This window comes from Lampetra planeri, chromosome 17, assembly GCF_965212315.1.
Source record: "Lampetra planeri chromosome 17, kcLamPlan1.2.h2, whole genome shotgun sequence".
Classification (NCBI taxonomy): domain Eukaryota; kingdom Metazoa; phylum Chordata; class Hyperoartia; order Petromyzontiformes; family Petromyzontidae; genus Lampetra; species Lampetra planeri.
Genome location: NC_136123.1, coordinates 50,618 through 194,429, shown reverse-complemented (window position 1 = coordinate 194,429; position 143,812 = coordinate 50,618). Strand labels below are relative to the sequence as shown.

At 48.5% G+C, this 143,812-nt stretch overlaps 6 protein-coding genes across 18 annotated transcripts in view; 1 reads left to right on the top strand and 5 right to left on the bottom strand.

The window, feature by feature from the left end:
* The window catches only part of LOC144723210 (endonuclease/exonuclease/phosphatase family domain-containing protein 1-like), a 20,597-nt gene extending 17,506 nt beyond the window's left edge, over window positions 1–3,091 (bottom strand). The window contains exon 1 of one of the 2 annotated variants that reach the window (XM_078601754.1): window positions 2,970–3,091. The gene's annotated coding sequence lies outside the window, so the exon portion shown is untranslated. Of the gene's footprint in view, window positions 1–2,186; window positions 2,273–2,969 lie in introns of those variants that run through there. The other variant, XM_078601753.1, reaches the window with a different exon arrangement.
* Window positions 3,092–7,910: 4,819 nt separating this feature from the next.
* On the bottom strand, window positions 7,911–34,216 carry LOC144723207 (septin-7-like). The gene is made up of 13 exons (XM_078601747.1): window positions 33,913–34,216; window positions 30,533–30,632; window positions 27,943–28,049; window positions 18,301–18,401; window positions 17,280–17,414; window positions 15,494–15,611; window positions 14,689–14,781; window positions 11,948–12,044; window positions 11,259–11,310; window positions 11,035–11,160; window positions 10,555–10,690; window positions 9,807–9,952; window positions 7,911–9,148 (listed from the first exon to the last, which is right to left on the bottom strand). Exons 1-13 carry the CDS (start codon window positions 34,078–34,080, stop codon window positions 9,109–9,111), a joined length of 1,419 nt encoding a protein of 472 aa, XP_078457873.1. The 5' UTR covers window positions 34,081–34,216; the 3' UTR covers window positions 7,911–9,108.
* A 1,192-nt stretch (window positions 34,217–35,408) lies between these two features.
* LOC144723206 (alanine--tRNA ligase, cytoplasmic-like) lies at window positions 35,409–50,050 on the bottom strand. Of its 5 annotated transcripts, none has more exons than XR_013586137.1 (21): window positions 49,357–49,420; window positions 48,692–48,864; window positions 48,126–48,314; window positions 47,465–47,610; window positions 46,725–46,916; window positions 46,118–46,262; window positions 44,978–45,123; window positions 44,745–44,853; window positions 44,104–44,251; window positions 43,094–43,218; window positions 42,809–42,953; window positions 41,228–41,403; window positions 40,574–40,687; window positions 40,076–40,310; window positions 39,503–39,687; window positions 39,247–39,355; window positions 38,607–38,720; window positions 38,384–38,503; window positions 37,250–37,336; window positions 36,962–37,075; window positions 35,409–36,813 (listed from the first exon to the last, which is right to left on the bottom strand). XR_013586137.1 is itself a non-coding variant. In XM_078601744.1 (21 exons), the coding sequence occupies exons 2-21, from the start codon at window positions 48,833–48,835 to the stop codon at window positions 36,631–36,633; spliced, it is 2,898 nt and encodes a 965-aa protein (XP_078457870.1). In that variant the 5' UTR covers window positions 48,836–48,864; window positions 49,768–50,050; the 3' UTR covers window positions 35,409–36,630. The 5 variants fall into 5 exon arrangements, 4 of the variants coding, with proteins under 4 accessions (XP_078457870.1, XP_078457869.1, XP_078457871.1 ...); XM_078601744.1 differs by lacking the exon at window positions 49,357–49,420 and adding an exon at window positions 49,768–50,050 and having other exon boundaries at window positions 40,104–40,310; XM_078601743.1 differs by having other exon boundaries at window positions 40,104–40,310.
* A 2,427-nt stretch (window positions 50,051–52,477) lies between these two features.
* Window positions 52,478–71,435, bottom strand: LOC144723204 (lysosomal protective protein-like). 5 transcript variants are annotated; one of them, XM_078601735.1, is made up of 15 exons: window positions 71,347–71,435; window positions 69,491–69,689; window positions 62,459–62,570; window positions 61,818–61,868; window positions 61,522–61,608; window positions 60,237–60,392; window positions 59,412–59,503; window positions 59,197–59,281; window positions 58,957–59,045; window positions 57,592–57,685; window positions 56,889–57,013; window positions 55,258–55,333; window positions 54,464–54,553; window positions 53,499–53,600; window positions 52,478–52,965 (listed from the first exon to the last, which is right to left on the bottom strand). In XM_078601735.1, exons 2-15 carry the CDS (start codon window positions 69,658–69,660, stop codon window positions 52,879–52,881), a joined length of 1,416 nt encoding a protein of 471 aa, XP_078457861.1. In that variant the 5' UTR covers window positions 69,661–69,689; window positions 71,347–71,435; the 3' UTR covers window positions 52,478–52,878. The 5 variants fall into 5 exon arrangements, with proteins under 5 accessions (XP_078457861.1, XP_078457863.1, XP_078457865.1 ...); XM_078601737.1 differs by having other exon boundaries at window positions 71,309–71,423; XM_078601739.1 differs by lacking the exon at window positions 71,347–71,435 and adding an exon at window positions 71,120–71,216.
* Window positions 71,436–74,731: 3,296 nt separating this feature from the next.
* On the bottom strand, window positions 74,732–99,291 carry LOC144723203 (lysosomal protective protein-like). Of its 2 annotated transcripts, none has more exons than XM_078601734.1 (15): window positions 99,169–99,291; window positions 98,078–98,254; window positions 95,562–95,673; window positions 94,934–94,984; window positions 94,524–94,610; window positions 93,782–93,937; window positions 90,601–90,692; window positions 88,783–88,867; window positions 88,474–88,565; window positions 87,851–87,929; window positions 86,050–86,201; window positions 83,572–83,647; window positions 82,619–82,708; window positions 77,821–77,919; window positions 74,732–75,204 (listed from the first exon to the last, which is right to left on the bottom strand). In XM_078601734.1, the coding sequence occupies exons 2-15, from the start codon at window positions 98,245–98,247 to the stop codon at window positions 75,121–75,123; spliced, it is 1,425 nt and encodes a 474-aa protein (XP_078457860.1). In that variant the 5' UTR covers window positions 98,248–98,254; window positions 99,169–99,291; the 3' UTR covers window positions 74,732–75,120. The 2 variants fall into 2 exon arrangements, with proteins under 2 accessions (XP_078457860.1, XP_078457859.1); XM_078601733.1 differs by having other exon boundaries at window positions 98,861–99,290.
* A 9,595-nt stretch (window positions 99,292–108,886) lies between these two features.
* Window positions 108,887–139,432, top strand: TBX20 (T-box transcription factor 20). 3 transcript variants are annotated; one of them, XM_078601741.1, is made up of 8 exons: window positions 108,887–109,353; window positions 124,878–125,082; window positions 125,503–125,667; window positions 126,595–126,703; window positions 128,550–128,708; window positions 134,093–134,169; window positions 135,065–135,174; window positions 135,897–139,432. In XM_078601741.1, the coding sequence occupies exons 1-8, from the start codon at window positions 109,209–109,211 to the stop codon at window positions 136,280–136,282; spliced, it is 1,356 nt and encodes a 451-aa protein (XP_078457867.1). In that variant the 5' UTR covers window positions 108,887–109,208; the 3' UTR covers window positions 136,283–139,432. The 3 variants fall into 3 exon arrangements, with proteins under 3 accessions (XP_078457867.1, XP_078457866.1, XP_078457868.1); XM_078601740.1 differs by having other exon boundaries at window positions 135,059–135,174; XM_078601742.1 differs by lacking the exon at window positions 108,887–109,353 and adding an exon at window positions 118,333–123,760 and having other exon boundaries at window positions 135,059–135,174.
* Window positions 139,433–143,812: the final 4,380 nt, after the last annotated feature.

The following is a 143,812-nucleotide window of genomic DNA, read 5'->3' as shown; positions in this document are numbered from 1 at the left end:
TGTTTGACCAACACCAATGACAGAGAATGTGTTCCCTTACAGGAGGAAACCAGATAATTCGGAGGAAACCCATTCAAGGCAGGGGGGAAATCTACTCACTCCGCTCACTCACACTGTTTAGAGCACGGGGAGACATACACACGTCACAAAGGTCGGTACCAGAGTCCGGAATCGAACCCCGACCCTTATTCCTGTGAGGCACACGTGTTAGCACGGCATCACCGTGCCGTAAACGGTGCACACGAAGTGGTGGTGCCAGTGGGACAGACGTCGGAAACGGAAGCGATGCTCCCGCTATGGTTTAATGGGACCCAAGATAACACGAATCTGTAGTTCATCTTCTTGGTTCTTTCGGTAAAGTCACGTAGAAGGGAAGTAATAAAATAATACAAATAAAACATAATAAAACAATATGTTTTAGTTTTATTTTTATTATTTTATTACTTCCCTTCTACGTGACTTTACCGAAAGAACCAAGAAGATGAATCCCTGCAGTCACGAAAGAAGCTTTACATCGAAACGAATCTGTAGGTACAAAGTCCCGGCAGCTCGAGGTGGCACCGAACGTAGAAATAGCTCCCCCACCCCCCCACCCCCCACATCGCGGTCATCTCAGGGCGCCACCCACCCAGACCACTTGGACTTGACCGAGCATGGTCAAGGCCTCGTGTTTATGGTGCCACCGCCACCACACGGGTGTCCCACGTGTTGAGTTTGTAAGACTCTCAGTCACGTCTGTGTCTACAGTTGTTTTGTTATCCGTCAAATGTAAACAACGATCACAATGATTATCCCAAACATTGTAACCAATATTTGTGCACTCTCCTGCTTGTAAAGGGTCTAAAAGGTAAAGGGTCTAAAAGGTAAAGGGTCTAAAAGGTAAAGGGTCTAAAAGGTAAAGGGTCTAAAAGGTAAAGGGTCTAAAAGGTAAAGGGTCTAAAAGGTAAAGGGTCTAAAAGGTAAAGGTGCAGCTCTGCAATAGCTCGCCGACTCCACTACAGCAGCAGGTCTCGTCGTACCCACACTTCACCCCACCACACGCAACCTGCCGGTCGACCGATCTGTCTCCTGGATGATGGAGAGAGGCGAGGGGGGTAACACACTTGCCCCATTGCTACAACTGCCGCGCCGGGAGGTCGAACTTCACCGGCGGCCTCTGGATGCCAAGTGCTGACTGTCACGCCGAGGCATCTCCCCATGAATCCTAGAGATGAACATTTATCCTGACGCCAGGATGCCTCTTTTACACCGTTTTACAGCAAACACCAATGAGATTGCGCCCATTCCAACTCCATCACCAACCAACCCGATCCATCCACCGTTGCGAGGCAAACTCGGAGGATCATTGGAGTCGACATGGCAGCCCCCCTCCCTCCCCCCATACCCCGACTGGCACCAAAGGGCGACTGACAGCAGCGATGTCCCTCCGCCACCGTCCGCGACACCGCGACAGACCCACCATCACCAGCATCATCAGCACCACCATCACCATCATCATCACCATCACCAGCACCACCATCACCACCAGCATCAGCATCACCAGCATCATCACCACCATCACCATCATCACCATCATCACCACCATCACCACCAGCATCATCACCATCACCAGCATCATCATCATCACCAGCATCATCAGCATCACCACCACCATCACCATCATCACCACCAGCATCAGCATCATCAGCATCATCATCATCACCAGCATCATCATCACCATCATCACCACCACCATCATCATCATCACCACCATCATCATCATCATCACCATCATCATCACCATCATCATCACCATCATCATCATCATCACCACCATCATCATCATCATCACCACCATCATCACCACCATCATCATCACCATCATCATCACCATCATCACCATCAGCATCACCACCATCACCAGCATCATCATCACCATCATCATCACCATCAGCATCACCACCATCATCATCATCATCACCACCATCATCACCACCACCATCATCATCACCATCATCACCATCAGCATCACCACCATCACCAGCATCATCATCACCATCATCATCACCATCAGCATCACCACCATCATCATCACCATCATCATCATCACCACCATCATCACCACCACCATCATCATCACCACCATCATCATCATCACCACCATCACCATCATCATCACCACCATCACCAGCGCGCAGCTCACTCACCGCTCGCGCTCGGCCGCCTCCCGTGACTGGCGCGCCCCCCAGCAGCGCGGCGCGCGGGGCCGGCCCCGCCGCCACGTGGGGGGGGGGGGGTGAGGGGGGGCGAGGCGGAGTCGCCGCCGCCTCCTCCTCCCGGCCCAGCACCGCCGCGCACTGTACCCGGCTCGCACGCACTGGAGGAGCCCCCCCCCCCGCGTGTTACACAAACACCGCCCGCGGTGCCGTGGGTGTCAGCGCGATCGACTTGTAACCGGCTCCATTCCATCTCCCGGCGTGGCAGTTGTAGCGATGGGGCCAAGTTTCTCAAATTCGTTACTCAATCCCTGCCGCTCGTTCACCCAGCAGTATGGACAGGATCCCCCAGCCGTGAGGCAGAGTGTGGGTACGCGTCTGGTCAGCATGCAAGTGTCGACCAAACACGCACAAATGGAGGCCCTTCCGCCAGCAGTAGCTGTGAGCAAGCAATTGCAGGGCTGCGCCTCCTCCATCGTAACACAAACAGGCTTAGCTGTTGGTGCCGTGTGCCACTAAAGCTGCAACAATGATTGCTTCATGTTCGGTAATCCTGTCAGGCAAGGATTAATTTAAGGCGGGTCTATCCGGGTTTGTGACCGTGAAAATGTCTGAAACCGGCACACCGCATCCAGTATCCCGCTCGCTACTCGTCACACACCGCCTACATCAGTTTACCAGCGATGCAGAACATCGTCAGTGAGAAATTAAGCCTTACTTACAGGTCGCCCTCTTCCAAAACGTCTGCCAGCGTGGAAGAGTAGGCCAACATACCCTCAATTCGGGGCTCTCGAGCGCTCTCCCTCTCGTGGAGGCACCTCCGGTAGCAGTTGCGTGAGCGAGACTTTGCAGGGAGGCACGTGAGGTAGAGGGAGTCCAAGTCATACTTTAAGGAGCAGCACGGTGGCGAGATGCTATCTTCCTCGCCTGGTATGCAGGAGGTCAGGGCTTCGATCCCCACCCTTAACGCAAGCTGTATATTTGGACTTTGTGTGTTTCTCTCCCCGTGGCGACGTGGGTTTTTTTCTCCGAGTCCTCAGGGTTTCCCCTCTACATTTAGGAACATGCATTTAGACTTTTGCTATTAATTTCTATATGATAAGCCACAATGTTGAGCTATCATTTGTTGGCCAGGTCGCTTCTGAAAAATAAGCCATTTTGGTCAGTGGGCTTGACCTTATAAGATAAAAATAATAATCTTGACTTAAAGCTTTCGTGACTGCAGGAATTCATATTCTTTGGGTCTTTCGGTAAAGTCACGTAGATAGGTTGAACGAAAATAACAACCTATCTACGTGACTTTACCGAAAGACACAGAGAATAAGATAAAACAGTTTAATTGTATTCGTATATTTTAAAGTGGTTTACTTTTCCTATACTTTGCACTCCAATCGTGTTTTGTATTGTTGGTTGTTGTAATCTTCTGACCCGCCCCTTCGAGACATGTGTGAAAAATGTATTTATAGATCATATATTTATACGATCTAACCCAAAAAAAAACCTACATTGTGGATGACATTGGTCGCAAAAACCTACGTGTTAAACAGATCACTAGCTCACCGGATTCTTCCAGTATACATACATATTTTGATTCTGTCATGCAGCTCTGCGAACCTTGTATTCTGCTCTTGCGGGTTTGCTGTTGAACAAAGATTCAACACAAACGCCTGAGACCATCCCTGATCTCACAGGGAGCATTTTGTTGCAGGAAAACGGGATCAGTGCCAGACCCGATCGCCCCTCTGCAGAGCAGTCAACAGCCACTTGACTATTACGCAGGGCCCGTGGACGCAATGGCAGCCCGGAGGCCAAACCAGAGATGAATCTTGACTATGCGAGTGTTACTAATGTTATGGGCATTTACCAACATGTAAAAACATCAAACCAATGTGTGAACACAACGTGGAACTGAAAGTTCCTCCACGTCTCAAGCTCGTGACCCTCTGCTTGCCGTGAAGATCAGGCACCGCGTCTCCGTGCTCAACTCTTCCCGTTTAACAATCGACGCGCAGTGCAGAGGCAGCGCGGCATCGCAGATAATCCGTTTTCATGGGAAATTTGTAATCGTTTAAGTGCCATGTGTATGGCTGTAGGCGAGAGTTGAGGAACTCTTCATGGGACTTGTTGATGTGGGTTCAATGTCCATGGGTGTGGCGCAGTAAACAGGGAAACCCCAGTAGTGGATCTGAGAAGCAATTCGGTGCTTGTGGTTGTAATTCTCGACCACGTGGTAAGGCGAGGCAGGCTGCGTCACTGACTGGGCACTGTCTTACCGCACAGGCGGAACGAGCTTTACCTGGTTGAGTAAACCTGTTTTAGTCGACGTCATCTCACGTGAGTGTAACTCCGCTTGCGTTACCTGTGTATTGTGATCCACCCAGGTGGCTCAGCGGTAGCCCGAGCTCACCGGAAGGTTGCGAGTTCGAATCCTGGTCGAAAACAATGTACCGTTTTCAGGAGTCCAGTGGTTGCCCTATGGATAAATCGCTGCCGCCATAGGAACGAGGGATTTCCAGCACTGGCTCAGGGCAGTTAACAAGAGATGAGCACCAATGCCTCAATGGCAATTTGCGCAGGACATCACGCTGCGGCGTCACCTACGGGACGGGCATTACAAAACTGACTTGTGCCAAGGGAAATGTCTTTTGCATGGAAACAAAAAGCTTGACACGTGGCTATGGGGAGCATTTCCAATGTTCTGCTCCATAATTGGGAATCTTCCTTTCGAAACGACACAGCATGTTCCGTGGCGACGACCCAACGCCTGGCCAATTGTGGTACAATAACTGCTTACTTATGCTGCTGTGCGTGTGTTCTGCTGCCCTCCTGAGGCAGTTTCTCTCACTGCATCCTCTCTCCAGGAGAAGCCGTTCTCTACATTGTCCATTATATAAACGCAGTGGTAACTCCTGCAATCTCTCATTTACTTGATACAGCTGTCGTGGCTGTGACGGTACCACCTGAAGACGGAAGCTTGTGTTGCCTCCGAAACGTCGTGCTTTTTATTTTTATTTTATTTTACTTTTTAATGTTTTTACCTCCGTGACTTTACCGAACACACATAAGAATATTGTCCAAGACCCTGGATCTAGCGCCATCAAAACCATATTACAAGTTACCAGGGAATTATTTTCCTGGAATTACTTCTCATTCAACTACCTCAGTATGGCAGTCACACTACTGACATAAAAAAACGATATTCATGAATGTTTCGTAAAGTACAGCATATAGAATACCTACCTGCATCATTGAATACATTTCAACACTTGTGGGGGCCTGGTGACTCAGAGTTCAGATCCCTCGGTGAGGACCGCCGAGATCCTGGGATGAAATCTACAGGAGGCTGTTGGGATGACCACATTCTTCAACTCGTGTTGGCTTGGTGAGGTAAACAGACATTCAGCTTCTGGCTTAGCCAATGGCTGATTAGAGCGGTGGACATCCAATATAGTCACGTGACACGCACCCGAAGCATGATCGGTTGTGCCTTCCATCTATACAACAATACACTTCTGTGTTGTTAAACCTAATTCAGAAAGCTTTATGAGTAAACTGGATGCTCAAGTGGGCTCAGGCTGACTGCCAATGACTGCACAAAAACAAAGTGAAAAAAATTGTACACTTAATTTGGCAAAACTCTAGCTCTGTGAATGAAATATGTTGGTGAGACTGTCATGCAATAAATCCCTCAGCAGAATGTACAGAAAATTGTTGCCTCCACTGTATAAAGAATAAACACGCTACTTGAGGATTTTGAGAGAAGTTCTGCAAAAAACACGTCCTACAAACACCTGTTATCCAATACATTGGTCCGAGATATATAAATAGATTCAGTTCTCGTGACATGATGCCCATGAGCACAATTGGCATTAAACGTCATTTTATCATCTTCTTGGTTCTTTCGGTAAAGTCACGTAACTTTACCGAAAGAACCAAGAAGATGAATCCCTGCAGTCACGAAAGCTTTAAATCGAAATTTAAGTCATTTCATCAGTTAGAATGTACACAACTAAATTGTAATAATAACAACAATTTGGTTATGGCCTTGCACCAAGTCCCACAGATGGTGCCATTCTTGATGAGCGAGCTTTCCCAATTTTCAACTGTGTCCCCAATTGATTAAATACAAGGGGATCGCTCATTTGTGGCTGCGAAGCCAAAGGCAGTGGCCAGGTGGCACACAGCACCACCTGCCGGCTGCCACGTCGACCGCCATTGCACTCACACGGTGGGTTTCGTCATCTTGGCGCCGCTCGTGTTGGACCCCAAACATCACTTTACACCGCAGTCAAGGTCCCGAATGTGTTGAGTCTCTCTGCCAAAGCCAGACACCCGTATTGTTGCGCGCACACGCCAGTGGGTACCTGCAGCATGACCAGTGGACTTTGCAGCAGCTGAAAAGCACGTGGCAATTGCGTCATCAAAGCCGCCGTCACATCAATGGCCCGAGGGGCTTCCAGCAAACCGGTACAAGCACAAACACCAAGCCACGTGCCCACGGTGTCAATTGACAACTGCACAGGACGCTTCTTCATGTCAACCAGGGACACAGACTCAGAGTTTGACCACGGTAGGTGGTCATTTCTGCACAAATACGAATCCAAACACTGGACGCAGACTGTTGAAGCGGAGTCGTGTTAAATAAGCAGTACATTTTTACAAAGTCAAACACAAAACATAACTAGAAGTCTAGAATAGTGTTCAGCTTCTAATCCCAGCGAAGGCGACTTCAGAAGAATGCAGTCAGTTTCTTGACAGGGACACGTGGACAACATAGCAAGCAGGACACGAGACGCAGCACCAGCAGATCGTCAAGCTTACTCAGAGAGAAAATATAAATTTTACTTGTGGCATTCTAAATGTCTGTTGATGAAACATCGACAATAGGATATACTTCGAACACTTGAGTGCATTCATTAATAATATTCATAGGGTATCGTTCGATGCTCTCTTTACCAGCGAGTGCAGCGATTGGCGAGGCAACCACCCCGCCAACGCGGCCGTGCGTCGGGGCAGCCGCGAGCCCATGGCCATCGGCTCCGGCAGCAGCCCCCAGCGGGTGCAGCAGCAGCCCCCAGTGGGTGCAGCAGCAGAAGCCCCCCCCCCCCCCAGTGGGTGCAGCTGCTGCACTGAAGCTCTGCACAGGACACGCGACCTTTGCCCGGGGTTAGTCGCTTTGATTTTACGAAAAGCGTGCGGCAGCTTTAACATGACTTCACGAAGACGAATGCATACGCGCTAAATATTGCAAGGCATGTTGGACGGCACAGCACATAACGTGGTGAATGTACGTGGAACCTGCTTGTTGCCAGTTGACTACTGTTCATTCCTTAAGGATATTTACCGCCGTGTGGCAGCACGAGCCGCGAGTTCTGTGCGGAGACACGTTTTACTCATCAACTCCCAGGTGCGGCAGGGCCGTCTGAAGGCTGAAAACCATTTGCCTTTGACGACCTGCACGTGACCACGAAGACCAAAGAAGCCAAGCAGCAGTCGGCACCCTCTCTTCTGAACCTTCTACCCGCCCTGCCCGTCACGTTGTTGTCACCCAGGCACTTACGGTACAGCAGCAAGCCACATTCGGGGTGGGTAAAAGGTGGAGAGCCTTCACAACTACACTTGCCACCGGTGCCACCAGTCCAGTCTCATCCACACATGAGCATGTGGGCTCCACATGCTCAGACGCAGTTACACACGACAACGAAGCAACACCTGTAATGGTGGACAGTGCTTTTAATGTGGGATTGTTTAGTAGATTTAAACAGCAATCTTTGCAGTTACCGAACACAGGGAAAAGTGGGAAAAGTGTACAGATGCCCAGCTAGCCCCAGTGAGTGTACTTCATGTGGTGAGTAAAATTGGCTGTGCTTTGCTTTATTTTACAACCAGACCGGGTTAGCAAGGGCAATGCAGGCAACAGACAACACACTTTGTGATACCAGCAATGCAGGCAATGTCACCGATGTCCAAAGCAACTTGTATTGTGCACGACTGGAAAACCAACACCTGTGGGTTTCACACTAGCGATTGTGGATCATAGTTTTTAATGTCCATAAAGTAATGAATGTGTGATGCATATATTGTAATTCATCTCTGAAGGTTTGCACACACGATAATGTGGCGTGTGGATTGGTGCAAGGACAGCTTTAAAACCACCATCGCACTACAAATATACTGACGGTCATGATAATAACAACAATGATTAGTATCACCCTATGGCTGGCTACCGGACCCCCAACATCACATGCATCAACAATGTCAAAAATAGAACAGGGCTGCTCACGGAAGATTACGGAATCCTCCTCCTCCTCCAGGCAGGCAGCCTCGTGCTGTGCGCCGTGCCACCCGGTGCAGCGCACAGCATTTGCTACACACAGTACAGATGCCAAGTTTTACAGAGAATAAACTAAGCAAATATGTTACAGCGAAATGCAAATGCATATAAAACATGGTAAACATGGTTAAAAACTTTACAAAATACTGTAAATTATTGAAATAACAAAAAAATGCGCCCATACATGACCAAGCATGTGTCGACTAAAACAATTTAAAATGAGCGGCTTGAATACAAAACATCACCGAAACCTTGGCAGTAAGAGATACATCACACATTTGGCTCTTCAAAAGCACTCTAAATTAACTATGCTGAAATGGCTTGTTGGTTGTAAAAAGGCCTATAATACAAAAAATAATAATTGCCGATGGTTAACATAACACGTTCACTCTGCAGTGTAGGGATAGTCGAGCACTGTGAGGGTTCCGTCAGTCACTGCAACATCCGAGGGCGTAGTTCTGGCCAAGCCCTTTGCTGCCCCCACCTTTACTCTTAAGGGTTTGAACCGCACACGTCAGGTCCACCGAGGCTGGGTGCAAGGGACGTATTGTGGGATCTGCTTTCATGATTGAGGTTTTTTTAGAAGATCCTTCCCTTTTTCTTGTTCTTCTCCATGGTCCTGTTATGAAGATAGGGACAGAATTGTTGCTTCAGCACAACTGGCCGTGATTATGCTTGATGTGTATACAAGGGTACAGCAGCTTGTGTTGCGTTCATGCGTTGTGTCCCTGTGTATTTTGCATATTCTGGTGATGGTCTACTCCTGTTTTTGCCGTGGTACATGTGTTCAGGTGTGTTCAGTGTTGGTGTGCAGATCTGCACACATCTTTTTTACATTAGATCACAGACCTATTTACCCAAGAAGTTTCACTGAGTTTGAAGATTATTTTTCATGAGGGTCCTGCTACGTTTTAGCAGTCGGGGGCGACGTGTTTCCCAATTAGGTAGTTTGCAGTCATTTTCATATTTGAAAAAAATGGACCCCGATGCCAGCACACAATGACAATGGGATTTTCTACATTCGCTGTGAAGCAAATGGTGCATCGTATGTTATGGCTAATTCACATATTAATCAGGGAGGACTGCTAGACACGAGCCACAAACCTCTGCAACAAGGCCATGTCACCCTGTTTATTTGTGTCTCACATACGTGCCTGCGTGCGTGTTAACGCTCGCACTTGTACACGCATAGTGAAGAACACGTGTGCCTGGATATATATACACGTTGAACTTCTTAAGCACCGTACGTATTCAACCGTGCTAATATGCATGCGTACTTGCTGTTATCCAAACGCTGCTGATCCAGCTCTCTCTGCTGGCTCTCCCAAGCCAGGCGCTCCTCTTCAAACTGCCTGCGCCGCTCCTCCAGCTCACGCAGCTGGCTCTCCAGGCTGCGTTTCATCTGCTCGCTGCGGCGCTGTAACTGAGAAGGCAGCAGCAGCAGGGCAGGAGTACACGCCGCAACGCATTCTTATTACTATTATTATTCTTGGAATCAGAAAAGCATGCACTACTCCAAATAATACGCTCCAGAGCTTACGAATCACTGAACCAATACAATATTTCGATCTATCCACCCAGGTGGGTTATTGCTAGAGCAAGCGGCTTGCAATAGGAATTTTTCAAGTTCAAATCCTGGCTGGAGATTGACTAAGACCATCATTCATTCCTCTTGGACCCATCATAATTTCTGGGATCGATAAGATAGGGTACCATTTTCTGAGGAAGTCAACAGTGGTTCTCCAATGGAGAGACTAAGAATATGGAATTTCCACCACTGGCTCAGGGCTGTAGACATGAGATAAGCACCACCTCAATGCTCACTTGAGCAGGACGTCCCTTTAACTTTTGGATTTACTGGACATCGGATTTCTCTGATTCTGAATCAAATTTAGCCTTTAACATTTCCCCAAGTTCGAAGTGACCAAGGTGGAAGGGAGAGTGATTCAATGGATCCAGGAAAAATTATCCACGCACGACGGGGGCAGGCCAGCTACACAGGAACATGCGGCTTGAAGCACATACCTCTGCCTCCGAGTCTTTCAGCTTTTGTTTTTTCTCTTTCACTTTCATGTCAAACACCTGCTCCATCTCTGTCTCCATCTTCTTCATCTTAGATTTGTGGTCTTTTTTCTCGTCTTCCATCTGTGCCAGGGGGCTCCTAGAGCAGAGAGATGAAGAAGGGGTTAACCGAGTTGGAAGAGAGATTACATACATTTATTATTTTCTCTAAACGTTGGTGGGGGCACACAGCACCCCTGAAGTCGCATCATACAAAAACACCGACTCCACCATATACACGACGCTAATGTGCAGTCCACGCGTCCACCGATGATATGGCTAAAGGCAGAATATTCAAGAGGCAAGAGGCTTTGGGACCAAACTGACAAGCGTGGTAATGTACGATCAAATAAACCCCCACAATTAGCAAGATGTCGGGAAGTGCTCACCCAGAAGTGGACTGATACGAGGGCTGTGTTTGTGCACATGCTGGGTCCCACTCACTTGGTCAGCTGGCTCTTGCTCTTGCTGTTCTCGGCAACGTTGCCCGTGAGCGCCGCCAGCTTGCAGCTGCGGAAATTCTCATAGTGAACGTTGTTCGTCACGTCCTTCAGGTCCTGCATGTGAGTCCTGTCACCGTAGCACACAAAAGAGACCATTAAGCACAACTTGTCGACACTCGTGAAATGTTGTTGCTCAATAATTCGTGCAGAGTCCACGAACTTCACCTGATGAGCATTCTGCGCAGGGTGGTGAAATCGCAGTGTTCCACGTTGTCCACTGCAGAACCACGGACGGAAATAAAACCACAACAAAGTAGACGAGTGTCATTGGCAGGGAGACACGTGGGCATTCCATGTGTTCAAGTTGATAACACATTTGAAATCCTAAAGCACGCATCCTTTATACAAAGCTTAAGAGAGTACTCAACTCCTGTTGACAGCCCTTGGCCAGTGGTGGTAATACCACATTCCAATGGCAGGAGCAAGTCTATCCATAGGACAACCATTGTTGATCTCCCAACACACAGATACATATTTTACCAACCCCAGAGGTATGATGGGCCGAGTGAATCCCCAACCAGGATTTGAACCCTCAGCCTTCCAATTGCAAGCCGCTCACTCTACTGCCGAGCCGCCTGGCCGGACATGTGGTCCATAGGATAACCCACGCACCGACTCTTGCCGGCCAAAATGCCCAGGCGAGGACAGGCAGAATGCCAGGAACTTCACCGGTTGTTTAATGGTAAACTGCAGCAATGTATAATGCTCTCGGTCGCTTGTGAGAGGGTCAGACTGTTCAGTTCAAGAAGACCACGTGTCATTATTTTGCTAAAACTAAGCCAGCACCACTAACCCACTCGCAGGTATCGCAACATCGACTCAGGAGAGCAGCTCCGAGCCGAGCTGAGCTTTACCTTCGGCCACTCCCCAGGGGTAGTGGCGCCCCCACACCCTGCGGCCGCCCACGTCCACCACCACATTGCTGCCGATGACAGCGAGGGGCAGCCTTTCCTGCGCCCCACGCACAGCAAATCGGCACCCCCCCCCCCCACATTGTTAGCGTGCCACTGTTATCGCTCGCGTTCACACATTGTTATATTTTAGCGTAAGATATCGATATTCGCAATTGTTTTGGACGGTGGTTCTCAACCCATGGTACGCACACCAATTGTGGTCCACAAGACCGCTATTTCAATCAGGCATTAGAAAGGAAGGTTATCGATTTGGGGCTTTTAAATTATTATTTCATGGTGCTTTTGAGTAGTTTTAACTTTGAAATAAATTTTATTGTTGTGCAGTGGCTGCAAATTGTTATGAAGGTTGACAGTGACACTGCGCGGGTCCAGGGAGGTTGGTGACCGCTGGCTTCGCATGACACTGCACCTAAAATTTGTTTCTTACAAAGTGCACTTTGTGTGGAGAGGATTTTAGTTAAATTTGACAAAAAAACAGTTTTGACGCCTGACACATGCATTCGTAAACTGAATACGAGTAACTCCAAATTATATTTGTTGTGTATGGATAGACATTGAAGTAGATTACCACGAACCAACAGTCTCACCAACATATACAATTCTACAAAACTCTCAACACACGTGTCAACCACATAGCACATATTCTATCAAAAAGGGCCATTGCCTAAAACGTCGCCGATTATATTAATAATGTAAGGCCAGTGTTATTGATGTGTGTGTCGAGTGTGTTATTTGTGCTTATGTACCGCTGCCGACACAGCAGCAGCAGCAGCATCAAGTCACATTTATAAAAGCGCCGTTTGTTTTGGGGCCGACTGAGAAGGGCCACGAGAGGCGGTGGTGGATGAAGTACAAATGTGGAGGAATGCAACAACCCCCCACGGTCCCAGGAGTGTCTGCACTGTGGCTCTCCTCCTTTACTAAACACACAACATCGGCACAACTGGGCGCATTGGCACATTCACACACCCAGACACATGAATGAGAAACTAGACAGACTACTACTATCATCATCAATTCGTGAGTGTAGTAAAATGTTAACAAAACAACGTACCCTGGAGCAACTGTATGGATTATGAAAATTTCATGATGGTTATAAAAATGTTTACACATGAAGACCAACGGTACACAAACGTACACACTGTTAGTGTTTGCTGGAGGACTGCTTTATCCATGTTTACATACTTGTGTGTATTCTGATTATGTCTTTCTGCTCTCTATTTCCCACGAGCTCTGCCATACACGTGGGAATGGATAGAGCAAGAACGCACGGCAGGGTAGCCGTTGGCGTGAGCCAGTGAAACAAACTTCCTGCTACAATCTGATAATTTGTGATGACACGGGTGCAATTAAAACAGTAATTGGTAACACAATACAAAACAACCTTCACGTATCAGGGCATGCAAAATCTTTTAATAATCATATGAGCAGATTCAAAGTGCCAGTTATGATTCCCTTCACACATTGCTCCGTTTCCAGCATCCTTTATACTTAATCTTTAAACACTACTTGCATATTGTCAACCAAAAACACTATAATATGGAAAATAACCAAAACTACTTTTCAGGAAAGAAAATTATTGGAAACCCGCCGATAAAAACAATACCACAACATATAAGTGATAAATACTGTACTTTGAGGGTGTAACAGTCTGTACTCAATGCATGTCGTACATTTATCCATAAAAAAAACACGGCTCACGAAGAACAGCAAAGGGTTTGAACTGCCCATGACCCCAGAGGTGAGGGGTGTCTCCCCGTGCCCTCAAGCGCCATATTTATTACAGCAAAGCCACAATGGCGCCATATTTGATCAGCCACCACAACCCACTGCTTTCTCTCCAAACAAGGGGCTCAGATATACCTTGTTTCATGTTATTTTTGCATTTAAAGTCAAGCATGTGATCCCGATCTGTAGCACTTTCTTTGATGCGAGACACACAGGAGGACTTGTTTAAGCGCGGGGTTGGCACGGCACATGGGCTTCATTTCCCCTGGCATGTGGTTCCCGTCTGAGCGAGAGGCCGCGCGCTGCATCCACACGACCCGCGGAGCCTCGTCTGGCCCCAACAGCTGCTCTCCTCTTCGCTTTGGCCATCATTTCCCCTTCGTCTTCTCTCTTCACAGCCTCATGTCGGTGTGTACGTTCACTTTCACAAATTGCTGTGGGATTTTCAGCTCCTGAAGATGCCCACAGTAGTGCGTGGCAAAAGCTCAAAATAAATGCATTTTGACTTATTTAATTTCTTGTTTCTTATTTCAAGCTTGCTGCAGACGGGAGCCAGACTCAAGCAAATAATTTGACTCCTCTATTTGCCGCAGTAGTGCGTGGCCAAGGCTTGATGGAAGAAATGCTCCACACGCAGCCCAACCAGGAAAACCGCACTTGGATCCCAATATACTGAGAAAATGTGCGCGTTACACGTGTCCCTATTGCTCATGAACACTACGTTACGTGACGAGCTTTTATTCCATTCACAATTTGATCTCGGCATGCTGAATAATAATACATTTTTATATGGCGTTGTGCATGCAAAACTGCATCTCACAATGCTGTGCAAGACAACAGCAATAACATTGAAATAAAATAAGATGTCTGTAACATAAATATGCGTTAGAGGTGAAACATAACTGGGTGAGGAGTTGATGAGATGTGTTAGGTGAGGGCCCTCAGATTCCTACCTTGACTTTATTCAGGAGCTTGTTGTCCTCTTCATCATGCGTGTCCGTGAACTGGTAAATCTTGATGTTGTTATCGTGGATGTCCTTCATTATCTGTTCAACACAAGTACGTCACTCTTCTGCATTGTGGCACCAGGGGTACAAGTCTCTTACTCGGGCACATGGTATATTCCAGACGTTTGTCAAGGAACTAAACGAAGATCCGACGTAGGAATGAGCGGGCCGCAGCCTGTGCAGAAGGCAAAGGGGGCTGCGCTTAATCGTGTTGGGACAAGACGCGACAGGTGCGGATGTTTCCTCCACAAACGCTTTAAAATGAAAGAGTCGCCCCATTGTGAATGTGAAGTGCAATCTGCTCATCACACAAGCGGCCAATGTCTGTTGGACGCTAACACCGGAGGCACAGAGCGCATCGATGACCAGACTAAACACACACAATGCTTTGCCATTTGTTTTTCAAATGCGAAACGAAAGAATACACAGCTTGGGAAGAAGCGTCATCGTGTATATAATGTTGTGAGGCGAGGTTACGATGAGTGGGCTTGGTGAGGACACGTCGCTACTTGGGATGACTGTTGATAGTCGAGAATAATCACGGAGTGGCAGCCTAGGAAAGAAACACGTCCGAAAGAACGTCCACCAAAGAGGTGGAGCGATGAGCTCGGTTTGTGTGCCGGTGCTGGATTAATCGTTGCATTGCAAGACCGTGACAGGTGTTGGGGCTTTTCGAGGCGTTTATCCAGCAGTGGATTGAGCAGCGCTATTGATGACGCAGGTGCATTGAGTGTGCAGTACGGTTACCCACCTGCTTCTTGAAGGCGCAGCACTCTGTGGGCAAGAATGCGTCGGCCTTAGCCACCAGGGGAACAATGTTCACCTTGTTGTGGAGGCGTTTCATGAACTCAATGTCCAGTGCCTTCAGCCTGTCGGGACACGAGCGACACAGCATATGACGTGCAGGCTCACCGCTGCTGTTTATAACCACATGTACGCATTGAGAAGCACACTACACAACAGGACGAGGGGACTGGCCCATCCCACACGTAGCTATGTTGTTGTTGCCATGTTGTCATCTTGGTGACCCAGGTCACTGTTTGGACACGAGACTCTATCCTGGTCTCTGGAGGCTCACGTGCTTAAACAAAATACAGTACACTGAAACTTAGCTCCTGACAACATCCACATTTGGTAGAGGAATATAATCACCACTTACTCATCAGAGCACTTCTCTCCCGTGACATTTGTAACTTATTTGCAATGTGGATATCACGAAAGCAAAAGTTTAAATTGGTGTTCTTCACAAATTTTCAGAGGTGGGCCACTTTCACCAATAAGACATCAGTGCAAGGGCCACTGCACGTTTGAAACCACTGGGTTTCTCAGGACGATGGGGTGTTTTCACATTTGTGTATTGTCGGAGGCCACACTTTAGAGCAGCCTCTGGTTTAAATGCGTTTGTAAATGTTACTCAAGCATGGCATTAAATAAATATCCTCTCTTCCCTGTCTCTGGATGCCAGAGAGTATATTTCTCACTGCTTAACCATCCATCCCAGCAAAAAACCAAGCTGAAATAATTTTCAACACTTTGGTAAACACTTTTTTGTCAACACTCTCCGCATGTGTTAACCGTACTGGAATTTATACCAATTAAAACAAACGCGTTCAAAATTCCAGCAGCCATTTTCTTACGCCTAGGGTTTTATTTATTCCGAGGGCGATTCCCTTTTATTTAAACAGCTGCCTTCATTTCCAAAGAGGCCAAATCTTTGAACAGTGCTAGAAGAAATGAAGCCAGCTGAGACACTCGAATGTAGAGCAGCTTCCCAAACATCAACAACACTGCTTCTCAATCCTGATTCACCGCCCTCTGTGTGGCTCTGCATCACTTCACCTCACTCGTTCCCCCAACACCTCTCTCCCTCTCACACACGATCTAAAGCATCACACGCCAATAAAACGCATACCCACTGAGAGACAGAATTATTAATTTCAAATTTAGGTTCCTGAGAGTTGAATGGAAATCCAGTGCCAACGATGCAATGCATATTTCAACAACTGCAACTCAACCATTAAGTGAAAGTGTTGAGTGAAATTAAAATTTTAAACAAGATTTCCATTTAGAGAATGTTTAAAATATTTAATACCAAATGATTTCATAAATGAAATGTTTGTGGTGTGCTCATGCACAAAACATAAGAGTTTAAAGAACGTGAAATAACATATAGTGCGCGTGCAGTCAAGATAAACAGTCTTAGCAGAGATGCCAAGTAGCGGCTCATTTGTGAGCCAATGTGGAGATCTCATTCTAAAACCAGAGTCGGTCTACGTTTATCACTTTGTTTACTCTGCATTCATTCCATTAACACGAACAGCAGGACAATCATAACATTGTGACATCCCCACATTGGAGCTGCATTTACGTAACTCCACTGACATGTTTGGCCAATTATAAATGCTACACGAAACAAAACCAAAGCATTGATTAATCGTTTTCATCAAATAATGCACGGATCGCTGTATAATGCATTGCATTTGCTCACACAAATACGTGAGAAGGCAGTGTGTGCATGTGTGTGTGTGGATGCATACCCGTGGCCGGAGGGAGCGATGAAGTAGAGGCACACGTGCACTCGGCTGTCTGGCATCGGGCGCCTGTTTACACGCGACTCCGCGTTCAGGTAGTCCTCAAACTGGCTGTCGATGTGATCAATCACGGGCTGCACACTAATTGGAGACAATCACAGCTCAATGCATTAATTCATCAATTAGTCAAATGATAAATCATTAAGCTGGTTCTAAAACCAACCAGTAAAAATATTTATATCCATCACTGTTCACGAACAAAATATATCTTACAAATAGAAAACTGTGTGTAGATTACAGGTGTGGTCTTTCCCCGAGATCAAAACAAGGAACTCTCATAAATGAAACTTTGTCTCATGAATTCTCATCTGGTTAAACCAAATAATATTTGAATTGTGAACAGCCAAAAAGTCCCTTTTTAAATTAACACCATGGCTTTGTGCAATGTACTTTCATCATATCAAGAGTTGAATGTGCTTTATCACTAAGCAAGCCTATGAGTGTCATATATCACACGTCAATGTCAAAGGAAAGTCTGAAGAGATATGCATTCAGTTGGAGACAAGTGAATGGACATATCCTTCACAAATCATAATTTGCATTCCACTCACAAAGAATAACAGCAAAAGTACAGAGACAGCGTAAAGCAGCCATGACGGTCAAGTGTACGGGGTCTAGCACTTGGGACCATTAGTAGTATTATTATTCACCCAGAAAAGCCTCACTGCAGGGCCAGGAGGCTCCTGCTAAGTTTCACATTATGGGGCGACAATTTCTATGTGTTTCCCAATTAAGTAATTTGCCCGTAATTTTTTAAAATGTTGACTGTGACGCCCCCCCCACACAATAGCTGACTATTCTCTGAATGACATCACGGGATCTTTAACGCCCACTGTGAAGTATCATCGGGTACATATTTTATGGTTAATGCACCCAGATTAGCACCATGAACCTCTGCAATGAACTGCCAGGCTGTGTCCCCCACCCAGACAGCGAGGGTGAGTGTGCTGCGGGAGGAGTTCTCTACCATTCACTGTTGTTGATGAAGTCTCCGTATCCAGGTGTGTCCACAATGGTGAGGGTGAGGTGCACACCCTCCTCTCTGATCACCACCTTGGACTGCTCAACCTGTAGATGCGTCACACAGCACTTCCACAACTGCTACGACACGTCCGTATGGACGCATCGCATGCCACACGTCCACGGTGACTTGTTTCCCAAGCGTGTATAGCCAACACTGGGGCAGAAAAATATTATCATGATCCCTCTTACGGGATGCAGGACAAATGCAACACAACGCTAAAGGATCACGCATCACATTTATAAAACACAAACCCCATGACATAAAAGTCAACAGTCTTTCCAGCTCAAATGACCATCAAAGCAAACACTTTGGAGATAAGCATTGCTAGATTAATTAGATTCGTCAAACTCCCAAATCTGCTAAAGCTGCGAGCTGGCCAATAAGTACAGCAAATAGGTTCGTCAACCCATATGCGCAGCACTTTGAGGGATTATCGCTTTATATACCATCATGTGGATGTTCTCTGGGTACTCCAGTATCCTTTCAAATGCAAAACTCCCCTTCAAAATCAGAATCTTTATTTAGACTGGAGTGACAGGTGCAGCAGGACCCTCATGAACACAAACAGAGAGACTTTCCACAATTAGCAGCATCGAAGATGAATGCTGCACGATTGTTATGCTTTGACTTTGCACTGCTCTATTTTGGATTTCCCTAGAATTATTTATTTTCCAAAGTTATTATATCATCTAGCTCAATCGAAAACAACGCATTAATGCTTAACTAATAGACGTATAACAAGTGCTTATTGTTTCTGACTGCTTGGCATTTTGGGCATCTGGGCCTGTGATAGGCAACTGTGATGTATGTATGGCAATAATCTGACAAAAAAACAACTCCCATGCCCAGCAGCCTGGGGCCCTCATGAGGAGATTACTCAGATCGAGGGAGCCCTTTAAAACAATCTGTTCATACAGTGGGCTGGATAATGCCGTGGCCATGCTGGTTCCTGTAGCGTGTGACGGTGGCTGCTGCCGGAACACACGACCACTCCTGCTCCCTGCCTGCCAACTCTAATGACAATGTGACCATCGATGGCTGTCCCAGCATTCAACATAGATCACGACAGTCAGTAACCTCAATCCTTCAGCCCAGTTCTCCTCACAACACACACATCGCTCTGCAATATGGATACGGTGCGACAGCTTTGCCTATTGCATTAAGGGTCTATTCACACTACAAATCGTGCATTGTAAAAACAGAAACCCTCCAGAACTTATACTGATGAACATCACATGGATCCACACTCTAACCCCAATCTCGCTGTAACACCACAAGCTTTGCCAAGTGTAAAATCGAGCCTGACATTGGATTTAGAGCATTACTTTCAAAACTGTCAACATGACTGCTACAAGCCCAGCAAAAGTGTTGGGTTACAGCACACAACATCAAACCTAACATGGCATCAGCACTCTCAGTCACATCTGTGGGTAGCCTACTCCATTCGTTTAAATATATTAAGTGCAGTAAATAGGATCTACTTAGTATTGGACTTCTTGTTCTTAGCCACAAACTTGGAGATAAGAGGTTTGGCAATACATACATAATAGGAATAACTGTGGATTGGTATAACCCTGCAGATATACAAATTAGCAAATAGGGCCACTGATATGCGGAGTTTCATTTTGTTTAAATGTCACAGCATGAGCAGGCAGGTTCTAGTCAACGAAGAAAGGCACCAAGCTCCACACACCGGCGATCACATGCATGCGTACACATGGGGCAAGGCTGGCAATCTTGCTGCTCCACACATCAATGTATTCTGTAATACGATTCCCAACAAGGTTAATTACGTGAGTATTAAATTACCCCACCAGATGGTCCACAGCAGGCGAATGGTCAACTGTGAACAGCTATATGCCTATATGCCTGTGGGGCATTTGGTTTGTGCAATACCTTGGGGACAGAATAATGGACAGCGTCTGACCCTCAGAAATGGAACCAAATGAAAAGCTTCTCTCAAGCCAGATGAACTGTGGCCTGCCCTCAACACAACTCTGCTTTACAATTTACTGCAGACTTTCTTGACCTACACACATCTCTAAAGTTGAGCTTTATTAGAAGTAAATAAGGGTGAGGTGGCTGGCAGGCCCCAATACCATGTCAGAGCAATGAGCTGGCATCATAAAGTTAGCGGTTTTCAACCCACCACCCCTTTGGTCTCTCAAGGGGACGCGCAGGCTGCGGCATGGATACTGTACAGGAGAAATATCAAATGTGCGGGGGGAATGCCACCACTGTGTTACAGTGACTAAACACGCTACGACACAACGTGAAACAGATGCCTTAGTAACAGGGCTAGAAATGGCAAGAAATTACTAGGGGAACTCAGAAATGATTCCCCCCACCCTCACCAGATCTGAAGAGGATGAGATTCGCTCCATCTGCGGATTTTTGTGCATGTCTGAGGGTCTCCATGTTAGCCTCAGGGTCTATCTGCGAGTCAAAAAAAACCCAAATCCTTTATTCCTTGCAGAAAATTCGGGTTCAAATTTTCACTCCCATAACGGCGTTTTTGGGCTTTCAGGCCCATTTTCACCACTCTTTACTAACACCATGTTGGCTGGAGGCATATACATGTGATTTCTCTGTGTATTGTGGCCTTAGTAACCTTGTTTTTTCCCTAGTTTTCAGTGTTTCCATAGTTTTCAGTGCTGTTGCTGATCATTGTTTTTGATATAGTGCCCTATACGCCCGGGCGTCTCCGAGCGCTCTACATCACAAATCAAACACATGAAGGGGGACCCCCAGTGGCAGCTGCCCATATGGACACAATATCACTCAGCACCTGGCTAATACATAGGCATTAGTCCCCAGCAGAGGGCGATGATTGCTATATACAAGCCAAAATGGGTAATATCCAGGTAATTTTAGAATGTTGGACCCCGACGATGAAACATGATGTTCTACTCTTGTGAATTACGTTAAGGAATATTTTACGTCTACTGTGAACCTTTATTCCTGCAGTTATTACACCGGCAGTAAGAGTCAGGGCAGCCGCTGTCTTCGAAACCGCGAACCTCTAAAACGAGTGGCAAATCCATGACTGCTGGGCTATGTCACCGCCCTTGGTGTTGTGAGTTTCAGTTCATGGTGGAGAGGTGTGCGGATCACTTGATCTTCTTGATTAGAAAATGGAAGGGGTACTCTTTTTGCAGCCACCCTGTTTCTCCAGAGTTTACAGGAGATGACAACCGCTAAGGTAATCAGCAAGGATGCACGCTTCTTGCACATCTATAAACAGGACATATCGATGACTAAGATACAATAATTATTTTTCAAGGATTTCCCAGAAAACTACAAGGACAACAACCTCAATGCAGTTCTATTATTTGTCTGCAAGTTACTAAAATCTCGAATTAAGCCCGTCAAGTGACACAAACGGACCTCTCTTGAGACCGATGGAGCAGGGTATTTAATGTCGACCACAAGCACAGGGGGGGAGAGGATACTGTTGTAGTGACATAGAATGGTCACTACTGTGTCGGCCTGTACGAAGGCTGGGGGCCCCAAGGGGGTACCTGGGGGGTCACGTGGTGGAGGGATCCGGACCTTCCCAGAGGTGGGGGAAGTGAGGCGTGTCCTGGGAAGGGAGGCGTGGCCTGAAGAGAGCCAGCCACGCCGGGGCGGAGCCAGCCACGCCAAAGGAGATATAAGCGTGGTGTGAACGCAGAGCGAGGCTGTTGTACTGTACTCCGAAGTGAAGACATCATGGGTCGTCGTCCTGGGCCAGGCAGGCCGTTGCCTGCCTGGTCCAGTCTGTGTCGCGTTCCAGAGTGTTAGTGAGTTGAGGAAGGTGGTCACCACCTCATGTACAGCGTTATGTTACTTACCGTTTAATAAATAGTGTTGCCTCCAAGCTGCGTGTGTGTGCACCTAATTCGAACCTACTACATTTGGCGTCAGAAGTTGTGGAAAAATAAATATTGCTAGGTGTTATCCTAGGGAAGTAAAATGGGCACACGAAAAACAAATATAAAACTCACCTGGACGCCTTCGTACGACGGGGACGGTGTGACGACCATCCTTCGGACAGCCCCGGGGATGGCAGCCCCGGTGACAGAGAAAGAGAGAGATGGCGCTGCACGCGGAGCGGTGGGACTTGCATCGCACTGCTGCTTCGCCGCCATCGGGAACGGAGCTGGCGGGGGAGGCCCGGGCATGCGGCCCACGCGGTGGGCCCGCCATTTCGGCGGCGGGTCGGGGCGCTGTTCCCGCCAAAGCGCCGCTCCCGCCATTTCGGCGGCGGGTCGGGGCGCTGTTCCCGCCAAAGCGCCGCTCCCGCCATTTCGGCGGCGGGTCGGGGCGCTGTTCCCGCCAAAACGCCGCTCCCGCCATTTCGGCGGCGGGTCGGGGCGCTGTTCCCGCCAAAGCGCCGCTCCCGCCATTTCGGCGGCGGGTCGGGGCGCTGTTCCCGCCAAAGTGCCGCTCCCGCCATTTCGGCGGCGGGTCGGGGCGCTGTTCCCGCCAAAGCGCCGCTCCCGCCGACATCAACGCCTGCGGAGGGGGAGTTCCACACGTGCAGGTGGCGCCCCCGTCTTGTGGATGGGGGTTCGCAAGAGCAGGCCGTGTTCACCATGCAAGATTCTTCGGGGTGTCCCAGTGCTCCACCTTGCCGCCCTCCACTATTCACAGTTTGCCAGGCGAGTCGTGACATGACAAGCACCCGGCCTCAAGAAAAATAATAATAACTTCACCCATCTTGCGTGTGCCGGGTTGCGATCGCGGGTGTTTTTTTTTTAACTCGCTGGTTTGCGGAGCGTGTTCGTCCGGTTGTGTGCGTGATAAAGTGACGCGGCGACCATGCGGGTTTCTGCTTGTAACAGTGTTGTTGTTAATTACGGCGTCGAGATCGGTATCTTCTGGGTGTAGTTAATGATTAATTCGTTGTTGGTGTCCCGAGCTCCGTTTATATCCTGTATGTTGCCGTGTTAATGACTCGTGTTGTTACATCGTTGTGTTGCGAAATCGCCATTGTTATTGTGTATACTGTATGGAGTTTCGCTCGTGATTGTCACTTGTAACTGTCAGAAACTTTGATCGTCATTGTTGCCAATGTACAGACCGTATGGAGCTTTGCTTGAAATTGTTAACAGTGTATGGACTGTTGGGTACTTGCTTGTGATTATTTACTATGTACGGATTGTCTGGAGTATTGATTGTGTGTGTTGCCATGTGGGGACTGGATGGAGCATTGCGCCAAATGATTGACTGTACGAACTTCGTATACTGCATATACTGTATTAATCAATTCGGCGATTTTTGACGTTTGTGTCTAGTTTTTTTTTGCTCTCAAAATTCGAATGCCCTGAGTCCCATGGTTAATGTTGAAGGGGATTTTGAAATGACAGGTTCGGTTTGTTTCAAACTCACTGGTTAGTTCCTGTCTGTTGTTGCACAGATGATGTCTTTTGTGCGGGAATGCCCCTTATGTTCTACATCGATCGGGGGTGCGTTTCCGTTAATTGCTGTCAAATTGCGTTGCTCTCTCCACTCGGTTGGTACAGCTGCATGCTGCAATGCGAGTCTCGGAGATGATGTGTACGGATACGGGATGTGAGGTGTATTGTTGTGACCATTGAATATTCGGGATCGTCACAAATTGTGCGTACCTGTTCGGCATTGGATCAGTTCTGTGGGGGATCATAATTCAAATTGTATGTGTTGTGATGGTGTTAAATTGCGATGGTGACATGCTGCCAGGGATTTTGAATTGTGGTGCTGGCTGTCACTTATCTTGGGGCGCAGATCCTGACCAGGATGGCCCAGTGAGAGTTGCGTGTCTAACACGAACATTGTGGTCCCGTCATGCTGTGTCTGACGGCTTGACCTGACAGCCCGGAGATCGAGACACTCCGTGGCTTGTCTAGCCTAGTGGGCTGTGCGCTCACATGGCTCAGAGAGTGTGGTCCCGTCATGCTGTGTCTGACGGCTTGACCTGACAGCCCGGAGATCGAGACACTCCGTGGTTTGTCTAGCCTAGTGGGCTGTGCGCTCACATGGCTCAGAGAGTGTGGTCCCGTCATGCTGTGTCTGACAGCTTGACCTGACAGCCCGGAGATTGAGACACTCCGTGGCTTGTCTAGCCTAGTGGGCTGTGCGCTCACATGGCTCAGAGAGTGTGGTCCCATCATGCTGTGTCTGATGGCTTGACCTGACGGCCCGGAGAGTGAGACACTCCGAGGTGCGTTGAAACAGTGGGCTGGAGATTCGTAAGGTTCAGGTGGAGTTGTCCTGTGACGTTGGGACTGTATCCCTCAGTTGTTAGGGTGCATGTTGTGCAGTGAGTGAACGATGGGTCGTCTCAGCTCGGTCGGTACAGCTATATGCTGCGATGCGAGTCTTGGAGAGAGACTGGGTCGTCTCAGCTCGGTCGGTACAGCTATATGCTGCGATGCGAGTCTTGGAGAGAGACTGGGTCATCTCAGCTCGGTCGGTACAGCTATATGCTGCGATGCGAGTCTTGGAGAGAGACTGGGTTAAAATCCCCCCGATATGGCCGACGCGTGCTACTGGTTGTGACGCCGCGTCGGAAAGGCGGTGGGGTGGTAACATGCAAATTCTTCCCCCCGATATGGCCGACGCGTGCTACTGGTTGTGACGCCACGTCGGAAAGGCGGGGACGTGCTAACGGGTGACTGTCATGTCCGAAGAGCGGAGGCGAGTGTTCGTTGAGTGATGCCTCAGGAGGGTTTGGTTCTCGTCACAGGAGGCAGTATCTACCTGGCACCTTGGAGTCGCCGGTTATGCCGACCGGCTATGGACTGGGGGGGGAGTGGAGCATGCGTCAGCTACTCCTGCTCCTCCTGTTCTGACTCCTGGGGGGAGGGGCCGTGCCCTTTGGGCCGCTTCTGGTTCCCCAGGCCCGGCCACATGGACTCGTTGAAGACTGGCTGCTCTACATGCCTCTCAGACTCCTTGCTCATTGCCTACGCCGTCGTTCCAATGGCCACACTCACATGTCAGTGCATGCGTGATTCTCACGGGGGGGGCTGTGCTGGAGCGTAAGTGGGTTAGCCAGTTTTCATGTATATTTGTTGTTAATTCCCCGTTTTCTATGCGGTTCCCTTTTACCCTCGTCGATTCTGTATATATTACGTGATTGTATTTCTTATCGGTCGCCGGTCATTTATTGATGTTGCTGGTTCGGAGGCACACCTTTTCGATGTTTCACAGTTGTGTTACAGCCGGGGACGGCTGTGTGTTTATACAGGGGGGGGTGATGTAGTGACATAGAATGGTCACTACTGTGTCGGCCTGTACGAAGGTTGGGGGCCCCAAGGGGGTACCTGGGGGGTCACGTGGTGGAGGGATCCGGACCTTCCCAGAGGTGGGGGAAGTGAGGCGTGTCCTGGGACGGGAGGCGTGGCCTGAAGAGAGCCAGCCACGCCGGGGCGGAGCCAGCCACACCAAAGGAGATATAAGCGTGGTGTGAACGCAGAGCGAGGCTGTTGTACTGTACTCCGAAGTGAAGACATCATGGGTCGTCGTCCTGGGCCAGGCAGGCCGTTGCCTGCCTGGTCCAGTCTGTGTCGCGTTCCAGAGTGTTAGTGAGTTGAGGAAGGTGGTCACCACCTCATGTACAGCGTTATGTTATTTACCGTTTAATAAATAGTGTTGCCTCCAAGCTGCATGTGTGTGCACCTAATTCGAACCTACTACACTGTGTTACTACTCTGCAGCATTGCCATGTGGAGTCAGGATATGAAATACTAAACCTTGTCAATTGGCGGAGTGGTGACTGCAACAGCCAATGGACCACACAGGGAAATCGATGTGAGCTACCTGGATTAGCAGGAGGCATGGGAACTCTGCTGCCAATATCCAGCGAATGTCCGTGAGCTATGCAGTGGGATTTCTCAGTAAAGTTTCCACCGGTGGAAAAAAACTTCAAAAATCCCATGAGAAAAGGCATTATGGCACTGGCTGCCCTAATATGGAGAAAACATGCCAGGAATTATTGGCTTACTCAAACAATATACACATCTCTATGCCGTACAGCTGAATACACCACACAGCTCTAGAGTTGTGTACACCAGGAAACAGCTCTCGAGACGTAGACCACGCACAGCTCTAGAGATGTGTACACTAATGACAGCTCTATGTGTATACCACGCACAGCTCTAGATGTGTACACTAATCACAGCTCTATGTGTACACCACGCACAGCTCTAGATGTGTACACCACACAGCTCTATGTGTACACCACGCACAGCTCTAGAGATGTGTACACCACGCACAGCTCTAGATGTGTACACTAATGACAGCTCTATGTGTACACCACGCACAGCTCTAGATGTGTACACTAATGACAGCTCTATGTGTACACCACACACAGCTCTAGATGTGTACACCACACAGCTCTATGTGTACACCACGCACAGCTCTAGAGATGTGTACACTAATGACAGCTATATGTGTACACCACACACAGCTCTAGATGTGTACACTAATGACAGCTCTATGTGTACACCACACACAGCTCTAGATGTGTACACCACACAGCTCTATGTGTACACCACGCACAGCTCTAGAGATGTGTACACTAATGACAGCTATATGTGTACACCACACACAGCTCTAGATGTGTACACTAATGACAGCTCTATGTGTACACCACACACAGCTCTAGATGTGTACACTAATGACAGCTCTATGTGTACACCACACACAGCTCTAGATGTGTACACCACACAGCTCTATGTGTACACCATGCACAGCTCTAGATGTGTACACTAATGACAGCTCTATGTGTACACCACGCACAGCTCTAGATGTGTACACTAATGACAGCTCTATGTGTACACCACGCACAGCTCTAGATGTGTACACTGATCACAGCTCTATGTGTACACCACGCACAGCTCTAGATATGTACACCACACAGCTCTATGTGTACACCACGCACAGCTCTAGATGTGTACACTAATGACAGCTCTATGTGTAAACCACACACAGCTCTAGAGATGTGTGCACTAATGACAGCTCTATGTGTAAACCACACACAGCTCTAGAGATGTGTACACTAATGACAGCTCTATGTGTAAACCACGCACAGCTCTAGATGTGTACACTAATGACAGCTCTATGTGTAAACCACGCACAGCTCTAGAGATGTGTACACTAATGACAGCTCTATGTGTAAACCACGCACAGCTCTAGATGTGTACACTAATCACAGCTCTATGTGTACACCACGCACAGCTCTAGAATTGTGTACACCACGCACCGTTCTATACATGTGTACACCACACACACCCTGAGAGCTTACTTTACTACACACACCGCTGTTCTAAACATATGTTCTAAAAAATCATGTTATGCATTATTAGTCATGGCAGTAGCAGCACCGTTAAACATGGCAGAAGAGTGTATATTTCCATGGTCCAGGTGGATACATGGCTAAAGCCACCAGAATGGAAAACCCTTACCATTCTGAAACTCTTTCTATTTTCACTCACACTTCCGAGAATAAGCAGATTGCAGTCTAAGCATCATTTGCTTTGAATGGAAAGGGTTATGTGAGGACATCGCCAATGGAAGGAGGCTATGGCGATTCTCTGGGGCTGGATGTGGAGGGCTCACCTTTACGGTTTTCTGTATCCGCTTGGTTGGTCCTGGAAACTCTTCAGAATACAGATCCGTCTTGAACATGGAGTTGATGAGTGTAGATTTCCCAACTCCCGACTCTCCTGTAGAGAAACGGGAGAAATTAGTCTCCAATAACCAGCAGGGTGGCTGAGTGGTAGAGCGAGAGGCTCACAATCGGAGGGCTGAGTTCAAATCCTGGTTGGGTGTGACTCAGCCCATCGTCCCTTTGGGGTGAAAAAAATGAGTGCCACTTTTTGGGGAAGTCAACGGTGATAGTCCTATAGATAGACTTGCCCCCGCCATAGAAATGTTGAATTTACACCACTGGCTTAGAGCTGTAAACAGATGAGCAACGCCTCAAAGCTCATTTGAGCAACAAATCAGTGACGGTTTCCAAACTTGTCAAAAATCTATTTAATTAATTAATAGAAATATAACGACACCACTCCTCCTTCCATCAAAGGATGTCTCCCAACATCTCCACCACCACCAACTGCCTCTGATCCACGGTAATCTCCTCCAGGTGCTGCGTTAGACTTATTTCTGAGGACACAAACAATGCTGATTTTATGATTTGCCACAATTTGGGTTCAGGTTTTATTTCCTTAATCAGCCCAAGGAGAACAGATTTTTACGTGTTCAATTTTATCAAAGTTGTAAAGATCCATTTTAGTTGATGAATTGTTATGGGCCTACTTGTTCACACACATGCACATGCGCTTTGTGGCTACAGCCAAATCAACGCACGAGAGCAAACGCACGGTAGGCGAGCCCCATTTCCCCTGGGCCCAGGGCAGGAGGCATCAATGCACACGCGCATGCACAAGCGCACACACACAAAAGGAGAGCCAGATGGCAGTGTTAAGTTCCCTCCCCTTTTTAAAGACATAAAGACATCGACACAGACCTTCCTTGGACTTAATAATGGGTTTAATTTAGTAATGGTATCATTGACGGGCTACAAAAATGATGAGGCACTGGGGCTCTGTTAATGGCCTCATGGAACCAGCGACCGTGAGCCACGGCCACAGCCGAGTCGGGTACAAATCATCACACATTGAATTGCAGTCACAGTAGCACAGACGAGAACTTTATTTCATTTGCACCTAATAACAGAACACATCTGATTGATTAAAATCATGTTCCCCAGACTTCCTGTGTCCTGGATGAGGCTGACGTGCCGTTTATTGCCATGCGTTAACAGGAATGCAGTTGTGAATACTGCAGAGACTGTTGGGTCAGATGACATGCATAACTCGCCGTACGCCACGCACATGTGCAAAACAAATGTGAAATATTGTATCACTGTGCACACATTGCCTCCACTGCACCAAGAAGCAATATCCCTTTGTGATCTGCACAGAATGACTGCAGTTGTAGTGTCAAGTTTACTTTGTTTAACCAGGTGAGAACTCAAGAGCCCAGGATAGTCTCGTGTGCAAGAGCAACCTGGGTCGCCAAAACAAATGCAGTAATATAAAACAAGTACAACAATGAAACAAACATAAAAACCCAACAAAATAGAACTATGAGCAATAACGTCATACAAAGAAATGTAAAAGTGCAACAATCTACGGTGTGATATGTGTTGCCATGTTTCATTTTAATATTGTTTGATTTTGAAACATATACAGTTTGTGGTAAATAAAATCACGTTCTTGATAATTATCAAACAATGTTAAAATAAAACACGTTAACAAATATGGCATCGAATTTTTTTGTAAGACGGTTGTTTTTCTCTAAGTTTTATTTGAATGAAATAAAAGGAAATTCATGTGATGAATTGGCTCAAGACAAACGAGTTGAATGAAGGCAGAAACTACACAATCTGCAAGTGGGACAAACTTGAAAACAGCCACATGGCGGCTCAGCATCGCTGGGGTTACGCGATGCATTTCTGCCACAACACCGGCGTTGCGCTGTGCATCTGCTGCTAGCCACGTTGCTTTTCTCAAGGGAGTGTGGAATTTGCCTTGCTTCATTCAGCACAATTCAATGAAACCAGGCAGAGTGCAGCCGACACAAATAGCACGCATAGTGTGCATCTTAGCATCGCCATGTGCTCGCTACTTTTCAAATCTGTCCACATCCTTGCTGACAAATTGCACTATCCCGTGCCCTTGTTCAAGATCAGTGAGCAGGGCCCTTGCTATTCATTATAACCTCAGTGTGCCACATCCCTGGGCATGTCACAGTACACAGACTCATGCAGTCACAACACCGGCTCAGGGCAGACGCTGAACAGGAAAGCGTTGACATTTTAGTCTCGTCTGCTGCTACTCGGTGGCATTGCACGTAAACGACCGGCACAACAACTGCGCACCGCACATTAAACCCACATCGGACACTTAACCCGTGTTGGCACTGTGCACATTCGTAAGTGAACGTATAACTGTACGTGTGTGTGTGTGAATGTGACAATTGTAAGCTTGGAGAAACCTTGATATTGTGGACACTGAGCAATAGATGTTTTACCCACAGATTGTCAAATTAGTGTTTATTGTTTAGTTTGCTCTATTCAGTTAATTGCAAATTAATGTAAAATGAACGGTATAAATTCACATGAGAGAGATGGAAAGCTTACCTACAACCATGAGTGTGAACTCAAAGCCACGTTTGGCGGCCTTCCTGTAGATCTGGTTGGGGAGGTTGGCGAAGCCCACGTAGCCCTCCATCGGCTTCGTCTGCAGGAACAAAAACGCGTTCCTTCTGATGTGGGCCTCCAATCCAACATGGGGCGATGGCCGTACGTGCGAGGACGCCGTTCTGCAGCACTTCTGTCATGGTGGCACATGGAAACCCCTTATAGGTCGGTGTCTTTTATGTCTTAGAAGAGCACCACCCGTACGAGGCGTAATTACCAAAAGCCGAGGGAAGTGGACTTTGCCACTGCACACGGGGCACAAGCATGCCTCCTCACGCACCAGCTGCACATGAGCAGTGGTGATGGCGGTGGTGTTCTGGAGGTGAGAAAGCGGTCCCCTCCTCCTGCTGCATACTCTGCTTGCACACGCATGTGCCTCGCGACTGGAGCAGGCTCCTCGTCGAGGCATGCGAGCAGGGCAGGTGTCTGAGCTGTCACCATATGCCTTTCATCTCACACCACAAACTCGTCCTCCTCAATACGCTACCGCCGAAGCTAAATCAGAGACTGCCGGCAAAACCCCCAACTAGCACCGCACGTAGCATGCTCACCCACGACAATCACCGCTCTCTCCGTGACCACACTTGGCACATTCAGCACACTATATATTCTCACCACAAGAATACAATGCTCACCACGACAGCACCGTGCTCATATGACATCACCACTCAGAATAACTATAGCACCAGAGTTTTACCATGCTACCCAGTGCAGCATGTTCAGAATATTCACCAAAACAGCAAGACGCTAACCAGGAATGGTCCATGTTCGCAATGACATCACCATGACCAACCACGTCACCTAAACAGCACCCCCATGGCTATTGGCACTCACGACAACGCGACTTTGCTCACCTCTACCGTCATCACACCCTCACCACATGATCTTCTGCGCTGTGCATGCTCACCACGCTCACGATGACATTGCGACGATAGCAGCATCGCGCTCATCACAACAGCAATGTCCTCACCATGACATCACCACGCTCAACACACCACCACAAGTGTATCATTCAAACCGCAAAAGCACCGCACTCCTAACTACGATCACCACAACAGCAGCGTCATGACATCACCACCACCCTCAACCACGGAGGCAGTGCGCGCACCAGGCCTCGGGGCGGCTCCACAGCTGCGCACATCTGCAGGCGCGCGGCTGTGTGCGTGAGTGGGTGTCTGGGTGTGTGTGAGTGTCTGGGTGTGTGAGTGTCTGGGTGTGTGGGTGTCTGGGTGTGTGTGAGTGGGTGTGTGAGTGTGTGTCTGGGTGTGTGTCTGGGTGTGTGTGAGTGGGTGTCTGGGTGTGTCTGGGTGTATGTGAGTGGGTGTTTGGGTGTGTGGGTGTCTGGTGGTGTCTGGGTGTGTGTGTGAGTGGGTGTCTGGGTGTGTGCGTGAGTGGGTATCTGGGTGTGTCTGGGTGTGGGGTCTGTGTCTGGGTGTGTGTGAGTGGGTGTCTGGGTGTGGGGTCTGTGTTTGGGTGTGTGTGTGTGAGTGGGTGTGTGTGTGTGTGTGGCTGTGTGTGTGGGTGTATGTGGGTGTGTGTGGATCTGTGTGTGTGGGTGTGGATCTGTGTGTGTGGGTGTGGATCTGTGTGTGGGTGTGTGTGGGTGTGTGTGAATCTGTGTGTATGTGTGTGGGTGTGTGTGTGGGTGTGTGTGTGGGTGTGTGTGTGTGTGGATGTGTGTGGGTGTGTATGGGTCTATGTGTGGGTCTATGTGAGGGGTGTATGGAGGTCTATGAGTGGGTCTATGAGTGGGTCTATGTGTGGGTCTATGTGTGGGTCTATGTTGGGTGTCTATGGGTCTATGTGTGGGTCTATGTATGGGTCTATGTATGGGTCTATGTTGGGTGTCTATGGGTCTATGTGTGGGTCTATGGGGGTGTAGGGGTCTATGTTGGGTGTTTATGGGTCTATGTGTGGGTCTATGTATGGGTCTATGTTGGGTGTCTATGGGTCTATGTATGGGTCTATGTTGGGTGTCTATGGGTCTATGTGTGGGCCTATGGGGGTGTAGGGGTCTATGTTGGATGTCTATGGGTCTATGTGTGGGTCTATGTATGGGTCTATGTTGGGTGTCTATGGGTCTATGTGTGGGTCTATGGGGGTGTAGGGGTCTATGTGTGGGTGTATATAGGTCTATGTGTGGGTCTATGTGAGGGGTGTATGGGTCTATGTGTGGGTCTATGTTGGGTGTCTATGGGTCTATGTGTGGGTCTATGTGTGGGTCTATGGGTGTGTATGGGTCTATGTATGGGTCTATGTTGGGTGTCTATGGGTCTATGTGTGGGCCTATGGGGGTGTAGGGGTCTATGTTGGATGTCTATGGGTCTATGTGTGGGTCTATGTATGGGTCTATGTTGGGTGTCTATGCGTCTATGTGTGGGTCTATGGGGGTGTAGGGGTCTATGTGTGGGTGTATATAGGTCTATGTGTGGGTCTATGTGAGGGGTGTATGGGTCTATGTGTGGGTCTATGTTGGGTGTCTATGGGTCTATGTGTGGGTCTATGGGTGTGTATGGGTCTATGTGTGGGTCTATGTGTGGGTGTCTATGGGTCTATGTGTGGGTCTATGTTGGGTGTCTATGGGTCTATGTGTGGGTCTATGTTGGGTGTCTATGGGTCTATGTGTGGGTCTATGTGTGGGTCTATGTGTGGGTCTATGTGTGGGTCTATGTGAGGGGTGTATGGGTTGATGCTTCCTGCCTTCGCCATGCACTGAGCAGCATAAAGTATGGTCAAATAACCCCCACGATTGATATAATGGCTGTGCTTGTGCACAATTCGGGTCTCTATGGGTGTGCATGAGTCTATGTATGATGTGCCGATGTCTGTGGTTGCGATCATGTGTATCTGGATCGTTGTCTATGGCGTGCGCAATTGTGTCAATGTGCGTGTGTATATGTACACGTGTGTGGCGGGTGCGACTCTGTGTGTATGCACGTCAATGTTAATAACTGTCCATGCGTCTGTGTGCCTGTCCATGCGTCTGTTTGCATGTCTGTGTCTGCATGTCTGTGTCTGTCCATGCGTCTGTGTATGTGTCTGCGTGTCTGTCCATGCGTGTGTCTGTGTCTGCATGTCAGTGTGTGTCTGTCTGTGTGTCTGTGTGTATGTGTGTCTGCATGTCTGCGTCTGTCTGCGTGTCTGTGTGTCTGTGTGTGTCGACGTGTCGCGATCTGCGCGTCAGTCCGTGGGTCTCAATCTCACTACGCATCTCCCCGCGCCTCAGCGGGGCTCTCCGCCTATCGATGTCTGTCGACTTCTCTGCAATATTCCAGTGTCTCTCTCCATCCCAGCGTGCCTCGTGTCTCCGCGTGTCTCACCGCCGCTGCTCTGGCTGCTGCATCCTCGCCGGAGGAGGAGGAGGCGGCGGTGGTGGCCGGGCTCGGGTGGTGCTGCTGCGGCTGCGGGGCCGGGGTTCGCAGCGGAGGCACGGGAGCCCGGGCCGCGGCGCCCTCAGGCCGCTCGGGGCCCCCGCGAACCGAGAACATCCCCCCTGGCACCCGGGGCGAGGGGGTCCGCGGTCTGGGGGGTCCTCGCGGGGGGGTCTGGGGGCTCCTCCCGCTGATCGCTGATCGCCGCCGCCGCCGCCTCAATTAACGGCGCGAGACGCGCGCGCTCCGCTACAACACGGGGCACGCGCGGGGGGGCGGGGCACGCGCGGGGGCGCGGGGCCACGTGACGTGCCCCGGCCCCGCCCCCTCCTCCCTGGCACGTGCAGCAGCAGCAGCAGCCGCGTGACGATGGCACCAACTGGGCGGGAGCATGAAGGGCGATTGATGGTGGGAACGAGTTGGGGGACCCGACTGAATTCACAGATGGTGTGAATTGTGACGATCGCGAGCCCTCAGAACCAGCCACGTATACTGACAGATCACCTCCCCCTTCCCATCGTATCACATTTCTCCAGCCACAATCTCTCACCGTCAAAATAGTAGTGGGGACCCCGCCCCTCTCTATCGCTCCCCTCCAAACACTATCCCCTTTCAGCGTTACCCCCGTCCATGCATGCTCCTCTCACTCTTCCCCTCCACTCTGCTCCAGAAACCAAGGCTCTCTACAAGTCCCCAGTCAGGCTTTGCTCAGCGGCAGGTTGCTCGCTCTCTGCTACCCCAATAATCTTTAACTCCTTGCCTCATCCCTCTGTGCTGTCGAATAGCCCTGCCCCCATACAAGGTCAAAATCTGACCTCGGCCTATGCTTTACAGCCTCCACAGATTTGCGCAGTTTCTGTACAGGTTCTTGAGACGCTGCTGCATTTAGACACTACATATCCACATCGGATTTCATCTCCGAAATCACCGTTTTCCCATTCCTGTACATCAGCACATATTTACACAAATTCACCGTCTCCCCGTCTCATCTCACTCTAGTTTTTTTTACAATCTCGTATCCCATGAATGGTGGCAATGTTAACTACCTCACCTCGTATACAGGCCGTGGGTTCGATCCCGGTCCTGACGCTGTATATTTTGGTTTGCAAGTTCTCCCCATGGTCGCGTGGATTTTTCTCCGGGTATTTGGCTCACAAACTTCCACATCAGCCATTCCGTTGCGCTATCATTTGGAGCCACGTCGCTTCTGAAAACGAGCTATATAGCTCAGTGGGCCTTACCTGGTAATTAAAACAAGTTTAGTTAACGCAACACTCTCACTCTTGCCTCGATATACGCATCTGCCATCGCTACCTCAAGTCCTCATTCCGCCCATTACCTCATCTCCCTGTATTTTCTCTCCATCACTTCCCATCGTCTTACCTCCCACTCTCTGGGCGAGTTGGCTATCGGCACGTCAGTTGTAAAGGGACAACACACATCAGTAGCGTTTCATTTGAGAAGTTTCATTAGAAGGCCCCACAGGCACCGTTTGAACATTTATCCCGACATTCCCAAAGGGCCTTTGCATTGCAGTTCACATGCAGCTCTTGCGGTTATTTATCCAAAACCAATACCTGCAGCAGGGTTCACCGTCAGTGGTGAAGATGAAAGGCTTCGAGCAGACGTTTCAATCAAAGGGGTCATTTAAACCAAGGCGCTCAGGTCCTGTCACGCTGATGGCAACTCGTGCGATGGGCTGGGAGCTGCATGTAGATGCATCAGAGACTTTCAGCTTGCAAACTTCACATTTACATTCAAAATTGCATTTCATAAACTAATTATATCCTAACATATTCAAGTGATGACACATCGGGCAGGATGAGCAAGTTTTCAGTGTACAATTTAGTACTTTCTATGCAAGTCGCTGAACCCGTAATTCATGTTCAAGCGCATTACACACCTGTTACACAAGGTTGGTCACTCCATGTCAACGGCCTTTCTCAGATTTAAACGCCAATGTAGATTCACACAACAGATCGTTATAAACTTAACAGTTGAGCATTTTTGCATTGCTCGTAAAAGGCGTTGTGGGACTACAGGAAGTTTATAGTTTGCACTTGCAAGTGAAAATGTTTCCATCCATGTCAAGGTCTTCACACCACGATGGAACCTCTTTCAAACATTCATGCAGACATTTTAAATCCCTGTCCAATTGCAAAAGCACCACCAAGCACAGGGAATGATCAACTCAACAAATTGTGCACTGGTTAATGGTGACGTCCTTTAAACTAAATCTGCCAAAGCCATGCTTAGGAGAATGCACAATATTGTGTTCATAAACTTTTAAAGAAAAAATTGACTGCACATTTTCTAATCTGTTTTCAATGTAATGTCAATTATGTCAACTAGAAATAACACCTACAATTACCAAAAATTAACAGCAGCAATACAGAGTACGAGCGTGACATTTGATTATTATAAAAATGAACGTCATCAGGCATCGAGGGCGAGCACTGAGTGGAATGGCCGAGTGTGCGAGTTCTGCATGAACAACATTGGTGCAGTGGCTGTGGAGTGCAAGGATCTTCTGCTTGTTACTGAAAAGTTAAAGTACCTCTGGCCTGTGCGTGGTGGAAAGGACAAATGTGCAATACTGGTGCCCCGTTTACGCAACCGGGATTTGTGCATTAGCGGTTTAAATCTGTACGTCGCTTGCCGCATGTGTTACACGCCCTCGCCCAGCTTGAGTCGTGCAAACTCCTGTGCCAGGCTGATGGCCTCGGGGATGCTTGTGGTGTTTGTGCCGCTGGCCTGGGCCGACACATCCTTGCCACCCCCGCGGCCTCCCAGCAGCGGCGTGACGTGCTGCACCCATGCACTCGCCTTCAGACCGCTGTGCACTGCCTCCTGCACACACGCATACGCCAGTTTAACAGAGCCACACTGCGTGTGTTGTACACTCGCTTAACATCTGTTAATTTCTCTGCCCAAAATCCATCACTCTTCAAAGTAGGAACATAAGGCACATCGTGAGGAGACTACAAACTAAACTGACCTCTGCGACCTGACACAGGCAGGTGACTTTTCCAGCGTCATTATCCACAGCAAACAGCATGGTGGAGGTTTGAGGAGAGAGACTCTTGAACAACTTGAGGGCTTCATTCAGGGCCTAGGCAGACAGAGAAATTTAACAATACTACTGCATTGGCACGTAAAACAATGAAGCAATGTTATGCTTAGAGGCACTTATCATACAGCCGCTATTTTCTGTGACACATAAGCCTTGAATTTATCAAATTCTCCACTTCCAAAGTCTGCCCAAGAGCTCTGATTAGCACTATACCTTAGCAGATGCACCATTATCCATCTCCATGATGACCAGTGGCTTGTTGGGGCTGTTTTCGATGAGCTGCTTGGTTTTCTCCAACACCTGGAATGCAGAGGGCAACCCTATCAGCAGCCACCTCAGCAGAGCACAATATTATACCGGTAGGAACCTCCTAGTTACACCAGCCCACAGGGGATTATTGTGTCCGTCCATCGTGCATCCAAAAATGGCAGGGGTGGGGCTGGGTGGATAGGGTGGGGAGGGGCTGAGTGGGGAGGGTTGGGAGGGGCTGGGTGAGGAGGGTGGGGCTGGGTGGGGGGTGGGAGGGGTGGGGCTGGGTGGGGAGGGGCTGGGTGAGGAGGGTGGGGCTGGGTGGGGGGTGGGAGGGGTGGGGCTGGGTGGGGAGGGGCTGGTTACCCCGTGGGGCCCTAATAAAACTCAACGTTTAACCTACTCACGCCGGCTTGTGCCCGCCCTCACAGTCGGCCATATTTGCAGAATACACCACGCCGCCGTTGACCCTGGCCATTGACCGAGCAACCCAACGTTCCTACCAGCTCCCTCCGCAGGAATTTGTTTCTGGCCACTGTCTATTTAGCAGGAATTCTGATCCACACTAAAGATTCTCTCAGGCACCTGTAGCACAGATGACTTGAGCATAATAAAGACAAGTGCATTTCTATGGCAGGGTTCCTCATCGTACAGCCAGCCAAAGCAAATTATTTGTACATTTAATATCTGCGTCATTCCTATAGCGCAAGGCTTTCATGAAGGGAGCTATGTTTACATTGTCTGCAGTAATGTCGCAGTAGCTTTCAAGTTTAGTTTATTTAACAAGGTGAGAACACAAGAGACCAGATCAGTTTCACTTGCAAGAGTTATCTGGAGCATTAGCATATTATCTAATTTGGACAATGACTTTCGCAACCAATGGCTTAAAATAACGTGACAGGATCTTTAACGTCCACCGTGAAGCAGACGTAGCATATGTTATGGTTAATACACTCAAAGTATTAACCAGGGCATCCTGCTAGATTCCAACAGGGAACCTCTGAAACAAATGCCGAACGTGCTACCACTGGGCCGTGTCACCGCACCCTGACAAAAATAGTGGAGATAGTGGTGGTGCTGAGAAAAGAGGCCAGGCACCTTCTTCTGGAGGTCGGCTTTGCTGGCGCGGTCCAGGTCATCCATTGTCCTCTTGAGTGCTGTCAGATTCTCGCGCAGCTTGTCCTTGCGCCACTGAGGAATAGTGGCAGGGCCCAGGACCTAGTGGAGAAAGTATTTCAGATGTAGCAGATATGTAAATGAATTCATGAACAACTTAGCCACAGACCATCTTCCCAAGTGAGTCTGCCAATCCAAAACTCACCTCCACTAGGTCAGCAATCTCCTTCTGGAGATCCTTGTTGGGGGCGGTTTCGACCTTCACCTTCTCAGCCAACGCCGCCACGGCTTCCTGGATGGCGTCAGCCTTGCGTGTCGCCTGCATGAACACCATTACTTTACAGCTATTTGAACCGTTAACTCAAGAAAGACTCAATGAGTCTCGTTACTTTTTTCAGAGAGGGTTCTTCTAAGCGTTTGTAGTCGGGGGTGACAATTGCTGAGTTTTTCTAGTGAGTAATTTTTTTTATTTTAACCATGACGCCGGCACACAATCGCCAAATCTTCAAATGTCATCATGGGATCTTTAACAGAGCAAATTTTGCAACGTATTTTACAGCTAAAACACAAGTATTATTAACCGCGGTGGCCTACCCTATTTGAACCTTTGCAACAAGTTGTGGACGCGCTACCGCTGGGCCATGCGACTGCCGTATTGTTAAACTGAACGATTTGTTGATTGTAACCTTATATATAATTAATGCACAGCATTGTCAAATGCAATGATGCAATTAGCATGACGCAATATAAAATTATATTGTTATTATAACCTCACTAGAATGCATGCACTTACAAGTTGGTGGCAACTGCTGTTGGATTGCACTCTGAATGGAATCTGCACGCACCTTTGTGGACTCGGTTCCCGTCACCGCGACGATTCGACGGATTCCTTTCGCAATGGCTTCCTCCGTGACAATCACAAAAGATCCAGCGTGGCCAGAGTTCTGCAGATGCCTGTCACAGAGTAGCACAGCATCTTTGTTAGTATGAGGCGCTTCCCTGTTTCCCAAGAGTGCCTTCAATGTCACTAGGAAGAGGCATGGCAAGACGAAGGATACAAAAAGCGGCAATAATTAGCCGATATGCTTTGCGTCGACCCACGTGCCACCGCAGAACTCGATCGAGTGGAGAGCACCACCAGGGCCAGATGGGTCAGCCAACAGCTCGGGCACAGGCACGCCCACTGAGACGACGCGCACGGGGTCGGGGTACGTCTCGTCGAACACGGCACGCAGCCCCGCGATCGCCTTCGCCTCGGCCAGCGGCACATCCGCCGTGTACACCGGCTGCACACACCGCACACGCATACCCATGCTAAGCAGAATGCGGCATCGCACATTCGTGCATGCGTTTCGTTGTAGATTCTCCTGGAGATCCCGTGTCGACTGTGCAGGCGCGGCGGGATCTGACGGAGGGCAGAGAACGTTGGAAAGGTGTGGTGGCATCAACGGTTATTGCCACGACCACATCTTGATCTTGAGTGTGTGTCATACCTCCAAACTTTAAAAAAATCTATTATTTGACTGCACATGAGGCAGAGTTGATGAACGTAATGTGAGAGAATTTGGATAACATTGTCGTGCAACAACTGAACACCAACTGGTTATGGAAATCTGTGGTAACAGGGTTGTGGGAACACCAGTCTTCTGGTAGACACGTCACGACAAGAGCTACCGTGCGGGGCGCAGACGCAGCGCCGCACCTTGGCCTGCCGGATGATGTCGTTGACAATCTCTTCAGTCTTTTGGATCTGGTCAGTGGTCATGGCGCCACGCGCGGTGAAATCGAAGCGCAGGCGGTCGGGTGCCACCAGGGAGCCTCGCTGGTCAGCCTCGCCCAGCACGGCCCGCAGCGCAAAGTTCAGCACGTGCGTCGACGTGTGATTGCTCATGATTGGCCGGCGCCGCGCCTGTAATAAGTAGCAAGCAGGATGGGGGTGGTGCATCAACATCAAACAACATAGAGGGCCTGCCCAGAGGCTTTTCAAGAGTCGAAGCCAACAACCGAGTTCCGGAGAGAATAGATCCGTAAATATTGCTTTCGACAGTTGCAAAACAAAATGGCAATGTAAGCCATCTGTACACGACAAGAAAGCATGCAACGCTGCGCTTCCTAGATCGTATCGACTACTGGACAATTCTCAATTCTACACAGCTTTGTTGGTGTGCTCACCTCATCCACGTAGAGGGTGACTTTGTCCCCGACCTTGATGTTGCCATACAACATTCCTATGTGCAGCACGTAGCCACCACGCACATGCGTGTTCTTCACTGTGAACTCCGTTTTCTGGTGTGCAGAGATCAGGAAAGTGGTCACTTTGCAAACTGTGACTCATAGACCACTCCACACGAGTTGGCCATACTTGGCCCTGCAAGATTAAAAACACCTGGAATATTACTGGTCTCTCCTTGCATGTCATCTCTTGAAATTGTCAATAACAAAATTAAGACAAGAATATGTATTGGTAGTATTATGCACTGTTGTATAAACGTACATGTTGTTCGGCGGTGAAATACCCAAGCGGTAGCGCGTTTGTCGCGCTCCCCCCTGGTTAGCACTGTATTAGCCACAAACACGATGTGCCGCCTATTTCACAATGGAGATTAAGGATCGCCTGATGTCAATCTAAAAAAGGTAGGCCATGTGTGCCAACGTCACTGTCAATATGACTCACAAATGACTCAACTTATTCAATTGGGAAACATGGCAGGACCCTACAAAAAATGGTCTTGAGACTCGGTGAGGTTTTCCTGGTTGAATATATTTAATAATAATGATAAAGTGCACAGTATTTGGAGTATTCAAGATGGAAAAATGTAATCTCACATCCTCGCTGTCGTCCTCCTTGACCATGTAGCCCACGTCGTAGATCTGGCCTCCCTGCTCGGCGTAGAAGCAGGTCTGGTTGAGCAGCATGCCGCACTCCTTCCCAGAACTTGCCTCATCCACAAACTGCTTGTTTCTGCGTAGCGCTATCACCTCTGCCACCACTCTCTCAAAGTCTCCACACACGCAAGGTACACGCGCATTACATCGTCATGCACGCATGAATTCAATGTCAAACAAACGTCCACATGGCACGAACTCACAGATATACAATCATACTTTTTGGTTTCTTTCGGGAAAGTCACGTAGATAGAAAAATAACAAATAGATCACGACGTTTCGATCGCAACACAAGCAATTGTCTTCAAGTGAAAAAACACAGCAGGCAGACTGCTGAGGTAGGAAGAAATGTAGCGAGAGCTGCTACTGCAGCCAAAGGTTATATAGGTTTGAGGTGGGTACAACCCAAGGGTAAGTGGGCGGGGCTAGAGATATGACTTCAACCGAGAAGATGGATGCAAATTTAGCAATCTTTGGAAGGATGTTGATCAACCAGGTAAAATGTTAACTGTTGTATTGGCCGACTCTCGGAGTTGCATTACATTTCTAAGTTTGCTAAGTTTGATCTTTTTTCTTTTCTCTCTCTCACCCAGTTCCCTCTTTGAATTTCACCCCCACCCTCTCGCCCGTTACGGCAGCCCCTCCCCCTCCCCTCCCTCCCCCTCGGATTAGCCGAGGTATGCCGAGGTACGCCGAGCCTCTTACATTGACTTGCAAATTCCATCTCTAGCCCCACCCACTTATCCTTGGGTTGTACCCACCTCAAACGTAAATAACCTTTGGCTGCAGTAGCTCTCTCGCTACATTTCTTCCTGCCTCAGCAGTCCACCTGCTGTATTTTTTCACCTGAAGACGATTGCTTGTGTTGCGATCGAAACGTCGTGATCTTTTTGTTATTTTTCTATCTACGTGACTTTACCGAAAGAACCAAAGAGTATGAATTCCTGCAGTCACGAAAGCTTCACATCAAGATAGATATACAATCATTTAATCCTGCACCACACCTCTATTCCATCGCGATTACGTGGGTGAGAACGGAAGGACGTGCTTGGAACACGAGTGCTGTGGTCAACATCTCCTTGATTGACAATCCTCAGCAGACCTCACAAAATAAATGGGACCGAGAGAATAGGAGCCATGACATCAATTTTACATAACAGCAGACCCCTCATGAAATTACAAAAATTGCATTAAGATGCAGACACATTATACATATATTTAAAATTCATGTCTTATTGTAAATTTGGCCACGTTGCTCAGTGGTAGGCCGACTGATCGTAAGGTCGTAAGTTTAAATCCTGATTGAGGGTTGACTAAGCCCATTATACCTCTGGGTTCGATACAATAAGTGTCACTTTGCAAGAAATAACTTGTCTCTGCCATAGGAATGAGGAAATTCCACCACTAGCTCAGGGCTGTAAATAGGAGGTGGGCACCGTCTCAACGCTCATGGGAGCAGGAAATATTTTCTGTGCAGCTGCAAGAAGCATAGATGAGTGACTGCAGAGCCCCTCATCTCACCATAGTTCCCATTGGCATCGGCGCTGTAGTTGTATTTTGGTGCATCATTGGTCGGCGGCAGACCCCGCTCACGCAGCTCATCAATGGCGTGAATGTCCAGCATAATCAGGTCCTCGTCTCCAAAGCCTCGCGCCTGGGATTTCAGCTGCAAACGTCACAGCCCAGACGCAGTTATCAATGAAGAGGTGCGGCCAGAAAAGAGTTGAGCACCAGAACAAGTAAATGTGTGCTTGCTCTTGGGGGCGTACCAGTTATTAAACTATGCAGCTTGGTGGTTCGGCCTACCTGGGCAGCCTTCTTCTCCTGCTCAAAACTCTCCATGTTGATGGTGAGCCCCTTCTCCTCCGCAATGAGCCCAGTTAGGTCCACGGGGAATCCGTACGTGTCGTACAGCAGCCATGCCGTGTCCCCTGTTCCACACGCACACAAAAGGACAAAGCAAAGGCTCAAAACATGTTCACGTCTGATCTCAATTCCTCTTTCGGGGCATCTGTGATATACAATAATTGTTTATCAAAGATATCCAGAGTCCAACATTTCTTTTTTCCAAGAGGGCACTGCAGTGGGTTGCATGGCCAACACCAGTGACAATGTCTATTTTTAGCTATAGGAGGAAACCAAAGAACCTGGGAGGAATGAATGCTGGACACGGGGTGAAGATACCAATTCCATAGAGAATTGCACCCGGGGTGGGAATCAATCCCCGTGGGCATGCAGGAGGAGGACTGCCGCCAGTGTGGCTCTTGTGGGTTGCTGAACCGTTTGTTTATTGCAGCCTGGACCCAGAAATGAATCGAGTCGGTTAAACTAGGTTTGATATCAAGGCCCTCAAAAGGCATGTGTACGCTGCCTGTGACGTGCACGCGGACCAAACCATGCGAGTGAACCAAACCAACTAAGGGTACAGAAGATATGCATAAAATCCACCAAGTAGCAATTGGCGTAGGTCCTGAAACTGCACAGTGAAAAACGCAGGGTATTTGTGCGCGTCTCAGTGGAATCGCAACGCTAAGCATGCAGCAGTGGTCATCAGGGATTGCCAACACTCCTGCTATACCCGCCAATCAGCTGCCAAGATGACAACCCCCATGCAACATGGCAATCGTGAAGTCCCTATGCCATATGGCTGCTGTGATGTCATCACTCCATCTGTGGCTGAGGTAAGTTGCACATCTATGTTATTAATGTTGTTTAGAGTAATGTGAGAGTGATTTTGTACACTTACAAAGGAGGGCAAAGAGGACAGTCGGTGGAGATGGCACACACAAAGGAGCCACGCTCAGTCCCACACTCACCAGGCAGGACATTGTCATTGATGTTTTGGATCTTCCTCTCCAGGATGCGCCGCCCACGACTTAGCGTCTTGAGAAATTGCTCCTCCTCCTCATTGATGACATCTCTCACAGCCTGCGGGTCCTTCTTGAGCTCTGGGAACGCGTCGCCCTGCAGCCACCAAGTAATGAAGACACACGACAGCACAGGTCTGACATCAATGCATCAATACACTGACAATCCATAAAAACAATGATGGTCAAGGTGATTTGCTGTTCAAATGAGCATTGAGGCGGTGCTCATCTCCTTAGCACTGGTGTACAGCCCCCCAAGGTAGTGGGGAATATATCACATTCCTATAGTGGGGGCAAGTCTACAGAACCACTGTTGACTTCCTTACATGGTGCTTATTTTATCGACCCCAGGAGCGAGGAGGGGCTAAATCTTGGCTGGGAGTGTCCCAGCCAAGATTGAAACTCACAACTTACCAATTACAAGCTGCTCACTCGACCGTTGAACTGCCCAGCCGGATATTAACTCAATACAGTGACAATTATTTTCACAGAGGCACAATCAGGCACCACTGAGTGTAACTAATTTTAAGCGAATCCGTGTTACTCAACAATCGGCGAGAGTGAGCGCGGAACACCGGGACGTTCCTCACCAGCGTCTCCACCACCACGTCCACCAGGGTCGAGAAGAAGCCCTTCTTCGCGTTCATCTTCTCGTGCGCGTAACGCACCGCGCGACGCAGGATACGCCGCAACACGTACCTGTGCCAAGCATACGGGAGACGAGAGACCGGACCTGTGATCCACCGTCGGCCCCAAAAGCCCTAGGGCCGAAGGAGCTACAGCCGGTGAAGGGGGCGAGTGCCCGGTGCGAGAGGAGCCTGACCCGCGGCCCACGTTGTCGGGTCGACCCCCGTCGGACAGGGCAATGGTGAGCGTGCGCGCGTGGTCCGCCAGCACGCGGTATGCCATGTCAATGCCGTCGGCGTCCTCCTTGCCGACGTGTCCGGTGTAGGCCCGGGCTCCCGTGCCCTGCCACCCGCGGAGACACAACGCAGACGCGCACAAGCGAACACTTTAATACGAACCACGCGCACAGCCCCACACCTCGCCGCTCGAATGTGTTCACGTTTAGACGTAAAGATATATGCTGGTAGAGTAATCAGGTGTGAAGGTTATTTACCCAAGTGAGAACAAGTGACCGAGAGTTGGATTTGCAAAAGTATCCCGAGTCAACAAAATTACACAAAAGCAATAAAATAAATTAAATGAAGCAAATATAAATCAGAGCAAAATAAGAATATAGTATTCAGAGCACAAACTGAGTTCAAGGAGAAACCTATAATACATCATAAATCAAGAGTAAATACTGTTTTAATACATATGCTTTCACAACCGAAATTATTCATAATTAGCTTCATTAACAACACCTGAATATAATTAAAGATAGTATATTTTCCCGGCTACTGTACCAATTCACTATATTATTACACTCATCTAACCTGCCAATCACAACCAATGAACCAGCCATCAACTCTCATTATAAAATTTGCTTACCCCCACCGACTGTCCTGATGGCAGTTAAGGCACCTACTAAAGATGGACCAGGAAACTCTTTCACGCGAGAATTGAGCTCTTACTTAAACATGGTGACACTGGATGTATACTCCAACGAAAGGTCATTACAAAATTGTCCAAAGCCAATTGCATCAAGTCGAGTACAAAATTGTCAAAATGTTGTTGTTTGCATATATATGTTCCTCCTCCAGTTTTGCCGAAACACCAAATCAATTGGCACATTTGCCAACGTGATAATGTGACACGATTGGCTCTGTTGGGTTGAGGGGCATAGTTAACGTTTTACATTATATCTACATGACGATGTGATCCGAAGGTAACAAATTATGAATTGTGATGTCAAATACATTTGTTATAATACCAGTTGGCTTTGGACAAAATACTTTTGAAGTACAAATTACTTTTGTTCACGGGTTTGGGGAACGGACGGCATGCAGTGTGATTATACCTGCTGTATGGCACGGAAGAAAGGCTGAAAGAGGTCGGTGTCATAGTTGGACATCTTGCCCTGCATGATAGACACCAGCCGCTCCAGACCCATTCCCGTGTCAATGCTCTTCTTTGCCAGGGGGTGCAGACTCCCATCCGTCTCCCTGCACCCGCACGCGGTCCCCATGAGCACGTGTTCACCCCTGACCTGCCTACTTGGTGGAAACACCTGTCATGCAATGGACAGGTGTTTCCACCAAGTAACAATTCAACCCTTCAGCAATGAAATCACTTGCCATGATTCAGGGTTACAATTCAATTTGAGAAACTATTCTTTTTTGTCTTGTGTTTACCGTTAATTTTGTAATGTTTTAATTTATTCCATCTCGTTTGTAGTTTCTTCACAATTCTTTAACCCACATGCAGCATTTGCATATAATTTGCAGAAATTTTTATATATTTGCTCACACAATATTCGATGCATGGATAGCAATCTTAAGAATAGATTTTAATCAACGCACGCATCTTTACAATCTTAGTTCCCATGGAGAGGGCTGTGCAGATGACGAAGCAGTAATACAAACGACGCTCGGGGGAACATGGACACGGCAATGCGTGTGCAGCACCGGTTGAACTGAATGAAGACGAGGTTCCAGATTTCCAGCACGTCGGGGTCGTCCTGGTTGACAAGGTGTGCCGCATCTCGTCCTCCAATGCGGTCGAAGTGGATCTCAGTGCAGGGGCCGCATGGTCCAGTGTCTCCCATCTCCCAGAAGTTGTCCTTCATGCTGCCTGGCAGCACACGTTCCTCTGCCACACTGTAGGCACACGCATACACAGACAGGACATTCAAGGCCACACTCAGGAAAGCGTCACAGTCAGAAATTTGCCTGCGACACTGTTGGTCTTGCTGCATGCTTGGTGGTCGATTTAAACTAATGCTTCGTCCTTATTAGGCCCTGCGTCATCTTGAGGCACTTTATTTACAGGAACTGCTGACACTTTGTGCTCCTTGATAGCAGTGAATGCTTAACTTTTAATGGTACTGAGAAGTCGTCTAAAAACAGGAGGGGTAAGAAAATGTAGTTGTGCTCCCTGCCTCTGGAAATCTTTTCCAAGCCATAAATATTGAAACAATCAGATATTTAAAATAAAATAATATTTGTTTGAGATGGCTTATTTATTAGCTGCATTGCTTGGGCAATGGCTTAGAGCTTATTTATTTATTGTAAAGCACCCAGAGATACTCTGCAAGAACATACTGAATATAAAAGCAAACACATCGCATTGTAATAGGTATTGTAAATGACATTGTACTGCATTGTATGTTGTGATCGCGACACTGTAGGAAGAGTGCGGTCGTGACCCGAGGTCTAGCCAGATCTGCTTGCACTCCAGGTCGGGCTGCAGCTGGGCCGTCTCGTCTCCACCAAAGTAGGTCACGTAGAGACGCTCGAGGGGCAGCTGCAGGTCTCCCACCAGCAGCGCCATTGCCATCTCACACGCCTCTTTCTAGGGACACCACACGTGCAGCACCACTCATCGTCGGTTTCCAATGGGAGGAGGTCATTGTGAACCCCAAGGGGGGTGGGCACCAGGTTGTGGTTGTGAAAGGGTGCACAATCACTTGGAAATATTGACAAACTTGGTCTACAAATTACAGGAGAGGTTGGTGTAGAAATTGGCCTTTGGGCAGAAACTAGGACTGTACGATCCTATGACTTGGCAATTTGACACATTGCAGTGATAGGGGTGGTGCTTTGATGCTTGAATCTCAATGTTAGTCATTAACTTGCATGAGGCTGAATTCTAGGAGAGCTTGTTTGTAACAAGCCATGAAATTCAGTATGCTAACAACAAGCGAAACCAATGAACACGCAGCCATGTGGATTTGGGCATGTAATGGGCTAATGGCCCGAATGCCAGCAGCGTGCCTTCGCAACAGCTTGATGTATGCTCACTACTAGACATTCACATTTGTGGAGGTTATATAACGCTGTGCGCTGGTGTCACACCGCTGCTCTTACCTTGAAATAATCTCCAAAAGACCAGGAGCCCAGCATTTCAAAGAAGGTGTGGTGGTAGACGTCCTTGCCCACATCATCCAAGTCATTGTGTTTGCCGCCTGCGCGGATGCACTTCTGCGTGTTGGCCGCGCGGTGCAACTGGGCCATCGGGTGGGATGGGTCAATGGTGTTGAGGAATATCGGCTTAAACTGTAGAAGGAAAAGACAGAACAAAACATTCTCCAAAGGCACCAAGTGTCTTTGAGTGAGCCTATGCAAAAAGCTACATTCCTGACCTTGTTTGTTTCACTTCTATAAGGCCGAGAAAGAAATGTTCATGCAATGGCACATTTTTTTGTTATCTACAACCACCAGCATATTTGGTGACAAGAAACAAAAATACATTTGGGGCTCTTCCTCAACCTTGATTCGTGGATACAAATATTTCTTGGTTTGAAAATATGCTTCCTGTATGGTAGCCACCCGCCACAGGAAGCTCTGGTCGCAGCTATAGTGCCCCAGGTACAAGCACACACCGCCTACCACCTGCTGGACATTCACAACGACTCACGGGGCTGGGAATTCACCTGGTTCATGCCGGCATTGGCAAACAGCAGCGTGGGGTCATCTCCTGGGATGGTGGAGGAGGAGTGCACGTACGCGTGCTCGTTCTTCTTGAAGAAGTCGATGAACTTCTGTCGCACCTCGCTGGCACTCAGAGTTGGTGCCATGGCAGCGCTGGTAAAGCGCCGGGTCGCACCTGCGTCAGCATCGCCACGAATGACAAAGGTGACATCGTCTCGTTAGCCGCATTCGCACAGAGGACCACGGCGCGCTGCCACTTCACTGAGCATGGACGCAGCAGATTGTGTCGGGGGAAGTTGTCAAGTCGAGTGTTGCGTCTACGACTCTTCGTGGTGGTCAGGTGTCCAGACAACCCCGAACACCTTGGCAATGAGGTGGGCCACCCCAAGGGGTTGTCTACGCGAGATTCATGTTTAAGTGTGACCTCTAGATGCGACGTCTCCTAATGGTTACACTCGACCACACCTTCACGTGTTAAAACACGCGGCGTCCTTAAATGCTGCCCAGACCTGCAATGTTGTGAGAGGAGGAAGGAAACCCCCAAAGAGAGACGACGACAACAACACCCGGCAAAGATGACGTGGAGGCAGTCTTCAGCATCTGCGCATCGCGCCCCGAGTGAGGCTCCAGGACAGAAACTCACCCCGCCCCAGTCACCGGCACTCACCGCACGACAGTCGAGTCGAGTTCATGTTGGTGGATTTGGACGGCTTCATCAAAGTCCCACCACCTCTGAAACGCTCTCGGTGCTAGTTCGGTGAACCCTCCTCACACAAGAGCCGACAACCCGATTCTCCAACTCTCCAACGGGGCCCACCAACACACAAAGGGCATCGACACACGAGGTGTATAAACACACGGGCCACCAAAACCATCCACGCAGCGAAACATCAACGTCGTCTACAAAGGAGGCCCTGCAACACGCACTGCTCACGAATACGACGACACGGGGAACATCAACACACGGCATCGACTCGACAAGGCCCATCAACAACAACCACCACTCCCATCACACGCAGCACATCCGCGCCATCAGCAGCTCGCAGCTCGAGAATGAATGGCGCCTCCTCCTCCTCACCGAGAGGGCGCCTCGTGGACTCGGCACGAGGCGCAGACGTGGGGCCGATGGAGACGCGGTGAGGGTCTCGCTGTGAGGGTCTCGCTGTGGTGGAGACGCTGTGGTGGAGACGCTGTGGTGGAGACGCTGTGGTGGAGACGCTGTGAGGGTCTCGCTGTGGCGGAGACGCTGTGGCGGAGACGCTGTGAGGGTCTCGCTGTGGCGGAGACGCTGTGAGGGTCTCGCTGTGATGGAGACGCGGTGAGGGGTCTGGTCGCTGTGCTCTCCTCCCTAGTGACGTCACGCGGCTGATGCAAGCCGCGTGATGTCACAGCCCACACACGTGCTCGCGCCACCCCGCAGTTATATTTCATAATACACACACGTATAAAGCATTGTATTTCATAGTGCATATCGTATATAGCGTAAGATTTAATAGTGTATACGCGTATAGAGCGTTATATTTCATAACGTAGACGCGTATATTGCATTATATTTCGCAATGCGTACACGTATACGTTAGATTTCGTTATGCACACGCCTATACGTTTTATTTCATAGTGCGAACGCGTACAGAGCGTTATATTTCATAATGTGCACGCGTATATATAATTTTATTTCATAGTGCATACGCGTATACGCAGTTTAATAATGCACAACACGCTCGTTTGCATGTTATGTACGCGCTTATACTGTACTAGCAGCAAATCACCGGCGTTGCCCGGGTACTTGCGGCTATATTTTGTGAATGTAAAGTGGCTCAATCACTGTATTCAGGAGGGGGTCAAAGGCGTTACAGCATCTGTCAAGATGTAGCCGTGCCTGCCACGTGTTCCTGTGTGCATGTGTTCACGGGCGGGTCATGTGAATGTGTTCACGAGGGGGTCATGTGAATGTGTTCACGGGCGGGTCATGTGAATGTGTTCACGGGCGGGTCATGGTGTGAATGTGTTCACGGGGGGGGGGTCATCATGTGAATTGTTCACGAGGGGGTCATCGTGTGAATGTGTTCACGAGGGGGTCATCGTGTGAATGTGTTCACGAGGGGGTCATGTGAATGTGTTCACGAGGGGGTCATCGTGTGAATGTGTTCACGGGGGGGGGTCATCATGTGAATGTGTTCACGAGGGGGTCATCGTGTGAATGTGTTCACGGGGGGGGGTCATCATGTGAATGTGTTCACGAGGGGGTCATCGTGTGAATGTGTTCACGGGGGGGGGGGGTCATCGTGTGAATGTGTTCACGGGGGGTCATCATGTGAATGTGTTCACGGCGAGGTCATCGTGTGAATGTGTTCACCAGGGGGTCATCGTGTGAATGTGTTCACGAGGGGTCATCATGTGAATGTGTTCACGGGCGGGTCATGTGAATGTGTTCACGAGGGGGTCATCGTGTGAATGTGTTCACGGGCGGGTCATGTGAATGTGTTCACGAGGGGGTCATCGTGTGAATGTGTTCACGGGGGGGGGTGTCATCGTGTGAATGTGTTCACGGGGGGTCATCATGTGAATGTGTTCACGAGGGGATCATCGTGTGAATGTGTTCACGGGCGGGTCATGTGAATGTGTTCACGAGGGGGTCATCATGTGAATGTGTTCACGAGGGGGTCATTATGTGAATGTTAAATGCTGGCTCGCCATGTAGCAAAAGGTTTTCCGCGGGGTTTTAAAATGTGACCCTGCCAAGTGTGGTGGCGACAGCTTTAACGGTGTTGATTTGTAGTCGAAACAGACTTTCATTTTTATAGGAGTAATAGAAGATGCCACTGCTAACGCATGATTAACATTTGCGAGCAACAAGAGCCGTCATCATCATCAGGTATCCGCATCTCCTGCCACGGTGTGTGCAGTGAATGCGGCTTAAGGTGAACCACGAGCTTCCTAGAGGATCAACCCCAGGGGGGTCTCCTGCGTTGGGCCCTTCACAACCAGGCGCTGTCTGCGAGCTCTCGCGAACTACATTCAGCTCTCCTCCAAGCTGCGTCGGGGTAGTTGAAGGTGACGCGCATGGCTCCAGAAGGGCTTTGCCGGACTTGGAGCGATGACGAGGGGCGTCCGTGAGGCCCTGGTGGATGGGAAGGCGACCGTTCTCCTCCACTCGCGTTGCGGGAGTTGTGTGGGGGGAGAGATTTGTGACAGCACGAGCAGCCTGGGTGCCGGGGTCGACTTGAGGGTGCCGGGGTGGACTTGAGGGTGCCGGGGTGGACTTGCGGGTCCCAGCGAGACGCGCCGCCCTGCAGCGCGTGGCGACGACTGCTGGTCCCCCCCCACACTGGTGCACGGGGGACTTGGCTACAAGTGACGCGATGCGTGAGGCTGGCCACAGGGGGGCGTGAGACGGCAGTCAAGCGGGTTTGGAGATGTTGCTGTGGGGACAGCCACGCATTAATAAGTAGACACGGGGTTGAGGATAGGAGGAACTGAGAAGCATCGAGCTGGCCTGCAAGCGCGTTCGCACGATGACATGTGACGCTGTTTTGTTCCCGCATTGCTATTCCCCGCACACATTCAAAGCTCTCCCTGCAGTTTCCATTCTGCAGTCTGCATCATACCTATAAACATTCGACAGGAGACAGTTACGTTTGATGCAGAGAATTATCCATTTACACGCAGATTTGCTTTCTCGTCAAGCTAAGAGTTGCACAATAGAAAGAAATGCGATTTTAGGCAGTTTCACTGGTGCTTGTTGCATTTTACCCAAACTGATGGAATAAAAAACTGTAGACCTCGTATCCCTGTCTCATCATTTTATTTTGGCACAATGGCCAACAATGCACCCCAACACTGTCGCACTCACAACACAACATAAAAGTCACTTTAAAATGTTTGATTATTGAACAGAAGATTTTAGAAACAATAGGACTTTAAAGCCACCCCGTCACATCACCTATTTTGATCCAAAAATCTGCTGTAATTAGTTCCATAATCTGTTGTAATTAGTCCAATATATAAGAACTGAACTATACAATTACTGCTCATAACCGTATGCTCAGAACGTAAAATCTCATACCGATGCATGAACCAGAGCAAATCTGTGACTGCTACAACTAATGGGAGAAAAGCAGTAAAAATGGCACAGGAAGCCAGAAGCCAGGCCACAGAGCAGCAGGAAGCGCCGCCACCGCTCCCCCCCTCAGTAGTAGGGCTGATTGTGCAGGAAGTGGGAGAATGCAGTGAAGACCTGCAGCGGCTTGTCCTTCGGACTCATGTGGCCCGCACCCTGCCGAGCACAGCACAGGGAGGAGAAGCAACACTGGTAATGCCACACCCACAGACCACTGTCCCCAGTTACTCCAACAGTGGGAAATCACATCGTGACCTGTCCTATATGCAACCAAATAGACAAGCAAACGATGCACCTCCTTTTCTGCAAGGTCAGAACCCTCCACATGAATGATAAACGGGTTCTTGAGACATTCCATCAGTCACACTGCTTTATGAGAGTGACTTCTTCCTGCAGCACTGATTTATTAAAAGCAAACTCTGTATCGTTTTGACATGCATAGTCTCAACAGCAGAGTCAAGTTTGCTTAAAGCAATTCTGGTGAACTGCCAGATGTTTGAAGGCAAGGACCCTCTCTGAGATATGGGAGGTAACCATGTGGAGGGACAGATATGGATATGGGAAAGAGAGGCATATTCTGCTTATTTATTGTGTTACTTGTATTCTCCACAACAACACGAATTAGTACCGTGCGTTGTCTATGCAAGGTGTGCGTGTGAGGAGAGAGGATGCGTGTTTGTGAGCCTGACCCGCACGGTGAGGAAGGCGAGGTTTTGGAACTCCTTAATGAAGCCACCAATCTGGTTGCTGCCCCCATCCTTGTAGAGCCAAGGCCGCCGCTCCACGGTGACCTAAAACCACCGCCATGCACACAGCGTTCACCCATGTCGCCGTGAGTGTGAAACAGTCACCTTCATTATCTGATCATAGGAAACAACTGAAGATGTAATTATCATGACTGTTACCACTAAAATGTGCCCAAGAGCAGAATAAGACTCTATAAAACTACAGCTCACATCTTGTTTTGCAGACCAGTTTCAACAGGCCAACAATCATTACATGCAATACTGGCTGGACGATTGGCTAAAGACCATGGGGTTTTCTGTACAGTGGTTGAGCACAGGCTCAAAGGCCAAAACACATCAAGCTACCAGCAACAAACAGCACTATCAAATGTAATAAAGCAAGTAACACGTTCCTTCAAACGAGTAGGCTTATAAGAGTTTGGGCAGAGAGACAAACAGGTGGGAATTCCGAAGTGGAGCAGTGTGAGGGAAGAAGCAGCAAGATAAAAGTGATTCAACCTGCAGTGTGGCGAGTTAAGTGGTCTCGAAGTGCACCTAGCATGGCACAAGCGCCATGGTGAGTGTGTCATTGCAAACTGCAGTGTGGTGGTTGTATGGTGTGGATGAGACAGCTTGGTAGACAGTCCTCAACATGGGTGGAGGAATCAATGAGTGAAGTTCACAGGAAACGTAACCCTGGTAGTAGCGACTGATCAGTGGTGAATGTAGTGGTCAAGACCTAGAAAATAGAATCTAAACAGTGGTTAACTCTCACATTTTCTTGGCATGCGAGCGAATCAAGTGATAGCAGCAGTGAGGCTTCGCGTCCACGAGAGGGCAGCATTGTTCAACTGAGGCCCAACGCTTGTGCACAACTTGGTGCCTGGCAGCTTCAATACAACGAACGAGTCGGAGTCTCTCCGAAGCACCTTCTGCTGCAGCGACTCCACGAACCACTCCTCCCCCAGGAAGTTGCAGACCATGTCCACGTCCCCGTTGTAGAAGAGGATTCTGTATTTCTGTGAATGACACATCACAGAATCAGAACTTGTATTTAGACTGGAGGAATCCAATGAGCTATGAAGCTCTTGTTCACAGATGTCCAGTAGGGACTGGTCAGCAAGGTACAACAAAAGTAAAACAATGATAGGAGAGCAAAAAAGAGAAAGGCACTGCACCACCCTCCTTTGAAGGTTTCCTGGCTTGGTTGGGAAGTTGGGATTGTGGTCTGGGATGTGTAGACGACCTCATGGAATAATTTATTTGTCGTGACAACTTTTTTGTTGTTTTTGGTTAATGTTTATTCTTGTTTTATTTTTGTTTTATTTTGCTTGGTAGTAGGCTTTTCACTTGCTTGGCAGTGGCTGTATATGGGATTTGATCCTGATATATAATTATTTTATAGCGTTGTGAGATGCTATTAGAATGAATTACGCTATATACATTTGAATCATTATTAAATCACGAAATATAAATAACAAAAATAATAAAAACATGTTTTAATCCGGTTTTTCAAGACTAAATGCAAACATGGGCAAGGCAGCAAAACAACGAAAACAGTCCTAGACCACACCAAGACAAAACACCGTCCCTCAATCAAATGGGACATTAAAATTGCTTCAGCTGTAGAGTTCAATCAAAGTGGAAGTGTTCATTAGAAGTAAGACCAAGGCATTCTTGAGGCAGCGCATGTCTTGTCCGAGTGGCAAATAAAGAACCTCACCAGGGATCCCAGGAGCCGGAGATGCTGTTTCCGCATGTCCTCGTATTGCCACACAAAGTGACGATTCACAAAATCACTGCAGGGAGATAACCAGTCAGAGTTGTTAACGGCATCATCGTTTCTGTCAACATCACACTATGCACTCTCGTCTACCGTAGAAAGGCACTTAACGCAGTTTTGGTGTTGCCGTAGAACAGCGGTTCCCAACCTCCCTGGACCCACGGACACTGTGAATCCTCAACACCAGCGTGAACTACAGTTGCTGTCAAGGATTTTGGTGTTTGGTGAAACTAATGTTTCGTGGAGCACTCCTTACTGACTTGTGGAACGCCAGTGGCCTGTGAATCACAGGTCGGGAGCCAGACGCCTAAGTAAACACGATTACAGATTTGCAGTGGATGCAAAGGTGACATTACTTCAGAGACTAAGAAGCGCAAAGACACTTGATAAATTCAGACACCGCGCGTGGGAAGTGCGCACTTCCCTTCAACAACAGTTCTTAGCTCTTGATCACGATCAAGCACAGAAATGCCTCACACACCCATTTTCAAGATGGAATTGTTTAAATAAATGGGAGTTTTTAAAAACTCTTCAATGTGAAAAACAGGTTGAAACCCATCAGACTTGTCAGCACTTGAGCTTCCAGACAATGGGAGGCAATTTCAAAAAAGCACCGCCACGGCTTAAGGGGAGGGGGGATTGCCACGATGTGACGACAATGTAAACTCGCCCCGCCAGGGCCTGTGGACACAATGAGTCTGGGAGTGAGCGCAAAGACGCGATGAAGCGCGACCACATCCCCCGCTGCAGGCTGTGTCTCCACGCCGCATACCCACAAACCGTGTACCCGGCCACCTGCTCCCCCGTGACTCTCAGGATCAGATGCGATCTCTCACGGTTTGCACTGTTGGTTCCTGCGTCACGCATTGTCAATAACACCGCGTCTCTTCGTCGACCAATTCTCATGCTCCCAAAGGGAAAGATGTTGAACATGAAGACCGTAAACTTTGCTGCTTTCTTCAGCTTCGTTAAAAACGAATTGCATCCCTCTTGTGTTCCCCATCTACCAGGTAGAACAATGGCTCACAACTGGAAGGTTGCGCGTTCAAATCTGGTTGGGGGTTGATCAGCCCATCATCCCTCTGGGTTGATAAAAACAAGTACTATGTTGTGGGGAAGTCATCCGTGTTTTGCTTATGGGCAGACCTGTCCCTGCTATAGGAGTGAGGAAATTCCACCACTGGCTCAAGGCCATTTACATGAGATAAGCACCGTCTCATTGCTCAGTTGAGATATTTTGCAAAGCATTTTTGGATATGCTTCATTTGAAATGGCAAGGCTACCACGGTGCTGGCCATTAACAGCCACGATATGTGGCTGCCATGGTCAGAGATGGCCCTGGCCACAACAATGCACCGGTGCAGATTTACTTCAGAAGAGGAGGCTGTGACATGTAACAGGATTAGGGAAATTACTGGGCCATACAATGGCACGGTAAACATTTCACCAGCTGCCTGTCACTTGCCGGACACTGCCAAAGCGCCTAATCCACTGCTCGATTGTTCTGCGAGAAGCCCCGCCTCCACCTCCACCATGGGCCCCCGGCGTCTCCCCCGCGTCCCCCTCGTCACCTGCAGTCCTCCCAAGGCGGTAGCACTGCAGGGATGTGTAGCGCCTTCCTCACCAAGGGGCTGTTCAGGTACGAGGCCATGGTGCTGGTGTTCGTGCATGGTGAGTCGCTGTTGAGGCCTCCACGCTGCGCATTGAATTTCCACAACCGCATGCAACAAACGACAAACAACATCCCTCAAGGAAACAGGAAAATTTACTTGCAAAACGCTTAATTTGGAAACAGAGCAATCGTGAGCCCCGTTCAGCAATAACTTAGCTGGACCTTCCTAAACAAGTCAGCTACATTAGGGCTTTCTGGGAAAGCAAATGCAATAATAACGAGCAGAATGTACACTTGTGTCATGACCAAAACAAAAGCGCAAGAACACATCACACATCATCCTCTCCAACAATGCCATGGTTAGAAAGCTACACATCGATGTGCTCATGGGGGTTGGTGGCTTTTCAGTGACACGTGGCTATGGGAACTGGGACGCAATGGTGCTCAAAAACACAGCAGCAACAGTTAACACACAATTTCAACGTCACCAAATTACGAAAAACATCAACTGATATATCAAAACATCTCCTTATGCTCATATACAAAAACGTATCGGTCGTGTTTTCACCAAGGGTAATGGAGAATACAAGAGTGGAGCGTCACAGACTCGCAACGGTCCTGCGCTTGGACGCTTTGCTCTGCTCGTGATATCGGGGCCTCACCTCCATCACTCGCTGGTGGAGTCGGAGTCCGTGCTTCCTCAACACCAAGGATCGGCGAGGATCAAGTGCACCGAGCGGCTTGCTGCCATTCTGCCTGCAACGACAACGACCGCCACGGCCGTCATTGTCCCCGTCGACCACGATGACCCTGGGTCTCCCTTGAGACTTTTAAAGATGTTATTTGTAACGTGGTCCTTACCTATGTATTGATAGTTCAATTATAATGTGCAATTTTATTGAGGTACTGTGGTCTGGGACTGTTGTTGATATTGTTTTGCAGCTTTGCCCAAACTTGCATTGTTTGTAAAAACCAGCAGGAATATATATAATAGGGTTTTCCCCTTTTTTCTGGCAACAAAACACAGCAAGTTTTTTCTTGCTGTGGTTGTCCCAGCTGATGACGATTGCTTGTGTTGCGATTGAAATGTCGTGATCGATTATTTTTCTACCTACCACGTGACTTTACCGAAATAACCAAAGAGGATGGATTCCTGCAGTCACGAAAGCTTCACATCAAGGTGTTAAGATGTTAAAACACCAAACTGAAACCTTTTACAAGGAATCATGTCTGCATTAACCACAATGCTTGTGGTCAGAATGCAAACACAAAACATACTCTGATAATATATGCATTGTCCTTGAAACTGATTGGTCCACGCCAGAAAAAAGGGGAAAAACCTGTTATCATATTTTGGTACTAGCAAAGGAGGTCCCATGAAATATATATATACTTTTTCCTATACAGTACTTTGCACTCCTATAGGTTTTTGTATTGTTCGTTTCTGTAACTTCTGACCCACCCCTACTGGGCATCTATGAAAAAGAGCTTCATAGCTCCTCAGATTCCTCCAGTCGAAATAAAGATTCTGATTCTCCCAGTTGTTCGCAATCTTCCCATTAGCAACAACACCACATGCTGAGCGGTGGAGCGAGCAATGGGAAGGTTGACGTTAAAATCTTCGTTGGGGTTGATGCAGCTCATCGTCTCTCCTTCCAGGCTGTATAAAACGAGGAGCACTTTGTGGGGAAGTCAACACTCCTACCATGGGAATGTTGAATTTCCACCACTGGCTCAGGGCTCGAAACAGAAGATGAGCACTGCCTCAGCGCTCATTTGAGCAGAATGTCACTTTGATTTTGAATCCTCACAAGTGCGGTCGCCCTGGTGGCGGCTTCACGTGGTTGGGTTAACACTTCGCAAAATGGGTCATAGCAGGCACAGCCGGAATCAAACCCAGTGAGAAACCAAGGGGCAGCGTGGCGGAGGTCTACCGCTCTGCTTCCGCGAGAGCAAGCGGCGGATTGGCGGTACGCAGATGTTTACTGCACGACATCGGAATCCGTCGGTGCGCGCCTGCAGCTGACCTGGGAGCTCGGACTCCGCCCGCACATGGTGCGTACAGGTTGTAGGGGTCCAGGCCCCCCTGGAAGATGTGGCGAGCCGCCTGCTGTACCTGTAAGGGAGGCAAAGACCATCACACACCGGTGTCAAAATCAACACACGGCCGTAGCTGACATTAACACAAAGCCACAGCTTTGCCTGCACATAACGACAGATACGCGTTGGTACTCGGTGCACGCACACTCCCTTGTGCAATGCTGTACCGCATCGTTGCACTGCTTGCTCTTGGAAGAAGAGAAGTCGCACTTGCCTTGGGAGCAGCAGTACTGCTGCAAGAGGGCCCACAGGCTGCAGGGCGGCACCGAGGGGGTGGCGAGAGAGGGATGGCACCAGACAGGACCGTGAGCTCAGTTGTGAGCGATTCACAGAAGAAACAAAGAAATGTTCAGTACACATGACACATTGATGCATCACTTACTCTGCTCCAAAGATGCCGTGGTAGTAAGCAAAGTAGATGGCAGAGTTGTCATTCATAGCAATGCTGCTCAGTCCATTCCCAATTGCCAGTCCCTGGATAAAGCACACACGACTCATAGAGCAAATATGTCTCATGTTTATTTCTTACTAGCTTTACTACACGGCTTCGCCGGGACTTGGATTCACGACGCCCGGCCGCCTTTGTCTCCCCAGTGGTGATGTTCACACACCACACCAGGCACTCGTTTGAGGCTGAGTCGACCTAGGGGAGGCCCAGGACCGGTTCAAATAATCATCACCGTTGGTGGCCGTGAGCGGGAATCGAACTCGGGTCGCCGGGTTCGTAGCGCAGCACGCTAACCACTACACCACAATGCGTTACGCTTCCACGTGCGCGGGTCACGTGACAGATGTGACGTCACAGCTCACTTGCCGTGCAAAAATATATGCATTATTGAGCCCCCCCCCCCCCCAAAAAAATACTAAAGTCTATTTTTATAATTTTTGCATGGTGTACAGTCTGAAAAGTACCCACATGGCAAATTTCAAGTTTGTTGCATGACGGGAAGTACGTTCAATATTTTGAACAAACACACATAATCACAAATTTCCCTTTTATATATATAGATTTTTCATATTCAATCATTCTCACCATTTCTCTTAAAATGAATGGAGTTGCTAGCCAACATAGCACGTGTTGCTTTATACTTCCGCTTTCCTATTACCCCCACAGGGAAGTTACAGCTCGGCCTCAAATCCCCCAGACTCCTTGCATCACGTGCCCCTTGCCCTGTGCCCTCCGACCCCAGCATGTGCACGTCCTCACCTTGAGGTTGATGCTGGGATCCTCCATGACGCGCACGGCGAGGGTGGGCAGGTAGAAGCCCGCGTAGCTCTCCCCCGTCAGGTACAAGTCGTGTTTGCTCCACTCCGGGAACTTTGCAAAGAAGCTCTTCAGCGCCAGGTAGTTGTCCATGGACACCTGTGAGCGGGGAGCAGAGGAGGACGCCAATGCAGGACGAGAGCTGTGGGAAGTGCTCACAAAGAGCAGAGCCAACGAGTGAGGCCAGCCTTGGCATCTGGGCGACACCGACTCTTACTGCGTTGACGATGAGTGACGTAAGGTTTGGGAAGATGGCCACTGTTTGGCCGTGCCCGCTTCTTACTCCTCATTGTGTTGAGAAGGTTGAGCACTTAATGACGTCGCCATCTCACCAAACACTTTCCCCAATCCATTCCTTTACCTCCCCATGATTTCGATGTTAATACATTTTTCCCCCATTTTCCTTTTGTTTTGCTCTCCCGAATCTCTGGCCCTGTCCCTTGTCTGCCCTCTTCTTCATGCTGCCTGGTGCTCATTGAATTTGGCTCCCGGTGTTTGTCCCGGATCTCAATTGGCATGGCAGCTTCGGATCTTGTCAGCACCGGAAGTCATCGGCATTGAGATTCTGGATTTGTTCGTCCCTGGACATTGTTGGTGCCAGGTCGCTGGACATTATAGATGCTGGGTCCTTGATCCGCGATGCCTCGTTCACAACGTGTAGGTGGTCTCGTGTCTGCTCTGGGTGCTGTCTTCATCTCAGTCTTGCTGCCAAATCTATGGATCCGACCATCTGCGCTGGTTCTGGCCACTTTAGCCTGGTACTTTCCCTGGCCTTGATTCACCTCATTTTTGTACAGCATCTTGCAGTTTGGTAGCACTGACACATTGAGTTCATTAATATTACAATTGTTTATCTCAGATAGCCTCACCGAGTCTCAACACTCTTGAGTCTTAAGGAGGGTCCTGCCAAGTTTTAAAGGGGGTGATGTTTGCAATGTACTGTATTTCCCAATTAATGTTCGAGTAGTTTTTCAATTTGGCCAATTTCGAGTATGACACCAATGCAAAATGGCCGACTCATCCTCGACTGATGTCTAAGGAACTTTAACATCCCATGTGACGTATACTGCGCACAGTCACTTGTTCATAAACTTGTAGTATTAACCAGGGTAGCCTTTTGGATTAAAACCACTGGGCTGTGTCACCGCCATGATGCAGCGTTGATAACGAGCAATGCACGATGACGTAAAATGTTGACGTTCGGTATTGAGATTGAGTGGGACAGGACCTGGTCATCGCCGGTCGTGTAGTTCTTGTCGGCCGAGTAGGAGAAGCCCACTCCGGCTGGGGCCTCAAGGTAGAGCACGCTGGAGATCTGGGCAAAGGGGACGAGGGAAGCGGGAAGAGGATGCGGTGATGCAAGGTGAACACAAGTCATGGAGAAATCAATTGGCTCATTTGAAGACTGCTCTATGATCAAGTGCTCCATGTACTTGATGTTATTGTGAAACTTGATGTTGAGTTAGGGTTTCGTGCCCTGGCTCTGGCGAATGCACTGTGGGCATGGTAAAGCGTTGTACTCGCCATGTTCCAGGAGTATGGGTTGTATTCGAGGTGGATTCCATCTGACTGCACCTGGGAAAATAAAGACATTTATTTGCCGACAGGATTTTTAACTTATATATTTATCCCGTACATTTTACAATTGTAAACTATTATATTATTAGAAACACACACCTACCCTGTACAGAGTATATATGATTATAGCTGAATCTAATTTTCCGTTCAAGTGCGAAAGCTTGGTGAAGAAAGGCTCCACACACAGCCAAAACGTGGAAAACTGCACTTGCATTACAGGTGGATGTGAGAAATGCAGGTGTAAAGATTCCTTTGTTGTTAATGGCCAGTAAAACACATTCTACCTCATGTAAAACATGTGTGGTGCAGCATTGGCTCAGGCCTACTGGAATACTGCACTCAGTACACACAGCGTTGGCTGCATCCACAGCGCCTCCAATGGCTGCCAAGATGACGCAACCCCAATACGTATGCATGTAATTCCCCAATACGTATGCATGTAATTCCCCAATACATATGCATGTAATTCCCCAAGCACTGACTGCTACACTTGCAATGCGACGCTTGCATCGCGAGCATACACATCCATTCGAGTGATTTCTCCCCGGCGGTGGCCGTGCAGGTCGGTGCGAGTGTGTAGGCCTCACGAGGTAGGGCCCGTTCTCTGTGATGAGCCCCTCCAGGGAGCTGCAGCCGGGGCCCCCGTTCATCCACAGCACGAGGGGGTCCTTGGAGGGGTTACCCTGAGACTCCACAAACCTGGCACACGCATGGCAAAGTGGTGTCAGTACCCAACGACAGACATGGCATCACACTCCACCTTCTACTGCCTCTGGCGTTACTGGTGACTAATACCCTCGTCTGTCTACACAAGAGTGTACTTATCATCAGAATTACATTTCACTTTGCTGAACTCAATTGTATGTACTATCAACGCTTTGAAAAGCAATTTGTCCAAGCCAATCTTAATTTTAGAACTTTCGTGACTGCAGGAATTATTATTAGTTTCTTTCGGTTAAGTCACGTCTAAAGATAAAATAATAAATTAAATTAAATAATAGAATACAACGTTTCGATTGCAACACAAGCAATCATCATCAGGTATAATGAAATAGCGACATAAAATCTAACCAGAAAACTATAGACAGACATATTAGCAGACAGATATCACCAAGATACATAGAGAGAGCAACACAGGTAACAGATCTTTAGACGCGACTTAACCGAAAGAAACAAATAATATTGTCCAAGCCAATTTCCATTACAGAATTTTTAAAAATGTAATTTATGTTTGTGCAGTAGTTTTTATGTCTTCTGTAATGCGTTTTGTATTTATTATTGCTCTGATTTATATTTGTTTCATTGTGACACTCTATGTTATATTGCTTTTGACATATTGGTACCCCAGGCCACTCTTGCAAATGAGGCTTCCCTTCACTTGCATTCTCCCCTGGTGAAAAAAAACATTTAAAATGTGAACTAATTGGCTTTGCTATTTGCTTCGTAATAAGCAAAGGTAGTTATGATGATAGTGTGGTGTCCTGGCACCGTAGTGCAGGTGCAGGTGAATGAGTGATTGCTACTCACTCACCAGTAGTGCAGGTGAATGAGTGATTGCTACTCACTCACCAGTGGTGCAGGTGAATGAGTGATTGACACTCGCTCACCAGTGGTGCAGGTGAATGAGTGATTGACACTCACTACCAGTAGTGCAGGTGAATGAGTGATTGACACTCACTCACCAGTAGTGCAGGTGAATGAGTGATTGACACTCACTACCAGTGGTGCAGGTGAATGAGTGATTGCCACTCACTACCAGTAGTGCAGGTGAATGAGTGATTGACACTCACTACCAGTAGTGCAGGTGAATGAGTGATTGACACTCACTACCAGTAGTGCAGGTGAATGAGTGATTGACACTCGCTCACCAGTAGTGCAGGTGAATGAGTGATTGACACTCGCTCACCAGTGGTGCAGGTGAATGAGTGATTGACACTCACTACCAGTAGTGCAGGTGAATGAGTGATTGACACTCACTCACCAGTGGTGCAGGTGAATGAGTGATTGACACTCGCTCACCAGTAGTGCAGGTGAATGAGTGATTGACACTCACTCACCAGTAGTGCAGGTGAATGAGTGATTGACACTCACTCACCAGTAGTGCAGGTGAATGAGTGATTGACACTCACTACCAGTAGTGCAGGTGAATGAGTGATTGACACTCGCTCACCAGTAGTGCAGGTGAATGAGTGATTGACACTCACTACCAGTAGTGCAGGTGAATGAGTGATTGACACTCGCTCACCAGTAGTGCAGGTGAATGAGTGATTGACACTCGCTCACCAGTGGTGCAGGTGAATGAGTGATTGACACTCACTACCAGTAGTGCAGGTGAATGAGTGATTGACACTCACTCACCAGTGGTGCAGGTGAATGAGTGATTGACACTCGCTCACCAGTAGTGCAGGTGAATGAGTGATTGACACTCGCTCACCAGTGGTGCAGGTGAATGAGTGATTGACACTCACTACCAGTAGTGCAGGTGAATGAGTGATTGACACTCGCTCACCAGTGGTGCAGGTGAATGAGTGATTGACACTCACTACCAGTGGTGCAGGTGAATGAGTGATTGACACTCACTCACCAGTAGTGCAGGTGAATGAGTGATTGACACTCACTCACCAGTAGTGCAGGTGAATGAGTGATTGACACTCACTCACCAGTGGTGCAGGTGAATGAGTGATTGACACTCACTCACCAGTGGTGCAGGTGAATGAGTGATTGACACTCGCTACCAGTAGTGCAGGTGAATGAGTGATTGCCACTCGCTACCAGTAGTGCAGGTGAATGAGTGATTGACACTCGCTACCAGTAGTGCAGGTGAATGAGTGATTGCCACTCGCTCACCAGTGGTGCAGGTGAATGAGTGATTGCCACTCACTCACCAGTAGTGCAGGTGAATGAGTGATTGACACTCGCTCACCAGTAGTGCAGGTGAATGAGTGATTGACACTCACTCACCAGTAGTGCAGGTGAATGAGTGATTGACACTCGCTCACCAGTAGTGCAGGTGAATGAGTGATTGACACTCGCTCACCAGTGGTGCAGGTGAATGAGTGATTGACACTCACTCACCAGTGGTGCAGGTGAATGAGTGATTGACACTCACTCACCAGTAGTGCAGGTGAATGAGTGATTGACACTCACTCACCAGTGGTGCAGGTGAATGAGTGATTGACACTCACTCACCAGTAGTGCAGGTGAATGAGTGATTGACACTCGCTCACCAGTAGTGCAGGTGAATGAGTGATTGACACTCACTCACCAGTGGTGCAGGTGAATGAGTGATTGACACTCACTCACCAGTGGTGCAGGTGAATGAGTGATTGACACTCACTCACCAGTAGTGCAGGTGAATGAGTGATTGACACTCGCTCACCAGTGGTGCAGGTGAATGAGTGATTGACACTCACTCACCAGTGGTGCAGGTGAATGAGTGATTGACACTCACTCACCAGTAGTGCAGGTGAATGAGTGATTGACACTCACTCACCAGTGGTGCAGGTGAATGAGTGATTGACACTCACTCACCAGTGGTGCAGGTGAATGAGTGATTGACACTCACTCACCAGTAGTGCAGGTGAATGAGTGATTGACACTCGCTCACCAGTGGTGCAGGTGAATGAGTGATTGACACTCGCTCACCAGTGGTGCAGGTGAATGAGTGATTGACACTCACTCACCAGTGGTGCAGGTGAATGAGTGATTGACACTCACTCACCAGTAGTGCAGGTGAATGAGTGATTGACACTCGCTCACCAGTGGTGCAGGTGAATGAGTGATTGACACTCGCTCACCAGTGGTGCAGGTGAATGAGTGATTGACACTCACTCACCAGTGGTGCAGGTGAATGAGTGATTGACACTCACTCACCAGTGGTGCAGGTGAATGAGTGATTGACACTCACTACCAGTGGTGCAGGTGAATGAGTGATTGACACTCACTCACCAGTAGTGCAGGTGAATGAGTGATTGACACTCACTACCAGTGGTGCAGGTGAATGAGTGATTGACACTCACTACCAGTGGTGCAGGTGAATGAGTGATTGACACTCACTCACCAGTGGTGCAGGTGAATGAGTGATTGCTACTCACCAGTAGTGCAGGTGAATGAGTGATTGCCACTCACCAGTAGTGCAGGTGAATGAGTGATTGCCACTCACCAGTAGTGCAGGTGAATGAGTGATTGCCACTCACCAGTAGTGCAGGTGAATGAGTGATTGACACTCACTACCAGTGGTGCAGGTGAATGAGTGATTGACACTCACTACCAGTGGTGCAGGTGAATGAGTGATTGACACTCACTCACCAGTGGTGCAGGTGAATGAGTGATTGCTACTCACCAGTAGTGCAGGTGAATGAGTGATTGCCACTCACCAGTAGTGCAGGTGAATGAGTGATTGCCACTCACCAGTAGTGCAGGTGAATGAGTGATTGCTACTCACCAGTAGTGCAGGTGAATGAGTGATTGCCACTCACCAGTAGTGCAGGTGAATGAGTGATTGCCACTCACCAGTAGTGCAGGTGAATGAGTGATTGCCACTCACCAGTAGTGCAGGTGAATGAGTGATTGACACTCGCTCACCAGTGGTGCAGGTGAATGAGTGATTGACACTCACTCACCAGTGGTGCAGGTGAATGAGTGATTGCCACTCACTCACCAGTGGTGCAGGTGAATGAGTGATTGCCACTCACTCACCAGTGGTGCAGGTGAATGAGTGATTGACACTCACTCACCAGTGGTGCAGGTGAATGAGTGATTGCCACTCACTCACCAGTAGTGCAGGTGAATGAGTGATTGCCACTCACCAGTAGTGCAGGTGAATGAGTGATTGCTACTCACCAGTAGTGCAGGTGAATGAGTGATTGCCACTCACCAGTAGTGCAGGTGAATGAGTGATTGCCACTCACCAGTAGTGCAGGTGAATGAGTGATTGCTACTCACCAGTAGTGCAGGTGAATGAGTGATTGCCACTCACCAGTAGTGCAGGTGAATGAGTGATTGCCACTCACCAGTAGTGCAGGTGAATGAGTGATTGCCACTCACCAGTAGTGCAGGTGAATGAGTGATTGACACTCACTCACCAGTAGTGCAGGTGAATGAGTGATTGACACTCACTCACCAGTAATGCAGGTGAATGAGTGATTGACACTCACTCACCAGTAGTGCAGGTGAATGAGTGATTGACACTCACTCACCAGTGGTGCAGGTGAATGAGTGATTGACACTCGCTCACCAGTGGTGCAGGTGAATGAGTGATTGACACTCGCTCACCAGTGGTGCAGGTGAATGAGTGATTGACACTCACTCACCAGTGGTGCAGGTGAATGAGTGATTGACACTCACTCACCAGTGGTGCAGGTGAATGAGTGATTGACACTCACTAACCAGTGGTGCAGGTGAATGAGTGATTGACACTCACTCACCAGTAGTGCAGGTGAATGAGTGATTGACACTCACTACCAGTAGTGCAGGTGAATGAGTGATTGACACTCACTCACCAGTAGTGCAGGTGAATGAGTGATTGACACTCACTCACCAGTAGTGCAGGTGAATGAGTGATTGACACTCGCTCACCAGTAGTGCAGGTGAATGAGTGATTGACACTCACTAACCAGTGGTGCAGGTGAATGAGTGATTGACACTCACTAACCAGTGGTGCAGGTGAATGAGTGATTGACACTCACTACCAGTAGTGCAGGTGAATGAGTGATTGACACTCACTCACCAGTAGTGCAGGTGAATGAGTGATTGACACTCACTCACCAGTAGTGCAGGTGAATGAGTGATTGACACTCGCTCACCAGTGGTGCAGGTGAATGAGTGATTGACACTCGCTCACCAGTGGTGCAGGTGAATGAGTGATTGACACTCACTCACCAGTGGTGCAGGTGAATGAGTGATTGACACTCGCTCACCAGTAGTGCAGGTGAATGAGTGATTGACACTCGCTCACCAGTGGTGCAGGTGAATGAGTGATTGACACTCACTCACCAGTAGTGCAGGTGAATGAGTGATTGACACTCGCTCACCAGTGGTGCAGGTGAATGAGTGATTGACACTCGCTCACCAGTGGTGCAGGTGAATGAGTGATTGACACTCACTCACCAGTGGTGCAGGTGAATGAGTGATTGACACTCACTCACCAGTAGTGCAGGTGAATGAGTGATTGACACTCACTCACCAGTGGTGCAGGTGAATGAGTGATTGACACTCACTACCAGTAGTGCAGGTGAATGAGTGATTGACACTCGCTCACCAGTGGTGCAGGTGAATGAGTGATTGACACTCGCTCACCAGTGGTGCAGGTGAATGAGTGATTGACACTCGCTCACCAGTGGTGCAGGTGAATGAGTGATTGACACTCACTCACCAGTGGTGCAGGTGAATGAGTGATTGACACTCACTCACCAGTAGTGCAGGTGAATGAGTGATTGACACTCACTCACCAGTGGTGCAGGTGAATGAGTGATTGACACTCACTCACCAGTAGTGCAGGTGAATGAGTGATTGACACTCACTCACCAGTAGTGCAGGTGAATGAGTGATTGACACTCGCTCACCAGTGGTGCAGGTGAATGAGTGATTGACACTCGCTCACCAGTGGTGCAGGTGAATGAGTGATTGACACTCACTCACCAGTGGTGCAGGTGAATGAGTGATTGACACTCGCTCACCAGTAGTGCAGGTGAATGAGTGATTGACACTCGCTCACCAGTGGTGCAGGTGAATGAGTGATTGACACTCACTCACCAGTAGTGCAGGTGAATGAGTGATTGACACTCGCTCACCAGTGGTGCAGGTGAATGAGTGATTGACACTCGCTCACCAGTGGTGCAGGTGAATGAGTGATTGACACTCACTCACCAGTGGTGCAGGTGAATGAGTGATTGACACTCGCTCACCAGTAGTGCAGGTGAATGAGTGATTGACACTCGCTCACCAGTGGTGCAGGTGAATGAGTGATTGACACTCGCTCACCAGTGGTGCAGGTGAATGAGTGATTGACACTCACTCACCAGTGGTGCAGGTGAATGAGTGATTGACACTCACTCACCAGTAGTGCAGGTGAATGAGTGATTGACACTCACTACCAGTGGTGCAGGTGAATGAGTGATTGACACTCACTCACCAGTAGTGCAGGTGAATGAGTGATTGACACTCGCTACCAGTAGTGCAGGTGAATGAGTGATTGACACTCACTCACCAGTAGTGCAGGTGAATGAGTGATTGACACTCACTCACCAGTAGTGCAGGTGAATGAGTGATTGACACTCACTCACCAGTAGTGCAGGTGAATGAGTGATTGACACTCACTCACCAGTAGTGCAGGTGAATGAGTGATTGACACTCACTCACCAGTAGTGCAGGTGAATGAGTGATTGACACTCACTCACCAGTAGTGCAGGTGAATGAGTGATTGACACTCACTACCAGTAGTGCAGGTGAATGAGTGATTGACACTCACTCACCAGTAGTGCAGGTGAATGAGTGATTGACACTCACTACCAGTAGTGCAGGTGAATGAGTGATTGCCACTCGCTCACCAGTAGTGCAGGTGAATGAGTGATTGACACTCACTCACCAGTAGTGCAGGTGAATGAGTGATTGCCACTCACCAGTAGTGCAGGCGCTTGGTGCCGGACGCGTCGAGGTAGCCCGAGTAGTGGCGGAAGGCCGGCTGCTTGGCCAGGCCGGGCAGGTAGGAGATCTCATCCTCCACAGGCGCCGCCAGCACCAGCACGCCCGCACTGGCCCCCAGCAGCAGCAGCAGCAGCATCATCGTCATCGCCTCGCCAGCCGAGTCCCAGTGTCACCCTGCGGGCAGTTTCACAGTTTGGCGAGCACGCTTACAGCACCAGCAGCTATAGCCCTTCTCGCGCAGTTCCTGTACAAATATCGTAGCGCCTTTGATAGACGTTTTAAGGCGTGGGCTGTTCGCGAGCATCTTTAAGGGCCGACACGGCACGGGGGGGGGGGGGTAGCAAACTCCACATCCAGCCTCCTTTGTCTCCCCAGTGCTGATGTGAACACGCTGCACTAAGTAGTCCTCATTTAAGGCTGAGTCGACCTCGAGGAGGGCTGGGTCTGGTTCAGATATTGATCAGCAATTTTGGCTGTGAGCGGGAATCAAACTCGGACGACCAGGTTTGTAGCACAGTGACCACCGCGCCACCGATCCACATTTGCGTGACTCCACGCACAGAATGGGAACCTTGTCACAGACCCGGCCCGCGTCCACTGCCCGATGCATCTGTCGGGGTTCGCACGGAGCTGCACTCTGTACCAGGCGCACGATGAGGGTGACACGCAGCGCGAGAAGACGACGAGGGTGGGTGGACGAGTGGAGCAGCAAGAGAGGCGAAAGGCGACAGAGCGAGTGGGGAGAGGGGACACGGCGGCGGTGGGACACGCGGCGCAGATGCAGGAAGCTGCGCCGCAAACCGCACGGGACTTTCCGAAGCATCGCGACTTCCTCTTCGTGTGTGCAACATATCAAGGGCGACTTTCACCCCACCATACAACACTGCAACACACACCACCACCATACAACACTGCAACACACCACCACCACCATACAACACTGCAACAACACACACCACCACCATACAACACTGCAACAACACACACCACCACCATACAACACTGCAACAACACACACCACCACCATACAACACTGCAACAACACACACCACCACCATACAACACTGCAACAACACACACCACCACCATACAACACTGCAACAACACACACCACCACCATACAACACTGCAACACACACCACCACCATACAACACGGCAACAACACACACCACCACCATACAACACGGCAACAACACACACCACCACCATACAACACTGCAACAACACACACCACCACCATACAACACTGCAACAACACACACCACCACCATACAACACTGCAACAACACACACCACCACCATACAACACTGCAACAACACACCACCACCATACAACACTGCAACAACACCACCACCACCATACAACACTGCAACAACACACACCACCACCATACAACACTGCAACAACACACACCACCACCATACAACACTGCAACAACACACACCACCACCATACAACACTGCAACAACACACACCACCACCATACAACACTGCAACAACACACACAACCACCACCATACAACACTGCAACAACACACCACCACCATACAATACTGCAACAACCACACTACGAGACCCCCCCCCCACACACGTGACACACACCGCGACAAAGCTCCCCCCTATAGCCACAACATGCTGCTGGGCTAAGTGCTGCTAGCCAGCATCTATGAAGGCCGTCCGGCTGCCACCACGCCCGGCGTAGACAGCCGCAGGAGGAGGAGACACCGGCCAGTCTCCCCGAGTCGCCGGTACAACACGAGTCGCGGCCGCCTGCCTCACAGCGGAGCCAACCTCCGAGTGGGGGGCTCCTAGTAGGGGGCTCCTCCTACCCAGCGGCTTGAACCTTCAGCGGCTCCCTGCTGATGGGTCACCACCACGTGCCGCTGCCACCGTCGCTTCCTGTTCTCGTCACGTGCACATCGAGTCACGCGCTCGGCGCGCGCCACGTGATTTCAAGGTCACCACCAGCTGCGACGTGAAACACGTGTCAATAACACAGCTGCAGTCCCTTTCAACGTTTAGAATAGGCGACGTTTCGGGCAATGACCCTTCTCCACAGCACATGGAGGCCAGAGATGTAGAGTAAACTGTTAAGGTTACTGTTATTGACAGTTCTGATATTCAGGTGCAAACGGAGACACGTGGACAACACGTGGGGTTGATGGAAATATCAAAGGCCATGCTCGCCCCAAGCCACGTGCGACTTGCATGGCACTATTACAGTTCGGAATAAGGGGCCGTCCATTTAGTACGGACGCATGGAGGGGGTTAACCCAAATGCGTGGCTTGCGTATGGGGGTCTACTGACAACGTACGCATAGGAAACGGGGGGGAGGGGGGGGGGTGAAGCTTCGATAACAATTAGTCGACATTGGCCTTCAATTGAGTTAGTCCGGCGGTGAACTATCCGTTTGCTTAAACACGTCAATATTATTCATCCTTGATCGTTTCTGCGTCAATAAAATATCGGCCGTTCTATAGGATTCGGGGGTGGGGGGGTCAAGCGTACGTACGCAGGTGGGGGGGGGGGGTGTAAAAAATACAGGGAGGGGGGAGGGGTCAAGTTTTGACAGATTTTTGCGTACCTACTAAATGGATGGCCCCTAATAGGCGCTTCCTAACAGCACTCGCCCCAACAGTTTGTATGGGCGCTATGGGGGATCTTTGGTTCTATAAATGCTCGCTTGTTAGTCATCATTACACGCGCCTTTGTCCAGCTTACGGTTCAGCAATCGTGAAAGCCATCAAAGGGGTGACAGGCGTGCGGTAATAATGAATGCCTTTAACCCGCCATTCAAGTGGCCGGCAAAGGCCGACAGTAAAATCATCTGGTTTCTTTTTTTCTCAAAGGCAGACGGAGACGCAATCGCGTGAGCTTGGAGGTGCCGAGAGAATGGGTTGACAGACCACGTTTTAGATGACAAACCACGCATACATAACAGAAACAAATAATTAGCTTCGTTGTGGAGAATATAAATATCAACATAAATAAGCTGACAATATGCCTACTTCGCAAAGGTCATTCTACATTAAAAAATAACTCGTCCCATCGGCCGCAAGGTCCTCTGTTAATGCATCATTTCCGCAGTATGGGTTCAACACCAACCTACGGGCCGCTTTTGACATGTAGGGTCTCATCAGCAGGGCCAGGCTTGCGTGAACCAATGCAGGTGAACTGCCAGAGGACCGGGAACTAAACAGACATGGTCCTTTGCCCATGGTCCACTGATTGGAGAGAACGTACGCTGGTAAAAGACATCTGTAACTGTCAAGAAACGCAAGTGAACTTGATCAGTACACGTCCCTGGAAGGGATGACGACTGACGGTCAACAATAATGACAGTGGCAGCCAAGGGATGGAACGCATCCTAGAGAGAGAGGGATAATGCCCACGAAGGAGATGGAGCAATTCAATTGTGTGCAAGGGGCTCTGTGGATTGGTGCATCGGAGGATCGTGAGGGTTGGTGACATTTTGGGGAGGCCTTTTGTCCAGCAGTGGATTAAACATCACTGACGACAACGACGATGATGATGACAAATGTGAAGATTTATTTAAAATAATGTACGTTGAAAATGGAGCCATATTAGCAGCAGTTGCGTTGATGTGAAGACAGAAACAGCCATTGCTTGCAGATCAGCAATCAACCAGGCCTGCAAGCATAGCACAGTACAACATTTTCCAAGCGTAGTATGCGTTAATATTAGTGTGGAGTAGAGATGTACGCAGTGCGCGCAGTTGAGGACGAGCAGGTGTGCACGCTGGGGCAGGAGGTTGGCGCCAGAGATGGGGGCGATGATTCGGGATTCATGAGTGCGAGAGGCGCCGTGGAGGCGACAGCTGGAGTGGGGAGCACGGGAGCACTCGGAATGAGGAGGAGGGGTATCGAAGCGGCAGTGTGCGCGAGCTAAGGGAGTTGTCCGGTGACCAAGGGAGAAGACTTCTCGCCACTGCCGCTCGAGCCGTCAAGGGGACCTCGCCCCTCACGCCGTCGCCGGGCGGATGTTGGCTGAACCCCCCGCCCGGGACAGCCGGGCGAGTGGGTACGGGGCAGCGTAGGAGAGGGCAGCGGCGAGCTGGGAGAGAGTCGGTGAGGTGCAGAGTGGGTGAGGTGTGGAGTAGGTGAGGTGTGGAGTAGGTGAGAGCGGGTAGCAGAGTGTGTGGTGGCAGTGGAAGGCAGTCATAGGAGTGCCTACAACGGGTGCGAGAGTAAGATAATAAAGTGTACCCATCCTCTCGGTTGAAGCATGGTCTGCTGCTGTGTCTCTCTGGGCAATCATTGGAAGGACGTTATTAACCAGGTAGTCTTAACTGACTGTGATGTTTCCATCCTACCTGCCTATGTCAGCTGTTATTTCCGTCTCTCTCTCTCTCTATGCCTCTCTCTTAGATCTCTCATGCTCACATGTTCTTGGCATTGCACTCTCATGCCTTTTTGGATTGCACTCTCATGCTCACATGTCCTTTGGATTGCACTCTCATACTTACAGGCCCTTTGGATTGCACCCGTTGGGTTGAACTCCCTTGTCGAGGAGGCCACTCTCCTCCTATCTTACGGTTACATGCTAATTTCTCACATTAACATCATGCTAATCTCTCGCATTAACATGGCCACTTCCGTGCCCTAGTCGAGGAGACCGCTCTATCTTACAGTTACATGCTAATTTCTCACATTAACATCACTAGCCCCGGCCACTTCTTTATGACCCTTGGGCTACACCCATTTCAAACCTTTTACAACAGTCTGTCTCAGCAGCAGACCATGCTTTCCCACCTGACGGACGCTTGTGTTGCGCCCAAAACGTCGTGATTTATTTTATTTTGTACCTACGTGACTTTACCGAAAGAACCAAAGAGTATGGATTCCTGCAGTCACGAAAGCTTCAAATCATAAATATATATTCTGCTGTTTTCCACTTGTGTCCTGTCAACAAAGAAGTTAGTCAACCGATGTATGAAATGTTAATACGGAAAACAAATACATCTATCAGTAAATGAGGCTTCAATCGTTATTATATTCCAAAAGGGAGACATGCTTTTAAGAATTATAGACACATTAGCCTCATATCACAAGTGTATAATTGTCAAGGTTATATTTAAAGTACACTTCGATATGAATGTAGTTTGTAGACAACATAAGCTGGCAGGTCCTCACAAAAACAACACAGGATTATAATTGGTGCACGTGGACCTAGAAGTAAGATGTACACGGTGGGATGGTAATCCACAACTTGTCCAAAGTTGAAATTTTATTGACCATTGCTCAACACACAAGTGCACGTGAAAAATACCATCTGACAGAAAACACCTGCAGTACGTACAGACTTAAACAAAAATAGTGCTGCAGTAGTGACTCAGATCTGTTTGAACATAATTACAGGAGCCTAGTAAAATATAAGAAATGACTCTGACATTAAAAAAAATGCATTATGGTTATTATGCATAAGGCTCGGTTAAAGTTGAAACTTATTATGACAGATTCAAGATTGATCAAGATTAAGGAAGTAATTGGACAAGCTTTCGAACATCAAGGCCCAAATGCAGCAACATGTTCCAGCTTGGAAAATCTAGCAGCATGCGGCCGGTGCTGGCCTTTGACTGGAATCAGAAGGGCTGCTTCTGAATGAAGTGTGAGAACATCGTGTAGGCTGCACGGGGGTTGTCCGTGGGCACCATGTGGCCTGCACCCTGGGGTAGAGACATTCGCACACGCGCCGAGCGTTAATCTGCACAGTGACATGGATGTACGGTACTCCAATGCAGGGTAGCTCAGTGAGTGTGCACCGTCAGTGACGCAATGGTACGAGACAACCACGCACTCGAGATACGCAAGCTGCACCTATTGTCACAACATTAACTTTCCTTGTACAAGTGTAAATACTCCCTCACATATAAAGTAGCTGGGTTTCAGATGAGGCCATATGTCATCATATTTCACCATAACGGTTTCCAATTATATTGACATAAGACAGTCTGACAAAGTACGGTGTTTTGCACATCCCTTCAGTTTTTTAACATTCACTTTACAAGACACCTTGCACCAAGGCCGCCGCTAGCATCTACGAGTTCATGACTGGAACCCTGAGGCTCCAAATGATGCTTACATTGTCATCACAATGCACGCCGAGGGTAAATCACGGCAACCAATTAAAAAAATGCACCCATGTCCTGTGCTTTGAGGGTTCTTTGTTATTTTATGCTCGTCTTTCAGAGCCAGGTGACAGCGACTTAATGAGCAGTGTGGAGGGCCCTGAGAGCACCAATGAGTTTTGTCAGGGGGCACTTGTCAACAATATGCTACTTGGTCTATCGCCAACTACATCCACAGAGTGGGTTGTCGTCATGTTGGCCCCAGATGTGGAGATTGGCTGCACATGCCCAGTATGGAACCTCTTGAGCAGGGCCCATGCCTGGAGTGGCAGGTCAAATCCAGGAAGATGAACGTTGGGGTCAGCGACGAGGCAGTGGTTCTTAATGTCTTGCGTGGACCAATCCTCAAGCCACCTTGGTACCACTGACAAGACCCGGTACGGCACGTTGGTCCACACGTGGTGCCTCAATGACAAGCGGGCTCGTCGATGGTTGAAAATGTTCAGGTGTAGCTGGAGACTTGTATCTGCACGAATCTTCTCCAACATTGGCCACTGCCACTTCATGACAAATGCGAGGGGAAGCCGATGTTGCTCAGCACCGGCAGCCAAGGCAGTGGGGTGGGCTGTAGTGTCCTTGTGGTTAAATGCGGTTGGATGTCAACCATCTTTGTGAGTGACGACTAACACCAGACTGGTGCACAAGACTCGGCGGTAGCAGAGCAAAGGGCGACAGCAGTTGTGTGAAGCGTCTGTGTGCCTGCACCCCAGGTTAAGCTGGCCAGTTTGCCGAAGGGGTTCTTACTTATTGTCACATTGGCTTCCGTCTTCTTCAGGTGGTCTTGGAATGTGAGAGACCTGTCTAATGTCATGCCAAGGTATACTGGAAGAGTCTCATGTTTCAGGCACTGCCTATTTAGGAGAATATTTAATTCACAGCTTCGCTAGCATTGTGAAAATGAAACACGCTTGACACCGTTTTGCATCACCCTCGGTTAAGGGTGCAATCTGCTTCAGCATTTGGCCAGTTTGACCATGTCGGTCTTCAAGACATTCTCAAGTTCTGAGCATGTGTATGCCCGTGTGCCATGGCAGATGTCGTTGCCATAGATCAACTTTCATGATTACGTGGGTGGAAAGTCATTGGTGGAGAGGTTCAACAGAGACTAAGCATGTAGCCCTGTGGTAGGCTGTTGACTTGCCATTTCCACGTTATTACTCTGTTCCCCATATGTATCCTGAACCGCTTGTCTTGAAGTAGCAGATCAATGGTGTCCACTGCCCACCATGGCAAGACTCTGCATATTTTAACCAGGCCAGTGTGCCAGACCATGGAGGTAGCTGTCGGGTCGATAAATACAGCTCCTGTTTTCAGGTTTTTTTTCTGGAAGCCGTGATCGATGACTGTTGTCAGTGTCTGGGACTAGGTCGCAAGGACTACGTCCTCCTTGAAATCAGCCTGCTCCACATGGAAAATATTTTCCACTTCTGGGGATATGCACTGAAGTACAAAATGCCCCAGAATCTTGAGGCACACAGCCAGCAATGACATTTGGCGATATATTGCCCAATTGTGTAGGGCTTTTCCTAGTTTTTGACATCCGCTAGATCCTTTGTAGCCTCCTTTCGTTGGGCACCCATGTGATCCAATTGACCAACCACTTCCATTGAAATGTTATCATAGCCTGTGGTTGTGCCAGATTTTAGAATGCACAGTACCTTGTCTAGTTCCGTGATTGTGAAAGGTTCCAGATGGATCTGATTGGGGCTTCTCCAGTTGTAGTGTTGTTATTTATTGTGAGGCTGCTGTTTAACAAGCTTCTCCATTGAGGCCCTTGCGACACCTAGCAAGTAGTAGGCAACTTTGTTTCGAATTACCAAGCTAATGGCTTGGAGCTGGTGGTTGCTGAGCTGCGCCAATACACCAACTCAGGTTCCAGTACCCAGAATGAGTGCTTTGAGGGTAATGTTTTTAAACTCTTCTATGGGATGTGGCGCACACTACACATAGCCACTTACGACTGTGACATTTATGAGGGATGCCTCTGCATTACACATTGTTTAGAGGTGACACTTTGCACCCTGTAACTTCCTAGTACAACATCTCTGTACATGTGCAAACAATGCAAAAACACCACACTGCATAGACCGCAAGTTTCCCACATGAAAGGGCTTTTGATAGGGCAGTCACACGATGGGGTGGCTGGGAGAGTACCTTGACGGTGAGGAAGGCAAGGTTGGAGAACTCCTTGACAAAACCGGCGATTTGGCTGCTGCCATCCTCAAAGAGCCACGGCCGCCTCTCCACTGTCACCTGCACACACCGACGCAGCCCGGGGTTCAGTGGAGCCGCACACCGCTCCGGAGACACAGCTCCACACCTCACACAAACGGTTCTTGCACCATCATCCACATTGCAAGGATTCGCTTGAATGAATGAGCACTTCAGAATACTTCTTTACGAGAATGTACTCTAGCCGTAACAGTTGCAGGTGTTGTAAAAATTACTCTTAATTAAAGATTTTAGAAGGTTGAGACTGGGGGCATATTTTAGCGTCTGAAAAAACCATTCCATGTTACAGCAGCTCTGTGTCTTCAGGTTTTTCTTGAAGGGACAGTTAGAGTGCTATAATTTTTGGACTGAAGAGCATACTTCACATGAATCACTGTATTTGTTTGCACTGGAATCTAATAGGTGCCTCCCATTTGATACAAACTCAAAGCAAGAGGTACTTTACTTTTACCCACGTTCTTAGTTTCGCGAGCTATGCCACACCCAGATGCCAGCTGAAGGTATCCGAGATTTGCTTCCCACCCCTGACCACAAACAAGATGGCATCACCGCCTCTGTATAGCCCTTTCCTTGCTCTTTTGTCATGGAAGACGGTTTTTAGTGGCTTTTCATGCAAACTAGTCGTCTGGCATCATGGCCCCCGAATACCCCTCAAAGTACATTACTTTCATGTAGCCACCGTATCGGCAGTGATGAGCATTGCCTTGGCATGCGGCAACACAGGGCCACGTATTTATGGCCTACGGCACTGGGCCTCCTGCTTTATGTGACATAATCAGAGACCAAACGAGGGAATTACAACCACAAACATACGAATGTCAAATACGCAGTCACAATGTGAACAAAGCTGTCAACACCCACAGGAATGTTACAATAACACAGTATCGTGTTAAAAAAAAGTCGTGCGTATGTATACAATGTACAGCATTACAATGTGTACTTCAACACATATCATCATCATCCCACTATACATTCCACATGCCAAACTTGAAGAAGTAATCTGCCCTTCACAGTATGAAAGAGAGGAAGCTTCTAGACCAAATGGAATACCTGTGGAAATCATGAAAAGAGTGAGACCAGCTTTAGATCAAAATTATTGGACATATTTACTCAATGTTTAAACAGAGACGAAATTACATTAACTGTGGAATGATGCTTTTATCAATATTTTGTCAAAAATAAAAAAATACCGATTTTAAGAATGACCTTTTGGCCTCATTCCACATACGTAAATTGTTTTGACAATTTAGAGGTCAACCAATCACATCCAGAAAAGCTGCATTACCACTGATTACAACCATATTCTAGAAAACACAAATTAATATCAAACGCTATAATACCTGGCTTCTGCAGACAATGAAACAGCAACTGATTCAATGGTAACTGATGCAGTCATCCCGGGCCTCACAAACCAAGGCCTGAATACACAAACATAGAAAATATCAAACTATTTGTAAAGATGGAACAGCTACACTGCACTTGTCTGCAGAAAGAAAATGAGTAAAGAGTGAGACAAAGCCATATGCTCTCAAGACAACTTTTCTCGGTGCCATTTGAAGAAACTATGAAAATTATATTAAAGAAATCAAGTCTTAGGCAATGGAGAAAAGTTTGAAACATCTCAGATTTGCTGATGACATAGTCACTGTTACAACAACAATACCAAATGAAAATAAACTAGAGGAAATTAATGAATAACTTCACAAAAGGCTGCAAAGTTAAATCTAAACGTGAGAAAAACAAAAGTAACGCAAAACAAGTTCTGTCAAATGAGAATCATTTGTGGAGGTACACAACTATTTTATAAACATTGCGATTATTGAAGGCAGACCCGGATCAACATGAAGAAGTAATGAGGACAGGAAAAGTCGGTTGGAGTGCTTCTGGAAAACGTAAGTGAATAATGCAAAGCAATATACCAATGTGCCGAAATAAGTATAGCGTTAAACAGTGCATGTTGCCTGGCACGATTTGTGGATTGAAACATGGACACTGAGAAAGACGGTGGAACAAAAACTGAATGTGCACAAATGGTGGAGAGATGCACGTTGGGATTGCACTTGAAGACAGAAAGAGGAACATGAATCGGAGACGACGTGAAACATCATGTTGCCTTTAGAGAAAGGTAATCTGGTTTGACTAGAAGACAGCGCTACGAGGCATGAGGGCTGATGGACACGGCTGGTGGCAGCATGGAAACTAGAAGGAGGAAACAAGCCCCACAGTATGGCCACCATGGAGATGTAGCGATAAGACCTAGATGGGGTGTGGCATTGAAAGGCCATTAGGGATGGTGCTGATGTGGGGATGCCTTCATCCAGCCGTGGATTGACCATGGCCATTGATGATACATTTTAGTGTAGTAAAGTTAGCCACTTGTTATTAAATTGTACTTAAAAAACCCCACTCCTGCACTTTCACTCACTCATGTATTGAAATGACAACGTGCAGTCAGAAGACATGGTGGAAGAGTGCACAGCAGAGAGCGATAGGCAGCATTACACGGTGCATGCTGGGATTAAGCATTGCTGCAAGAGCCTCTTACGACTGTCCATCATGAGCTGTGATGTCCTGCAGAAGCAGATCATTAGTGCGTCTGTCCCCGTGAAATCCACACACTCGTGAGCTCGCTTACAGACACTAATCCCACTGCGCACGGCTTCGCTCACTCCACAGCGCCAGCCCTGACTGACAGCCAGCGTCTCTTGTTACGGGTTCACAAGCGACACGACGCGGCGCAGAGACCACGGACTGGGAGCGTGCGGCGGAGCGACCGCCCTGGTGCTGCACGTCTCCCAACTCCTGACTGCCCCCCCCGAAATCCATTTCAACAAACACAGCTGTGTAAAGCCCTGTCATCGGTGTGAGTATTGAAAGTAAAAGGTCATCACGAGGTCAAATCACCATCTCTTGAACCACTAAAGTGGCTCTGACCACTCTGACCCTCTGGCCGCTGAGGCCGTAACGACACAGTCTAGACGGTGGATTAAGCCAAGAGGCTGCCGCCATTATGCGCTTTAGGTACAAGGGCATCTGAAAACGGGGCTGCGATCGAACAGGTGGGAGGGTGTGTGGGTGGCCACAAGGCAGCCAGCGGCCAGGAGCAAACTCATTAGTGAATGGCTTTGACTTGGTGACCTGACCTCAACAGGCTGGGTGTTTTGGAAATGAAGGCAATGTAATTTATGACAGATAAATCTGTTTCACACAAGGCACGAGAACAACCCCTTCCCCCTGCACAATTTATTTAGAGGATGAAGAACTTCAGTCCTGAGTGGTGCACAAAAGGGAACCATTATTACAAACACCACGACATAGTCACGTGTGTATGTGACTCTTAGTATATATATGTGCATACGTGTGCGTGTGTATTTTACGTGAGTGGTGGAGTAGTCAGCGCATGATGCTTGTCACGGAAACCTTTGGTCGATTTCCCTGCCAGTCACAACATCGGTGGCAAGTGAAATCCGAACTTGTTCCTGGACCTTCCCTAGGTTGACTTAGCCATAAATTGAGCAGAGTGTAACCATCAGATCTGCTGTTCAAACCACTATCTTGCGTGCTGTACCTAGTTTAATAGGTGCTCGCTAACAGTTTTTGCCCAAAAACTAAGAGGCTATATTGAATATTTATCATTAAAATAGTCAATTAATTAATAAAAATGCGTGAGGTATGGTTGAGAATTGAGATCCTGGTTGGAAGTTAATAAAACCCATCATCCCTCCCAGGACGATAACATGAGGAATGTTGCTGGCCGGCTTTGAGTAGGATTTACAACATTCGGCACAACAGGTGTCCCTCGATTCATGAAAGGGATGTATTCGTCAAAAACCACGCGTAAAACGAAATTTCGTGAATCGGAACGGCTTTTCCCATAAATTTAATACAAAAAATTAGGGATATATTTCAGACACCCATTGCTATATCACTTTTCACAAAAAAAATAAAGAACAGAAATATTAAAACGATTGAATAATAATTAATAAACCTTACATAATTAACCTTCTCAGGGAACTCACCAAAAGATCAGCATGTTTGAATAAGTAGAAAGGTGATGTGGAGGTGTCACTGTTGTACTGTAGGGACACCGTGACGCCGTCGCGGATGGATGACGCAGCCTCCTAGGTGCTTCTGGTTTGATCTCGTGGCGCTTGCCGCGGGACATTTCGTAAACTGAACATTTGTGAAATGAAGGATGCCTGTACCACGAAGGTACACGGTACGCCTATACCAGCGGTGGCCAAATGGCATCTCCCAAGCCGCATGTGGCTCTAATCCACCATATGCGGCTCTATCAATGGGACATAATCTAGAATGTACCATCACAAGAGCAAATAATAATTAATTAAAGTTGTACGAGTGGTATCATATTATCGACACACTTGCCTCTGCAGAACTCATGGTTTTTAGGGCTCTTGGTCTGTTACAGGTTGGCTACCCCTGGCCTATACTGTACACGATAACCACCTTAACGTGGGTACAGATACAATGATATGGCTATGCTTCCAAGAATGGGACACGGTAGGTACACCAGCATTACTATGGGTGAACGAACATGACTGGCTGTACCGATATGACGACTGCAACTGAACTAAATGTTCAGCTGCGAGGCCTAATGCTACACAAACATCGCGACGCGACACAGCATGCCGTGCAGTGTGCGTCGCGTGCTATGTTCCAAGGAGGTCGTCCCACATGATGCTGTGTGGTGTGTCACCACCTTCTGCTGCAGCGACTCCACGAACCACTCCTCCCCCAGGAAGTTGCAGGCCATGTCCACGTCCCCGTTGTAGAAGAGGATCCGGTATTTCTGTCAGACATTACCACCCCAGTCATGTGGAAATGATCGAGACTCATAGACGTTGCGGGTATTAAGAATTACCTTCTAATTATTATGTCTATGGCCATTTTTATCACCAAAATAAATTAACAAATAACACACTTTCAGCCCATGTATCTCTCTTCAAATTAAAACTCAAAGTATCTTCTCAATACATCTCATTGGCCACATGGCCAATGGATCAGTTTCAACACTTGGCATCTCATCAGCAGTCAGGCTTGCCTGAACCAATGTTGGTAAGTTGGCAGATGTTTTTGGCAAGGATGCTCTCTAGGTTTAGTTTTATAAAAAAAAACTACAACACAAAATCATCAGAAGTGTTGTGGAGAATATAACTAGACAAGAAGACAACTTTCTTCCTTCCCATATCTGTCCCTGCACATATAAAAATAAAAGCATTTGTACACACTTGTCGTCATAAACAATTATAAAAAGTGAGAATAGGTTTTCCACTTTTTTCTGGCAACAAAACAGTTGTTAAGATGTTAAAACACCAAACTGAAACCTTTTACAAGGAATCATGTCTGCATTAACCACAACACTTGTGGTCAGAATGCAAATAAAAAAACATACTCTGATAAGATATGCATTGTCTTTGAAACTGATTGGTCCACACCAGAGACAGCTTTCTTTGGAGCCTCGTCTCAAAACGGTGTTAGACCAGAGGACACCAAAAGGCGAAAGGGTGAATAGTCTTGTTCGGCCTCATTGAGCCCCAGATTCACAAGTGAATGAAGATACGGTCTTAGGCCCTCACGATTTCCACATCCCATGGCTCGAGGGCCCCCACCCATTTCCTCCCTCCCCTCCACAAGAGGCTGCTGCTGCCGTACCAGGGCTCCGAGCAGCTTGAGGTAGTGGTCCTTCATGCTCGTGTAGGTGGACTGATAGCGCGAGCCAACTTCTGCACTGTAAGAACAAAGAACATTAACACATTCTTGAGCTCTTCACTCCTGTTGAACACTGCTTACAAATAGCATTTGTGCACAATGACACAGAAAACCACATATTCAAAGAAAGCGTGTTTATGGGTTTGGGCCAGGCAGAAGTTTGATGCCAAATTTCTTGTCAATAACCTGACAAGGTTGTGACATTTACAAATATTCATATGTGCCAATGTATTTGCAAAGAAAAAATATATATTTTAAGTTAAAAGCACAAATTATGGTAAATTTGGAAAATATAACAAGTTACATTTATTCTATTTCAGTAGATTACACATATAAAGTCTAAATGTTAATATTGGATACAAACGCACTTAAAACTGAACGTGGTTTCCTATTCAAATGAGCAGAGGTGGTGCTCATCTCCCAATTACAGCCCTGAGCCAAGGGTGGAAATTCCACATTTATATGACGGGGGCAAGGCTATCCACAGGAAAATCACTGTTGGCTTCCCCACAAGTGGTACTCATTTGATAGACCCCAGAGGGATGGCAGCCAGTGTCATCCTTCAAGATTTTAACTCACAACCTTTCAATTACAAACCACACACACACACACGGGTATGTGTATACACAGACAGCGCTCTGAGAGTGAACGTGATGGCAGGCGGTGTCGCCGGCACGCTGGCGACAGACAGCTTTACCGCCGTTATCTCCGCAGCCATCAGTGCTGCGAGCGCCGCTTTGGTGTCTGGTTCCATTTACGTGCACGGCACCGGGAGGGTGTCTAACAAGGGCGTCTGTGCGGTGGTGGGAGGAACGCTTCACACACGAGGCCTCCCATCACAATTGGACCTGTGAACCCAAGTGGAAACGATGGGAATAAAAGGCTCAGGTGAGGCGAAATGGGGCCGTTTGGGGAGTCGCCGTGACAAAGGCACCTGGCCTCGAGACCTCTCCAGAGCCGCACAAGCTACGTCACGGTCTTCCAACGTCCACGTGTGGGATAGAGTGGACAGCGTGTCAACAAACACCTGCGCGTGAACTACTCAGACAATGAACCGCAATTTAAAACATGTACATCTGTGTTTCCTCGCATGAACGATTACTGGGATTTCTGAACAAACGGGGTGGGCGACTCCCACCGCGACTCACTGCGCCCAACTCGCAGAACTCGTCCGGCCAGATGTGGGGAACATAATTTTGTCATTTTGACAGAGCGAGGGGCATGCATCTTCCTGCACAGCGCGGGCAGGGCAAGATGATAGTCTAGATGTTAATAGGCTGGCTCAGTCCATCATTGCCCTGATAGATAATGAGTACCACTCTGGGGATATGTCAACAGTGATTGTCCTATGCATAAACTTCATAATATTTTATTTCCGGAATATTTTTTTATAATGGAGGAATCCGATGAGCTATAAAGCTCTTTTTCACAGATGTCAAGTAGAGGCGGGTCAACAAGCAATACAAAAAACACGATATGAGTGCAAATCACTTAAAAAAATATGTACAAATAAAAGTACCAATTTTTTCTTTACCAGGTAAAGCCCATTCAGCTATTAGCGTCTTTTTCAGAAGCGACCTGGCCACAAATGATAGCTCAACAAAGTGGCTTATCATGTAGAAATGTATAGCCACAAAGTAATACTGCTATATAAATGTAGAATTTTGTCTGCTGACTCAAGGCTGTAAAAAGGAGATGAACATTGCCTCAGTGCTCATTTGTGCAGGAAATCGGTTTTGTTAATTGTGTAATAAAGGACTCTTTCTCAGTGTCGATCTCCGTTGTCCTTTATTTGGGTTCGTAGAATCTCGCTCACACGGCGTCCTCGCACAGGCCCGCGTCTCCTCCGACGATCACTCCACAGCCACTCTGCTGCTCCGCTCTGCAGCCTCACTGCTGCTCCGCTCTGCAGCCACACTGCTGCTCCGCTCTGCAGCCACACTGCTGCTCCGCTCTGCAGCTAGCCTTCCACAGCCCGCTAGCCCTCTGCGTCCTGACACCGATGGCTGACGGTGCCGACGTCTCCCAACGCGTGGTGACCGCGCCACTCTCTCCGTACTGCCCAGCGTGGCCTCCTCCCGTTTCACTCCGTCTCAACTCCTCGATCCCCTTCCGGTTCTCTCCCTAAATCCTCTCCCCCACGTGACCCTAACTCCTCCCTCTCCTCACATGACCCAGACTCCGCCCCCCCTCAATCCTTGCTCGCATTACAATTGGTAGAAATTATTTTGTTTAAACGTTTCTATAACGGGAGATAATCTCAGAGGTTTAGCCTGCAGTGGGCCTGCATGGTGTCACATTGCGGGCTGCTCGGATGCTGTTGAGGTACATGCTGGGCAGCACACACAGCTGCGAATCACGCAGAGCAGTGCAATACACACGGCATGGCATACAGGGCGAAGCATACATTGTGCACAGTACCTGCATATCTCCCAGCTTGGAACGCCCGAGGGGATGTGCAGCGCACGCCGCACGTAGTCGTCGTTGAGGTAGGCGGCCATGTTGCTGGAGTTGACGCAGGGTGGGTCGAGACGCACCGGGCCGCGCTGGCTGTGAAACTTCCACAGCGCCGCCTGTGGGAGAGCGCACGCATTACCTCCCCACTCGGGCGTGAGCCCAGAGCAGATGTTCCCCTTGTCGGTACCACTTGAGACGCCATATAATCACTAATTCCAATTTGTTTACGTGGTCAATAACAGTGGATCACAGGATAACCACTCTTATATAAGCGCACAACTTTATCTATCTGTGATGAACGCTGCACTTTCTGTCGTTTTTATGCAGGGTGCGCTGCAAACCTACGCGCCCCCTGCATGAACGACGAAGAAACAGGGACTGACGTTCGATTATGTTGGAATTGATCTGCAGATGGCGGTCATCTCACACGGCCAGCTCTATGTCGCCTTATCTCAATCCCGCAATCCCAAACAGGTGAAAGTCCGCATCGAATCGAACCCCCAGCAAGGCCATCGACTTAACGACGAGAGAAAATTCACATGAAATGTCGTTTTCAATGAAGTCTTCCAGATGTAAAATCATATAAGCTTTAGTGAAGAAATAAAAGTATCTTATTCAAAACATAACACAATTCAAGGATGTTTCATTTTAAAACTTTAAAACAGAGCATCGGGTTCTTGCGTGAATGCGTCGTTCGTGTGCAATTTTATTTGTGCCTTTTCTGGCCAAAGGCCGTAAATGGTTGTGAGGGGGCGCCATAGGTGACCCCGAACAACCCCTAGTTTGAAAAGAGTGGGAAATCAAATAATTTATTCTTGTTAGCCTCCTATACATATTGGTACAACCATAACGTTATGCTACCTAAGGGGGTGCCAGTTTCTGCTCTGGCCCCTAAACATTGAAAAGAAGTAAATAATATTTTTCTGTGCGGATTCGCACACAAACACAATACCATTTACAAAGCATCCGAATGCAACCAGAGCATTCAGACACTGACACATTCAGCATTCTACAACCCAGACTAGAACTAGCACGACGAATACACGTTTGAGGATAATAGGTGGAATTCATAATAATGCGTTTCCACTGCAAGAGGATTGGTAGTGGTGTATTCAAGTGCCATGGAAATGAGGTGCACAACAGACCTCACACTTCTGCCAACATCCGTTGATTTGTAATGCGTTCATATACAGAAAATCCAGAACCCATCAGCCTCATCCCTCAAGCGTGAGGGGCACTGCCCGTGTGAACACAATTGGATAGAATCACATCTCACTTCCATTTTAAACTTTCTGCTGTGAACATCAGTGATACGCAAACCTAGAGCAGCCAGAACATGGGGCAGTATTTTCTCCACACCTGATTTTTCCATAGCATGAACACAGTTCACAAAACAATGATCCTGAACACACATTATAGAGTTACGTGGTGAACTAGGACCCATTCATAACAGGGAGTGCCCTTGCCGATACATATCTGGCAGTTAGGCAGCATTGGTGTAATTAAGCAAATCTGACTGGTGATGACCCACTGAATGTCACAACCCATCCATAGTTTTCTTCTGTTGAAGCAATACTGCCAAGTAAAGGCACTCCCAGAAGGCCGTGTGGTCAATGGGTTGTGTAATAAAATTTTTTATATGGAGGGACAGATATGGAAGGTGTATTATCCGTTAATTCTAGAACACAGCAGTTTGCAGTTATTCCGGTTGCAATGCTTTCCCTTTGGTTCCCACGAAAGTACAGCATGACCGCGACAGGCATACCTCGACATGCAAGTGCTGGAATTTGTGTTGACTGAAGAGAAAACGATGGTACCATGGCAAAGCCCACTCTGTCGTCCGCCTGTTGCAGACAGGTGTGAGACAATATGCAGGGAGATCAAGACGAGCACACAACAGGATTAGGGTTTATTCAAGCATTGTGGTCCCACATTTCCCTACACAAAATGCAACCGTCCGCTATTGCGATGGAAAGTGTGCGTGTGCCTGCAGCGTTCAATGGGATCAAGATGGCTGGTCACACGGTGCACCGCAAGGCCGTGACAAATGCTCAGTGGAACCGTTGTACATCCGATGATTTCACACCCCGCCAAAAGCACCACATTTTTTACTTCCCGTTGCACAAATATGTAGATTTAGAATTTAAGACGGCCCTACAAATTATTCACTTTCTCATAAAACATTTGCAGTACCTTTAGCGGTTTTAATGTTATTGGTGCGCGGCGTCCACACATTTGTTTTGAGCAGTGACAGCGACAGTGCGCAGTCCGGAGGGGTTAGGAACTACTGCACTAATCGATCAAATAACAATGCTGCAATAATAATAATGCCTTTGGGAGCCTTCTTGGCACTTCTACCTAAAACCATAAACGAGAAACGGCACTTACGCGGCAGGAGGGGGCACGCCCCCGGCACAGGGCGCGTACAGGTTGTAGATGTTCAGTCCGATGCCCCCAACCACCACAGACACTTTCTCTACCTGCAGCAGCAGCAGCAGCAGCAGAAGCAGATGCATCACTTGCCTGGGCAGCACACCTCGCCCAGCCACGCGCACGCACGCAAGCAAAGCCCTGAGAATTCACGGCAGTTGCAACAGCACAGCTATGGAGGGGGATTAAACCAAGGTGATCTTGTGTGCGATGGATTACAATATCTCTTCCTGAATTTGTGCCCAATACTGTGGGTAGGTGTCTCACCAGCTTGGAGCACTGCGGGTCACCAGGGCTAAAGAAGTTGCACTTTCCTTCCGAGCAGCAGTGCTGCTGCAGATTCACCCACAGGCTAGGGAGTAGGAAGGAGGAAACATTCACCTTGGACTTTAGATTCATCACTCAAGTCTATACAGCAAATAAATGGGAATGAACGAGGTGTCTCCATGTCGAGTTCAATAAAGAAGCATGTGGCCATTACAGACTGTAGGGGCTACTCAGGCTGTGTAGCTGCGAAACCTTTCCATCTGCCGAGAAACACAACCCCCCCCCGCCCTCACGCTGGACTGGAGGGTCGCAGGGAGTCGAGACAAAGCAGGCCCCCTCTGCTGCGATCACTACATCAGCCCCAGTGCCAAGAATTTAATTTTCCCAGAGTTTGTGTCAAACGTCACTACGACATTAAGCAAAGCTATTACACTCGAAAATAAATAAATAAATGCCTTCAAATGTTTCTTTGATGTCAGTACTTACAGAAACTAAAAAAATCAATTGAAACATGCCTGGGCAGCTAATTAGGATATCTCTTAATCCAAGGCATTCCCATGGACTGTGGACTGATGGTGATTTCTGAGCTTAGGGCCGGCTCGTGTGGCTAGCGCTCCCAGGAATGCCCTTACCTTAACCCCTAATTCTAACCTTAATCTCTAACCCACTATACCTAGCCCCTAATGACTGACCCCTAACACTAGTCCAAAATGCCTTACCTTAAACCAACGAATCATCATGACACAACAAGTACAATGTGCTGGGTGACGGTATACATTTTGGCACTGTGACACGTTCAGAATCAGAATATGTACCGTTCAAATTGCTATAACCTTTTTTTCGGAGATGTTACATTGGTTCAACAAATGTCGTAACTGTTGTTCACTATTCATGGGCATCCAAGCCGGCGTCGCAGCAGAAGAGCGAGAGGCGCGCAATCGGAAGGTTGCAATCGGAAGGTTGCAATCGGAAGGTTGCAATCGGAAGGTTGCGAGTTTGAATCCTAGTTGGGGATTTGGCTCAGGCCATCATTCATTTAGGATCAATAAAATACGAACCGCTTTGTGGATATACTCGATCCCAAAAGAGAAATAAAGAGTTTACACCACTGGCACAGGGTTCTAAACAGGAGATGAGCATCAACTAAATGCTCATTTGGGCAGTAAATCCCTTAAGACTTTTTTTGGATTATTTATGAAAGTTTTCATTTCAAAAATAAAATAAACACCTTCAAAATATAGTTGATTGCGAGAGCTGCTTCAAGATGATTACTGCGGAATATAAAGAGATGTATTTACTTCATTCACTGGAGGTGATGTCATCCACAATTTGCGTGAGTAACCACGGAACCCCTACAGAAACCACACGTTACCCTCAGGGACCATATTGCCCGTGAATGCTATTTGTTAAAAAATCAAATCGCTAACATCTGAAAATCTTAACAAGCCAATGATTTGAGTGCATTGAAAGTGTTGGTTTATTGATGGGATTCCATCAGGCACGGGTGGTCGGTTTCCTTGACCCAGCAACCTCCCGCACCCCTCTCACTTCACATGCAGGGGCGTGAGCAGCAGGGGGTGTAAGTGGAGGAATGTGGTGCGGCTCCGTAATCGCTGCAATGGAGGCGAGGGTATCATCAGTGCCGCGAGGGCATCATCAGTGCCAGGAGCGCGGACGGGCAACGTAGGTGACTTCTACCGTGAAGCAGTGGGGGAAGGGGGTGGGAGCGATGAGTGTGGGGGAGTGAGGGGTGGATAGGAACGAAGGGAGGAGGGAATGTTGGGAGCTTGGAAGCAACCGATTCTAAGAGGCACTTACTCCTCCCCGATCAGTCCGTGGTAGTAGGCAAAATAAACGATGGAGTTGTCGTTGATCTCAAAGCTGGAAAGGCCATTTCCCACCGCCATTCCCTGCCAGACACACAAAGCACACACAGTACACACCATGCCATGTACACACAGCAAACACCTCACACACCATGCGACAAACATACCACCACAGCGCCTTCCTAATCAGAAACATCTCAAAACTCTCATTATCGACCTAAATCAGCCACGCCAGGTGCCATTCACTACACCAAACATCCCTCCGCAATCTAGAGAAGACAGAGGTCGACTATGCATCATGAGAAGACAGATCTATGACGATTGTAATTATTCACGTGCCAATTGCATGCGAGTTGGTCTCTTGTGAAGTGAGCAACTTGGTCAGGTGGTGCCACTGTTATAATTTATTTTGAGATAGACTCAAACAGAGGCCCACAGATTCGTGATTGTGGAGTGAGCGCGAGTGAATGTGGAGTGAATGAGTGAATGTGTAGTGAGTGTGAATGATTGAGTAGGTAGTGTGGGTGTGTAGTGAGTGATTGTGTAGTGAGCGATTATGCAGCGAGTATAAATATTGTGTAGTAATTGTGAGTGATTGTGTAGAGAGTGTGAGTGATGGTGTAGTGAACGATTACGCAGCGAGTGTAAATAATTGTGCAGTGAGTGCGAGTGTAGCGAGTGTGTAGTGAGCGAGTGGCTGTGTTGTAAGCAGTCACGTTGAAGACAGAGTCATAGACAACGCCCCTGTGGAGATGGCGGCCTTTCAAGCAATGGCCACTGCCATTATCACAGCTGCGGGGCTCCGGGGAAATGTCGTGCGTAAGCGGCGCAGTGGAAGCGGGACAAAGCGAGGTAGAGGACGGTGAGCATTGCGCTACTAAACGATCCAAGTCAGGGATGCCGGCGGCAGGAATGGCAGCCAAGTCTGGCAGCCGGGACAGGCGTAGGCGCAGGATGGCAGAAGCCAGGGCAGAAGGTTGGGTGGGGGAGAGATTACGCTTCTAAATAGACTGGTAACAAATGCCAGCACTGTATACGCACTCGGTGCTGTGAATTCCAGATCTCGGCCATCTCTCTCGTCTATATTTGAAAACGTTTTTTTTGGGGTCTCTCACAATGATAGTAAAGTGCTGCGGAGTGTCACACGCTAAAAGGCGGTGTGCCGGGCTCCACGGGGAGGGCGGCTGGGAGCCTGGCTCCAGCGTTATCCACCCGGCGCCGAAACTTGGGCCGAGACCGCGGGGGTGGTACGCAGCACCACTCTGCCCGGCCGCCCGTGCTATCGCGCTCGTGAGAGCTGGACGGCGATACGGAGCCAGAGCCTAGGTAATCTTTCTTCTCTGCTTGCACCCTAGCATGGAGCCATGGGCTGCATTGACATGAACACGCAAACGCGATAATAGAAACTGCACACTAAATGAGGCTGTTTTGTGCACTGAACACAAATGGAGTGCGTATTGAACCGATGGTGCTGAGGCCAATTAGAGCAATGGGCTATTGTAAAGAACATTTTTTAAGTCCTGGGGTCAATGCATACAACAAAGTGGGTACAATATTCCCTGAGCTTGAGTTTAAATCAGGGCCACTCAAGGGAGATGTTCACTTGAGGTGTTGAATGCCTGATATGCATGGCTTCAAAGTAGATCTACATAAAAGGGAAATTTGTGATTATGTGTGTCTGTTCAAAATGTTTAGCGTACTTCCCGACATGCAACAAACTTGAAACTTGCCATGTGGATACTTTCCAGACTGTACACCATGCAAACATTATAAAAATAGACTTTAGTATTTTTTTTGGGGGGGGGCTCAATAATGCATATATTTTGCACGGCAAGCGAGCTGTGACATCACATCTCTGTCATGTGACCCGCGCGTGCGGAAGCGTAACGGAGTGTGCCTGCTGAAGTAACGAAGCCCCCCCCCCAACCCTCCGCGAGTTAAGTGCCATACAAATGTGTTGCAGGTCTAAGGCGTTCGTCGCGAAGCATTGCTTTATTATTTCAGTCGTTTACTCCCGTACGCACCCTGAAAGTTGTGTGCGTCTGCAGCAAGCGCGTGTATGTGTGCCTATGGGATCCGAGGTGGTAGTGTAGCGGTTAGCGCGCTGCGCTACGAACCCGGCGACCCGAGTTCGATTCCCGCTCACGGCCACCACCGGTGACGATTATTTTAACCGGTCCTGGGCCTCCCTTAGGTCGACTTAGCCTCAAACGACTAACTGGTGTGTTGTGTGTGAACATCGCCACTGGGGAGACAAAGGCGGCCGGGCATGGTAATCCAAGTCCCGGGCGAAGCCGGGTAGTATAGTTAAAGCATAAAAGAAAAGTGTATAGTGTGATTTGAGTGTATTCTTCTTTCAACAAATAGAGTTCAAAGAATACTGCTCACGTATTTTCAAACAATGCCTTAAAAGGAAAATATGCATGATCATCAATATTTTCCCAGCCCGTTGCCTATTATATATACCGTCTTCTAGTGCTATTGATGAACGTGTTGACTTTTTGGTTATTTGAGCTCATGCACCACTGCCACTGGAGCATCACAAACGGAACGTGCACACACACACATTGGATAATTCATCGTCACAGCCACTGGACAGGCACCTCGGATGTCAACATCTATCGCGTATGCAGCACCAATGTCACACAGCACAGCACTGATTGATGGGCCCACAGCAACACCATGCAATGTGAATGATTTATAACTGCAAGCATCTCTTTCAAAATGACATTTACAACATTTAAAATGGAGAAAACACGCATTCTTATACAAACAACACTGTAGACATGTGTGGCAAGTGAAGCAAGTGAAGCAAGTGAAGCAAGGGAGCATAGAGATGACGCAGGGAGAGGAAAGCAGAAGTGTTGTGTGAAAATAATTGAAGGCTCCGTTTCGGTTAATCAACTCTAGAATGTAGCTGGAATCTGACGTGATGAGATTTGTATCGACGAGGCCCTTGTTTAAATGCCTCGGCAACTCAAAGCGCCTAACATTTAATCTCAACCATTTTGATGTCCCGCTGTCGTCTAGCCACGGGAACTCCAGCAGCAGCTGTCCCCTTTCGATACAGGCCCTAACTAGCAACTAAGAAGAAAGGCCTCGAATGTCCCAGACTCCTTGCATCACGTGCCCTTCCTCTGTGCCCTCTGACCCCAGCATGTGCACACCCTCACCTTGAGGTTGATGCTGGGATCCTCCATGACGCGCACGGCGAGGGTGGGCAGGTAGAAGCCCGCGTAGCTCTCCCCCGTCAGGTACAAGTCGTGTTTGCTCCACTCCGGGAACTTTGCAAAGAAGCTCTTCAGCGCCAGGTAGTTGTCCATGGACACCTGTGAGCAGGCAGCAGAGGAGGACGACGCCGACAAGAGCTGTGGGATGAGTCGGAAAAGCCTTCGAGTGTGCTGGCCGACACTGCGCTATTGTTACTGGATTTAATTGGACATGCTATGCCTTGTTTTGTATTTTATTTGTTCACGCAGGTAAGAAATAATCAGCCTTAAGTTGTTTTACAAGAATGGACCTTGGAGAAAAAAAGAAAACTACAGAATCGTAGACAATGAGTAGCAAACACGTTTGGAGGAAAACAATATTCAAGTCATGAGCCGCTCAGGTAACACTGGCAGCAGGTAACACAGAAATATAATACAGCAACTGGAAAAGGGTTCCCTCAGCACACGTGTGAGAAAAGTAAAAGGCAAAAGTGTTGAGCAAATATGATGAAGTGGTGATGTTAGTATGATAGTGTTGAAAATAGAGATTTTGAGTGACATATAACACAATATAGATGTGGATTGTTGATATTGAGTGATGTGTGATGCTGTTTCGCTGTTAAATGTTAAACCCATTGATTGTAAATACTGAGGCAGAGTGAGATAAGCATAATTGGTAGATCGATCGTGGGTGGTGTCGGGAGACCTGGTCATCGCCGGTCGTGTAGTTCTTGTCGGCCGAGTAGGAGAAGCCCACTCCGGCTGGGGCCTCAAGGTAGAGCACGCTGGAGATCTGGGCAAAGGAGAGCACGGGTACAAAGGGCGAGTTCCTTCCCAACATTGGGTGTGTTTGCTGGTGGACTACGTGTGTGAGCGTGTGTGAGCGTGTGCGCGCGTGTGCAAGCGTGTGTGCGCGCGTGTGCGAGCATGTGTGCGAGCGTGTGTGAGCATGTGTGCGAGCGTGTGTGAGCGTGTGTGAACGCGTGTGCGAGCGCGTGTGCGTGTGCGAGCGCGTGAGCGTGTGTGCGCGCGAGCGTGTGTGCGTGGGTCGCTGCGGTGCCGACGTTAGAAGCGGACGGCGTCGTGGTGCCGAGCTCGGCGTTGGGCTCCGCTCACCTTGTTCCAGGCATACGGATTGTAGAGCAAAGACACCCCATCAGGTTGTACCTGCCAATCACATGCACAACTGTGAATGGGGTGGTATCTTATCATAGATTTAGTCTTATAAATTACAATGTTTCACCTGGATAATACCTTGCAATGGAACATTTTGTTTGCAGGGGTGTAAATTGACGAGTACATAGCAAACATGGAATGACACGTACACAACCAATTCATCTGTAACTTGTTCAGTTTGCATACATTTACAAGCGAATTCAGATGTGCAAACTGCCGTTACATGTACACTATTCTTCAGCTGTAATGATTGTAAACGTTGCGGGATGATGTTCCATAAGTTGAGACTGGCGGCATATTGAAATGTGTCTGGGAGATCGTTCTGTGTTGAAGCAGCTCTCTATCTCAGAGAGCTGCTGATTTGCCTCTTAATGCAGAACATAGTTGAATTGTTATGATTTGGGATCCGAGGGCATAGTTATTGTTGGAGTAAAATGATAGTTGTTTTGCGTTTTATTAAGGAGGGGCATTTAAATGTATACATGTGTACTTAATTATTTCCCATTTTCTAGCACCAGACCACTCAGGAAAGTCTGACTCGGAGCAGCGGCTGCCTGTGGGGTCATACCAGGTAGGGTCCGTGTTCTGCCAACAGCCCCTCCATGGAGCTACAGCCGGGGCCTCCGTTCAGCCACAGAACCAGGGGGTCCTTGGAGGGGTTACTCTGAGACTCCACAAACCTCGGACACACATGCACACACGTAACTATACATACCTGCACGCACATGGGCACGGAAGCACTCGTGTACCACAAGAAGTCGCTATTTGCCATCAAGTGATTGTGACATCACGCCAGCGCTTGTTCTAGGCTACATGCACTTTGAGACGGTGTAAAATGTTGAAGGCTCACTGGCAGCAAGTCACAGGGCAAGCCCATGTGTAATAATTTGACTGAGATGGCTGGCACCACGTGTGCTTCCCACTGCGTCAACTGGTTAAACGCCATGCACACACGAGCACACACGAGCACAGACACCGGAAGTGAGACCCGAGCGAGACTGCATCGTGAATGAGGAGCCACTGGTGTGCGGCCACCTCAGCTGTCGCATGTCAATGCTGACATGGTCCTCACATGGTCCTCACACGTGCACAGCGACAACTGAAGCATGACAACTGCACCCTCGGACTCGGCAATGCCGGTTTTCGTTTTCATTGACATGCTCAAAGTATTTTTTACAAATAGAATTTGAACTCACAACCTTCCGATTGCAAGTCTGCGTGAATGAGTGATTGCCACTCACTCACCAGTGGTGCAGGTGAATGAGTGATTGCCACTCACTCACCAGTGGTGCAGGTGAATGAGTGATTGCCACTCACTCACCAGTAGTGCAGGTGAATGAGTGATTGACACTCACTAACCAGTGGTGCAGGTGAATGAGTGATTGACACTCACTACCAGTAGTGCAGGTGAATGAGTGATTGCCACTCACTCACCAGTAGTGCAGGTGAATGAGTGATTGACACTCGCTCACCAGTGGTGCAGGTGAATGAGTGATTGACACTCACTACCAGTAGTGCAGGTGAATGAGTGATTGACACTCACTACCAGTAGTGCAGGTGAATGAGTGATTGACACTCACTCACCAGTAGTGCAGGTGAATGAGTGATTGACACTCGCTCACCAGTAGTGCAGGTGAATGAGTGATTGACACTCGCTCACCAGTGGTGCAGGTGAATGAGTGATTGACACTCACTCACCAGTGGTGCAGGTGAATGAGTGATTGACACTCACTCACCAGTGGTGCAGGTGAATGAGTGATTGACACTCACTCACCAGTGGTGCAGGTGAATGAGTGATTGACACTCGCTCACCAGTAGTGCAGGTGAATGAGTGATTGACACTCACTCACCAGTGGTGCAGGTGAATGAGTGATTGACACTCACTCACCAGTGGTGCAGGTGAATGAGTGATTGACACTCACTCACCAGTGGTGCAGGTGAATGAGTGATTGACACTCACTCACCAGTGGTGCAGGTGAATGAGTGATTGACACTCACTAACCAGTGGTGCAGGTGAATGAGTGATTGACACTCACTAACCAGTGGTGCAGGTGAATGAGTGATTGACACTCACTAACCAGTGGTGCAGGTGAATGAGTGATTGACACTCACTAACCAGTGGTGCAGGTGAATGAGTGATTGACACTCACTCACCAGTGGTGCAGGTGAATGAGTGATTGACACTCACTAACCAGTGGTGCAGGTGAATGAGTGATTGCTACTCACCAGTAGTGCAGGTGAATGAGTGATTGACACTCACTCACCAGTGGTGCAGGTGAATGAGTGATTGCCACTCACTCACCAGTGGTGCAGGTGAATGAGTGATTGCTACTCACCAGTAGTGCAGGTGAATGAGTGATTGACACTCACTCACCAGTGGTGCAGGTGAATGAGTGATTGACACTCACTCACCAGTGGTGCAGGTGAATGAGTGATTGACACTCGCTCACCAGTGGTGCAGGTGAATGAGTGATTGACACTCACTCACCAGTGGTGCAGGTGAATGAGTGATTGACACTCACTCACCAGTGGTGCAGGTGAATGAGTGATTGACACTCACTCACCAGTGGTGCAGGTGAATGAGTGATTGCCACTCACTCACCAGTGGTGCAGGTGAATGAGTGATTGCTACTCACCAGTAGTGCAGGTGAATGAGTGATTGACACTCACTCACCAGTGGTGCAGGTGAATGAGTGATTGACACTCACTAACCAGTGGTGCAGGTGAATGAGTGATTGCTACTCACCAGTAGTGCAGGTGAATGAGTGATTGACACTCACTCACCAGTGGTGCAGGTGAATGAGTGATTGACACTCACTCACCAGTGGTGCAGGTGAATGAGTGATTGACACTCGCTCACCAGTAGTGCAGGTGAATGAGTGATTGACACTCACTCACCAGTGGTGCAGGTGAATGAGTGATTGACACTCACTCACCAGTAGTGCAGGTGAATGAGTGATTGACACTCACTCACCAGTGGTGCAGGTGAATGAGTGATTGACACTCACTCACCAGTGGTGCAGGTGAATGAGTGATTGACACTCACTCACCAGTAGTGCAGGTGAATGAGTGATTGCCACTCACCAGTAGTGCAGGCGCTTGGTGCCGGACGCGTCGAGGTAGCCCGAGTAGTGGCGGAAGGCCGGCTGCTTGGCCAGGCCGGGCAGGTAGGAGATCTCATCCTCCACAGGCGCCGCCAGCACCAGCACGCCCGCACTGGCCCCCAGCAGCAGCAGCAGCAGCATCATCGTCATCGTCGTCCTATTGACAAGGGCGCGGGCTCCGTGTTATTCCGTGGCGACTCACGGCCATGGCACACGCACTGCCTGCTGGTTCACTCCTCTGGGGCATTCTCCTACAAAACTTCACAAGACTCCGCTGGCGATATCGTCTTCCGCCAGTGATCTGGCGACAGACGTGGTTAGGGGCCATCCATTTAGTCTGTACGCATGAAGGGGGGAGGGGGGTAACCCAAACGCGTAGCTTGCGTATGGGGGGGGGTCTACTGATAATGTGCGCATAGCAAATGGGGGGGGGGTGAAGCCTCGACAATAATTTGTCTCCAGTGGCCTTCAAATGAGTTGGATAGTCTGGCAGTGGACTATCGGTTTGCTTAAACACGTCAATATTATTATTAATCCTTGATCGTTTCTGCGTCGATTAAATATCGGCCGTTCTATAGGAAACGGGGGGGAGGGGGGGTGTGCGTCAGACGAACCTTCGCAGGTGGGGGGGGGGTCCGTGTGCCTCCAGGGAGGGGGTGAGGGGTCAAGTTGACAGGTTTTTGCGTCCCCACTGCATATGGATGATGGCCCCTGAGTACAGGAAAGTACTGCCGAGTGTCCGTGGCTGCCTGGTGTTGTTTACCTCTCAGGGTGCCGTCTCCGCACGGACCCAGAGAGCCACGCAGCTCGTAGCCCTCACCCCAACTTCCCGAACCCAACCCCGAAGCCCACAGCTCGAACCCGAACCCCACACAACACTAGGCCGCTCGTGCCGCCCCCCGCAGCAGCAGCAGCAGCCCCACGCCGCGTGTCGCAGCCCCCAGTGGAGCCCAGCACGGCACACGGCGAGCGGCGCACAGCGACAGGCGACGTCGCGTCAGGCGCCGCGGCGTCTACGAGCAACAGGCGGTGGTGCCCTCGCACCTCAAGCAGCAGCAGCAGCAGAAGCACCTCAAACAGCAGCTCCTGAAGCAGAAGAAGCAGAAGAAGCGCCTGAAGCAGCAGCAGCAGCAGCCAGAGTCGCCGGGTCCAAAGCGGAAGCCGGGGCAGCAGCGGCCCCAGTCAGCTGATCTGCGGTCACGTGATATGAGCCACACGCGAGTCAGCTGATTTACCGAGCGATCGTCGCTCGTGGTGATTGACGCGTCACCTCAACTGAAATTTGAAGATCACATCGATTATATTGGTAGAAAGACAAAAAATTTAATTGGTTTTCTGTATCGACACAAGCACTGCTTCCCCCCCTATGTTCCGTTTGGAATTGATAAAAGCAACCGTACTGCCTCTACTTGATTACTGTGACATCGTGAATAAATCAGCCCCAAGTACTGTACTGAAGAAGCTTGACTCAATGTATCACTCCGCCTTAAGATTTGCATTGAACTGCCCACGTAGGACTCGCCACTGTGATCTCTACATTGGGTCAAACTTAACATCTCACAATGTTCTACGGCTTGTGCATCAGATCTTATTTATTCATGATGTACTTACAAAAAAATCCGCAGATTACCTGCTGGATCTCCTCTCTGTTTAAAAAAACAAATTTGACCTAAGGTCTTCGCTCATTTACCAGCTTCACATTCCCTATTGCCGCACAAATACTGGAGGAAGGGCCTTTGCTATTGATGCCCCCAGGGTCTGGAATGCTATTGCCAATAAACTGCAACTTGAATCACTACATATGAGATCTTCACTCAAAACTGCTCTAGAGGAGTTGTACACCACTAGTTGCCACTGCAATTTAGTGGCCTAAAATACAATGTTTCGCTCCGGAAGATCGCTGCAAAGTATGATTTGTGTTTTGATTTAGTGCGCTGATCTTAAGGGTGCATTGAAAAATGTTGACACTCCGACTGATGCTCCTGCTGTTGTGGAGTGACTTATGCAGCCAGCTATGGCTGCAGGGTTTGGTGGTACATGTTGTTTATGTTGTTTATTGTGAAAATTCGGTCACAGTTCCTATGACCACTGTTTCATTGCTTTTATGGCTTTATTTTGGTGATTTTCGAAAAGTTTTTTGGTTTGGCCATGTTTGTTTGTTGTAGTACAGAGTTAGACTGATGGCCTTAATCTAAGTTGTCTTGTGGTTGTTGTTGTTGGACTTGCATCCCACTGGGATTTTTGCACACAGTGTTGGTGTACGGTGCTTTTTCTGCAATATTTTGCTGTCTTTTCTTGGATTTTCTGTTTGCACTCAGTCACATATTCACTTTAAGATAATTTTTTGTTCATGTTTTTTTGTTGCGGTTGCACCCGATTCAAGAGCCGAATGGCTCACAGGGCTATACCTAATAAATGAACTTGAACTTGAGCAGTGGACGGCTGTGTGAGGGTCACTGTGTGTGTGTGTGGGTCACTGTGTGTGTGTGCATTAGCCAGTCATCTCGGTCATCTCGGTCAGTCGACCCGTGGCACCTGGGTCTGCCCCGTGACCTGCCAGCGGGCGTTCGACACTTCACGTGGCCTCAAGGTGCACTTGTCCTGGCACAAGCGTCGTAGTGACATCACCGCCACTTAGTGGCGAATGGCGGTTGTTGTTGTTGTGTGTGTGGGTCACTGTGTGTGTGTGTGGGTCACTGTGTGTGTGTGGGGGTCACTGTGTGTGTGTGTGTCACTGTGTGTGAGTGTGAGGGTCACTGTGTGTGTGTGTGTGAGGGTCACTGTGTGTGTGTGGGGGTCACTGTGTGTGTGTGAGGGTCACTGTGTATGTGTGAGGGTCACTGTGTGTGTGTGAGGGTCACTGTGTGTGGGGGTCACTGTGTGTGTGTGAGGGTCACTGTGTGTGGGGGTCACTGTGTGTGGGTGTCACTGTGTGTGTTGATTGTTACTGTGTGAGGGTCACTGTGTGTGAGTGTGAGGGTCACTGTGTGTGAGTGAGGGTCACTGTGTGTGTGTGGGGGTCACTGTGTGTGTGTGTGGGGGTCACTGTGTGTGGGGGTCACTGTGTGTGGGGGTCACTGTGTGTGTTGATTGTTACTGTGTGAGAGTCACTGTCAGTATATAACAATACTCATTTTGATTTAAAGCTTTCGCAACTGCAGGGATTCATATTCTTGGTTCTTTCGGTAAAGTCACGTAGAAGGGAAATAATAAAATAATATTAATATAAAACCTGATGAAGATTGCTTGTGTTGCAGTCGAAACGTCGTGAGAAAATATATTTTTTTTCTCTTCTACGTGACTTTACCGAAAGAACCAAGAATATGAATCCCCATTTTCTTCTATGACATGAGACCGGTGTGCGACCAAATGCATCTCACGCAACGCTGAAAAGAAAGCCAGTTCATATTTAACATCACTGAATATAAATACGTGGACAAGGAGAAGATTGCTTCAGTCGTAACGTTTATCACAAGATTCACAATGCAAAGCGTAAATATAAATGCGTCGTAAGGTGTGTCACGTAAATAGAACGCGGCATGTTCTTGTTGACGTGACACACCTTACTCGTTGACTGTCGGGTGGTGGCGGGTTTAACGACACATTTATATTTACGCGATCTAACCCAAAAACCGATAACATTGTAGTTGTTTTGTGAAAGTGCTCTAAAACGAGTGTCGAGGCGTGTGTTTGAGTGAGGGTGAGTGGCGAGGGGGTGTGTCGGTGGAGAGAAGTGGCGCTTCTCTTGGCCTGGGTTGCACGCACGCCCTGCCCACTTCTTTAAAAGATACATCATCGAAACACAAATGAAGCACGGGCATTTAAGTACAACTGCTTTGAGTCATCAAAGCGATGTATTTATGTATTTATGTATTAACATTATCATGTTTTAAGGATAGAGAACCAGAGTGGACTGCAGTTAAGGTTAAGAACCACAGATGTAGAGGAATGGTGACGAGATGTGGCTACTCATTTGGGTGCAGCGAGCGAGCGATACGCGTGGTGTTTGTGTGAGTGACCTCAATTAAATATCGAAAGGGCCTTGCCGTTGCAACAACTAGACAGCAATTAGGGTGGAGGTGACAGGGCGGGTAGCGAGAGCAAGTAGCGGCAGGGATAGAACGACTGCGCCCGTCTCCAGGGGCCGGGTGGGAGGCGCAGCGCGACTCCGAGTCGAGCGCCGTGCCCCCCCCCGTGGATCACGGCAGCGGCAGCTGGAGCAGCTAGAGCAGCTGCTGCTGCTGCTGGAGCAGCTGCAGCTGCTGCTGAAGCAGTTGCTGCTGCTGCTGGAGCAGCTGCTGCTGCTGCTGGAGCAGCTGCTTCTGCTGCTGGAGCAGCTGCTTCTGCTGCTGGAGCAGCTGCTTCTGCTGGAGCAGCTGCTGCTGCTGGAGCAGCTGCTGCTGCTGCTGGAGCAGCTGCTTCTGCTGCTGGAGCAGCTGCTTCTGCTGGAGCAGCTGCTGCTGCTGCTGGAGCAGCTGCTGCTGCTGCTAGAGCAGCTGCTGCTGGAGCAGCAGCTGCTGCTGCTGCTGGAGCAGCTGCTTCTGCTGGAGCAGCTGCTGCTGCTGCTGGAGCAGCTGCTGCTGCTGCTGGAGCAGCTGCTGCTGGAGCAGCAGCAGCTGCTCCAGCAGCAGCAGCAGCTGCTGCTGCTGGAGCAGCTGCTGCTGCTGCTGCTGCTGCTGGAGCAGCTGCTTCTGCTGCTGGAGTGATTGATGCCGATGACGAGTTGTGTTTCCTCTTTGTTCTTTGTCACCGCAACTTAAATGTCTTAAGATAACATTTTGGCGCTTGCAACGCCATCACCCCAAGAAGAAGAACAGAAACGGAGCCAAGGCAGGGAGCGCGTGCACGAGGACGCCCCCCGCGTGTGGACGGGGCGATGGTCGCGCCGTGTGCGCGTCCCACACTCACACTCCTGTGGCATTGCGAGACCCTGGGGGGAGGGGGGCCTTCATCCAGTCGTTGATTGATCATGGCTGGTGATGATGATGTCATTTTGTCAGTTGCAAAAGTATGGGCTGGATTATTAATTTACTCGGTGTCGCTTGCGTCGGGGACGTGTTTCACGGAGACTTTGGTAACTGTCCATGAAACAAACGCGATATGAGGCAAGTGCGTCAAAAAATGGTGGCAAAACGTCATCATTTATAAAACATGATCTGCATATATTTGAAAAAACGGGAAAGATGTTTCGAGAACTCAAAACGGTTTAGGAAATTAAATTAAAAACAGAAAGACAGATTAATTGTTTGATAATTTTACACAGGACACATTCGTGTCTGTTTTATCCGAAACATCATAAGACACGGGACTGTAACTTGCCATCTCTGACAATACACGTGAAATGGATCCTGGGTTTGACCTTTTGCGTCTCATCAGCAGTCAGTTTTGTAAATTACGGACCAATCTATTTGCCCTCTCCCCGCTCTCTAGAACAATTACCTGCGATGCGTGCCTGCTTATGATAACCCTCTCTACGCGTTATAAGGCACCATACGACTCGCAATCCCGACATGGCCAAGTCTCTTGACTCACCCCGCCTCTCTTGACGACTCAGCGATATGAATGGTTACATCGCCGTTAATCGATGGACAGGTAGTGTAAGGCGAGGTAAAGTGTGGGTACGCCTACCTCACGTTTGGCCAGTGTGTAGTAGAAGCAATACCCGCGAGAATTCCTCCAGCAGTGGCGTGAGCGGCAGTTGCAGGACCTTTTCCTTTTTTAGTTGCAAAACGCATCGCATACACAGACGGAAGACGTATTCTAGGAGATCCATGTTTTAGAACGAGTTCCTGTGTCTGAATGTAGCCGACCAGGCAAGCTAGAGCGAGTGGTCCGCAATCGGAAGGTTGCGAGTTAAAATCCCGGTTGGGGGTTGCCTCAGTCATTCAAAATGAGTACCACTTCGTGAGGCGTCGACAGTGGATGTCCCAGGGATAGACTCTCCTCCATGTGAAGGTGGAATTTCGAGCACTGGCTCAGGGCTGCAAACAGGAGGCGAGCACCAATGGTCACTTGAGCAGGACATCACCCGCATTTCCTTCAACGTTCCACGGCACAAGGTTGTGCACCACCATGTCCCCTGTCTCTGCCGGGTGGCACGCACTCGCGTATCCGCTGTTCTGGCGCCGCGCTGTCGTGCACAGCACAGACGCCGGGTGCACATCGCCTTGAGTGCAGGCGAGGCCTCGTGTTCCCCGCGGTGTCGCGCGTGGTGTTCTTGTGTCATGTGCATCAGGTGGGTGCGGGCTGAGTAGATTTGCATTGATTGGAATGTCAGTGGCATAATGGCCCCGCGTCGCTGTCCTGACACATCCCCTTGTGTAAGTGCGAGGCGAGGGTCAAGGCGTGTGGTATCAGGGGGTCACGCGGGTGGCACGCGGCGAGGAGCGCGTAGCGAGAGCGCGCACGCACATCTTTGGCATTACCTCTCTGGGCAGTTGCCTTCTCGCTCAGAAGTCATCATCCCCCTCTCCATGCACCTCCCAGGTCCATCTCCGCCCTCCCCCTGCATGCTCCCTGCACGCGACAGTAATCTGATCACGGTCCGCGATGCCATTTAATCAGTACGCCTCCTAATCGGATCCGAGCCCCACCGACCCTCGCTTCAGCTCCGAAATCGAGTTATGGCGCAGACGCGCCCCACGTCGCGATACTTCATCTGCTAATGTGCACGCGGCGGCGTGACCCGGGCCACTGTGCCCCGTCGCGCGCTCTGCTCCCCCAGGTCCCCGTTTGACATCGGAGCCGCTCTCCGCTCCGAGTGGCTGCGCTACTCAGCGGCGCTTCATGTCGTCACCGCTCCGGCCGGAGGCCGAGGCCTGGTCACAGGAGCACACAGGTCCCCTCCCAGGGAGGCCGATCCCTCCCCCCCCCGTCTCAGTCGTCGCTGACGAGCCGCAAGGAATGCAGCTCCACGCCGTGGCAGCGCGGGTCTCCCACCGACTGTTACCAAACATCTGAGACGTGGCTTAACGTGTCACTTGTGTAACATGTATGTGGGGATATTCGGTTGTATACAGGTGTGTATTGTTATGCATACAGGTGTGTTGTGTTATGCATATAGGTGTATATTGTGTTATGCATACAGGTGTGTTGTGTTATGCTTTCAATGCCTCTACCAGAGGAATTTCCATCTGGTACAGATACAATGGGAGGGTGATTGATGCCTCATTGGTCAATCATGTTACGTATGCGTATAATCTGGTAACTGCTGCTCACTCTGAGGAGTTGGTGACTGCTGCTGAACCTGGAATGTGACGAAGAGGTGGGACCTTACAATCAGCCCCACAAAAACAAAGCACCTATTTGGATATGTTATGCTATCAAACACTGGACCACGTCAACCTTCCATGAGTGATGGGACAGTTGTGGAGAGAGAGTGGAGAAGTTGCCATACCTTGGAAGTGTGCTTATAGCAAGTTTCGGTTTGGCAGGCGAGCGGCATTATACGGTATTTTCATCAGCTGGGTAATGCTGTGTGGAAGCTACCTGGCCTGTCGCTCCATACTAAGTTCCAGGTCTTCTTGTCCAAAGTTATGCCCACCCTTCTCAATGCGTGAGAAACCTGGACCCTTATGATGGAACATCTGCACCGGTTTGAAACATTAAGGTTGGCCTGCCCACGATCCATCCTGGGTTTAACCAGACTGGATTGTGTGATGAGCTCACAGATGATTTAAATATCTGGACACCATCCTATTGGTGAGCTCCTCCGGCAGGCGAGGCTGTGTTGGCTGGGTCATGGAGCCCACATGCCCATCCACCGTATTTTAAAGCAGCATTTGTTTCCCGCATAGAGTGGGGGCTAAACGGGCGTGTCACGGGCTAGAGAAGAGATGGAGTGATGTGGTACAGCGGTGTCAAGATCGACCTATATTGAGGTTTATGAAGGACGCTACTGGGCAGTTGGAGGCAGTCGCCCTCCAACAACAACGGAGGGCGGAGGAGCGACGCTCACAAAGAGCGGAGTGCCTGGCGGGTAAAACGCAGCAAGTTGGCACAGTAGGGGGCACAGGTGGTGCATCTGCCAGTCATGTCAGTCAGGTAACCAATATCACCCGAGTTTCTCCCGTGAACTCGTGTCAGCGAACCTTCGACACTTCACTGTGGCCTCAAGGTGCACCTAGCCTTGTACAAGCACTGGAACTGACGTCAATGCAACTTCGTGGCGAACAACGGCTCTTGTTTTTATTGTGCTATGGGTAGACGTGTGTCTTGTGTTACGTGTACTGTACAGTTGTGTATTGTGTTATGTGTCTAGCTGAGTATAAAGCCTCATGCGAAATCACCCTCAATGCGTCCGATATCGCCATGATCTGGATCTAAGCAGGTTGAGGATGGAATCTCCGCCATAGTTCCACTCGCGCGTGTTCACCACGCAGCCTGCGAGCGCTGCTCTGCTGGGACACTGAGGCGAGGGGGTCTCGGCTCCCAGTCCCCGCCGTGGTAAAGGCCGGGCGGCTCTCCACGCAGAACTCCCGGTAGGTTGTGACTGCAGCGAGTGGGCTTCGTCCGCTTTCTATCGGCTCTGATGCACTTCTGAAAAGCACACCCGATAAATTATACAATGGGAAATATGATGATATTTGATTCAGCTCCCTTGAAAATCTCGCGATGCCGACTTGAGCTTGGCTATGTTTAAAAATGAGAAAGGTAAAACACTCAGGCACCAATGTTGGGTCCCACAATAAGAATTGTAGGTTATTAGGGACCCTTCGAAAGCCCGAGATGTAAACTTTGGGGCGACGGTCCAAAAATATCTGATGCCATTTTGCTTTTGCAGCCTTAACAACCTCCGATTGCAAACTCTAACAGACAGAGCTTGCAAAAGCAAGACACGCACACACTCGGGCCATATGTGTGCTGTACAGAACAGACATCGTCAACAGAGCCAATGGCTTGCCGAGGCGGCAATGCTTTGGAAATCGGCATAGCAGTGCTGGATAAGGGGCAGCCATCTGAGTCGGGCACTCAGCGAGAGGTAATGCGACATTTGTGTTCCCTTCGCCGATCCGCACTGGCTAGCTTGGTAAAGTATGGGCAACCCCCTGCCTTGGGGAGGACTTCATCCAGCAGTGGAATGATCATGGCTTATCGTGGTTGACGCACACACTGAGCCCATACTGGTGTGGAGCTCCCCTGCTCGCTATGGTGCCCATATCTGCAAAAACGAATGGCCACTCGCCGCATCACCAACACCGTCAGCCGTGCCAGTGGCAGCGGTCCATCTCGGCCACCTGAGAGACCGCAGCGCAGCGGAGAGCGCCATCCCAGTGCGCGTCCGGCGCAGCAACAGGGAGACACGCGTCCTGCAGCGGCGCTGCTTGCTACGAGAGGGGCGCACTGATTCCGCACAAGTTCGTGGTTGAAAGCCTGGACGAGAGGCGCGAACTCGGCTCCAGCCACACTGTGGTGGGGTTCGCTTCATGGCCAAGGACGTAAACGTCACGGCCGTGACCCCACAGAGCGAGTCGAGTCTTAGCGATGCAACACCCCTCTCATGTGCAGCGTGAGCGTCAGTGTTGCACGAGCGAGCAGCGGAATGTGAACACCATTGCGTACGGTGACGCGTACGGTCCTCGTGTGTGTAAGGGACACGCGGTATCCTCGATAGTACCTTGTATGTACTGCCGAATCTGTACAACACCAGTTCCAAGAACATGTGAGCATTCGGGACTTCACCAGATAAAGCGAAGCGACTCCTGCTGTGTAAAGCGTTCTCACCAGGTGCTGTGCTCACCAGGTGCTGTACTAACCAGGTGGTGTGTACACCAGGTGATGTGTTCACCAGGTGATGTGTACACCAGGTGCTGTGTTCACCAGGTGCTGTGTACACCAGGTGATGTGTACACCAGCTGCAGTGCTCTCCAGGTGATGTGCTCACCAGGTGATGTGTACACCAGGTGATGTGTTCACCAGGTGATGTGTACACCAGGTGCTGTGTTCACCAGGTGATGTGTACACCAGGTGATGTGTTCACCAGGTGATGTGTACACCAGGTGATGTGTTCACCAGGTGATGTGTACACCAGGTGCTGTGTTCACCAGGTGATGTGTACACCAGGTGATGTGCTCACCAGGTGATGTACTCACCAGGTGATGTGTACACCAGGTGGTGTGTTCACCAGGTGATGTGTACACCAGCTGCAGTGCTCACCAGGTGATGTGCTCACCAGGTGACGTACTCACCAGGTGATGTGCTCACCAGGTGATGTACTCACCAGGTGATGTGTACACCAGGTGGTGTGTTCACCAGGTGATGTGCTCACCAGGTGATGTGCACACCAGGTGATGTGTACACCAGGTGATGTGTTCACCAGGTGATGTGCTCACCAGGTGATGAACTCACCAGGTGATGTGCTCACCAGGTGATGTGCTCACCAGGTGATGTGTACACCAGGTGATGTGCACACCAGGTGATGTGCTCACCAGCTGCAGTGCTCACCAGGTTCTGTGTACACCAGGTGATGTGTTCACCAGATGGTGTGTACACCAAGTGATGTGTACACCAGGTGATGTGTTCACCAGGTGATGTGTTCACCAGGTGATGTGTACACCAGGTGATGTGCTCACCAGGTGATGTACTCACCAGGTGATGAACTCACCAGGTGATGTGCTCACCAGGTTGTGTGCTCACCAGGTGATGTGCTCACCAGGTTGTGTGCTCACCAGGGGCTGTTCTCACCACACCCTGCGCTGCCGTTGTTCGTGTCCTGACCCGGAGCCTCACCCCGCCTCCCCTGCACCCCCCGTACCCTGCTCCCCGCCCCCTCGAACGTTCTCCCCTTCATTTAAACAGCGGACATCTCTCCCCTGTCACGGGCATTAGCAGCAGTAGCAGAAGTATCACCATCACAAGTAGCACAAGTATCATCGTCGTCATCAGAAGCGGCAGAAACAGAAGGAAAACATCACTATTAATAGCAGTCACGGTATCATCACAATGTCATAAGTAGCAAAAGTGTCATCGTCCTCCTCACCAGTAGCAGGGCATCAAGGTGGTGATCGACACCGCTGATAGGTGCCGCCGCTCCCAGTCTGCGAGTTCCTCTTATTGCCACTGCCGGGAGGACGGTGGCGTCCCATGAGTCGCGGCGACCCGAGCGCGGCGCTATGGACGTGACCCTCCCGCGCGCCGCCGATGGCTGCAGCAAGGCGCAGCTTTCGTCCCGCGCCACCGCCTTCTCCATCGCCGCACTCATGTCGCGCAGCATCATCGGCGGCGGCGGCGGCAGCAAAGAGCAGCGCGAGGCGCCCCGTGAGTGCGCCGCGCGGGCACAGGGAGGAGAGAGGCTCCCAGCAGAAGTCTCAGCGAGGCCCCGCCCGGCTGCAGGGAAATCGCTCCCGCATTTCACGCGCCCGTGGTGATCTCAGTCCGTACAGGTTCTTTTGCGTCTCCTCCGCATGTCGTTGCATTGTGACGATATGCGATTCGAATATTGTAAGAGACGGAGGCGGATCGTCAGCGTTCATCTTGCGTTGTGTTTGGCACTGGGGACGCGTCTCTGTCTGCGCTGCAGAGTCTCGGGGCCACGACCACGCGTGGTGGTGGCATCGCGGACGCGAGTTCTGGAGCTCGCGTTCGCGTCGCCAGAGCGATCAAATCTGTGCATGTCACGCAGGGGCCTCTCACACGTTCGTTGTTGCAGATGGCAGAACTTGTGTAACCTCAAGGTGTGTGCGCGTAACACAGGTGAGTATGTGTGTGTGATACAGGTGTGTGTGTGTGTGTAACATACTGGAGTGTGTGTCTGTGACATACTGGAGTGTGTGTGTGTAACATACTGAAGTGTGTGTGTAACATACTGGAGTGTGTGTAACACAGGAGTGTGTGTGTGTGACATGCAGGAGTGTGTGTGACACAGGAGTGTGTGTGTGTGTAACATGCTAGAGTGTGTGTGTGTGACATGCTGGAGTGTGTGTAACATAGAGCAGTGTGTGTGTAACATAGGGGTTTACGTGAACAGTGACAGGAATATTTTTAGATTATTGAAAGGTGCGTCTGTTACTCAATAGCTACTGTTATGTAACTATTCATATGCCTATTTAAAAAACTGTCCATCAAAAAACATTTATCATTTAATTGTCATCAGCGCGCGAATGGGATAAAGTGCAGTCTCCAACTTGTATTCACTTTGGCCTCTCTAAGCGCGATGAGCAAGGACCATTGTCCGAAACGTCGCCAATAATGTGTACACTCGATAGGGTCCACTGGTAAGGCATGTGCGGTCTGCAAAATAGCGCGATAGCATGATCATCGTGCATGATCATCGTGCATGATCATAGTGCATGATCATCGTGCATCATCATAGTGCATGATCATCGTGCATGATCATAGTTCATGATCATAGTGCATGATCATAGTGCATGATCATAGTGCATGATCATCGTGCATGATCATAGTGCATGATCATAGTGCATGATCATAGTGCATGATCATCGTGCATGATCATCGTGCATGATCATAGTGCATGATCATAGTGCATGATCATAGTGCATGATCATCGTGCATGATCATCGTGCATGATCATCGTGCATGATCATAGTGCATGATCATAGTGCATGATCATAGTGCATGATCATCGTGCATGATCATAGTGCATGATCATAGTGCATGATCATCGTGCATGATCATAGTGCATGATCATAGTGCATGATCATAGTGCATGATCATCGTGCATGATCATCGTGCATGATCATAGTGCATGATCATAGTGCATGATCATAGTGCATGATCATAGTGCATGATCATAGTGCATGATCATCGTGCATGATCATAGTGCATGATCATAGTGCATGATCATCGTGCATGATCATCGTGCATGATCACAGTGCATGATCATAGTGCATCATTTGTGGCGTGAGCTGCAGGTAAGGCTGGAAGTACAATAACAGCACGACAATAATTATTCAATAAAATAATACAATAACATCGTGAAATAGGATTTGAGAAACCAATGGTCACAGCATAACAACGACGTTGCGTCCCCTCTCTTGGGGGGAACTCGTGGCGAGACGAGCCGCGGGGTGTGCGGCGCGAGCGGCGCTCGGGAGACGAGGCCCCCGCGACCTGCGTCTCGAGACGGTGCCCCCCCCCCACTGCGGGGCGCCTGGCGATGCCATCGTCGGCGTCGCTCCCGCAGCGTCTGTCCCTACCGCTGACCGGTGTCTCGCAAATGCCCGTTTGTTGATGCTGAGGTTCAAGTGTTCAACCTTGTGAAAACTCAAGTAACCAGGATTGTCTCTTTTGCAAGAGTGACTTGGGCCTCCAAAATTACAAAAGCAATCCATTACATTTATACAATTAAGCAAATACAAAATTTGTGTAAAAAATCACGAATAAATGAAAACATTCTGCGTGTTGCTACAGTGTGGTTGATAATTTGAGTAGGGAGCAGTAGTGTAGCGGTTCCCGCTCACGGCCAACACCAGTGACCATTATCTTAACCGGTCTTGGGCCTCCCCTAGGTCGACTCAAATGAGTACTTGGTGTGGTGTGTAAACATCGCTCTCACTGGGGAGACAAAGGCGATCGGGGCGTGGTGCTGGCCACCTAACCCTTCGTGTGATGTTCCGGCCTTCATCGGTGATCGCTAACAGCACTTTCCCCAATAGTCTGGTAAATGCTATCGGGCGATATTTTAAGTAAACGTAGTCTTTTAGAGTTTACAGAGTTCTGATTTTATGCATTATTGTATTCAGTATACACGTGCGGTCTATATTACCTGCGCATTTAAATTCATTTAGAATATGAATCATTGATTTATTTCAAAACGCAAGTGTAGACAACGATACAATTGTATTTGAGTTGGGAAGGTGTTGGGGTCACTATAGCGGGCGCCGAGATGGCGAAATGTTCACTACCTCGCCTGGTATACAGGAGGTCGCGGGTTCGATCCCAGCCCTGATGCCTGCTGCTGTATATTTGGAGCTTGCATGTCTCTCCTCGTGGTCGCGTAAATTTCCGCCGGGTCCTCCGGTTTCCCCATCCACGTTTAGATACATGCGCTCAGAGCATTTGGCCGCTAAACATTTCCAAACAAGCCACTTCGTTAAGCTATCATTTGTGTTAGCCAGGTCGCTTCTAAAAAATAGCTATAGAGCTTAGTGGTCCTAACCTGGTAAAATAGAATTGTTTAGTAGTTACGGCATTTACGGACAGTCACGTTACGCTCCGCAGATAGCTCATACCGAGCAAGGGCTTCAGTGTGTGTTGGGTGTAATATCCGATGTCAATAACTTCGGATATTACAGTCAACATTACGAAACCTGCGACTCTGCAGTCGAATCGCATCACGGACGGTCTCCCAGAGAGCACATGCCAATGTGATTTACGCAAACGTTACACATCTATGGGACCTTTTAAACATTCTATAATCACAAACATTAAGATGCCTGGGAAATGGCAGAAGAAAAGTGGCCGGGATTTCCATCTTGAATAAACGGCTGATAATATCGTATTGGCAACACTCCTGTGGACTGTCTGCAACGTCGCGTCTGCGTGAGCTTGGCGCGAAAATCAAAAAGTGATAAAACAGCAAACTGACTGGACTTGGACCCGTGTACTTATCACCAGAGGTGGGACAAAGTCATTGTTATGCAAGTCCAAGTCGAGTCGCAAGTCATCAAATTCATGACTCGAGTCTGACTCGAGTCCAAGTCACATGACTCGAGTCCACATCTCAGAGGTGGGACAAAGTCATTGTTATGCAAGTCCAAGTCGAGTCGCAAGTCATCAAATTCATGACTCGAGTCTGACTCGAGTCCAAGTCACATGACTCGAGTCCACACCTCTGCTTATCACGTAGTCGATGAGATGCCCAGGGTAGTACGTGAGTTACTCAGTCTTGCGTGTATGGTTTCTGATTGTTTTATGGACAGACTCGCCCCCACCATATGAATGTGGAATTTCAACCACTATGTCAAGGCTGTTACCAGGAGATGAACACCGCCTCAATGCTCGTTTGAGTAGAACATCACTTCGACTTGGCACATGATCTGTTCTGAAACATATTGACGTTCAGCAATGCTTTCAGTTCCGTGATTTCGTGTTGTCTTATATTGGTGCAGTGTACAGTTGGTATATTATATATTCGGAGATATTTATTTCGATTATAGTTGACATACGAAGGAACATTAAATGTTATTCATGTGTATTTGTACATTGGTATCGTTTTAATAGTATCTGTATATATAGTTTGCGTAAATAACTCAAACCTCTGCTGAATGAAGAACCTCCCCACACCGTGTCGGTCGAACTGTAGCAGTCTGACCATACTTCACCATGCTCGCCAGTGCTCGCCTCCTGTGTTAGCCGTGGCTGGGAATCTAACTCAGGACACGGGGTTCATAAATCACTGTCTACGTCGCTACATTATGCAAATACTTTTAACCACGTAATCGTTGAAGGAAAGTAGGCTTGGGCAGGACACGTCCCTAGATTGGATGGCAATGGTCAGCAATGATAACGGAGCGGACGCAAAGGAATAGAACGCATCCGAGAGGACGCACACCGAGGAGACAGAGGAATGAGGTCAGTTCATGTTGGATAGAGAGTGGCATCGCAGGATCGTAAGATGTGCCAGAGGTTGGGAAGGCCTTCATCCAGCAGTGGGTTCGCCATGGCCAATAATGGCGATTGTCTCCTGTTTAGTTTCAGGGAGCTTCCAGAGATGAAGAGGAAATGCAATAGCCATTCAAGCACAACGATCCGATTTGGCAGGCCACGATTGGCGATATACACGCAGGGTATGACACCTTCGGGCGCAGAGTCGTAGTTGTTCATGCAGCGTACGGAGCAGCTGGCCAACAGGATGGTTATGCTGGACTCATGAGTCTTAACAACAATCAAACCACCAAACAGTTGCTCTGTTGCGTTAATTAAAGATGCTACAATATCGGCAACGTGGAGACTGCGTGGAGGTTGTGTCGCGTGGCGACTGCTGAATACGACGCCGCCGCCGTCGACATCATCGTCCTGATGTAAGTTCTATACGTCTCGTCTGGATATATTATTGTTCTGTTGTATATGTCTTGTTTGTAAGTGGTAGTATTTGTGTTTATATTTGTATCATTTGTATGTATTGCACATGTATGGCGTTTTTATAAAGTATTTTATTACCATTGTATGATATATGCATAATTTGTATATATTAATGATTTAAAAGTGTATTGTTTTATCTGGCTAGAATGTGGCATTGATTTAATGTTGTTGTACCTGGCGATGCCGGTCGCTTAGAGCCTCGGAGCTGGAGGCGACTCGCGCGCTCTCTGCTGAGAATCAGTCGAGTAGCTGCCATTCAAGTCCACACCGTATTGGGTTGCTTGTATCAAAAGCGTGTCGAAAAGAAAGTATTTAATGGGTGTGTATTACTTGCTATGTATTATGCATGGTTCATGAACACGGTCATTACCGAAACATAGACCACTGAAGACGAGTGTGTAAAGAAGTATAGATAGATGGCCCGCTTGTAATGAACACAGAGATAGAAAGACGAACATGGATTTGAGGATATACACAGGCCAATCATATCATCCAAACTATTAAGAAAAGCGGGCTTGGGTAGGACACTTCGCTTGAAGGGATGATGGACGATGGTCAGGAATAGTAGCGGAGCGGCAGCCGAGCAGCGGTACGCATCCGAAAGGAGGTCGCGTGGAGGTAGAGCGATGAGTTCAAGTGCAGGGTCGGGGCCAATTGTTTCATCGGCTCGCCATGAGGAAATGGGACCGCCTTGGTGGGAGGCCTTTATCCAGCAGCGGGTTGATCGGCGTTCGCGGGAACGCGGAACGGCACTCGGCAGTGCGAGCACGATAGCTGCGGCTACTGTTGAGACCACGATGTTTTAATTTTAGAACTTTCGTGACTGCAGGAATTATTATTTGTTTCTTTCGGTTAAGTCACGTCTAAAGATAAAATAATAAATTAAATTAAATAATAGAATACGACGTTTCGATTGCAACACAAGCAATCATCATCAGGTATAATGAAATAGCGACATAAAATCTAACCAGAAAACTATAGACAGACATATTAGCAGACAGATATCACCAAGATACATAGCGAGAGCAACACAGGTAACAGAGAGGGGTGATCGTCTCTGTGTGGTGGCCTTAAATAGACAGAGGGGGGGGCGGAGGCAGAGAGAGGGAGGAGGGTTAGAGAAAAAATTAGCATATCAATGGGTGGTCAACAGACGTGGTGCTGCGAATGCGATGGCACGGCAAGCAAGCCTGAAAATCAGGAGAAGGACACACTAAAATTAAATAACCTAGTAAAATATCGAAATGTAATGTAATACAACACAGAGGGTCGGTCAACACACAATTATTTAATTTAATTTATTATTTTATCTTTAGACGTGACTTAACCGAAAGAAACAAATAATAATTCCTGCAGTCACGAAAGTTCTAAAATTAAGATTGAACCACTTCTACGGGGAAGTTTTAAGCTTATCTTTTTTCTCTCTCTCTGGCGACTTGTTTTCTCTGCCTGTGTCCTCTCTTTAGATTGTTCACACTTAAATTCTAACTTAGCAATCTTTGAAATACGTAATCAACCAGGCTATGCGTTAATTGTGTGTTGACCGACCCTCTGTGTTGTATTACATTACATTTCGATATTTTACTAGGTTATTTAATTTTAGTGTGTCCTTCTCCTGATTTTCAGGCTTGCTTGCCGTGCCATCGCATTCGCAGCACCACGTCTGTTGACCACCCATTGATATGCTAATTTTTTCTCTAACCCTCCTCCCTCTCTCTGCCTCCGCCCCCCCCCCTCTGTCTATTTAAGGCCACCACACAGAGACGATCACCCCTCTCTGTTACCTGTGTTGCTCTCGCTATGTATCTTGGTGATATCTGTCTGCTAATATGTCTGTCTATAGTTTTCTGGTTAGATTTTATGTCGCTATTTCATTATACCTGATGATGATTGCTTGTGTTGCAATCGAAACGTCGTATTCTATTATTTAATTTAATTTATTATTTTATCTTTAGACGTGACTTAACCGAAAGAAACAAATAACCACGATGTTTGCTTTTGTTTGCTAACGTCATTTTCCAACGATACTGCTGTTGTAATGTCCTAGCTTTAAACTCTTCAAACTGTTGTTGACGTAGAGCTTTGTTGATACTGTAGTATCGTCTTCTTGGTTCTTTCGGTAAAGTCACGTAGAAGGGAAGTAATAAATAATAAAAATAAAACATAATAAAATAAAATAATTCTCACGACGTTTCGGCTACAACGCAAGCAGCCGTCTTCAGATGAAGAATGAGACACTGCCAAGCTAGGAGCTTATATATAAGCTGGGTTGGAGGTGGAAGAAGAGCGCCTTAACAAAAAGAGTCGCTCTTCTTCCACCTCCAACCCAGCTTATATATAAGCTCCTAGCTTGGCAGTGTCTCATTCTTCACCTGAAGACGGCTGCTTGCGTTGTAGCCGCAACGTCGTGAGAATTATTTTATTTTATTATGTTTTATTTTAATTATTTTATAACTTCCCTTCTACGTGACTTTACCGAAAGAACCAAGAAGATGAATCCCTGCAGTCACGAAAGCTTTAAATCGAAAATAAACTGTAGTATCGCTTGTGTAGTGAGATAGAACGGTCACTACTGTGTTGGCCCGTACGAGGGCTGGGGGCCCCAAGGGGGTGCCTGGGGGGTCACGTGCTGGAGGGATCCGGACCTTCCCAGAGGTGGGGGAAGTGAGGCGTGTCCTGGGAAGGGAGGCGTGGCCTGAAGAGAGCCAGCCACACCGGGGCGGAGCCAGCCACGCCAAACCAAATATAAGCGTGGTGTGAACGCAGAGCGAGGCTGTTGTACTGTACTCCAAAGTGAAGACATCATCGGTCGTCAAGTCCCGAGTCGTCGTCCTGGGCCAGGCAGGCCGTTGCCTGCCTGGTCCAGTCTGTGTCGTGTTCCAGAGTGTTAGTGAGTTGAGGAAGGTGGTCACCACCTTATGTACAGTGTTATATTACTTACCGTTTAATAAATAGTGTTGCCTCCAAGCTGCGTGTGTGTGCACCTAATTCGAACCCACTACATTTGTATGAATGCACATTCTCTATACGTTACATTTGCACATCAGCTCAGGTAAATTCTGTAAGAACGGGCGGTGTGCACCGTCCAACTTCTAATGCATGTATGACAGGGTGCGATATATTCATAGAATACATGCGTATTGTACGAATGCATACTTTATAAGTACCCAGGTCATTCTTGCAAATAAGGCTCAGCCTACATGGTTAAACAAACTAAACGTGAAACTTGAAACTCTATACTTAAAATGATTGTATACATGTCATTACGCATTCGTTGTGTATGTGTGAATCGACACCCTGGACACCTTTGCAGACAAGATATTCCATCTCATGAACATTTCCATGTGAAATACTGGAATTTAAAGAATTATGATGATCGACTCGTGCATTCATCGTTACGTAGAGTGCAGCTCCCCGCGTCCGCGTAATGCAACGCCGAGCTCGTCGCGAGTCTGAGTCTAACATTTGATCACAGCTTAATGTTAGCGCATCTTTTACATATGGCATCGTTTTCATTTTGTACGACATTAATGGCGTGTATAGTTTTTGTACAGTGTCATTAACTGTTCTACGAATAATAGATAATATACAGGACAACCATTTGCCAATCCACTGCTTGACGAAACCCTTCGCGCCCCGTGTCAGCGAAGGGGATTTAAGCAAACATCACGCGGGCCACGGGGTGCATTGGCAGGGATCAGCTGCGTAAAACAACTTGAATACAGCATTCCCTTCGCTCCTATTTAATTCACTTCGATATGTAATGAAGATATATATTACCTGAGCTGCTGTTTTTTGCAACTGGCCACAGGAACGATTCAGATGATCGCTCATCGCTGATGTTATCCGTGGCTGGGAATTGAACGCATGTAGCCCGGTTAATTGTGCAGTGACAAAACCACTGCGCCACCGCTCGCCCAGTCATTTGGCCAGAGGGTAGAGTTCAGATGCGGTATCGTTTTTGTATCGTATTGGACTTGTACATCATAGTGGTTTAGATGTTTACATTGTACAGTATAGTTTTTTTTATTGTATTTTAATGTACGTATTTCTGTATATGGTACATATAAGTTAAGTAATCAATTACAATGTTCATTATTTCATACTTATTCGTTTAACCGATAAACTGTAATAAGCAAAAAAATTATTATTTGATTTATTTCACAATTTACGTTTTAATAAAATAAAATTAAAATAAAATATAAAAAAGTGAAAACAACTAAATTAAAGCAGGTGATTTAATTTAGTTTTCACTTTTTATTTTCACCTACGTGACTTTACCGAAAGAACCAACGAGTATGGATCCTTGCAGTCACGAAAACTTCTAATCTAGAATTTAAGTTTTCATTACTTTTTAAAGAAAATCGAATATTACGTTTTCTGAAATTCAATAAAACTTTATCTTTATTTTAAGAAATGTTTAACTCATGTATTTGAATAGTTTTTAATTGGAATATTCATTTAATGAAGACCATTTTTTTTTTACAAATTGAATAGAATCATCTTTATTCTATTATTTTAATACATTTATATTAACAGTACAGGTTGTGCAGTACAGTACTACACAGGAGATCCTTGAATATCGCAAGGGGTAAATAAATAAAAATGCTGCGAAAGTCAAAACCATGATATTCAATACTTAAGCCTTAGCTAAATAATGGGGTTAGGTCCACGGCAACAAAAATAGACACCACAATTGAAATACGTATTGTATGCCAAATAAACTAAACACTGAATTTAAATAAACGTGTAACACCCCTATCAAAGAAATATCCCCACATAATAAATAACGACGATGATGATCCTAAGCGGTTGTGTGTGTGTTTGCCGGGAGTGGGCAGCGGCATTGCAACGGTTAGGGGGCCTTCCAATCCTATAGAACGGCCGATATTTAATCCACGCAGAAACGATCAAGGATTCATCATATTCACGTGTTTAAGCAAACAAATAGTCCACCGCCGGCTGCATTAAATAATTAAGTTGCGTACCTTGGCCACTTTTTTTGCCGAGCTGCGTGATAGCTGCAGTCACGGGTACGGTGGCATACAAGTGACACCTCTCCCACAATCCTATTTCTCCGGGTCGTACTTGTCTGACAGCTAAATCATCTGAACTGTGGCTCCTTTGAAGGCCAATGTAGACAAATTATTATCAAAGCTTCACCCCCCCCCCGTTTCCTATGCGTACGTGCATTGTCAGTAGACCCCCCCATACGCAAGCGAACGCATTTGGGTTAACCCACCCCTCCCCCATCCATGCGTACGTACTAAATTGATGGCCCCTAGCGCCCTGCGCTACGAAATCGGCGACCCGAGTTCGATTTCCACTCATGCCCAACACCAGTGACTATCTGAATCGGTCCTGGGCCTCCCTAGGTAGATTCAGCCTCAAATTAGTACCTGGTGCGATATGTAAACATCGCCACAGGGGAGACAAAGGCGGGCGGGCGTGGTGCTGTCCCTCCACCCGTCCGTGTGACGTGCCGGCCTTCATAGGTGCTCGCCAATAGCACTTGCCCCAACAGTCTGTTAAGGCTATACGGGGGTTATTTTCCTTTGTCCGCGAAAGGCTTGCACAGCACAGTTTGAGGTGCCACTGGCTGCCTCGCGTCCCTCGCCAACGGTATCAGCCAATGGCACGGAACTTCCAACTAAAGTTTACCCGCAAAAGGCCAAAACGAACCCCCGTAGAAGATACACTGGTATACGACGTATCCCGCGACAGGTCGAACCCACGAACGAAAAATCCGCGATTTTCAAGGGTTTCCTGCACTGTACTACTTATCTATGAAGCTCTAACTTACCACATTGAAGGCGTTTATAAGGAGGGCCCTGCGTTGGCGTTTTGGTTAATTGTTGGTACAAAGTAAAGAGGGAACTGACGTCTCTACGCGAAGCCACTGCGTACGCGGCAAGCCTCGCGCTCAAAGGGCCGCCGTGCAGATGGCTTGACGAGCCCACTCGACTTGCTACGACTTGTCGTCTCCTAGCTATCCTGACAGCCCAGAAGACTGAAGTTCCTTCGTGGTCTAGAAAAGCTTCGGGGGGTCGTCATGCAGCAGTAGTTTGGTCATGGCTGACGGCGACCATGCTGTTACATATAACACGCGGAGCGTTTCCAGTGAATGAAAGCGAAAATGTATTTTTAAAAAATAATCCACTTTAAAAAGTATCGTTTGTGAATACTATACGTCCTCCTTGATCATTCCAAGTTAATAACGAAACGCCCCGACTTCCCCTGCACTCCCATAGCAGCGCAGTTGACCTTGCGTTCCACCAAAGTTAAAGATCGGTTGTGTTATGAGATGATGACATCATCTTCTTCTTCTTTAGTGCTGCCTAACGGCGTGTGCGACTTCACGATGATATTGGTCCCGGTCTCGCACGGCGTGTAGAGTTTGTGCTGCTGTTGTTAATCGTAGCCATGTTTTGATGTTACTGAGCCATGTCGTTTTTGGCCGTCCTGGTCGTTTTTTCCCTTCGATTTTTCCTTCCAGGATTAGCTTTAATAGCTGGTATTTGTGGTCGTTTCGGGCAATGTGGCCTAGGTAGTAACACTTCCTGCTAATGATGGTCTTCAGCAGTTGCCTGTCAGTGCCCATATCTTGCAGAACTTGTGTATTGGTGGTTTTGGCTGTCCATGGGATTTTCAGCATTCTTCGATACAGCCACATCTCGAAAGCTTCAAGCCTTTTTGTTGCTGTTGTTGTCAATGTCCACGTCTCTACTCCGTACAGCAAAATTGACCAGATGTAGCATTTCAGTGTGCGCAGTTTCAGTGATGTACTCAAGTTGCGGTCTGCAAGGAGTGTTTTCCATTTAATAAATGCTTGCCTTGCTTGTTCAATTCTGCTCTTGATTTCGACTTCATGGTTCAACTGATCGTCAATGATTACACCAAGGTATTTAAATCGGTGTACTTGTTCCAATTTTTCGCTGCCAAGCTTGATTGTTATTTCGCTTGTAGTTCGGCTGACCTTCATAACCTTTGTTTTCTTTTTATTAATTCGTAAGCCCCATATTTGACTCTCTGTGGCAACCTCGTCCAAGATTTGTTGTAGGTCTTGTTCCGAATCGGCCAGCAGTGCAGTGTCGTCGGCATACCTGATGTTGTTGATGTATTGTCCATTGACTTTAATACCAATGTTTTTATCTGCTAGTGTTCGATCAAAAATCTGCTCCGAGTAGATGTTGAAAAGACTGGGTGAAAGTGGGCAGCCTTGTCGTACACCTTTTTGTATTGGTGTTGGATCTGTCAATTCGTTGTCATATCGGAGTTGGGCTGTTTGCTTCCAATAAAGAGCAATGATGAAGTTGATGTCGTTTTTATCTAGTCCCAGTTGTTTTAATAGAGCAGCTAGTCGGTCGTGGTCGACTGAGTCAAAGGCTTTCTCGTAATCTATGAAGCAGATGTACACTTCTTTCTGATGTTCGTAGCATCGCTGTAGTAGTATCTGTAGACAGAAGATTGCTTCTCTTGTGCCTAGTCCTTTGCAGAAGCCAAACTGTGTGTTCTTCAATGCATTTTCGCATGTGGAGCGTATGCGCTGTTGGATCACCTTCAGGAAGACTTTCAGCACGTGGCTCATCAAGCTTATCAGTCTGTAGTCCTCGCATTTCCGGCTTGTTGCTTTCTTTGGTATGGCCACAAATATAGATTGTAGCCAGTCGGATGGAATTTTATTGCCATTGTATATTTGATTGTACCAATTAGTCAGTTGTCGTTTGTTGTTACTGTCTAATAGTTTGAGCAATTCTACATGGATTGTGTCGGGCCCGCACGCTTTGCCTGACTTAGCTGTTTTGATTGCATGTTCTACTTCTGATGTTAAAATGTGTAGAGCGTCTTTCGACATCTGTTGGTCTTTTTCTGCAGATGTTCTCGCGGCGCCATAGAGCTTGTGTATATAGTTTGTCCAGGTGTCCATTTTTCCTGTTTATTTAGGATTGGTTGGTTGTTGTCCGCATACAATGTAGCTGTTGAGGCTGGTCTGTAGATGTTACCAGCTTCTTTGAGCTTCTTGTGCAGAGTAAAATTGTCATGTTTTTTAATTAGTTCTTCAATCTCGGCGCATTGTTCTTCCATCCACTTTTCTTTTGCCTGTCGGATTGCTTCTCTGATCTTCTGTTGCATTTGTTTGTACTTCTCCAAGTTGTTATTTTTGTACATTCTTCGTTTGCTCATTAGATCGAGAATACAATGTGTCATCCATCGTTATTTCTTTTTCGGTGGCTGATGTCCCAGCATGACTTCTGTTGTTTCTGTGATGCATTGTTTGAACGAGCGCCAGTACTCCTGAACATCTGCTGTTTCTGTTGTTATTGAGCGGATGCTATCGTTGAGATGTTGCTGTACTTGTCTTTTATCGGCGCTGTTCTTCAGTTTCTCCAGGTCTGCTCGTCTCGTCTTTGTACATTGTATTGATCGCAATTTGAGTCTTATTGTAGCTGTTACTGGGTTATGATCTGACGATATATCAGCTCCAGGGTAGGTTTTTGCTGTAATCACACTGGACTTAAACCTGATGTTAATTAGGATATAATCGATTTGGTTCCTGACGATGTTGTTGTCGGAGTCTTGCGGCGAGGTCCACGTGTACAGTCGTCGAGGTGGTAATTGGAACCACGTGTTAGCAATACTGAAACGTTCTTCTTGGCAGAATTGAACCAGTCTGTCGCCTCGTTCATTCCGTGTTCCGAGTCCGTGTTCTCCGACAATGTTCTGCATTCGACCGTGGCCAACCTTGGCGTTGAAGTCGCCGAGGATTATAGTGATGTCTTGCTTCTTCAGCGGCTTCAGCGTGTTGGTTAGTTGCTCATAGAACGATTCGATTTCATGATCTTGTTTATCTGCTGTTGGAGCATAAACCTGTAGAATGTTCACGTTGACTTTGTTGCCTGCTAATTGTAGTAGTGCTATTCGTTCTGATACTGGGGTAAAGTTGTTGACTTTATTCGCTAATTTCTTGTGTACTATAAAGGCGACACCGTATGTTTGTTTGGTGTTTTCTTCTCCTCCGGAGCAGAAGATGTGGTGTTCACTCGATATAAACTTTTTTGTTCCAGGCCATTTAGTTTCGCTTAGACCGATTATGTTGATTTTAAGTCGACCCATTTCTTGTATGACATTGGCTAGTTTTCCTGCTTTAAGTAAACTTCTAACGTTCCAAGTTGCTACTTTGAAAGGGTTCTTTGACACAAGCTCGGAGATTCTTAGCACCCCTGTCCTATTTAAAGGACGCCGATACTCAGGGCCTTTGTTGATTTTGCTTGTCATCATTGAAGTTTTCAAGGGAGAAATAATCCAAGTAGTTTCCTTTGCTTTCTTGGATCACAATTTATTTGAAAAGGTCATGTGGGGACCTTTCGAAACGGGTTTTGTCTGACATCATACACCACCATAATTATGGACCAGTTCGTGGCTCACTTTGCTCTCAACGAACACATTACTTAAACTTTTGCCTTTACGATGATGAAAACACGGCTCCGCTGGGTGGGTTGTGTCGTGCGACCAAGGGGAAGGAAGACCTAAGAGGAGATGATGCGAGACTGTCAGAGCAGATCTTGGAGGTCGCTGCATGTGCAACGGTGGCGGGATCCGGCAGAGGGGAGAAGCATGGCGAGTGAGTTGTGGTGGTGGCTTCAACGGCTATGGCCATGATTCCATCTTGATCTATCATTCAAAACCACCCTTTTAATGTGTTTCTGTAACTCTGACCGAATCAATGGGACTGTGTTGGAACGTTGCGTTTTCATAGTCCCACTGAGAGGGCGTCCACCACCCTTGTGTTTTCAAGTCAACCAGAACCCAGATACATCCTTCTCAAAACTACTGCACCTGCCAACCATTCACTCAATTGCGAGACTCCCGAAACACTCTGACACCGCCATAACTGAGCATACGTGAGGATGTGTTTGTGACTCAGCCTCAAAAGAGTACTTTGTGTGGTGTGTAAACGTTGCCACGGGGGAGACAAAGGCGGTTGGGCGTGGTGTTGGCCACCTACCCCCTCGTGTGCCGTTGCCGGTCTTCATAGGTGATCGCTAACAGCACTTTTCCCAAAAGGCTGTTAAGGCTATACGGGGGTCTTTGTCTTCTGATTCTGCATGGAAGTGTGGCATGGGCTAGAGTCGGTACCATGCGTGTGCCCGTCTGTAGTCGTGCAGGTTATACCATAGGCACTAAGCGCTCAGTGCCATCACCTGGCAGTCATGCACATTGGCCCAGGTTTCAGCAACATCTTCAGATCAGCATTAACGCAAGAGCGAGGATTTGATTCTGTTCTCTTTCTGGTGGTGATGACTATTACATATTGCAATCTGAAACTCGTGTCCCAGATAATGGCTAGGTCACGAGGTCCCAATCTCCCTTGTACAATGTCCATTGACTCATCACCTTCAACATCAGCCATCGTCAACCCAATGCTGGATTAGGGCCTCCCCAAGCCACTTGCAGTTCGCACGAGCTTCAACAATCCATCCAGAATCCGAATCTTTAAGCTGGAGGGATCCGACGAGCGATGGGGCTCTTTTTGACGAGGATTGATTTTGTCAATCCATTTCCCTGGTGGACGTGTTCAGATGCATCTCATTGCTGTTATTATTCTTGACCATGGTCCGTATATCATCCCTTTTAGCCATGACGTGTAATGCCCAAGCTCACTTTTCTTAACTGTGTGTATGTTGTCATGCTGTGTGATTTGTGATGCACATGGACACACACTCTCACCACACCTTCAGCTTACGGGTCTGCAGAGGCTGGAGAGGTAGGAGCTCACAAAGAGGACACAATTCTGGCTCCTAAGGACTTGTACCAGCACAGAAACTCCGCCGCCCCCTGCAGTGACCAGGAGCTGACGCGCATCGCGTGCGCCTTGGAGACCAAGGAGCTGTGGGACAAGTTCCATGAGCTGGGCACCGAGATGATCATCACCAAGTCTGGCAGGTGAAACACGAATGTTTGCCATTTTGCAAAAAACAGGCAGATAAGTAGTTTATATTCTGTATGTTAAGTGCATACAAACTTAATTATTTATGAACATAGAGAAATATCGTCAGTCATGATCTATCCACTGCTGGGTGAAGGCCTTGCCACGCTGTTGCCTTCCTTCGCGATCACCTTCTAGACACAACCTCATGGGGCCTCTAACCTTGATCATAATTTTACCCAGTAGGGCTTACTAACCACCGTCTTTTAAGATATTTAACTGGAATTGTCACACTATTCTATGCATAACCCAAAACTGCTTCCTAGCCAAGGACTCAAGATAAATCACCGATTGTTCACTATTGCATCCGCCAGTCCCTGTAGTGAGTGACAGATTGTCTCTAGGGCCCACGCGCTTGTTCTGTGATGTCATGGCAGGCGCATGTTCCCGACGATCCGCGTGTCACTGAGCGGGGTGGAGCCGGACGCGCGCTACATCGTGCTCATGGACATCATACCGGTGGACCACAAGCGCTACCGCTATGCCTACCACCGCTCTTGCTGGCTCGTCGCAGGAAAAGCAGACCCGCCTCTGCCTTCTAGGTGCATAAAGATAGCTCAGTGCCTCTCCCTAGAGTGAACGTGATGCTGAAGTCAGCAGCTGGGGAATCGCGTGAGACATGAAACGTTAACAACTCAACACTGCACAGTTACATTTAGGAGAAGGAATTACAATCAATGAATCAGTTTTAGGTCAAAGTCGAAGTCTTTTCTGGCTCAAATGAGTATTGAGGCGGTGCTCAACTCCTGTCGACAGTCCTAAGCCAGTGGAAGGAATTCCACCTTCCTATGGTATCCATAGGACAACCACTGTTGAAATCCCTACAAACCAACCAGGATGTAAACTTGGAACCTTGTGACTGTGAGCAGCTCCGCTTGGCCAGTTAGTAACAAGACAAACTACCAATTAAATGGTGTTGAATCTTTAATGTGTGAAGTCCCTTGACCTCACTGCTGCAGTACCAGCTGATAACCCTCGATTTAAACTATGTTATAATGCATATCCTTGCCGTGCGTAGGTATGTTCCACACATCTACGCCAGTATCTTTAAAGTGTTATACGAATATTACCGTCATGGTCGTTTAATCGTAAATAAAAAAAAATGCTGAAAATTCATAGTGATCGATGGCTATATTCTGTAAAATATATGACTACAAACATATGTTTGAAAAATATTTTACTAGAATACACTCCAAACAATCAAAAGTAACTGGGTCATCTGGTCACATTTTTTCACTAAATGCTGCTTTTCAAAAGACCGAATGCTGCCTTGAGCTGCTGAAAAGTTTTAAAATGATCGATGTTAACTTAAAGAAAGCCACTTGGTTCAATATGAGCATTTTGCACAATGTTTAGCAAGAATAATTATACTTGAAAAGCATCTCGATGCAAATATGTGCACAACGTAGCTGTTTTCACTAATGCGCACAGAGCGAGGACACTACGAACTGAGCCCCCGTGTGTTGCAGGCTTTACGTGCACCCCGACTCGCCCTTCACTGGGGAGCAGCTCCTCAAGCAGAGTGTCTCCTTTGAGAAGCTCAAGCTCACGAACAACGAGCTGGATCAGCACGGACACGTGAACTTCTCAACCAGCACAGCACCCTCCTCATGTCACACTCACTCACACCCCCTTCACACCACACTCCCTGTGTCACACTCACTCACACCCCCTTCACACCACACTCCCTGTGTCACACTCACTCACACCCCCTTCACACCACACTCCCTGTGTCACACTCACTCACACCCCCTTCACACCACACTCCCTGTGTCACACTCACTCAGACCCCCTCCACACCACACTCCCTGTGTCACACTCACTCACACCCCTTTCACACCACACTCCCTGTGTCAGACTCACTCAGACCCCCTCCACACCACACTCCCTGTGTCACACTCACTCACACCCCCTTCACACCACACTCCCTGTGTCACACTCACTCACACCCCCTTCACACCACACTCCCTGTGTCACACTCACTCAGACCCCCTCCACACCACACTCCCTGTGTCACACTCACTCACACCCCCTCCACACCACACTCCCTGTGTCACACTCACTCACACCCCCTCCACACCACACTCCCTGTGTCACACTCACTCACACCCCCTCCACACCACACTCCCTGTGTCACACTCACTCACACCCCCTCACACCACACTCCCTGTGTCAACACTCACTCACACCCCCTCCACACCACACTCCCTATGTCACACTCACTCACACCCCCTTCACACCACACTCCCTGTGTCACACTCACTCACACCCCCTTCACACCACACTCCCTGTGTCAACACTCACTCACACCCCCCTCACACCACACTCCCTGTGTCAACACTCACTCACACCCCCCTCACACCACACTCCCTGTGTCAACACTCACTCACACTCCCTTCACACCACACTCCCTGTGTCACACTCACTCACATCCCCTCCACACCACACTCCCTGTGTCACACTCACTCACATCCCCTCCACACCACACTCCCTGTGTCAACACTCACTCACACCCCCCTCACACCACACTCCCTGTGTCAACACTCACTCACACCCCCCTCACACCACACTCCCTGTGTCAACACTCACTCACACTCCCTTCACACCACACTCCCTGTGTCACACTCACTCACACCCCCTCCACACCACACTCCCTGTGTCAACACTCACTCACACCCCCTTCACACCACACTCCCTGTGTCACACTCACTCACACCCCCTCCACACCACACTCCCTGTGTCACACTCACTCACACCCCCTCCACACCACACTCCCTGTGTCACACTCACTCACACCCCCTTCACACCACACTCCCTGTGTCAACACTCACTCACACCCCCCTCACACCACACTCCCTGTGTCAACACTCACTCACACCCCCCTCACACCACACTCCCTGTGTCAACACTCACTCACACCCCTCCACACCACACTCCTCATGTCACACTCACTCACACCCCCTCCACACCACACTCCCTGTGTCAACACTCACTCACACTCCCTTCACACCACACTCCCTGTGTCAACACTCACTCACACTCCCTTCACACCACACTCCCTGTGTCACACTCACTCACACCCCCTTCACACCACACTCCTCATGTCACACTCACTCACACTCCCTTCACACCACACTCCCTGTGTCAACACTCACTCACACCCCCTTCACACCACACTCCCTGTGTCACACTCACTTACATCCCCTCCACACCACACTCCTTGTGTCACACTCACTCACATCCCCTCTACAGACCCGCATGTCACACAGACTCACGTCCCCTTGTTTCGTGTGTTTAGTTTGTTGTCCTTCCCCACACCTCCGGTTAGCACGGTTGTCTACGTAAGGTGCAAAGGAAGTTCAACATACACACACTACGCTCCAATTAACGCCTACTAATGAGTGTACTCGTTTGTTTGTTGCAGATCATCTTGAACTCGATGCACAAGTATCAGCCACGTGTCCACATCATCAAGAAGAAGGAGCACACGGCGTCCATGCTGAACCTCAAGTCTGAAGAGTTCCGCACATTCGTCTTCCTGGAGAGTGTCTTCACAGCTGTGACAGCGTACCAGAACCAGCTGGTGAGTGACGCTACCTGATGTTATTAGCATACAGTACATCGCTTCAAGTCACGCACTCACACAAGGCGTGATTCACTCTGACTGCACAACTCGTTATGAAGGTGGAATCATCCAAAGTTTTGTTAAAATTTGTGCTAAGTTCGTACGGAACCGCACCTGGTCCATTTCCATTGGAACAGGAGCGAGACAGTTCTGTAACTCTGTTATATCTGAGAAATAGACGTGATTAAAGTCAACCAGAGATCAGTTATAACATGGCACGGTCTTCTAAAATGTGACATCTATGAGAGCTAAGTTGTCTCCTTTACATATACAATTATAGCCCTAATATATTATACAAGTGACTGTGAAACAATTAGCTAAATATTCGCTCATATAATGGAATTTGAGTGTATGTTATCTGTTATACAGATGGTCCCGTTTATCCAGTCCCCTGGCTGTTTTACAAGGGAGATATGTGGTGCTTGAGTACAGCAGCAACAAATCAAATACAGAAACGCCAAAATTGCAGAGAACTAGTACACAGAGTCCTTCAGGGATATTGCACAACTCACGAAAAAGGTAAATAACGGTCGTAAATGAAACACACGAAAATAAAAAGTGCAAATATAATGAGAGCACGAGGCGAAGGCGAGGTACATGTGCAAACAAGCGCTATATTCTCGTGTGAAAAAGATCCCCTATGTAGCCGACACAGGCTGTTGGCGCAAATGCTGTTAGCGAGCACCTATATAGGCCGACACAGTACACAAAGTGCTGGGTGGCCAGCACCATGCCCGGCCGCCTTTATCTCCCCAGTGGGGATGTGTCTGTGACATCAACGTACGTAAATAAAAAGGGTGCAAACATATGGGAGCAAGAGGCGACATAAAAGGTGCAGGCGCAGGTGCAAGCATACTTTGTGTTGCGGCCTGATATGGAAATAAAGAGGGGACTGAGGGGATCAATAAACGTGGAGCAGCAAAGCGGAACGACTTTACAATTGTCCCCAAGGTGGGTGTGTTACACCTCGCTGCCAGCTACAGAGGGTGGGCTGCGAGGCAAGCTCGAGGGAGACGAAGTGAGTAGCCAATGGCGATGTTGAGCTCACCAGGAATGTTCTGCCAACATTGAAATGGTCCACTGGCGTTCCGAGAGCTTGAAATCCTATTGACCAGCGCCATGGAACCCTGGTCACCAGCGCCATGGAACCCTGGTCACCAACGCCATGGAACCCTGGTGACCAGCGCCATGGAACCCTGGTGACCAGCGCCATGGAACCCTGGTCACCAGTGCCATGGAACCCTGGTCACCAGCGCCATGGAACCCTGGTGACCAGCGCCATGGAACCCTGGTCACCAGTGCCATGGAACCCTGGTCACCAACGCCATGGAACCCTGGTCACCAGCGCCATGGAAACCTGGTCACCAACGCCATGGAACCCTGGTGACCAGCGCCATGGAACCCTGGTGACCAGCGCCATGGAACCCTGGTCACCAACGCCATGGAACCCTGGTCACCAGCGCCATGGAAACCTGGTCACCAGCGCCATGGAACCCTGGTGACCAGCGCCATGGAACCCTGGTCACCAGTGCCATGGAACCCTGGTCACCAACGCCATGGAACCCTGGTCACCAGCGCCATGGAACCCTGGTGACCAGCGCCATGGAACCCTGGTCACCAGTGCCATGGAACCCTGATCACCAACGCCATGGAAACCTGGTCACCAACGCCATGGAACCCTGGTCACCAGCGCCATGGAACCCTGGTCACCAGCGCCATGGAACCCTGGTGACCAGCGCCATGGAACCCTGGTCACCAGTGCCATGGAACCCTGGTCACCAGCGCCATGGAACCCTGGTGACCAGCGCCATGGAACCCTGGTCACCAGCGCCATGGAACCCTGATCACCAGCGCCATGGAACCCTGGTGACCAGCGCCATGGAACCCTGGTGACCAGCGCCATGGAACCCTGGTGACCAGCGCCATGGAACCCTGGTCACCAGCGCCATGGAACCCTGGTCACCAACGCCATGGAACCCTGATCACCAGCGCCATGGAACCCTGATCACCAACGCCATGGAACCCTGGTCACCAACGCCATGGAACCCTGGTCACCAACGCCATGGAACCCTGGTCACCAACGCCATGGAACCCTGGTCACCAGCACCATGGAACCCTGATCACCAACGCCATGGAACCCTGGTCACCAACGCCATGGAACCCTGATCACCAGCGCCATGGAACCCTGATCACCAACGCCATGGAACCCTGATCACCAACGCCATGGAACCCTGGTCACCAGCGCCATGGAACCCTGGTCACCAACGCCATGGAACCCTGGTCACCAACGCCATGGGACCCTGGTCACCAGCGCCATGGAACCCTGGTCACCAACGCCATGGAACCCTGGTCACCAACGCCATGGAACCCTGGTCACCAGCACCATGGAACCCTGATCACCAACGCCATGGAACCCTGGTCACCAGCGCCATGGAACCCTGGTCACCAACGCCATGGAACCCTGATCACCAACGCCATGGAACCCTGGTCACCAGCGCCATGGAACCCTGGTCACCAACGCCATGGAACCCTGGTCACCAACGCCATGGAACCCTGGTCACCAACGCCATGGAACCCTGGTCACCAGCACCATGGAACCCTGGTCACCAACGCCATGGAACCCTGGTCACCAACGCCATGGAACCCTGGTCACCAGCGCCATGGAACCCTGATCACCAACGCCATGGAACCCTGGTCACCAACGCTATGGAACCCTGGTCACCAGCACCATGGAACCCTGATCACCAACGCCATGGAACCCTGATCACCAACGCCATGGAACCCTGGTCACCAGCGCCATGGAACCCTGGTCACCAACGCCATGGAACCCTGATCACCAACGCCATGGAACCCTGGTCACCAACGCCATGGAACCCTGATCACCAACGCCATGGAACCCTGATCACCAACGCCATGGAACCCTGATCACCAACGCCATAGAACCCTGGTCACCAGCGCCATGGAACCCTGGTCACCAACGCCATGGAACCCTGGTCACCAACGCCATGGAACCCTGATCACCAACGCCATGGAACCCTGGTCACCAGCGCCATGGAACCCTGGTCACCAGCGCCATGGAACCCTGATCACCAACGCCATGGAACCCTGGTCACCAACGCCATGGAACCCTGGTCACCAACGCCATGGAACCCTGATCACCAACGCCATGGAACCCTGATCACCAGCGCCATGGAACCCTGGTCACCAGCGCCATGGAACCCTGATCACCAACGCCATGGAATCCTGGTGACCAGCGCCATGGAACCCTGGTCACCAACGCCATGGAACCCTGGTCACCAGCGCCATGGAACCCTGGTCACCAGCGCCATGGGACCCTGATCACCAACGCCATGGAACCCTGGTCACCAACGCCATGGAACCCTGGTCACCAACGCCATGGAACCCTGGTCACCAGCGCCATGGAACCCTGGTGACCAGCGCCATGGAACCCTGGTCACCAACGCCATGGAACCCTGGTCACCAGCGCCATGGAATCCTGGTCACCAGCGCCATGGAACCCTGATCACCAACGCCATGGAACCCTGGTCACCAACGCCATGGAACCCTGATCACCAACGCCATGGAACCCTGGTCACCAACGCCATGGAACCCTGGTCACCAGCGCCATGGAACCCTGGTGACCAGCGCCATGGAACCCTGGTCACCAACGCCATGGAACCCTGGTCACCAGCGCCATGGAATCCTGGTCACCAGCGCCATGGAACCCTGATCACCAACGCCATGGAACCCTGGTCACCAACGCCATGGAACCCTGGTCACCAACGCCATGGAACCCTGGTCACCAGCGCCATGGAACCCTGGTCACCAGCGCCATGGAACCCTGGTCACCAGCGCCATGGAACCCTGATCACCAACGCCATGGAACCCTGGTCACCAACGCCATGGAACCCTGGTCACCAACGCCATGGAACCCTGGTCACCAGCGCCATGGAACCCTGGTCACCAGCGCCATGGAACCCTGGTCACCAGCGCCATGGAACCCTGATCACCAACGCCATGGAACCCTGGTCACCAACGCCATGGAACCCTGATCACCAACGCCATGGAACCCTGGTCACCAGCGCCATGGAACCCTGATCACCAACGCCATGGAACCCTGGTCACCAACGCCATGGAACCCTGGTCACCAGCGCCATGGAACCCTGGTCACCAGCGCCATGGAATCCTGGTCACCAGCGCCATGGAATCCTGGTGACCAGCGCCATGGAACCCTGGTCACCAGCGCCATGGAACCCTGGTCACTAGCGCCATGGAACCCTGGTCACCAGCGCCATGGAACCCTGATCACCAACGCCATGGAACCCTGGTCACCAGCGCCATGGAACCCTGGTGACCAGCGCCATGGAACCCTGGTGACCAGCGCCATGGAACCCTGGTGACCAGCGCCATGGAACCCTGGTGACCAGCGCCATGGAACCCTGGTGACCAGCGCCATGGAACCCTGGTGACCAGCGCCATGGAACCCTGGTGACCAGCGCCATGGAACCCTGGTGACCAGCGCCATGGAATCCTGGTGACCAGCGCCATGGAACCCTGGTGACCAGCGCCATGGAACCCTGGTGACCAGCGCCATGGAACCCTGGTGACCAGCGCCATGGAACCCTGGTGACCAGCGCCATGGAGACAGCAGGAGGCTCACTGTGGTCTGGGAGTCCTCTTCCTGTCCTCCTCACGTACCTTAGCTGCTTCCTCCACTGCAGTATGGGATTTTATATCATTGCAATGAATTTATTTTACAAATCTATAGCTTGTCCGTAGATATTTAAATAAGATAATGTTATTGTTAGTTTTATTCCATTCAGAGCCATAGCCATTCTTAGGATATTTTTTTTAATATTTAGGCAATATATCATGTTTTATGTTAAATATCAATTATTTGATTAAGATCGCAAGTTTCTTTGATTTAATATTAATGGCATCGTTCCTGCATTTTCCTCAGAGCTCCCTCACAACAGGGATGATTGATTCAGTTTGGTCTCACCGGATGTAAAGAAAGAGAATATATACATTATAAAAAACATTCAAGTGTATTAAATATAATGAAAAAAAATTACTCATTTATTATACAGCTAAGCATTCCATTGTGAATGGAGGAGTTTTAAATGATATAAATTATAATACGACATACATTTTGATATTCAAGATATCTATCGATTTGGCCCTTGACAGAAATAATACATTTAAATCAGCTGCTGCATGTTATACCATTCAACTGTCTCAGTAGCATATTACTTAAGTGAAAATTTTTGAGATATTGATGAAATCAGAGCAAGCCTGTGTAATGGACCTGACCCATGCTTTGTGTGTCACTGTGCGTACAGATTACCAAACTAAAGATCGATAGCAACCCATTCGCAAAAGGGTTCAGAGACTCTTCAAGACTCAGTGACCTGGAAAGGTATGAATTGCACTCGTGTTTCAAATAGTGGCATTTTCTGTCAGAATGTTTATAATCTGAGAAAGAGAAGAACACGGCATTTTGTTCGCTGGAGCAGAACTTGTGTGTTAACATTGATCATTAAAGGAGGGGTATATTGGCGCAGAGTTATCTAAACAAAACAAGGCAGTCAGGTAGTTTCAAGTTCAAGTTGATTTTGTTTTACCAGGTGAGAACTCAAGAGACCTGGATTAGTCTCATTTGTAAGAGTGAGTGACCTGGGTCACCAAAGTGATAAAAGCAACATTAGAGGGCAATAATGAAGCGAATATAAATGAAATTACAGCGAAAACAATCATCACATTATAACATACCTCAAAAATAGTTTTACAAATAAAAAACGTAAATATTCTAGATTTGAAGCTCTCTGTACCTGTGTTACTCTCTATGTATCTTGGTGATATATGTCTGCTTATATGTCTATCTATAGTTTTTCTGGTTAGAATTTTTGTTGCTATTGCATTTATACCAGATGATGATTGCTTGTGTTGCAATCGAAACGTCGTGATTTTTATTTTTATTTTATTTTACTTTTATTAATTTTAATTTTTACCTACGTGACTTTACCGAAAAAACATAAGAATAAAAATGTAAATATATTTTGCACAAAAACTCGTCTTAGAATTACTGATCATACAATAAAGTTAAAGATATATCAACATGGAATGAGGGTGATTATTGAATGTGTACATACGATACATGTCAAAGGCAATTGCAAGTGAAGTTAAGTGTTCTACATTCATGTGCAGCAAACAGTGATAGATGGTAAATGCATGTTGATAAGCATTGACCCAGAGCCCCAAGAAGACGCGACCTCATGGCTGTGCGGATCTTGTGTCCATGGGGCCAGGGACAGCGTGGAGAGCTTGATACAGAAACACACTTATGCCAGGTCGCCCATCCGGGCCCTGTCTGGGGAAGGTGACGTCTACCCTTGTGATGACGATCAGGGCTCTCAGTCCAAAGGTGAGTGTGGGTGATGAGCAACTTGGGTGTGCGAATGGTCTGCAGAGAATAACTTCATGTGTCCCGGATGCCAATACAGTTTCACATGAGGTGTGAATGGGTGAAGTTGACAATATCCTCAAGTTTTGTTACAACTAAGCAATTTCCAAATGAAATGCGGGAAAACTGTTGCCCCCTGTTGCCACTAAGTGTGGTGGTTGTGGTGGCAGAGTGGTTAGCACAGTGTGCTATAGACCCAACGACCTCAGTCAGGTTCCTGACCACAACGGTGGTGAGTGAGATCTTAACTGGTTCCACCTCCATTCTTCATCATCATGGTGGAGTATCGTGAGGGGAGGATTGCATCCTCCTATGGATTTACAAAGCGCCCTAAAGTTTGATGTATAATTGTCTACTATCGTGTGCTCTGTGGCTTAGAGGTGGGGTGAGCGGTTTATAATCGGAAGATTGCAAGTTTAAATCCTGCTTGGGAGTTTACTCGGCCCATCATCCCTCTCGGGTTAATAAAATGAGTGTCACTTTGTACGGAAGTCAACAGTTGTCCTATGGGTAGATATTACCTCGCCATAAGGATGTGTAATTTCCACCATTAACTCAGGGCCGTAAACAGGAGATGATCACCGCCTCAATGCTCATTTGAACATAAAATGGCTTGAAATTTAAGCAAATAATTACGCCATCAAATACATTGAATCTTACAGTTATTTCTCTCTTGCATGCAGTGCCAGTCTTCTCGCATACCAGTGGCGTGACGCTAAGTGCCTGGGTAAGTCATGCAGGGCTCCCTGTCTTCCAGCCTTCAGTGGCATCCCATCCGGGGCCAGCACCCCACCCTCCTCCCTACAGTCAACTGGGGGTCCACCTCGCAGCTGCTGCCGCAGCCGCTACAGCCGCTGCCGGAAACGCGGCTGGTGCCCCAGCCCCGGCACACGCTGCAGGAGCCCTACAGGCCACGAGTCGGATGAACCTGGCTGGGCCACCGCAGGGTGCTCCTCCTCTATTTCCCACTTGCCCCGTGCCTCGCTATCACCACCTTTTCCAGCAAGGCCCTTACGAATCAACGCAGAGACACAGGAACCACAATGCCATCATGACACCGTTCGTGTAAACTCCTTAAGTGTTCCAGTCATTACAATACCTGGTATATTGACATTGCAGAGCACTCTTTTTCAAAATCAGTAGGTAAGAAGTGTATGTACAAGCTATAATCAACATTTGCTAATAGTAATGAAAATAGGCATTGCATTTTGCTGATAACCAGTCAAAAAACATACAGTACTGTAATGCCATATTTTCGCACTAAAAAACAAATACTAACCCCACCAATCTGTCAAGCAGGGGGGTTTGAACAACACCACATTCACTATTGATGTGAACATTGTTCTTGAGAATGTTTTCCACAAGCACGTGTTCCAGATGTGTGTGTGCGGATCATAGTTGAGTAATGTCTTTAAATTTACATTCATTTAAAATGATTATTTAAAAAAGAATGTAATTCCATTGTGACCGACACTAAGCATACTGACTTCTGGTCATATGTAACCAACATTTACACAACATTTATCAATTTAGCATTTGTGCATCGACAATAAATGTCGTTTGCTTAAGTACAAGTGGAGTATATTTACATATATTAAAATGATATTTAAAAAAATTTGACCTTTGCCAATTAGCAGCATGCTAAAGTATGATAAAAGCCTTCACAACTGACACCTGGGAAGGCCTTCATCCAATAGCGGATTGATAAGGGTCGTGAATTACTATGATTTCCTGTATTCTATGTTAATGAAAGTTGTTTTACCTTTTAAAAATCTCTTAAACTATTGTTATTTTACCAGGTAATGCTGACTGAGCTATTTAGCTCTTTTTCAGAAGCGACAACTACAAGCACCAGACACATCTCTATGGAGAAAAATATAAATTGCACCTTTGTGTAAAATTTGGTGACGGAGCTCAAAAGCCAAACTTTGTAGCTACAGAGGTGGTAACCCAGGTTTCAGTTCCAACAACTCCAGAGATGACAAGAGACACTGTAGTGTAGGCCAAAGTCACTATTATTTCTGTTGTTTATATTCCTATTGTGTTTGACTTGATTGATGGTTCTCTGATTTGAAGATTCAGGTCTCATCTTAACCATATTCCCATTACACTCGTCACACTGTGAGTGTTATATTCATTGGCTACTGTAGTGATGTGAGCTGCAATACATTTTGCAGGGAATTCCCAATATTATTTCAGAAACTGCCAATCACCCATTCTTCCCTACGGTGTGTGTGGTCTCACAGAGTAAGAAAACGAGTTTGAACACTTTCATACAGTTACACATAGACTATGATCAAATTTTAGTATTTATCTTCGGCTAAATTGTCTTGAGATTCAATCATATTCAGAGACTTTGTAAATCCAAAATATGCTGTATTTTCGAAAATGTTAAACGTGTATTTTTATTTGCAACACAAAAGTTGTTACATTTTTTTCTGTAATGTGATCATTATTTCTGAATGGTATTGTAGCTTTCACTTCACTTGGTACTGCTGGTTGCTCTGTACAATTAACACAAATAACAATGCTGATTCTATGACAACTATTGCGTGCAAATTGCAGGAGTATACAGAACGGTCTATGACTAATTTATTATCCATTGATTCGTATCGTCAAAGCGGATCCTCATCACACAGTCGAAGCACTACATAGTAGTCTCCAGATGATACATTTAGGTGTACTGCAAGTGCAAGTTGTTATCGTAAATGTTCTCAAATTGCACCATGCACGATATGTCTACACCTTCAATTATTACCACGATCACTACCGCATGGCAATGGGAAAGGTTCCCTGTTTGCACTTGAGGAGGCGTTCAATGCCTGCACAACACTGCATCCCAACAGAACAACGGTGGCAAAATGTTAACTCCCTCCCCTAGTTTGTAGGAGGCCATAGGTTCGATCCCGATCCCGACCCTGACAACTGTATATTTTGAGTTTGCATGTTCTCTCCGTGGTTGTGTGGATTTTTCTCCCTCCATATTGAGAAGCATGCATTAAGAGTATGTGGTGTTTATCCATGTACACAGGGCAAGGTACTTTATCACGCTATCGTGTGTGGCTAGGTCGCTTCTGAAAGGGAACTGTGTCACTTAGTAGGTCTTACCTGGTAAAAGAAAAAGTTTAGTTTAGTTTAATTCACCTACGAACTATATTATGCAAGATCATGTTGCTGCTTTTGAATGTATCATAGTTTACTTTCAGTCAAAGCATCACATTGACATGTGCATTATTCAACAACCTCGTAATTTACTGTATAATGTAATTGTATTTTTATTCCATTGAGCGAATAATGTGTTACCATTATAAATAATGACCAGAAAAGTTTAATTTCCATAAGGATTAACAACTTAGTAATTTGAAAACTTGCAAACTCGGTAAAACCAGGCAACGTGACAGAGACACTTGGCAACCAATAGCCATGTATGGCTGAATGTGGAGAGGCAGACACGTGCACGTCATTACACCTGCAAATAGGCAACATACAGAAAGCAACATGCAAACGTAAGTGTCAACTATTGGCACTGCTCACAGAAACGTTGTTAATGAAGACACTATCTACTAGAAACAAAATACTTGGCGTAATGTCCAACTATTGTATTTAAAGCGCAATGCAGCACTTACACAGGTGACTAAACACCTCTTCGAGACCCAAACAGCGGACAACTCCTGGCTCTCGAAGACACCGGTGGGTCATCAACCGCCTCGCACCAACAAGCTGATGAGCACAGCTTCACGAATGGGAAATTAAAGACAAGACACACAGCAGTGCGAGTATGGCCATGCAACCCAAACTGTGGACCACAGAGTGAAGCGCTTTAGCTTGCACTCTTTCAGTGGAGGAATGGAAAAACCACACCAACTTTCTGCTGAAGCTGTCTCGTGGCCAGATGACTTCGAGATTGGTATGGAGCGTCTGAACATACTACCACACGCAAGATGATAGGTGACTATTGGCTTATCCTGTGCTCAAACTATGTGGTGCATTTTCGAGTTTTAACTTTTTTTGAAAAACAGATGGACATCATTCATTGTGTGTTTATTTGGGGGCACGCCTCGGGCAGCCATGGACTTGATTATGGACTTTTAAATGGTGACATGTATATGCACGCTATTAATTTAACACATGCACCACTTTATGTACCAAAGCAAACCTGTTACTTTGTTTGGGAGGTGTTCACGCATGTCTGTATAAATGATTTTGTTATTTATGTGCTCATGGGTAGTTGTGAGCTGTCTTTATGAAGCTGTGTGACCAGGGCATACAAACGGTGTAGACTCTCCATTCATGTGGAAATGCAACGATTGAAAAACCCATATTTGATGGTTACACCTCGACATCAAGCGGCTATGCGTAGGACCCAAGATATTAAACTTGCATCTCATAGGATTCTCTGCCACCACTTCCTGGGAGTGGAAACGGAGAATCGAAAGATGTGAAGGACGGTACAATGATGGCCTGCAGGAGGGCTGGAGCCAAATGGTCAGGGCACTTGCCACTCCACGATGATTGGATCGCCACCAGCTTTTGTAAGAATTAACTACAGTGCAGCATCAGTTTAACACGTAGTGCAGCATCATTCCCCAAAGTATACATCAATCATTTTGATGACATATCTTAATGCACAGTGCCATGGAATTGGGACTCCTAAAAATGGAATTGGAACTCCCGTAACTCCAATTATGGGTTAGTATTATGGCTATGGGGTTAGGGCTATCGGGTTGAGCTGGATGTTTATTATACTCTCGGTTCCACACACGTCATGTGATGGCCGCTTGTGGACAACGGCACAACTACAGCTGCTGCATCGCAAGGAACAAAATAACCGAGCAGAACAACAGCCTCCAACCTCTCCACGTAAACAATGCGAGTGGCTCTATTCATCCCGTCATCAGCCTTCTGAGAGTGCATCTCGGCGGCATAGATTCAACACAAGCAACACCTTGGACGGGCTACGTCACTCATTGTCTCATCAGCAGTGAGGCTCGCTTGAACCAACGCTAGTGATCTGCCAGATGTTGTTGTCAGGGAACCACTCCGTGAGATATGGGTCCGAGTGAACGCAGGAGCTCGAGTCTGCTCTTGCTGATGCCACTGCAGCGCACGGACACGCGGTGCCCTCTCAAGGGCGAATTGTTGGGTGAAGTTGCGTTGGTAGCGGCGCACGACCGAAATTCACAACAAACTCAGCGCATCCGTCCATAACCCTGTGGCATTCAGAGAACAACGCGTACAGGCGACGTTTCGGGCAATGGCCCTTCTGTCAAGACTAGCGGCTCGCCTCTTCAGAAGCACCTCCGATTTTCCCCGCACCTCCGATTAGCTCGGTTGGCTACATACGGTGCGAAAGAAATTCAACATACATGCACGAGAGGACCACCTTTCACCCCGAGTGGCCGTGTCAGTGCGTGGCCTCGTTCCGCGACCTCTAGTGGTGGAGGTGGGAATGGGACTTGAGCCCTGGGAAGAGGAGGCCTCCTCGTTAGCTAAACGACTGAACCAACGATGCCCGTTAAATAACTGAATCAACATGGAAGCCCGCTAAATAACCTGACCAGTATGGACGCCTGCTAAATAACGTAACCAACCCCACCGAAAGATCGTAACCTTGTCGTGGTGGTTGGGTTTATGTGTTCCAATGACCCTCAGAGCTATGTCGCCTGGAGCATTGTACTCCTGCTCGGGTCTCCTTTGGCGAACACGTCTGGGTGGGTGGGTAGGTTCCAGACACATAACGGTTCAAACAAAAGCCCCTTCTGAATGGTTATGAAATACCAAAATCAAAAAACCTCTTCCGGATAACGTATACTGGGACACCCCCCTGGAGCCAGGCCTGGGGGTGGTGTTCGCCGGCAAGCACCTGCTGGCCGGGTGACCCATGTAACCTGGTCGGGCCCAGCCTGAAATGGCTACGTGGTGCCATCCTGAGGGCCCACCATCCTCTAGGGGGAAGGAGCCGGTGCTGGTGGAGAAGGTGGAAAGGTATCTCACCTCCACACACATCATTGTTACTGGAACCAAACCTTTCGATCGGGAATGGTCTTTCTCCTTTTCGGGAGTAACCCCTGGTGAGAGGCCCCGGGTGGATGTGGGGATACTCACAAGGCCCTGGCTGGATGCTGTTCAGTTGGAGTTCATCCCAGTAGACGAGAGGGTCGCCTCAATGAGACTTCCAGTCTCAGAAAGGAAAACTCTGACTGTTGTTTGTGCTTATGCTCCAAACAGCAGTTCAGAGTATTTGGCCTTCTTGGAGACGGTGGGTGCAGTACTCGATAGAGTGCCGCCCACCGACTCCATAATCTTACTGGGCGACTTCAATGTTCACGTGGGAAACGATGGAGATGCCTGGAGAGGCGTAATTGGGAGGAATGCCCCCCCCCTGATCTGAGCCCGAATGGTGATATGTTACTGGAATTCTGTGCTAGTCACAAAATGTCAATAACACCATGTTCGAGCACAGAGCACCTTGGGCTGAAGGTCAATGATTGACTTTGAAGTTGTATCATTGTACCTCATGCCGTATGTTCTGGACACTCGGGTGAAGAGAGGGGCAGAGCTGTCAACTGATCACCACCTAGTGGTAAATTGGATCCGACGCTTGGGGCACTGACCAGATAGATGTGAAAGGCCCAAACGAATAGTGCGAATTTTATGGGAACGTCTGTCGGAGAACCCAGTGCCGAAAGATTTCAACTTCCACCTGCGGAAAGGTCTTTTTCAGGACCTCAATTGTCGATGCAGCTGCAAAAGCTATGGCCTTAAGGCAGTTGGTGCCCATCATGGCGGCAACCCCAACCTCCTGGTAGACACCAGTGGTGAGAGAAGCTGTCAAGTTGAAGAAGGAGGCTTTCCGACCTATGCTCAGAAAAAGGTCTCCTAACTCAATTGAGAGGTACCGGCTTGCCAAGAGGGTGGCAGTAGTAGCAGTCGCTGAAGCAAATGCCCAGGCGTGGGAGGAGTTTGGAGAGGCCATGGAGAGGGACTACCGGGCAGCCTCAAAGATGTTCTGGCAAACAATCCAACGGCTTAGGAGGGGTCGACGGGACATGGCTCAAGCTGCTCTCGGTAAGGTGGCGTAACATTGAACTCAACTAAGGAGATAATCAAAAAGTGAAAGGGAAACTTTGAGGAGCTCAACTCGGTGGACATGCCCTCCTCTCAGGAGGCAGCCCTGGCAACAGCTGGGGGGTTCGGATACATTACGACTGCTGTAGTCGCTGTGGCGGTCGAGGGCCTTTGTAGCAGCAAAGTTGCTGGGTGGACAAGATTCTCTCAAAGTTGTTGAAAGCGCTGGACAGTCATGCAGTGTAGTGGTTAACACGCCACTTCAATGTTGCATGGAAGGTGGGTACAGTACCTCTGGAATGGCAAGCTGGGGTCGTGGTCCCCATTTTTAAGAAAATGGGACCAGAGGGTGTGCTCCCACCACAGAGGGATCACACACTCCTCTGCGTCGCAGGTAAAGCCGACGCCGGAGTGCTGGAGAGGAGGCTCTGCCCGGTGGTCGAGTCTCAGATTCAGGAGGAACGATGCGGATTCCATCAGGGATGTGGAACAATGGACCAGCTCTGTTTCCTCTCACATATTTGAGGGGTCATGGGAGAATGCTTTTCCAGTCTACCTCTGCTTCGTAGACTTGGAGAAGGCATATGACCGTGTTCCCGGGAATGTTTTGTGGGAGATGCTGCGGGAGTATGATGTACCGGTGCCATTTGTGTGTGCTATCTGGTCTGTCTATTCCCGGAGTGAGAGCTGTGTCCATAATTCTTGGTGTTAAATCAAAGTCGTTCACTCCACCAAGGGTCCGTCTTGTCTCCACTCCTGTTTGTGATTTTCATGGACACTATATGAAGGTGCAGCCGTGGTATGGAGAGTATCCGTTACGGGGCATGGAGGTGGTGTCGCTGCTTTTTGCAGATAACCGTTGTCATTTCCAGCATGCACTTTAACAATTTGATGCCGAGTGTGAAACGGCTAGTGTGAGGATCAGGACCTCCAAATCTGAGGCCATGGTTCACGCCCGGGAGACGATGGTAGGGCTCTCCAGGTGAGGGGGGAACAGCTGCCCTTAGTGGAGAAGTGTAAGTACCTCGGGGTTTCTTTCGCGAGCGATGGTAAGTAGGAGTGGGAAATCGGCCGGCGGATCGGTGCAGCGTCCAAAGTGATGCAGGCGCTGTACCGTTCCGTGGTAGTGAAGCTGGAGCTGAGTTCTAGAACAAAACTCTCGGTTTACAAGTCGATCTACGTTGCTTTGAGTAATGACCGAAATGATGAGATCACGGGCATAAGGGGTTAGGGGTTAGTGTTAGAGTTAGGGGTTAGGGTTTAGGGTTACGGGCACAAGGGGTTAGGGTTTAGGGTTACGGGCACAAGGGGTTAGGTTAGGGTTAAGGGTTAGGGTTTAGGGTTAGGGGTTAGGGTTACAGGCACAAGGGGTTAGGGTTTAGGGTTAGGGGTTAGGGATTAGGGGTAGGGTTTAGGATTAGGGGGTTAGGATTAGGTGTTAGGGATTATGGTTTAGGGTTATGGTTATGGGTTAGGAGTTAGGGTTTGGGTTAGGGTTTGCGTTAGGGTAAGGGTTAGGATTAGCGGTTAG

What these genes read in the sequence shown, in the direction of transcription:
- LOC144723207 (XM_078601747.1), bottom strand. Translation starts at nt 34,080, where the DNA reads ATGTTCTCGGTTCGCGGGGGCCCCGAGCGGCCTGAGGGCGCCGCGGCC. An exon ending in ATCGCTCCCTCCGGCCACGG is followed by an intron (nt 15,612 to 17,279) that starts GTATGCATCCAC and finishes GTGTCCCGACAG; the next exon opens with GCTGAAGGCACTGGACATTG. An exon ending in CTGCGCAGAATGCTCATCAG is followed by an intron (nt 11,161 to 11,258) that starts GTGAAGTTCGTG and finishes CTACGGTGACAG; the next exon opens with GACTCACATGCAGGACCTGA.
- LOC144723206 (XM_078601743.1), bottom strand. Translation starts at nt 49,405, where the DNA reads ATGAAGCCGTCCAAATCCACCAACATGAACTCGACTCGACTGTCGTGC. An exon ending in CAGATCTGGCTAGACCTCGG is followed by an intron (nt 46,917 to 47,464) that starts GTCACGACCGCA and finishes GTGTGCCTACAG; the next exon opens with TGTGGCAGAGGAACGTGTGC. An exon ending in TCACCCTCTACGTGGATGAG is followed by an intron (nt 40,311 to 40,573) that starts GTGAGCACACCA and finishes TACTTATTACAG; the next exon opens with GCGCGGCGCCGGCCAATCAT.
- LOC144723204 (XM_078601735.1), bottom strand. Translation starts at nt 69,660, where the DNA reads ATGACGATGATGCTGCTGCTGCTGCTGCTGGGGGCCAGTGCGGGCGTG. An exon ending in ACACGACCGGCGATGACCAG is followed by an intron (nt 60,393 to 61,521) that starts GTCCTGTCCCAC and finishes CCCCGCTCACAG; the next exon opens with GTGTCCATGGACAACTACCT. An exon ending in ATCCCAGCATCAACCTCAAG is followed by an intron (nt 59,504 to 60,236) that starts GTGAGGACGTGC and finishes TGCTTTATCCAG; the next exon opens with GGACTGGCAATTGGGAATGG.
- LOC144723203 (XM_078601734.1), bottom strand. Translation starts at nt 98,247, where the DNA reads ATGACGATGATGCTGCTGCTGCTGCTGCTGGGGGCCAGTGCGGGCGTG. An exon ending in ACCAAGCGCCTGCACTACTG is followed by an intron (nt 95,674 to 98,077) that starts GTGAGTGGCAAT and finishes TGTGTGTCCGAG; the next exon opens with GTTTGTGGAGTCTCAGAGTA. An exon ending in ATCCGTATGCCTGGAACAAG is followed by an intron (nt 94,611 to 94,933) that starts GTGAGCGGAGCC and finishes TCCTTTGCCCAG; the next exon opens with ATCTCCAGCGTGCTCTACCT.
- TBX20 (XM_078601740.1), top strand. Translation starts at nt 109,209, where the DNA reads ATGGACGTGACCCTCCCGCGCGCCGCCGATGGCTGCAGCAAGGCGCAG. An exon ending in CAGCGTACCAGAACCAGCTG is followed by an intron (nt 128,709 to 134,092) that starts GTGAGTGACGCT and finishes CTGTGCGTACAG; the next exon opens with ATTACCAAACTAAAGATCGA. An exon ending in TCAGGGCTCTCAGTCCAAAG is followed by an intron (nt 135,175 to 135,896) that starts GTGAGTGTGGGT and finishes TCTTGCATGCAG; the next exon opens with TGCCAGTCTTCTCGCATACC.